At 47.6% G+C, this 139,568-nt stretch overlaps 8 protein-coding genes, 5 long non-coding RNA genes and 1 other non-coding gene across 16 annotated transcripts; 6 read left to right on the top strand and 8 right to left on the bottom strand.

Annotated features, from left to right (window-relative positions):
* Nucleotides 1-1,432: 1,432 nt before the first annotated feature.
* On the bottom strand, nucleotides 1,433-2,485 carry LOC100274769 (uncharacterized). Its single transcript, XM_008665422.3, has 2 exons — nucleotides 2,119-2,485; nucleotides 1,433-1,893 (listed from the first exon to the last, which is right to left on the bottom strand). The coding sequence occupies exons 1-2, from the start codon at nucleotides 2,219-2,221 to the stop codon at nucleotides 1,736-1,738; spliced, it is 261 nt and encodes an 86-aa protein (XP_008663644.1). The 5' UTR covers nucleotides 2,222-2,485; the 3' UTR covers nucleotides 1,433-1,735.
* Nucleotides 2,486-5,138: 2,653 nt separating this feature from the next.
* On the bottom strand, nucleotides 5,139-5,948 carry LOC100277566 (uncharacterized). The gene is made up of 2 exons (XM_008665421.2): nucleotides 5,631-5,948; nucleotides 5,139-5,525 (listed from the first exon to the last, which is right to left on the bottom strand). Exons 1-2 carry the CDS (start codon nucleotides 5,781-5,783, stop codon nucleotides 5,451-5,453), a joined length of 228 nt encoding a protein of 75 aa, XP_008663643.1. The 5' UTR covers nucleotides 5,784-5,948; the 3' UTR covers nucleotides 5,139-5,450.
* Nucleotides 5,949-40,194: 34,246 nt separating this feature from the next.
* LOC109943166 (uncharacterized) lies at nucleotides 40,195-41,216 on the top strand. Its single transcript, XR_002265884.2, has 4 exons — nucleotides 40,195-40,327; nucleotides 40,420-40,476; nucleotides 40,998-41,065; nucleotides 41,137-41,216. It is a non-coding gene; the product is annotated as an uncharacterized lncRNA (long non-coding RNA).
* Nucleotides 41,217-43,906: 2,690 nt separating this feature from the next.
* Nucleotides 43,907-45,627, bottom strand: LOC103642106 (nucleobase-ascorbate transporter 12-like). Its single transcript, XM_035963568.1, has 3 exons — nucleotides 44,778-45,627; nucleotides 44,398-44,495; nucleotides 43,907-44,298 (listed from the first exon to the last, which is right to left on the bottom strand). The coding sequence occupies exons 1-3, from the start codon at nucleotides 45,124-45,126 to the stop codon at nucleotides 44,029-44,031; spliced, it is 717 nt and encodes a 238-aa protein (XP_035819461.1). The 5' UTR covers nucleotides 45,127-45,627; the 3' UTR covers nucleotides 43,907-44,028.
* Nucleotides 45,628-55,640: 10,013 nt separating this feature from the next.
* Nucleotides 55,641-57,758, top strand: LOC109943162 (nucleobase-ascorbate transporter 12-like). Its single transcript, XM_035963567.1, has 3 exons — nucleotides 55,641-56,887; nucleotides 57,170-57,267; nucleotides 57,367-57,758. The coding sequence occupies exons 1-3, from the start codon at nucleotides 56,539-56,541 to the stop codon at nucleotides 57,634-57,636; spliced, it is 717 nt and encodes a 238-aa protein (XP_035819460.1). The 5' UTR covers nucleotides 55,641-56,538; the 3' UTR covers nucleotides 57,637-57,758.
* Nucleotides 57,759-60,448: 2,690 nt separating this feature from the next.
* On the bottom strand, nucleotides 60,449-61,488 carry LOC103642105 (uncharacterized). Its single transcript, XR_560655.3, has 4 exons — nucleotides 61,338-61,488; nucleotides 61,189-61,245; nucleotides 60,600-60,667; nucleotides 60,449-60,528 (listed from the first exon to the last, which is right to left on the bottom strand). It is a non-coding gene; the product is annotated as an uncharacterized lncRNA (long non-coding RNA).
* A 3,942-nt stretch (nucleotides 61,489-65,430) lies between these two features.
* Nucleotides 65,431-67,020, bottom strand: LOC111590291 (uncharacterized). Its single transcript, XR_002749388.1, has 3 exons — nucleotides 66,700-67,020; nucleotides 66,088-66,605; nucleotides 65,431-66,015 (listed from the first exon to the last, which is right to left on the bottom strand). It is a non-coding gene; the product is annotated as an uncharacterized lncRNA (long non-coding RNA).
* LOC109943033 (uncharacterized) lies at nucleotides 66,417-68,529 on the top strand. The gene is made up of 3 exons (XR_002265637.2): nucleotides 66,417-66,499; nucleotides 67,681-67,773; nucleotides 68,178-68,529. It is a non-coding gene; the product is annotated as an uncharacterized lncRNA (long non-coding RNA).
* Nucleotides 68,530-69,445: 916 nt separating this feature from the next.
* LOC103642102 (uncharacterized) lies at nucleotides 69,446-70,412 on the bottom strand. The gene is made up of 2 exons (XR_560652.3): nucleotides 69,906-70,412; nucleotides 69,446-69,805 (listed from the first exon to the last, which is right to left on the bottom strand). It is a non-coding gene; the product is annotated as an uncharacterized lncRNA (long non-coding RNA).
* A 4,142-nt stretch (nucleotides 70,413-74,554) lies between these two features.
* LOC100191548 (glutamyl-tRNA reductase-like protein) lies at nucleotides 74,555-77,875 on the top strand. Of its 2 annotated transcripts, XM_008663098.2 has the most exons (4): nucleotides 74,555-74,735; nucleotides 74,956-75,178; nucleotides 76,137-76,378; nucleotides 76,504-77,875. In XM_008663098.2, the coding sequence occupies exons 2-4, from the start codon at nucleotides 74,959-74,961 to the stop codon at nucleotides 77,635-77,637; spliced, it is 1,596 nt and encodes a 531-aa protein (XP_008661320.1). In that variant the 5' UTR covers nucleotides 74,555-74,735; nucleotides 74,956-74,958; the 3' UTR covers nucleotides 77,638-77,875. The 2 variants fall into 2 exon arrangements, with proteins under 2 accessions (XP_008661320.1, NP_001130450.1); NM_001136978.1 differs by having other exon boundaries at nucleotides 74,706-75,178; nucleotides 76,504-77,842.
* Nucleotides 77,876-77,911: 36 nt separating this feature from the next.
* Nucleotides 77,912-79,681, top strand: LOC103642103 (uncharacterized). Its single transcript, XM_008665420.2, has 2 exons — nucleotides 77,912-79,238; nucleotides 79,356-79,681. Exons 1-2 carry the CDS (start codon nucleotides 78,843-78,845, stop codon nucleotides 79,473-79,475), a joined length of 516 nt encoding a protein of 171 aa, XP_008663642.1. The 5' UTR covers nucleotides 77,912-78,842; the 3' UTR covers nucleotides 79,476-79,681.
* A 2,470-nt stretch (nucleotides 79,682-82,151) lies between these two features.
* LOC103642101 (DNA polymerase I A, chloroplastic) lies at nucleotides 82,152-90,919 on the bottom strand. Its single transcript, XM_008665419.2, has 12 exons — nucleotides 90,450-90,919; nucleotides 89,312-90,023; nucleotides 88,493-88,690; nucleotides 87,491-88,164; nucleotides 86,844-87,270; nucleotides 86,598-86,693; nucleotides 84,279-84,371; nucleotides 83,997-84,191; nucleotides 83,634-83,726; nucleotides 83,214-83,426; nucleotides 83,052-83,141; nucleotides 82,152-82,798 (listed from the first exon to the last, which is right to left on the bottom strand). Exons 1-12 carry the CDS (start codon nucleotides 90,596-90,598, stop codon nucleotides 82,637-82,639), a joined length of 3,102 nt encoding a protein of 1,033 aa, XP_008663641.1. The 5' UTR covers nucleotides 90,599-90,919; the 3' UTR covers nucleotides 82,152-82,636.
* A 41,127-nt stretch (nucleotides 90,920-132,046) lies between these two features.
* Nucleotides 132,047-133,418, bottom strand: LOC100384386 (uncharacterized). Of its 2 annotated transcripts, none has more exons than NM_001350056.2 (3): nucleotides 133,080-133,418; nucleotides 132,900-132,979; nucleotides 132,047-132,732 (listed from the first exon to the last, which is right to left on the bottom strand). In NM_001350056.2, exons 1-3 carry the CDS (start codon nucleotides 133,192-133,194, stop codon nucleotides 132,481-132,483), a joined length of 447 nt encoding a protein of 148 aa, NP_001336985.1. In that variant the 5' UTR covers nucleotides 133,195-133,418; the 3' UTR covers nucleotides 132,047-132,480. The 2 variants fall into 2 exon arrangements, with proteins under 2 accessions (NP_001336985.1, NP_001170400.2); NM_001176929.3 differs by having other exon boundaries at nucleotides 132,047-132,723.
* Nucleotides 133,419-134,572: 1,154 nt separating this feature from the next.
* TRNAW-CCA (transfer RNA tryptophan (anticodon CCA)) lies at nucleotides 134,573-134,644 on the top strand. Its single transcript has one exon. It is a non-coding gene; the product is annotated as a tRNA-Trp (tRNA).
* Nucleotides 134,645-139,568: the final 4,924 nt, after the last annotated feature.

Raw genomic sequence — 139,568 nt, 5'->3', positions numbered from 1 at the left:
CTGTGCGCTTCGGTTATTAGCTAGCTAGCTAGCTTGGGTCTAGTCGCCTGTGCGCTCCTTGTCTGTGCGCTCCTTGCCGAACCGAATGGCCGAATCGCAGAGGAGCAGGGCCGCAGGCGTCTGGGCGTCGCGTCCCCAAGCTAGAGTGCTGGACCTAGGGCGCGGCCGTGCGAGACTTGCGTCGGGGAGAGGAGAATGTGGCGCCGCCGCTAGAGACGGAGAGACCGAGAGGGCTTGCGACCTTGCGTCGGGGATAACTGGTCCTGGATAGGGATAGGGTTTGCGGCTGCTCCAATGTGACCGTCGTGTTATCTGGTCGGGCCGCTGTGGAATTGGGCTTGTGACTGCACCAATGTGGTCTGCGCGTACGCACGTATGAATTTGGGTTGTCAAATAGCGGGCAGCCGTCGTGCCAACCCATATATCGTGCCGGGCCGGGCCAAAGCACGCGGGCCGCCGTAGCTGCCCATACCCGGCACGCTAAACGGGTCGTGCCGGCCCGGGCCCGTAACTGATCGTGCCGGACCGTGTTTGGACCGGGCTAAAATCGTGCCGTGCCACGGGCCAAATGGGCGGCCCGCACTGTTTGGACATCTATAACTATGACTGAGAATCTGGAACTATGATCACTGTGAATGCATGCTTTTTTTTAAAAAAAATATCCATTTATCTAAATCTATACATACGTAACTACATAAGAGCATCTCCAAGAGATTAGTTAAATGACTCGCCAAGCTAAATTTTGGCTAATCAATAGCAAAATAACTTTCCAACAGATTAACTATTTGACTCGTCAAGCTATTTGACTCTCTAAATTAGCTCTCTCACTAGCTAAATTTGGCTAGTCATCTGACTAGCAAAACTAAATAAATAATCTGTTGGAGTGAGATGCTACATATAGAGTGCAATCATTATGAAAAATTAAATACAGAGTTAAATAGAGAGCCAAAAATAAAGAGTCTATTGAAGATGCTCTAAGTACATAACTCTAAACTCTCAGTCTCTCACTACTTTATTCCATCTACTAGGCAAAAGGCCGCATGTTGCAACAGGCATATTTATGTCGGCCCTTCAATCACGTGGGCCATATTTATGCGCCGTATGATGGGCTGTGGAGCTACGGTGGGCTTTTCGCTCTCAATATCTCGGCCCACATACGCACCATTTACCTTCCAAGCTACTCATGCCATCGTAGTATATAAGTGTTTTTGGCCATGCTCGTAGTATACCAAAAAAAAAACGCAATAGTAATATTTTCAAGTTGCGTCCTTTCTCGAGCACGCAGTAGGGGGCGTCGTCAGCGTATGTTCTCGTGTTTTCAATTAATCTCATTCAGTTCGTCCTACTGCAAGTTCGTTTGCATGCGTCTAGAATACGAACACCAATAGGCATCAACCCAAGCTTCGAGAAAAAAACACACACACACATTGCCTGAAAGTTAAAGGCTAAGAATGGACTGATCCGATGGCACCACAAACTTGACAGCAAGCTCACACATTGCTTGCACATAGGATACTGGAATTACAACCAACTTGATAGAACTCGACAGACATACTCTTAATTCAATCAGAAGAAGGAAACGACGAAACACGATCCAGACAACACACACACACACATCCTTGCATGAAAAAGGTTAAAACACTGGCTGCAAATTAAACGCATCATCGTCTGCGAAGCTCGATCACCTGAGGCAGCGGCAACTAATAACCTCTACAAAACCCGCATGCATGCAGTGCTAATTAACCTGAGGCATCGAGCCACCTTGCACAAAGGGTTCGCCGCCCCCTCTTGCTCTTATCTGAACATTCTGCACCGCAACGACCACCTCTTCTTCTCCTTGTTCGGTTTCAGAAACGCCAGACGATGTCAGCAGCTTGGTGGGCTCATGTGCACCTGCATCATATGTTATTTATTAAGAGAGCCAATTAAGAATACTTTACTGTAGTAGTACATAGTATTATCATCAGCTGGATGACCGCTCTTTTGTCACCTTTAATTTCAGAATGACATACTCCTTTTCGTTCCAATATATTAGTTGTTTTAGCACTTAAAACACACGTATCAAATATTGTATGAATCCATTAATTAACCTCTATTAATTTGGTTGTTTATTATTACCTGAAGCGTCCTTCTGGTCGTCCTCAGCGTGGCCGCCGTAGCCGGTGACGCGCTCGACGAGCACGAAGAACATGTCCATGACCTGAGCAGCGAAACTGGCCATGGGAATAGGGGAGGGGACGATCGGAGCGGATGGCTAATTAAACGCCGGTGCTTGATGACCTGTGGAACGCTCGACAACTAGAGCCGCTGCCTGCTTCTACTACTAGCTAGCTATCGTCGCGCTGTTGCTGGTGTGGAGCTGCAAGTCTGGTGAGTTCTCTCGCTATCAGAGTGTACCCAATTTATAGACGGCCGGGTCGCCGCCACGCGCGCGCGCGGGGGATATTATAACACTGGCGAGAATGAGACGACGACTGGGCCGGGGAGAGCAGCCGAGCAGCCCACAACGCTCTTCATAATTCTAGATTAAAAATTCTTGCGATTTTTGTTTTCGCATGTTTGGCCATATCAGCGGCTGCGCATAGCACTGTGGTACGTACTCCTGCTTGTCTCCTGACATAATGCGAATAAAAATATACTGTGAACACAATTCACGAAGGGGTAAAAAGCGCTGATGGACCTGCAAATAATGACATTTATTACTTTAATTATGTGGTAGATACTTGGGTAACAGAGACTTATCTAATGACTAATGAGCAACTTGCACTACTGTATTCGTCAAATATGGAACCCCGTGACCAGGTTGTTTTTCTTGTAGCTTGATCTCTGCTGGCCACATGAGAAATCGCGTGGTTTTGTCCCTCTGCCTGTCCTCCGCGGTGGAAAGAGGCAGGAACGCTCGTTATTCTATTTTTACATCTAAATAATGTGACGTGACATGCATGCATATGCAGGCAGTGCGCCTACTGGGCCAGCGTGATTCATCATAAAATGCATGGTTTTCGCCCGCTGGAACGCCGGTGTATACGTTGTCGTTATGGTCGGTACTATCATATTGGGGTTGGGGAAGCGTACAATAACTTCTTAGACCAAGTTTGAGTATTTTAGTATTAATTTTAATCCATTTATATTGAGGTGGATTGAGATGTAACTTAAACTAATTTATATCCTAATCCACAGTGGCGGAGCCAAGGCCCGGCTAGCCTGGGCACGTGCCCGGGCTCCGCAACACAGAGCACATGAGGTCTTACAAGAAGCCTGGTGCTGCTGCTTAATACGGAGCGCTAAGCCATTCGTTGTCGTCTAAACCAATTATTAATCATCTATGTGAGCTTGAGGCGGTCACGCTTTGACCAGCGATGCACAATGACTTGGAGGAGCAGCGCACAAGGGCTAGGAGACTCACTACCTGACAGTATCCATTTGCTTAAAATCAAACATACACTATCCTGACAATATTATTTGATTCAGTTTAACGTGTCTATTCAAGTCGATAAAAATAACCTAACAGGTGCCCAGGCTCTGGTTTTAGGCTGGCTCCGCCACTGCTAATCCACCTTAACATATGGATTGAGGATTTGAGGCCAATAGTAGAGTATCCAAACAAAGCCTTAGAGATTATTTGTTTGAGATTATAATCTATCCATATTATATAATCCAACAAATTTTGAACGTTTAAAATTTATTGAATTATATAATATGGACAGATTATAATTTAACCAAACACTCCGAGCATTTATTTGTACGCTCCATATCCAATGTCTTGGTTTACAGATGATACTGAACTTCTTAGGAGCGTCGACGATGTCTTTAATTTCTCACGCATTTTTTAATAGATAATACATATGGTATATTTGATCATAGCGTATGTAATAATTAATTTAGCCCTGTATATGCCGAAACATTATATGGGAAGAAGGGATAGATGATGTTTCATTCTAATAGTATCATATTGTCTATTCCCTATGGACCGACCCAGCTGTGCGGATGGAATAGCCTAAGACCCGAAGAAGTGCTCGCTACCCCACCCACGTCAACATGCATGCGAATTGAAGAATGCCTGCTAGTGCTAGGCTGGCGTGATTATCCATCGTCTCATGCATGCAGATTGCGCGGCTGAGTCGCTGCCTCGCTGGCGTTGTCGTTATATATGGCTGGAACGACCTTCATTTCTCTTCGAATTGAATTTGGTTGGAAAGAGTGCAGTTTGGAGCGCAAAATTTTGTACGGCCATATATACGCATGGACAAGGTTCACGAGCAGTTGAGGGATGCAGACCGCTTTGCCCTTTTGTTTTTTTTTCTGGAAACCGAGCCCATTTTTATTTTCTTAGCATTTCAGATTCACGTGGTGGATCTGGATCATATGCCATGCCTCGTTTACAACGCTAATCTCGTGCACACGGTTGGTGAGTGAAGCTCTGTTCACTGTGCGGCGCTATATATGAACCAACAAACTTTGGAAAAGGTTGTGATTATTACATGTAGGTCCATTACAGTGGCGGCCAGAGATTTTAAAGTTGGATACTCCTATTTTTGAAGGGGGAAAAGTCAAGGTGTACAAAACAGTTTTCCTTTGCTAAGGAATTCATATTCTCTCTGTTCTAAAATAGTAGTCGTTTTAGCTCTTGTTTTTTATGTCTAGGTTTAGATGTATGATAATAAATCTAGATATATATAAAACTTATCTATTAATTATTTAAAACAAATTTTAATTTAGGATAGATGGAGTAGTTTACGGTAATTTAAAGGCGCAAAAGTAGTACAAGTATAGGATAACCATGAAATAAAGAGGAAATACAAACTATTTGTTTCTTAATTTGTTCTTCGTCAACATTATTAGCAGTTAAAAACTCTGAGAAGTTTGTAAAGAAGAGTATATATATTGCATGCCTTGAGGTGCTCTTCTACGTATAATGCAAAGCAAAACAAGAGTTCTCTCTCTCTCTGTTAAACCATTCCTCTCTACTCATACCAGTGACCACTGAGCAAAAGTTTAACCTGAGAAGGAAGATGGCTAATCTCCAAGGGTCGCTGCCAGCAACTGCCAACTGCCCAGCATTCTGGATGGTATTGACATACACAAAGTTTGAGGAGGTATGAGGAGGTGGAAAAATATATATGTTGACATACACAAAGTTTTTCGACAAAACTTTTTTTATTTAGAGTATTGGAGCAGAGAGCTCTATAACATATTACAACTTGCAACAAAAAGAGCCTTGCCTAATAACATCAGGGAGCTAGACTAGAGAGCCCACTGAAAGGAACATAATATATAGAACTGCAAGATAGATATACCCGCTGACATGCACCAGCTACAAATAATAAGAGAAATGTTTTGCAAGTAGAACAGAGGCACTAGCTAGCAAGTGCCATTGCATTCTGCTGGGCTATCTGCTATATGAACTTCCATGGCACACGCGCAACAATCTATAAAAACGGGCGGCATTGTTAATTGGCCCCCGCAGTCGATCCTGTGTCCACGACGGGTTCTCCTCCTCGCGATCTAATAATAACCTCAGCACGCTGCAAACAAGAACAAAGTCCAGCAGCAATGTCAGATGAGTAATGAGTTCGTTGGTTAATTAGCTACTAGCAAGAGGCGAGGCGATCGAAGTAGACAATTATTACCTGGACGGCGTGCAGGTGCAGCTTAGTAGTAGTGGGGTCCTGTACGTCGTCGTCCTTGCCTCCGGCAGCGCGGCCAAATCCGGCGGCGGCGTCGGTGACACGGTCGACGAGGCCGAGGAACTTGTCCTTGATCTGAGCAGCCAAGTTGGCCATGTGTTCCGTGTTCGTTCGATCTCGACTATTGGAGCTTCTTGCTAGCTTTACTCCTCACGAATCGAGCCTTAAGCTCAAATGCTAATCCGAGTAATAAGCTTCTAGCTCCGGTTATATATGTATGAGGGCGAGCAGCAGCGGTGGTGGTGTGTGCTCCAGCAATCACGGAGAGCACCCTATTTATACACGAACGACGAGGCCAGTCACCGTCTCACCTAACGCGTCTGATCGACGACCGGCAGGGCACTGGCGACACGCATGACGCGGCGTGGCGTGCCCCTTCCCCCACGCGCCGCGCGTGCTCGCTGTCGCGCTTTTCAGTGCAGACCCACGACGACGGAATCAGAATTTCTCGATCGGCAGCCGCCGTCTGCATCACTGTATGCGTGTATCATGCATTTGGTTGGCGGAGCAACTCAACCGCGAACAGTCCTGATCTGATTATCACGTTCGTTGTCAGTCAATTACACTGATTTGTTTATAGTAGGTACGTACGTGTAAAGAATGCTGGCTGCCTGACTTTGTTAATTGCCCGCTACGCGTGCCATGATATTATCTGTGAACTACATGCATGGTCGACGTATAGTTTTCAGCTGCGTCATCATAATTACACGACGTTTAATTTGTAAGCACCCACATTATATTGAAGGTTTCGGCTGTATGGTGCCAGTGGTTTTTTTCTTCACATTGAACGATTTTCCACGTAAATTTGTGTGTCGTGCCCTATAGTTTGTTGGTTGATCTACTTCATTTTGCCTATCAATTCTGCTAACAGCAAATACAAACATAAAAAAAGTCTTCTTTGTGAAGATAAATGAAAAGGCAAAGAAATAGTGTATCTCTAACTATCAGCGCATGCAGAATAAACCACAAAAAATGTCTAAATACAAATGTGACATCACAAGAGCTTGCATGGACATACCAGCATGACAAGCCTCTAGTCCGACCAGAGTTGGTGAAGGAAATATCAACACAAATGTGTGTAGATTCTATGTCTGGTACATGAAGGAGTTAACTGTTGGGACCATGCTTCGTCGCCGAAGGTCTTGCAAAAAGAAACAGCTTCAGCTGAAGCTGCTTAAACATTATGCCGAAGATACCGTTCACGAAGCTTCGGAACTACAGCATATCCGAAGACGAAGGATCGAACCGACTTAAAGATAAAATGACCTTTTAGCCTTCAATGGTCTGAGTCATCGTTGTAAACTTTTATGAGGGGCATAGTTGTAATTCTTCATGAGCTATGTCCTGTGCCTATAAATAGTGAACAATATTCCTTTACTGTTCACGCATTCCTGTAATCGCTAACGCATCACTCGGGAATTATTGCTTGTCAAGGCAAATGTATAAATGTATTTAAACGTTGTATGCAAACATCTTAAATTCATATAATAATAATTATAAATAAGACCATTTGTTTTTCAATACATTTATCTTTAATGTTTCATGTTTTTACTTTACTTTATGTAATCTTTATAAGTTTAATTACGAAGGTGAAACCTTCGTGATACTATGTTCGTGACCTTCGTCCAGAGTTCATTAAATCCCTATGGAGATAATGTTTCGGCGGACGAAGGGCATTTATATTTAACATTTTATGTTGCCTTGTTCTTAATTCATAGTATTTGAGAGCAAGTCCACAACATTGGCGCCCACCTCCGGTGAACTCACTTCCACTTTTTTGAGCCGATGGCTTCGTTCAACATTCAAGCTGGAGCTGCTTCGGCTCCGAAGTTGATACTCCCGATAACAGGCGGTTCATGCTCAGAGCCAGCCAACAAGAAGCAGAAAAAGGAGGCACAGAGAAGGGTACAGCATGTCGGAGTGTAAGGACCCTTCATCAAGTCAAGATGGTCTCACATTCCAATTACCTTCTCCCAAGAGGATCTTCAACTCAAGGATTACCCACACAACGATGCTATGGTTATCTCTTGTGTGATCAAAGGATTTCTGGTCCATAATGTTTTGGTTGATACAGGCAGCGCAGCTGATATCATATTTGCTAAAGCCTTCAGACAGATGCAAGAGCCTGAAGATAAAATTCATGATGCCACACATCCCCTCTGCGGCTTCGGAGGAAGGCAGATTGTAGCACTCGGCAAAATCACAATGCCAGTGAACTTCGGGTTTATCAACAACACAAGGACTGAACAAGTTGTGTTTGATATTGTTGACAAGGAATACCCTTACAATGCAATCATTGGTTGTGGTACTCTCAATGCCTTCGAAGCAATTCTTCATACAACTTATCTTTGCATGAAGATACCTTCGGACCAAGGGCCCATTGCTATTCATGGAAGTCAGGAAGCTGCCAGAAGGGCCGAAGGAAATTGGACAGACTCAAAAGCAATCCATAACATAGATGGAGCTGAAGCTTGTGAGCAATACAAGTTCAGAAGGGAAAAAGCTGCTTCGGCTGATCAGCCGAAGCCCATGCTCTTATGTGAGGACATAGCAGAGCAGAAGGTGCTATTGGGATCTCAACTGTCCGAAGAGCAGGAGAAAACCTTGATAAGGTTTTTATTCAACAACAAAGATGTTTTTGCTTGGTCAGCTAACGATCTTTGCGGAGTAAACAGGGATGTTATTGAGCACTCGCTCAATGTTGATCCATCCTTCAGACCAAGAAAGCAAAGGCTTCGGAAGATGTCTGATGACAAAGCCGAAGGTGCTCGCAACGAAGTGAAAAGACTCCTCAGTGCTGGAGTTATCAGAGAGGTAAAATATCCAGAATGGTTGGCTAACACTGTTATGGTAAAGAAGGCCAATGGTAAATGGAGAATGTGCATTAATTTTACTGATCTCAATAAGGCCTGTCCGAAGGACGAGTTTCCATTACCAAGGATAGATTCCTTAGTCGATGCAGCAGCTTCATCAGAGCTTATGAGTCTGCTGGATTGCTATTCAGGCTATCACCAAATCTGGATGAAGAAGGAGGATGAACCGAAAACCAGCTTCATAACCCCCAGTGGAACACATTGTTATCTTCGGATGCCTGAGGGGCTCAAGAATGTCGGAGGAAGTTTTAGCAGAATGACAGCGAAGGTCCTCCATTCTCAGATAGGCAGGAATGTGCTAACTTATGTTGATGATATCATTGTAAAAAGCACGAAGCAAGATAACCACATTGCTGATCTGCAGGAGACCTTCGCTAAATTTAGACAGGCTGGCTTAAAGCTGAACCCAGAAAAATGTGTCTTCGGAGTAAAGAAGGGGAAATTTCTTGGTTGCCTAGTTTCAACAAAGGGCATTGAGGCTAATCCAAGCAAAATCGAAGCTATATTTCGAATGGAACCACCAAGTACAAAGAAGGGGGCTCAAAGATTGACAGGAAGGCTGGCATCTCTAAAAAGATTCATATCTAGATCAGCAGAGAGAAATTTACCATTTTTCGAAGTACTGAAGTCAGCCGAAGTTTTTCAATGGGGACCAGTCCAGCAGAAAGCCTTCGAAGAACTGAAGCAATACTTGATAGATCTAACAACACTAACTCCACCAACGCCAGGGGCTCCTTTGTTATTATATGTGGCAGCTTCGCACTCAGCGGTAAGTGCAACACTTGTCCAGGAGAAGCTTGAAGGCCAAGTCAAGAAACAGGCCCCAATATATTTTGTATTCGAAGTTCTTAGTTTATCAAAGAAAAATTATACAGAATTGGAGAAAGTACTGTATGCTGTTTTGATGGCCTCCAGGAAGCTTCGGCATTATTTTCAAGCTTACAACATAATTGTTCCTTCTTCACAACCTTTGAAGGATATTATGAGAAACCGAGAAGCTACTGGAAGGATTGGAAAATGGGCCGCAGAGCTCAATGAATTTTGTATTGATTATGTCCACAGATCTTCGATTCAGTCCCAAGCGTTGGCAGACTTCATTGCTGACTGGACGCCAGGGGCTCAGGAGGAAGAAATGAATAAAGATGCCGAAGCATGGACAGTGTTTTGCGATGGGTCTTGGGGAACCTTCGGAGCAGGAGCAACTGCTGTGTTGGTTTCACCTTCCAAAGTTAAAACTTGTTATACGACGAGACTTGATTTCAGTTGTACAAACAATATTGCTGAATACGAAGCTCTGCTTTTGCGTCTTCGGAAGTTAAAGGCAATGGGGATCAGAAGGGCCATTCTTAAAACTGATTCCCAAGTTATTTCTGGTCATGTTGACAAGAGCTATAAAGCAAGAGATCCGAAGCTTAAAAAAATATCTAGATACAATCCAAAGGATCGAGGCTTTCTTTGAAGGATTCTCTGTTAAAAATATTCCTCGTGGAGAAAATGAATATGCTGATCTATTGGCCAAGTCAGCAGCACAGGGACTGCCTTTACCTTCGGAAGTATTTTTTAAAACAATAAAAGCACCTTCGGTCGAGCTTCTTGAAAGAGCGGTCCTCAATATATCCCCTGTCTATAGTGAAGATTGGAGAACTAAAATCATCTCTTTCCTTCAGGGTAATTTTCTTTCAGACGACGAAGCTTACAACAAAAGAATAGAAGCAAGAGCTCGACCATATGTCATAATAGAAGGGGAGTTGTACAAGCGAGGGGTCTGTTCCCCATTGCTCAAGTGTTTATCCAGATCCGAAGGTATAGAATTAATGAAGGAAATACACGCAGGCCTGTGTGGATCTCACATTGGATCTAGGCCTTTGCTTGGGAAAGTTTTTCGTCAAGGATTTTATTGGCCAAAGGCAGCTTCGGATGCAGCGGATTTAGTCCAAAAGTGTGAAGGTTGTCAGAAATGTGCAAGAGATCAAAAACAACCTTCGTCTTTAACTCAATTAATACAACCCACTTGGTCGTTGCAAAGGTGGGGCCTTGATTTACTAGGACCATTACCACCAGCACAGAGAAACCTAAGATATGTTGTAGTGGCAGTAGAATATTTTTCCAAGTGGATTGAGGCAAAGCCGCTAGCCACAATAACTTCGGTCACTATTCAAAAGTTTTTCTGGCAAAATATTGTTTGTCGCTTCGGAGTGTCGAAGGCCATTACTGTGGACAATGGGACACAGTTTGATTCTGAAGCCTTCAGAGAATTTTGTGATCAAATTAGCACGAAAATCCATTTTGCATCAGTCCGGCATCCAGAGTCAAATGGACTTGTCGAAAGAGCTAATGGGATCATAATGGCAGGAATAATGAAGTCAATCTTCAATCAGCCCAGGGGAAAGTGGCCAGACGAGTTAATCAAAGTGGTGTGGAGCCATAACACAACCATGTCAAGATCAACAGGTTTTACACCCTTCAAACTATTGTTTGGTGACGAAGCAATAACCCCGGAGGAGGCCAAAGCAGGATCAATAAGAACAGTAGCTTCGGCAGAAGGCGAAGACGAAGCTGATTGCTCCGTAGAAAAAGATGCTATAGAAGGGATCAGACTTCAAGCTGTGGAAAACATCAATAAATATCAAGCTGAAACAATAAAATGGCGTGACAGAAAGGTCAAGCTGAAGAACATTGAACCAGGACACTTGGTACTTCGAAGAGTAGCCAACCCTGAGACAGTAGGCAAATTACAGCTGAAGTGGGAAGGCCCCTTTTTGGTAGTGTCTTCGTCAAGACCCGGTTCCTACAGATTGAAGGATATGGATGGCAACGACATTCCTAGATCATGGAATGCGGATGAGCTTCGGCGATATTATGTTTAGGTTGATGTAATTTTTTCTATTCTTTTTTGTGGCACCCTTTTCCTTTCCAAAGGGGGAGAAAGGTTTTTAATGGGGCCACAACATGTAATTTTCCTTATTTCAATTCTATGAGAGTGATATCCCCCAAAAATGTAAATGTAAATGCAAAAGGAAAAAGAAAAGGAAACATGGAGAAGCTCAAAAGTCGTTCCTAAGGGAATGCAGAGCTTACTGCAAAAAATAAACGCTGATTCCGCCGAAAGTAAAAGGCGAAGAAGCTCCTAAGGGAGGCTTACAGCGAAAAATAAACGCTGATTCCGCCGAAAGTAAAAGGCGAAGAAGCTCCTAAGGGAGGCTTACAGCAAAAAATAAACGCTGATTCCGCTGAAAGTAAAAGGCGAAGAAGCTCCCAAGGGAGGCTTACAGCGAAAAGTCAACGCTGATATACCGAAAAGTAAACGGTGAAGCCGAAAAGTAAACGACAAAAAGATTTGAATCGTTCCTAAGGGGATGAAGGGCTGTGATTATGGTTTCTGAACATGTGTCCCAATATTCATTTGCACAATACATTTCATCATGTCATTTGCATTCATAAACATTCATTTAGACATATATAGAATCATCATCATACCACACAAAAAAGACAGGTGCTTCAGCAATGAGGAAAAACTTCGAAGGAAAAATTTTTATGCTTCGTTGTGTACGAAAAGAAGGGAAGGTGTTTTTTGCCTTCGGCTCAAAAGAGAAGTTTCGTCCACAGCAAAGCAGATTGTACACAGATAGCAGAAACAAAATATATTACAAGGTATGTACAAATTTACATGAATTGTTCCATAACTATATTACAAAAGTTTCTCCAGAATTTTTGCAGGAAAGTATATTAAAAGCAACTATCAAGCTTCAGGCTAGGCTTCGTCAAACTTCAGCTTCGTCATTCTTCAGCTTCGTCATCCTGCGTATATCAAACAGCAGAATAAGAAAGGTGCAAATTTCAAGGAGAAGGTAAAAGTAACAAATATAAGTTTCTTACTGGCTTAAGATGACTTCGAGCTTCGTCACCCGCCATTTTTCGCCCGCCACTTACCCAGATTTGGGTCATGAATCTATTTCCAATGCTTCGGGCCAGGCTTGGGATATCTATCAGATCTGATGCTGATAAGCTGAAGTTTGGTCTATTCACAATATTTCCATGCGTGCAGCCAGCCTTCAGAAAAGCAGTAGCTGTGCCCCGAGAAGCTACCAACGCGCAGAAGTCGGCATGCCCACCAATAACTTCATCAAGAGCATCAACCTCGCCTTCAATATATTCTAATGTGCTGGGAAGATTTTCAGCTGAAGGTGTAAATTTTCCAGAGCTGGCTCCGATAGAATGAAACACATCCTTCAGCCGCTGCACGCATCGGCTGCCGAAGCTTAGGCATTTCCCTTGAAGTTCCTTCAAGGATTTTTGCAAATTTGAATTTTTATCCATCTCAGTTTTAAGGCTTGCTTCAAGGTGTTTCTTTTCTTGCTTAAATTTTTTGATTGTTTCAGCAATTCATTCTTTAAGCTGTCGTTCTCTGCTTGGACTTCAGCCAAGGAACCTTCTATAGACTGGATAACAAAGTCTTTCTTTTCCAATGCACCTTCGTGCTCTTTAACCATGATTTCAAGGTCTTGGATGGTGAAGTCCTTCTTTTTCAGATCAGCTTCGTAATTTTCAACTTTTTCAGCCAAATCTTGGATGATGGTTTTGTTCTTCTCGTCTTCGAGATCTTGTTGCATTTTTAGAACCTTACTTAACAATATGCTCTGTCAAAACAATCTTCGTTAAAAAACGACCTAAACAATAATAATAATAAAATAGCAATAATATTTGTTACCTTAAAATTAGCATAAAGTAAGCTTCCGGCGATATGGTGTCGTTGGTAGCGGCAGAGGTCCGTTTCTAGCTTCGGCAGGCCAATGTTTTTGGAGAGGGTTCTAACAATTTTAGCCTCGGTGCGGTTCCGAAGGCATCTTAACTTCCCTTCGTTGACCCCACCAAATAGCGTAGCCCCTGGCTTATACCCGCAAGATGTGGCATATTTTCTCAACTCTCCCTTTTCGGCAACTGTTAGCTCTTGTCCAAGCAAGTCTCGAAAGTTAAAACTTCCTTCTTCTAAAGTGTCATCGATCTGCTCCTTTCCCTTTCTAGTTGCAGTGGTTACCGCAGCCTCAGCAGCTTCTTCCTCAGCCATTTTCAGGAGAATATTGTCAATAACTTCAAGGTAGTTTCCAGATTCAAACCTTCCGTGGTTCCAGCTTCGGCCCCAGCAGCTTCGGCGTCGCCGGTTTCAGCTTCGGTGGTCTCCACTCTGGAAGCTTCGGCTGCGGCGCCTTTGGCTTCAGCGGTCTCGACAAAAGCAATTTTCGACACTGTCGCCGGTGGCGGCGTCTGATGAATCACATCTGCTATTTGAATAATCCTTCGTTTTTTCGGCAGTACAGGACTTTCTTCTGCCGAAGCTGCTTTGTCCCTCTGAAAAAACTTCGTCAGTGCCGGCGCCAGCGGACTTAGCTTGACAGGCAAGGGTTCAGTCATTACCTTCATAATCTCTTCTACTTCGACAGCAGAAGGTGTCGCAGGAGTTTCTTCTTGAACCAATGCTTCCGGTTCCGGAGATGCAGTTCTCCTTTTTCTTACAGCAGCCACCTTCGGCTCAGGGCTCAACTTTTCAGAAGTTTCCTTTTTCTTTTTGGCCACTTTGGTGCTTTCTTCGTCAACAGCGCTTGCAATTCTTTTTCTCTTCGGGCCTCCACCATCTCTGCTCAATCGACCATAGTCAGGATATTCAAAGCCTATAGCATCAAGTACTCTGTTTAGCCTTCGTTTCGGCCGGGTGCCGAAGGCTGCTGTCATCAATTGGTCCTCCTTTTTAGAGTAATTTCCAAGAATCTCTGTGCTCATTCTTTCGATTGTTTCGAGCCATTCTTGGCAGGGTGCCTTAAAGTATTTCTTGAATTTATAGTGATAGGGTAACCGGACAAGCTCCCCCTCTTTCTTCTCTCCTTTAAGCTTCGGCATAGTCCACTCCTTCATAGTTGGAAATACTCTGAAGCCAAGAAATTCCTGCACTAAGTCCCTAGTGCCAATGTGCTCTGCAATAATTCTGAATTCAACCAACGCCTTTTGGGTTGGACCTTCTGGTGTCATATTGCACTGAGGTCGGGTTTCTCCGAAGATTAGTTCAAGCGGACTCTGTACAAGCTTCTCCTTGTCGTCATCAACCTTGACGTAGAACCATTCCGATTTCCAGCCTGCCGGCCACTTGCTTCGATAGCTGATCACAGGAAATTTTGTGGTTTTCCGATATGCAAAGTTGTAACAACCAAAATTTTCATGTAGCCCATCCTTTCTGGCCTTTGTTTGGTAGTGTAGCTCGTGTACTCGGCAGAAACCTTCGGCAAATGGCTCCACTGCTTGGCTTCGGAGAGCCCAAATATGAACACTAAGCCTAACAATAGCGTTAGGAGTTAGCTGGTGAAAATAGATCCCAAATTTCTTCAGCACATCGGCAATCATCCTATTCAGAGGAAATCTCAGGCCAGCTTTGAGGAAACTCTTAAAAATCACTATTTCATCTTTTTGTGGCTTCGGGGTAATCTCTTCTCCTCCGAAGCGAATCATCTTCTTCTCATCTTCGCTGAAGTAGCCCGACTTCACCATCTTTGGGAAATCAGCCTTCGAGATAGTCGACTTTCCGAACTCCAGGTGACTAGGCTTGCTCGGTACTGTGATATTGTAATCATCGTCAGTACCAGCCTCCTCAATATCTGCTTGTTCTGCTTCAGTAGCAGGGATGTCTTCTGATGTCATCAATCCAGATCGCTTCATTGCTTCAGAGATAGGAACAGTTTCCGCACCTTCGGCTTCGTCTCCCTCGTGCTCAACTCTAGCAGTAGAGCGCACTCTGGCCACTTAATTTTGAATTTCTTGAAAAATTTCTTGGAAAATAATAGTCTTCTCTTCCGAAGCTATTCTTCTGACGAAGCAAATTCTAAATTGGAGCTTCGTTTGAATGCGAAAATTAAGCTTCGGCTATGGTTGAAAATTTTGACAGCAAAACAGTACAATAGCAATGAATGCTGTGGTAACTTCACACCTACCCGTCTGTTTATATAGTGTTGCAGGTAAGAAGGTGAATCGTCAGGATTTTTACACCAGGCAAACAGTTGCTCGCACCGCTGAACGGTGGGCCGCAAAAACCAGAACAGTGAATCTGCATGGTGGGACCGCTGCACGCTTGAAAGCTGTATCGTTTCTCGACAACGAGCTCAGGGAAGGTGTTTTTCGGACCTTCGGCTTCCTGAAGCCTAAGAGACTTTTTTCACGGATCAAGCTCGTTACGAAAAACGATCTAGCACCGTGAAGGGGCTACTGTTGGGACCATGCTTCGTCACCGAAGGTCTTGCAAAAAGAAACAGCTTCAGCTGAAGCTGCTTAAACATGATGCCGAAGATACCGTTCACGAAGCTTCGGAACTACAGTATATCCGAAGACGAAGGATCGAACCGACTTAAAGATAAAATGACCTTTTAGCCTTCAATGGTCTGAGTCATCGTTGTAAACTTTTATGAGGGGCATAGTTGTAATTCTTCATGAGCTATGTCCTGTGCCTATAAATAGTGAACAGTATTCCTTTACTGTTCACGCATTCCTGTAATCGCTAACGCATCACTCGGGAATTATTGCTTGTCAAGGCAAAGGTATAAATGTATTTAAACGTTGTATGCAAACATCTTAAATTCATATAATAATAATTATAAATAAGACCATTTGTTTTTCAATACATTTATCTTTAATGTTTCATGTTTTTACTTTACTTTATGTAATCTTTATAAGTTTAATTACGAAGGTGAAACCTTCGTGATACTATGTTCGTGACCTTCGTCCGGAGTTCATTAAATCCCTATGGAGATAATGTTTCGGCGGACGAAGGGCATTTATATTTAACATTTTATGTTGCCTTGTTCTTAATTCATAGTATTTGAGAGCAAGTCCACAACATCAACCATTGTTTGGTGTGATTATAAAAGATTCTGACTTCTACGATGGCCTTGATGTGGTGTGGTTGGATTTTAAAGTTATATTTGAGATATATCAACAAAATACACCTAGATATCTCTCTCCTTACCTACTAGGTTCTATAAGTGTTTACCATCTCTTATACATGATTCAATAATATATATTCGATGCTATCTGGCATACCCTTACACCTACTTTGTATCGTGAAAGATGGAGATCCGGAGATGTATAAAGAGGAGATTTACTGTGTGGGCTTCATTGACCCTGTGATTGTTAACCAAAAACAATTATGGACTTGCATGCTAACCGTCCTAAAAATATTGCTTAGGTTTTTCACAAACAACATTATATGCAATACATACTTCTACCTTATAATTTTAAGTTATTATCCACTACCGTATAGCTCATACCTTTTTGTAACTAGATGTGTAGTCTAATTTGCTCTCCATGTTTAAAACATTTGTACAACTTCCACTAGATACTTCTGATGATATCAATGAAACAAGGTATTGTACACATCTTTGACTAGACGAGGAAGCCAACCACATAGTTACAAGGAAGTAGTGGACCTTCTTAATGAGTATCTTCTACCATTAGAACTTAACTATCTAGACCTCTAAATGATTGGGTCATGCACCGAGGATTGATCATTTTCATTATGTAGGACATGGAGGCGGCTACGCAAAATATAGTCTGACATGAAGGAAATTCTTAAACTTAGGCCAAACTTTCATATATGTATGAAGCTTGCACATCTCGCAAGTTATTTGTCAATAATAACCCATAACTTTTTTAGGTTTTTGTCGGATGCTAACTCCAGTCGGATGGCGGAGAGCACCTAATCCTAAGAACAAGGGGATGCCTAGGGTTAGCCTGAGAAGATGTTAGAACACAATAACACATAAGGTTTAAGAGTGGTTCAAGCCACCGGAGCTAAATACCCTACATTCACTTGAGAGTTGTATTGTTGAGGGATTAAGTGAACTTGAGTTTGTATCATATGTGCCCGCCATTTTATAGTCTAAGGGGTACGTACAAGGGTGCTGAGTTTTGGCAGGTGGACCCTAGTGATCTTGTATTAAATAGTATACAACATGTAGTATTTAATGCCACGACAGATAGAGACTTCCTCTCTCAGTCGCCGTGTGGATCTTCCGACCAGGCGTGCTTCCGCTCCGTCTACCGGCTCGAATCAACTATGGAATGAAGTTTGGCATGCTGACGTTATGTCTCGGCGTAGCGCGTGTGAGCGACATCATTATGAGCAGTCGTTGGCTCGGGCTAAGCACGCACGTCCATATCATTAACTCACGAGCACATAAGCAAGATCGGTCCCTACATACGTTAGTGTACCAGACTCCACTCCGCAGCCAACTCACACCGGCAGGCGGCATTGAAAGTCGCCTAGAGGGGGGGTGAATAGGGCGAAACTAAAATTCTCAAAAATAATCACAACTACAAGTCAGGTTAGCGTTAGAAATATAATAGAGTCCGCGAGAGAGGGTGCAAAACAAATCGCAAGCGAATAATCGAGTGAGACACGCGGATTTGTTTTACCGAGGTTCGGTTCTCTCAAACCTACTCCCCGTTGAGGAGGCCACAAAGGCCGGGTCTCTTTCAACCCTTACCCTCTCTCAAACGGTCCCTCAGACCGAGTGAGCTTTCTCTTCTCAATCACTTGGAACACAAAGTTCCCACAATGTAACACCCGGTTTTAAAGGGACAAAACCGGGTGCATCTCATACATGCGCCAAGAAGACAACATATATAATAACAGAGTGTATAGAGATAAATGTCATAAAACATCAGAGTATTTATTACATAGCGGAAGACTTATTACAAAATAAAAGTGTAAACATAAAACGAACTAAGGATCGTCGGCGCCAATGTCGACTGAGAAACGCCACCTAGATCAGATCGAACTCCTCAGTGTTAGGCGGCTCCTCTTCGACCACCTGTTCTTCTCCTGTGGGGGGGGGGTGTGAGACAGCAAGAGTGAGCTCACATACGTTCATCGCTCAACAAGTTGTGGGGAATAATGTGGCATGAACTCACCAAAGGTGGGAGTTCATGAAGTGTAAGGCTGATCAATGAAATAAAGGCTGAGGCTGAGCATTGCTTTTATAAGTTGGTCCAACTTTTATTAGCAATTACTAAGTGTAAGTAAATACCAAACCTTAATAATAATAAAGAAAAGTAATAGTAAAATAATCCCAAATGCGATGCAAATGTCAAATTAAATTTAAGTTCCATAATTAATCATGTGAGGGTCCGAGCCGCTCATGACCGTGAGCACGGCTAGTATACTAGTTTTACACTCTGCAGAGGTTGCGCATCTTTACCCACAAGTCGTGTATCCCATGTCGCCTGGGTTTGCAAGGCCCTTAGACACTACCGAGGTGAATGGCTAGGGATCCACTACGAGGCCTTTACAAAGTTTCACTAGCTTCCGAAAACCCGCTACAGTTTATAGGAAGATCCAGTACAGGGTTCCTGGCTGACAGCCATCGCAGCAAAATCAACCAGGGACCTCCCCGCACTGACCTCTCCCCTACTGCCCTTGCCCCTTTCGGGTAAGGTAGTCTTCCACTAGCTTTCCTAATTAGTCAGCCAAGGGCGTCCCATTAAACCCTTGTGGTAGCACTGTTTTCCCGGGTGGTTCTCCATGTTCCCATTAACATAATGATCTTGTCATGAACATAAAATAATGAACAGATAATAGAAAGTGTAGTCATGAGTCATAAATATCTTTATACCCAAATCCACATAAAGCAATAGCATGTACTACCCAAAAATTTAGTAGTAAAACCAGTGGTGAAACAAGGTATAAAGATAGTCAAAATCTAGGGTATCCTATTGGGTCCCATCAAAATTAACCTATGCAGATCATTATGAATAATAAGAACATGAATAGGTAAAAGAAGTGATCAAGGGCACAACTTGCCTTCAATGAGCTCCTGCTCAGCTACTTCAACCTGCTGCTCACCAGGATCCCCAGCAACGGGCTCTTCTACTCGCCACAATACAAACAAGCACAGGATATAGGGAAAATTAACATTACACCAAGCATGTAAACAAAATACCCAGTAATAATCTACATATTAAAATAAAATCCTAGGAACAGGAATCATAATTTTTGGAGTTATAGATTTTAAGATATGAATTTTCAAAGGTTTCATGTGTTTAAATTGGATTAAGTGAGGAATTAAATTTCTTACTGTTTTCATGACAAAACAGAGGCTCTAAGTGGTAGAGAATAAAATTATAAAATTTTAGGAACTGGAATGGACTCATTTGGACCTAAAATGGATTTTCTATGAATTATTGAAGTTCTAGCATTCTTTTTCTCATAAAAATCATTTTCAGATTTTATTTATCCATTTATTATGAACTCTGGCCTGGGCGCACTAAATCTGAGAAAGCTAGGGGTCTCGGTGCAAAACTTCCCAAGACACAGCGAAATCCTGGACTGGACCGCGGGTTAGTTCAGGCATTAACCAGGGGCTCTTAAGCAAATAAGCCAACGAAGGGGTATCGGTGAATCGAGGCCGCTGGATTAGAAAACAAGGGCTAGGATTAGATCTTGCCCACCCAAACCGGTACGCGAAACTCAGCCATTGGATTGAGGATCTACAACCCTGCAACACTCACGATCTGATCCCGTCTGATCTGATCGAACGGCTCAAATTAGTCCTAATCTCACATTCAATCCCGACCGCAAACCCTAAGATCGACGGCCCATGCTAGTTCAAATCTAAACCGTCTGCTGGCCGATCAATGGTCCAAGGGCATCTCTCTCATCACCCCAACCCGTGCCTGCATCCACGGACAGCGGTGAACAGGCACAGCGGCGGCGCCATGGTCGGGTGATAGCCCGCACACCCGAATGCTCCATTTCCTAATCAAATGATGCTACATGAAATTAGGAACATGGGTTAGCAGTGGAGATGGTTCTCACCGGGATTCGCAGAGTAATTCCTCCTGGCCACGACTCAAGGCGGAGCCGCGACCATCCATAGCTTCGGCGAGAAATTGGTCTACTCCGGCCACCCATGCTGCACATCAACGCGTTGCGGACGAGCGGCAAGCTCCAGCTCCCATGACACCCGACGGCGAATCGCATTCCCAGCAACACCAGAGAGCTCGCGCTGCTCCCATGCACGGTCGATGCCCGGCGAACCCCACCAGTAAGGTCCGGCAGGGCACAGCGAGCTCCTCCGCGCCCACGACTGAATCCCCCACTTCCACGCGATCACCGCGAGGCCTGGCGGCGCCAAATTCTCTCTCTTCTCAGGTTCTCCTCCCGAAACGCCCAGGTCCAACACCACGGTCACCAACTGGAACTGCAACAATGCAGACGGTCGATCCCATCTCCCACACGGCGATGAGCTCACTGCACCATCGATGGTTACCGGCCCCAGCACGCTACTGTGCCCTATCCTGCAGCAGATGAAGAATTTGGCCGGCGGCTATGGTGGGGACGCTTTCGTGGCTGCAGAGGAAAGGGGTAGGGAGGACTCGGTTCTGATTTTATCGCCACGGCGGAGGACGGTTGAGGCGACCGCGGAAATTGCGCTCAGGTCCGCGCGCTGGTGAGGCAAGGCCCGCCAAACTCGACCAAGTCATTGCGGTGTGCGGTAATGGCGGGCGCCGCGCGAGAAGCTCGGCTTCTGTTGTGATCGGGGGGGATTGTTGAAGCTGACAAGGTGGGTCCGCACGTAAGCGAGACAGGAAAAACCAAAAGGAGGGGAGACTGACCATCGGGCCCTGCTTGTGTCAGCGAACGTGCGGGAGCGCGGATGGTATGGCTGGAGCATGGGCCCGACTAGTCAGTAGGCGCGAGCGCGTAGAGGGATGGGCCGCGCGCGCGAGTGAGAAAGAGGTGATGGGCTGAATTTAGGGTTGAGGCCCAGCCGCAAGTCTGCTCTTTTTCTTCTTTTCTTTTCAGTTTTTTTTCTATTTTTTTTTCTTTTGAATTCTATTTAAAATTTATAATTTCACACAAGATTCAAATTTAGGATTTGAGTTCAAGTGCACATACAAAAATTCAGCATGAAATGCAATTATATTTTTATATTAAATACTTTATTTATTCGAGAATGTCTCCAATATGCAACATATACACACATTGTTTGTAGTCAAATTAAAAGTATATTCAAAAGTTCATATTCACCTATTTTGATAGAAAATATTTTCTATGCATACTCTTTTATTAATAGATTGTTTAACTAATTCTACATATTTACTACGGCAGTCATACATATTGGACCTTTTTATTTAACCACTTGTTTCAACACAACTATTTTTACTTCAAAATATATTTTTCCCTAAATTACCCAAAATGATATTTTAGGGTGTTACAAATCCTACCCCCCTTAAAAAGAATCTCGTCCTCGAGATTTAGGAAGGACTAGGAAAAGGATGGGGAGAATCTATTCGTAGTTCTTCTTCTCTCTCCCAAGTTGCTTCGTCTTCACCGTGGTGACTCCATTGCACTTTGTACATCTTTATAACCTTGTAACTTGAGCCAAAGTGTCAAGAATCTTGATTGGATGCTCCGTGTAAGTCAAATCTCCCTGAACACTAAGCTCTTCCATTGGTAACTATTCCTCGAGGACACGGAGGTATTTCTTAAGTTGAGACACGTGGAGTACATTATGCACATCAGATAGATTATCAGGTAGCTCGAGTTGATAGGCCATCTCTCCAACTTGCCTAAAAACTCAGAATAGTCCAATGAAGCGAGGGGACAATTTGCCCTTGACTTTGAATCTCCTCATTCCATGAAGTGGTGATACCTTGAGATACACATAGTCTCCTTCCTCAAATTCCAGTGGCCTTCTTCTATTATTAGCATAACTCTTTTGCCTGGTCTGAGCTACCCTCAAATTCTCCCGAATTATACATGCTTGTTCTTCTGCTTCTTGAATAAGTTCAGATCCAAAGAACTGTCTTCCTCCGGTCTAGTCCAAAATAGAGGAGTTCTGCATTTCCTGTCATACAGAGCCTTGAACGGTGACATCTTCGAACTGGCCTGGTAACTATTATTATATGAGAACTCAGCATAAGGTAGACTCTTGTCCCAACTACTACCATGCTGAAGGGCACAAGCTCTCAACATGTCTTCCAATACTTGATTAGTCCTTTTAGTTTGTCCATCAGTCTGAGGATGGTAAGCTGTGTTAAAATTCAACTTCGCATTCGTACTCTCATGAAAACTTTTCCAAAATCTGGGGGTAAACTGTGATCCTCTTTATCCAAAATGATCTCCTTTGATACTCTACGTAATCACACAATCTGAGCCATATATAACTCTGCCAATTGAGATCCCTTATAAGTAGTCTTGACCGGAATGAAATGAGCCACTTTGGTCAGTCTATCCACAGTCACCCATATAGCATCATATCCTTTCTGGGTGCGAGGCAATCCAGTAATAAAATCCATACCAATCTCGTCCCACTTAAATTCTCTTCCCTTCTCCAGAAGCGAGGTCATAGGCTTGGCAATCTTAGAAAATCCTTCAATAAATCTTTGATAATATCCTGCAAGCCCCAATAAACTCCGAATCTCAGTAACTGTAGTGGGCACTCTCCACTCCATAATCTCCTTGACCTTAGCAGGATCCACTGCTATTCCTCCATTAGAAATGATATGACCAAGGAATGGCACCTCGCCAATCCAAAACTTGCATTTGCTATACTTGGTGTAGAGTTGATTATCCCTTAGCTTTTGTAGCACCAATCTCAGATGTTCTTCATGCTCACTCTCACTCTTGGAATAAATAAGAATATCGTCGATGAATACTACGACAAATCTGTCCAAATACTCAATAAACACCTTATTCTTCAGATCCATAAAGTAGTTGGTGCATTAGGTAGTCCAAATGACATAACTGTGAACTCATATAATCCATATCGAGTCGAGAAAGTCGTCTTGGAATTATCTGATGACCTAATCTTCATTTGATGGTATTCCGATCGGAGATCAATCTTCAAGAATACTCTAGCAGCTCTCATCTGATTAAATAAATCCTTAATGCAGGGTAATGGATACTTGTTCTTCACGGTGACATCATTAAGGGATCTATAATCCACACACATCCGCTGCGATTCATCCTTCTTTTGCACAAACAAGACCGGTGCTCCCCAAGGTGAGGAACTCGGACGTATGTACCCAGCCTCTTGTAATTCCGTTAACTGCTTCTTCAGTCCCTTTAACTCTTCTGGGAAGACATCCAGAAAATCTCTAACCACATGGATGTTGACACCAACAAACTTCCCATCGACTAAGAATGCCGCTAGTTTGGTGGCGGTAGTTACTGCAATTCCAACTTCAAATCTTTCTCCTTTGGAACTGGTGAGTTCTATGGTTCCTTTAGCACAGTGTATATACTGCCTTTACCTTTCTTAACCACGGCATACCAAGGATCACATCTATAGTGTTCTCTTCTAACACTATAGGGGTAGCTCATCTGGGTTAGAAACATAGGGTACGAAAGAAAGGATTGTAGACAAGGCAGTGATTACGAAGCATGTTACTTTGGGGGATTTATTAGCTAAGTGTGTCACCTACTAAAGCTAATTCATTACCTTATGGTGGTACATGCTAAGATGCCCGTCTATACTATTTCAATCAATCAAAGAAGCAAATCAGGCATTGATCATCAGCACAATCAACCAACATTTTTTTTAAATAGAGAAAATAGTTTTAATTTTGTCTTAGGCTTCCCTAACTCTTAAGAATGTCATAGGGGTAGGGATTCCAAGGTGTGAAATCCGTCTTGTCTTGGAGTAGAAAAGGTAAGAATGATCAGAGTAGAACAGTAGAAGGTGAAACAGGATCAAGATAAGTATAGAAAGAATCAGAGTACGGTAAGTATAGAATGAATCAGAATAAGATAAGTGGGTAAGGGTTGTCCATTTCTATCTAGGTTTCGTCCTACAGTCAACATTTCCTCTGATACCACTTCTGTAACACCCGGTTTTAAAGGGACAAAACCGGGTGCATCTCATACATGCGCCAAGAAGACAACATATATAATAACAGAGTGTATAGAGATAAATGTCATAAAACATTAGAGTATTTATTACATAGCGGAAGACTTATTACAAAATAAAAGTGTAAACATAAAACGAACTAAGGATCGTCGGCGCCAATGTCGACTGAGAAACGCCACCTAGATCAGATCGAACTCCTCAGTGTTAGGCGGCTCCTCTTCGACCACCTGTTCTTCTCCTGTGGGGGGGGGTGTGAGACAGCAAGAGTGAGCTCACATACGTTCATCGCTCAACAAGTTGTGGGGAATAATGTGGCATGAACTCACCAAAGGTGGGAGTTCATGAAGTGTAAGGCTGATCAATGAAATAAAGGCTGAGGCTGAGCATTGCTTTTATAAGTTGGTCCAACTTTTATTAGCAATTACTAAGTGTAAGTAAATACCAAACCTTAATAATAATAAAGAAAAGTAATAGTAAAATAATCCCAAATGCGATGCAAATGTCAAATTAAATTTAAGTTCCATAATTAATCATGTGAGGGTCCGAGCCGCTCATGACCGTGAGCACGGCTAGTATACTAGTTTTACACTCTGCAGAGGTTGCGCATCTTTACCCACAAGTCGTGTATCCCATGTCGCCTGGGTTTGCAAGGCCCTTAGACACTACCGAGGTGAATGGCTAGGGATCCACTACGAGGCCTTTACAAAGTTCCACTAGCTTCCGAAAACCCGCTACAGTTTATAGGAAGATCCAGTACAGGGTTCCTGGCTGACAGCCATCGCAGCAAAATCAACCAGGGACCTCCCCGCACTGACCTCTCCCCTACTGCCCTTGCCCCTTTCGGGTAAGGTAGTCTTCCACTAGCTTTCCTAATTAGTCAGCCAAGGGCGTCCCATTAAACCCTTGTGGTAGCACTGTTTTCCCGGGTGGTTCTCCATGTTCCCATTAACATAATGATCTTGTCATGAACATAAAATAATGAACAGATAATAGAAAGTGTAGTCATGAGTCATAAATATCTTTATACCCAAATCCACATAAAGCAATAGCATGTACTACCCAAAAATTTAGTAGTAAAACCAGTGGTGAAACAAGGTATAAAGATAGTCAAAATCTAGGGTATCCTATTGGGTCCCATCAAAATTAACCTATGCAGATCATTATGAATAATAAGAACATGAATAGGTAAAAGAAGTGATCAAGGGCACAACTTGCCTTCAATGAGCTCCTGCTCAGCTACTTCAACCTGCTGCTCACCAGGATCCCCAGCAACGGGCTCTTCTACTCGCCACAATACAAACAAGCACAGGATATAGGGAAAATTAACATTACACCAAGCATGTAAACAAAATACCCAGTAATAATCTACATATTAAAATAAAATCCTAGGAACAGGAATCATAATTTTTGGAGTTATAGATTTTAAGATATGAATTTTCAAAGGTTTCATGTGTTTAAATTGGATTAAGTGAGGAATTAAATTTCTTACTGTTTTCATGACAAAACAGAGGCTCTAAGTGGTAGAGAATAAAATTATAAAATTTTAGGAACTGGAATGGACTCATTTGGACCTAAAATGGATTTTCTATGAATTATTGAAGTTCTAGCATTCTTTTTCTCATAAAAATCATTTTCAGATTTTATTTATCCATTTATTATGAACTCTGGCCTGGGCGCACTAAATCTGAGAAAGCTAGGGGTCTCGGTGCAAAACTTCCCAAGACACAGCGAAATCCTGGACTGGACCGCGGGTTAGTTCAGGCATTAACCAGGGGCTCTTAAGCAAATAAGCCAACGAAGGGGTATCGGTGAATCGAGGCCGCTGGATTAGAAAACAAGGGCTAGGATTAGATCTTGCCCACCCAAACCGGTACGCGAAACTCAGCCATTGGATTGAGGATCTACAACCCTGCAACACTCACGATCTGATCCCGTCTGATCTGATCGAACGGCTCAAATTAGTCCTAATCTCACATTCAATCCCGACCGCAAACCCTAAGATCGACGGCCCATGCTAGTTCAAATCTAAACCGTCTGCTGGCCGATCAATGGTCCAAGGGCATCTCTCTCATCACCCCAACCCGTGCCTGCATCCACGGACAGCGGTGAACAGGCACAGCGGCGGCGCCATGGTCGGGTGATAGCCCGCACACCCGAATGCTCCATTTCCTAATCAAATGATGCTACATGAAATTAGGAACATGGGTTAGCAGTGGAGATGGTTCTCACCGGGATTCGCAGAGTAATTCCTCCTGGCCACGACTCAAGGCGGAGTCGCGACCATCCATAGCTTCGGCGAGAAATTGGTCTACTCCGGCCACCCATGCTGCACATCAACGCGTTGCGGACGAGCGGCAAGCTCCAGCTCCCATGACACCCGACGGCGAATCGCATTCCCAGCAACACCAGAGAGCTCGCGCTGCTCCCATGCACGGTCGATGCCCGGCGAACCCCACCAGTAAGGTCCGGCAGGGCACAGCGAGCTCCTCCGCGCCCACGACTGAATCCCCCACTTCCACGCGATCACCGCGAGGCCTGGCGGCGCCAAATTCTCTCTCTTCTCAGGTTCTCCTCCCGAAACGCCCAGGTCCAACACCACGGTCACCAACTGGAACTGCAACAATGCAGACGGTCGATCCCATCTCCCACACGGCGATGAGCTCACTGCACCATCGATGGTTACCGGCCCCAGCACGCTACTGTGCCCTATCCTGCAGCAGATGAAGAATTTGGCCGGCGGCTATGGTGGGGACGCTTTCGTGGCTGCAGAGGAAAGGGGTAGGGAGGACTCGGTTCTGATTTTATCGCCACGGCGGAGGACGGTTGAGGCGACCGCGGAAATTGCGCTCAGGTCCGCGCGCTGGTGAGGCAAGGCCCGCCAAACTCGACCAAGTCATTGCGGTGTGCGGTAATGGCGGGCGCCGCGCGAGAAGCTCGGCTTCTGTTGTGATCGGGGGGGGATTGTTGAAGCTGACAAGGTGGGTCCGCACGTAAGCGAGACAGGAAAAACCAAAAGGAGGGGAGACTGACCATCGGGCCCTGCTTGTGTCAGCGAACGTGCGGGAGCGCGGATGGTATGGCTGGAGCATGGGCCCGACTAGTCAGTAGGCGCGAGCGCGTAGAGGGATGGGCCGCGCGCGCGAGTGAGAAAGAGGTGATGGGCTGAATTTAGGGTTGAGGCCCAGCCGCAAGTCTGCTCTTTTTCTTCTTTTCTTTTCAGTTTTTTTTCTATTTTTTTTCTTTTGAATTCTATTTAAAATTTATAATTTCACACAAGATTCAAATTTAGGATTTGAGTTCAAGTGCACATACAAAAATTCAGCATGAAATGCAATTATATTTTTATATTAAATACTTTATTTATTCGAGAATGTCTCCAATATGCAACATATACACACATTGTTTGTAGTCAAATTAAAAGTATATTCAAAAGTTCATATTCACCTATTTTGATAGAAAATATTTTCTATGCATACTCTTTTATTAATAGATTGTTTAACTAATTCTACATATTTACTACGGCAGTCATACATATTGGACCTTTTTATTTAACCACTTGTTTCAACACAACTATTTTTACTTCAAAATATATTTTTCCCTAAATTACCCAAAATGATATTTTAGGGTGTTACACACAAGGATCACCACAAGTTTGGTGTCTCTTGCCTCAATTACAAGTGAGTTTGATCGCAAGAAAGAATCAAGAAAGAAGAAAGCAATCCAAGCACAAGAGCTCGAAAGAACACAAGCAAATCTCTCTCTCTAATCGCTAGGGCGTAGTGTGGAATTTGGAGAGGATTTGATCTCTTTGGTGTGTCTAGAATTGAATGCTAGAGCTCTTGTAAGTAGTTGGGAAGTGGAAAACTTGGATGCCATGAATGGTGGGTGGTTGGGGGTATTTATAGCCCCAACCACCAAACTAGCCGTTTGGTGAGGCTGTCTGTTCGATGGCGCACCGGACAGTCCGGTACACACCGGACATGTCCGGTGCGACAGCCACGTCACCAAAGCCGTTGGGTTCCGACCGTTGGAGCTCTGACTTCTGGGCCCGCCTGGATGTCCGGTGGCGCACCGAACATGCACTGTAGATTGTCCGGTGCGCCAGCATGGGCGTGCCTGACCTCTACGCGCGCAGCGCGCGCATTTAATGCGTCGCAGGTAGCCGTTGGCGCCGAAATAGCCGTTGCCCCGCTGTTGCACCGGACAGTCCGGTGTACACCGGACAGTCCGGTGAATTATAGCGGAGCAGCTTCAATGAATTCCCGAGGCTGGCGAGTTCTGGAGGCCGCTCTTCCTTGGAGCACCGGACATGTCCGGTGTACACCGGACAGTCCGGTGAATTATAGCGGAGTCGCCTCTAGAAATTCCCGAAGGTGATGAGTTCGGAGTCTGAGTCCTCTGGTGCACCGGACATGTCCGGTGGCACACCGGACAGTCCGGTGCGCCAGACCAGAGATGCCTTCGGTTGTCCCTTTGCTCTTTTGTTGAACCCAATACTTGGTCTCTTTATTGGCTAAGTGTGAACCTTTGGCACCTGTATAACTTATACACTAGAGCAAACCAGTTAGTCCAAATATTTGTGTTGGGCAATTCAACCACCAAAATTAATTAGGGACTAGGTGTAAGCCTAATTCCCTTTCAATCTCCCCCTTTTTGGTGATTGATGCCAACACAAACCAAAGCAAATATAAAAGCGCATAATTGAACTAATTTGCATAATATAAGTGCAAAGGTTGCTTGGAATTGAGCCAATAAATGTTACTTACTAGATGTGCATGGATTGTTTCTTTATTTTTAACATTTTGGACCACGCTTGCACCACATGTTTTGTTTTTGCAAATTCTTTTTGTAAATCCTTTTCAAAGTCTTTTTGCGAATAGTCAAAGGTAAATGAATAAGATTTTGCGAAGCATTTACAAGTTTTGAAATCCCCCCTGTTTCAAATGCTTTTCTTTTGACTAAACAAAACTCCCCCTCAAATAAATTCTCCTCTTAGTGTTCAAGAGGGTTTTGAGATATCAAATTTTGAAAACACTACTTGCTCCCCCTTTAGAGCACAAAGAGATACTGATTTGAAATTTACCAATTGAGAACCATACCAATTGAGAAACTCTTTTTTTTAAATTAGGTGGTGGTGCAGTCCTTTTGCTTTGGGCCAATACTTTCTCCCCCTTTGGCATGAATCACCAAAAACGGATACTTGGAATGAAATATAGGCCCTTGCTTAACTACTTTTCTCCCCTTTGGCAAATAAGACATATGAGTGAAGATTATACCAACGATGGAGAATGATGTGGAGCGACGGCGAAGGATGAGTAGTAGAGTGGAGTGGAAGCCTTTGTCTTTGCCGAAGACTCCTATTCCCTTTCAATATACCTATGACTTGGTTTGAAATACACTTGAAAACACATTAGTCATAGCATATATCAAAGAGATATGATCAAAGGTATATTTATGAGCTATGTGGGCAAATTAGCAAAAGAAATTCCTAGAATCAAGAATATTGAGCTCATGCCTAAGTTTGGTAAAAGTTTGTTCATCAAGAGGCTTGGTAAAGATATCGGCTAATTGATCCTTAGTGTTAATGTATGAAATCTCGATATCCCCCTTTTGTTGGTGATCCCGAAGAAAATGATACCGAATGGCTATGTGTTTAGTGCGGCTATGCTCAACGGGATTATCCGCCATGCGGATTGCACTCTCATTATCACATAGAAGAGGAACTTTGGTTAGTTTGTAACCGTAGTCCCGCAGGGTTTGCCTCATCCAAAGCAATTGCGCGCAACAATGGCCTGCGGCAATATACTCGGCTTCGGCGGTAGAAAGAGCAACCGAATTTTGCTTCTTTGAAGCCCAAGACACCAAGGATCTTCCCAAGAACTGGCAAGTCCCCGATGTGCTCTTCCTATTAATCTTACACCCCGCCCAATCGGCATCCGAATAACCAATCAAATCAAATGTGGATCCCCGAGGGTACCAAAGCCCAAACTTAGGTGTATAAGCCAAATATCTCAAGATTCGTTTTACGGCCGTAAGGTGGGATTCCTTAGGGTCAGATTGGAATCTTGCACACATGCATACGGAAAGCATAATGTCCGGTCGAGATGCACATAAATAAAGCAATGAACCAATCATCGACCGGTATACCTTTTGATCCACGGACTTACCTCCTGTGTCGAGGTCGAGATGTCCATTTGTTCCCATGGGTGTCTTGATGGGCTTGGCATCCTTCATTCCAAACTTGCTTAGAATGTCTTGAGTATACTTCGTTTGGCTAATGAAGGTGCCCTCTTGGAGTTGCTTGACTTGGAATCCTAGAAAATACTTCAACTCCCCCATCATAGACATCTCGAATTTCTTTGTCATGATCCTACTAAATTCTTCACATGTAGATTCGTTAGTAGACCCAAATATAATATCATCAACATAAATTTGGCATACAAACAAATCATTGTCAAGAGTTTTAGTGAATAAAGTAGGATCGGCCTTGCCGACTTTGAAGCCATTAGCAATAAGGAAATCTCTAAGGCATTCATACCATGCTCTTGGGGCTTGCTTGAGCCCATAAAGCGCCTTAGAGAGCCTATAGACATGGTTAGGGTACTCACTATCTTCAAAGCCGGGAGGTTGCTCAACATAGACCTCCTCCTTGATCGGTCCGTTGAGGAAGGCACTCTTCACATCCATTTGGTAAAGCTTGAAGCCATGGTAAGTAGCATAGGCCAATAATATATGAATTGACTCAAGCCTAGCTACGGGTGCATATGTTTCACCAAAATCCAAACCTTCGACTTGTGAATACCCCTTGGCCACGAGTCGAGCTTTGTTCCTTGTCACCACACCATGCTCATCTTGCTTGTTGCGGAAGACCCACTTGGTTTCTACAACATTTTGATTAGGACGTGGAACTAAATGCCATACCTCGTTCCTAGTGAAGTTGTTGAGCTCCTCTTGCATCGCCATCACCCAATCCGAATCTTGTAGCGCTTCCTCTACCCTGCGTGGCTCAATAGAGGAAACAAAAGAGTAATGCTCACAAAAATGTGCAACACGAGATCGAGTGGTTACCCCCTTATGAATGTCGCCGAGGATGGTGTCGACGGGGTGATCTCGTTGTATTGCTTGGTGGACTCTTGGGTGTGGCGGCCTTGGTCTTTCATCCTCCTTGTCTTCATCAATTGCATCTCCCCCTGGATTATTGCCGTCATCTTGAGGAGGCTCATCTCTTTGATCTTCTCCTTCATCAACTTGAGCCTCATCCTCATTTTGGGTTGGTGGAGATGCTTGCGTGGAGGAGGATGGTTGATCTTGTGCATGTGGAGGCTCTTCGGATTCCTTAGGACACACATCCCCAATGGACATGTTCCTTAGCGCGATGCACGGAGCCTGTTCTTCACCTATCTCATCAAGATCAACTTGCTCTACTTGAGAGCCGTTAGTCTCATCAAACACAACGTCACAAGAAACTTCAACTTGTCCAGAGGACTTGTTAAAGATTCTATATGCCCTTGTGTTTGAATCATATCCTAGTAAAAAGCCTTCTACAGTCTTAGGAGCAAATTTAGATTTTCTACCTCTTTTGACAAGAATAAAACATTTGCTACCAAAAACTCTAAAATATGAAATATTTGGCTTTTTACCGGTTAGGAGTTAATAGGATGTCTTCTTGAGGATTCGGTGTAGATATAACCGGTTGATGGCGTAGCAGGCGGTGTTGACTGCTTCGGCCCAAAACCGATCCGGTGTCTTGTACTCATCAAGCATGGTTCTTGCCATGTCCAATAGAGTTCGATTCTTCCTCTCCACTACACTGTTTTGTTGTGGAGTGTAGGGAGAAGAAAACTCATGCTTGATGCCCTCCTCCTCAAGGAAGCCTTCAATTTGAGAGTTCTTGAACTCCGTCCCGTTGTCGCTTCTAATTTTCTTAATCCTTAAGCCGAACTCATTTTGAGCCCGTCTCAAGAATCCCTTTAAGGTCTTTTGGGTATGAGATTTTTCCTGCAAAAAGAATACCCAAGTGAAGCGAGAATAATCATCCACAATAACTAGACAGTACTTACTCCCGCCGATGCTTATGTAAGCAATCGGGCCAAATAAGTCCATGTGTAGGAGCTCCAGTGGCCTGTCACTCGTCATGATGTTCTTGTGTGGATGATGAGTGCCAACTTGCTTCCCGGCTTGGCATGCGCTACAAATCCTGTCTTTCTCAAAATGAACATTTGTTAGTCCTAAAATGTGCTCTCCCTTTAGAAGCTTATGAAGATTCTTCATTCCAACATGGGCTAGTCGGCGGTGCCAGAGCCAACCCAAGTTAGTCTTAGCAATTAAGCAAGTGTTGAGTTCAGCTCTATCAAAATCTACCAAGTATAGCTGACCCTCTAACACTCCCTTAAATGCTATTGAATCATCACTTCTTCTAAAGACAGTGACACCTACATCAGTAAATAGACAGTTGTAGCCCATTTGACAAAGTTGCGAAATGGAAAGCAAATTGTAATCTAAAGAGTCTACAAGAAAAACATTGGAAATAGTATGGTCAGGTGATATAGCAATTTTACCCAATCCTATGACCAGACCTTGATTTCCATCCCCGAATGTGATAGCTCGTTGGGGATCTTGGTTTTTCTCATATGAGGAGAACATCTTCTTCTCCCCTGTCATGTGATTTGTGCACCCGCTGTCTAGTATCCAACTTGAGCCCCCGGATGCATAAACCTACAAAACAATTTTAGTTCTTGACTTTAGGTACCCAAACGGTTTTGGGTCCTTTGGCATTAGAAACAAGAACTTTGGGTACCCAAACACAAGTTTTGGAGCCCTTGTGTTTGCCCCCAACAAACTTGGCAACTACCTTGCCGGATTTGTTAGTAAGCACATAAGATGCATCAAAAGTCTTAAATGAAATGTTATGATCATTTGATGCACTAGGAGTTTTCTTTCTAGGCAACTTAGCACGGGTTGGTTGCCTAGAGCTAGATGTCTCACCCTTATACATAAAAGCATGGTTAGGGCCAGAGTGAGACTTCCTAGAATGAATTTTCTTAATTTTGCTCTCGGGATAACCGGCAGGGTACAAAAAGTAACCCTCGTTATCCTGAGGCATGGGAGCCTTGCCCTTAACAAAGTTAGACAAGTTTTTAGGAGTGGCATTAAGTTTGACATTGTCTCCCCTTTGGAAGCCAATGCCATCCTTGATGCCAGGGCGTCTCCCATTATAGAGCATACTTCTAGCAAATTTAAACTTTTCATTTTCTAAGTTATGCTCGGCAATTTTAGCATCTAATATTGCTATATGATCATTTTGTTGTTTAATTAAAGCCATGTGATCATGAATAGCATTGATATCAACATCTCTACATCTAGTACAAATAGAAGTGTGCTCAACGGTAGATGTAGAGGGTTTGCAAGATTTTAATTCTACAACCTTAGCATGCAACATATCATTCTTAGTTCTAAGGTCGGAAATAGTAGTGTTGCAAACATCAAAATCTTTAGCCTTAGCAATTAACTTTTCATTTTCAATCCTAAGGCTATCAAGAGAAATATTTAATTCATCAATCCTAGCAAGCAAATCAACATTATCATCTCTAGGATTGGAAATTGAATCAATACAAACATGGGAATTAACCTTAGCAATTAATTTAGCATTTTCATTTCTAAGGTTGTCAATGGTCTCATGGCAAGTGCTTAGCTCACTAGACAATTTTTCACATTTTTCAACTTGTAGAGCATAAGCATTTTTAACCTTAACATGCTTTTTGTTTTCCTTAATAAGGAAGTCCTCTTGAGAGTCCAAGAGATCATCCTTCTCATGAATAGCGCTAATCAATTCATTTAATTTTTCCTTTTGTTCCATGTTAAGGTTGGCAAAAAGGGTACGCAAGTTATCCTCCTCATCACTAGCATTATCATCACTAGAAGACTCATATTTAGTGGAGGATTTGGATTTAACCTTCTTCCTTTTGCCGTCCTTTGCCATGAGGCACTTGTGGCCGACGTTGGGGAAGAGGAGTCCCTTGGTGACGGCGATGTTGGCGGCGTCCTCGTCGGAAGAGGACTCGGTGGAGCTCTCGTCGGAGTCCCACTCCCGGCAAACATGGGCATCGCCGCCTTTCTTCTTGTAGTACTTCTTCTTTTCTCTCCTCTTTCCCTTCTTGTCGTCGCCCCTGTCACTGTCACTAGATATAGGACATTTTGCAATGAAATGACCGGGCTTACCACATTTGTAGCAAACCTTCTTGGAACGGGATTTGTAATCCTTCCCCTTCCGTTGCTTGAGGATTTGGCGAAAGCTTTTGATGATTAAAGCCATCTCCTCATTGTCGAGCTTGGAGGCGTCAATTGGTTGTCTACTCGGTGTAGACTCCTCCTTCTTCTCCTCCGTCGCCTTAAATGCCACCGGTTGCGCCTCGGACGTGGAGGGTTCGTCAAGCTCGTTGATCTTCTTTGAGCCTTTAATCATGCATTCAAAGCTCACAAAATTCCCGATAACTTCCTCGGGGGTCATTAGTGTGTATCTAGGATTACCACGAATTAATTGAACTTGAGTGGGGTTAAGGAAAATGAGAGATCTTAGAATAACCTTAACCACCTCGTGGTCGTCCCACTTTTTGCTCCCGAGGTTGCGCACTTGGTTCACCAAGGTTTTGAGCCGGTTGTACATATCTTGTGGCTCCTCCCCTTGGCGAAGACGAAAACGACCGAGCTCCCCCTCGATCGTTTCCCGCTTGGTGATCTTGGTGAGCTCATCACCCTCGTGCGCGGTCTTGAGAAGGTCCCAAATCTCCTTTGCATTCTTCAACCCTTGCACTTTGTTGTATTCCTCCTTGCTTAGAGAAGCGAGGAGTATGGTTGTGGCTTGGGAGTTGAAGTGCTCGATTTGGGCCACTTCGTCTGTATCATAGTCTTCATCCCCTACGGATGGTACCTGTGCTCCAAACTCAACAACATTCCATATACTTTTGTGGAGTGAGGTTAGATGAAATTTCATTAAATCACTCCACCTAGCATAATCTTCGCCATCAAAGGTTGGCGGTTTGCCTAATGGAACGGAAAGTAATGGAGTAGGTCTAGATGTACGAGGATAGTGTAAGGGGATCTTACTAAACTTCTTGCGCTCTTGGCGCTTAGAAGTTACGGACGGTGCATCGGAGTCGGAGGTCGATGTTGATGAAGTGTCGGTCTCGTAGTAGACCACTTTCCTCATCCTCTTGTCGCCTTTCCGATGCGACTTGTGTGAAGAAGATTTTTTCTTCTTCTCTTTGTGGTGAGAAGAAGAGGATCTTTTCTCCTTCTGTTTGGAGGAGTCCTTCTTCTTCTCCTTCCTCTTGGTGCGGGACTCTTCCGATGAAGTGCTCCCTTGGCTCGTAGTGGGCTTGTCGCCGGTCTCCATCTCCCTCTTGGTGTGATCTCCCGACATCACTTCGAGTGGTTAGGCTCTAATGAAGCACCGGGCTCCGATACCAATTGAAAGTCGCCTAGAGGGGGGGTGAATAGGGCGAAACTGAAATTCTCAAAAATAATCACAACTACAAGCCGGGTTAGCGTTAGAAATATAATAGAGTCCGCGAGAGAGGGTGCAAAACAAATCGCAAGCGAATAATCGAGTGAGACACGCGGATTTGTTTTACCGAGGTTCGGTTCTCTCAAACCTACTCCCCGTTGAGGAGGCCACAAAGGCCGGGTCTCTTTCAACCCTTACCCTCTCTCAAACGGTCCCTCAGACCGAGTGAGCTTTCTCTTCTCAATCACTTGGAACACAAAGTTCCCACAAGGATCACCACAAGTTTGGTGTCTCTTGCCTCAATTACAAGTGAGTTTGATCGCAAGAAAGAATCAAGAAAGAAGAAAGCAATCCAAACGCAAGAGCTCGAAAGAACACAAGCAAATCTCTCTCTCTAATCGCTAGGGCGTTGTGTGGAATTTGGAGAGGATTTGATCTCTTTGGTGTGTCTAGAATTGAATGCTAGAGCTCTTGTAAGTAGTTGGGAAGTGGAAAACTTGGATGCCATGAATGGTGGGTGGTTGGGGGTATTTATAGCCCCAACCACCAAACTAGTCGTTTGGTGAGGCTGTCTGTTCGATGGCGCACCGGACAGTCCGGTGCACACCGGACATGTCCGGTGCGACAGCCACGTCACCAAAGCCGTTGGATTCCGACCATTGGAGCTCTGACTTCTGGGCCCGCCTGGATGTCCGGTGGCGCACCGGACATGCACTGTAGATTGTCCGGTGCGCCAGCATGGGCGTGCCTGACCTCTGCGCGCGCAGCGCGCGCATTTAATGCGTCGCAGGTAGCCGTTGGCGCCGAAATAGCCGTTGCCCCGCTGTTGCACCGGACAGTCCGGTGAATTATAGCGGAGCAGCTTCAATGAATTCCCGAGGCTGGCGAGTTCTGGAGGCCGCTCTTTCTTGGAGCACCGGACATGTCCGGTGTACACCGGACAGTCCGGTGAATTATAGCGGAGTCGCCTCTAGAAATTCCCGAAGGTGATGAGTTCGAAGTCTGAGTCCTCTGGTGCACCGGACATGTCCAGTGGCACACCGGACAGTCCGGTGCGCCAGACCAGAGATGCCTTCGGTTGTCCCTTTGCTCTTTTGTTGAACTCAATACTTGGTCTCTTTATTGGCTAAGTGTGAACCTTTGGTACCTGTATAACTTATACACTAGAGCAAACCAGTTAGTCCAAATATTTGTGTTGGTCAATTCAACCACCAAAATTAATTAGGTACTAGGTGTAAGCCTAATTCCCTTTCAGGCATAATGACTCGTCTAGTCGAAAGATCTGCACGACGGTCGGGGGAGAAGATCTCCATTTGCCACAACATTTAAAGTCTATAGTGTACATTATTCAATACTAGATCAGTAGGCCCATCTATCGGGGCTAGCACTTGTACGTACCCCCTTGGACTATAAAAGGGCGGGCACGTGCGACACAAGGGGACAAGCTCTCTCAAGCTCAGCCTCAACCTCGCACGGGCTCGCTCACGCTCAAAGTGTCAGAAATATAACTCATAGTGGACGTAGGATATTACGTTCCGACGGTCCAAACCACTCTAAATCCTTCAATTCTTGTGTTCTTACGTCTCTATAGGTAAACCCTAAACAGTGAGGATTAGGCAGGTGCATCCGCCGTCCGGTTGAAGATTTCCTCCGACAATTACTATTACTATTTATTTTAATAAAACATATTACTATTACTATCCATTTATATATATTAATATACACATATTAATTAATGTACATATGTTTATATCCATCAATATCAATTTGTAAATATATAGAATAAAAGGTTCCTAACCACTTTAGTATCGGTTTGCGTCAACCAGTACTAAGGGGACATCTTTTATTGCTAGTTTGAGCTAAGAATCGCTACTAATATAATGGTTTCTCTGTACAACCGAGACTAAAGATTGACGTATTTAATCTGGGTTGCCCAATATCGATTGAGAACCCGGTACCATAACCCGTTTTTAACCGGTATTGGTGACTCTTTCTGAAGTAGTGATAAAGAACAGACAATAAGATATTTCTTGTGAGTAAACCATTCAGAATTCAGAACACTATAGCAGAGATGCCATTGCACTAGATCTACTGGGCTACTAATTAATAAGAACTTTTCCTTCCCACACGCGCACGCGTAAGTGAGCTCAACAATCTCTCTAGCTAGGACTCATCTATCATCAATAATTGGGCCCCCCTGTCGATCCTCCTGCCACGACGGGCTCTCCTGCTCGCGATCCAAACTCAACGCCCTGCAACAAGAAGTAAATCCAGCAGCAGAAGTAGCAGTGCCATCTAGCCATAAACCGAGCAGCTGATGGTTGAGGCCGTCGGAGCATCATCGTCCATGGCTCCTGAACCTGAACGACGTCGTCCTTGCGTCCGGCGACACAGTCGACGAGGCCGAGGAACTTGCCCACGGCGTGAGCAGAGAAGTTGGCCATATATATACCTGACTACTACCAAGCTACTAGTAGTACGTAGTAGCCCTTTGCAGCTGTGTGCTCTACTGCTTGTATCGAGCTTCACTTGAGTTCTAGCTAACTAGCTAGCTAGGGCTTATGCTCGCAGAGTATAGCTTCTTTGCTGTGCTTTTGGGCTAGCGCTAATTGTGCCGAGTAGCTAGCAGTGATGTGCTTGCTGTTGCTGCAGCCTGCAGGCGATCACACGAAGCGCCCCGTTTTATACACACGACGAGAGCTAGGGGCTAGGGCACACATGCACGTACGCACGGCACGGGCAAAATAAACATGCATGCCTACCGCCCACGCGCGCGAGGACGATTCTCGGAATCACTGTCGCCGGCCTGCTCGCTGTTTCGCTTTTCAGATCCACGATTATCGCGGAATCAGAATTATATATAACTAGGTTAGTGCCCGTGCGTTGCAACGGAACCGTATAATAACACGATAACTTATGTACATATGTGTTATAGTAAATAAGTTGCTTATAATTATATCATCCATAAAGAATTGTCAAAAGCGACATAGTTGTCTAAATACAAAAGCTTGCCTCAGTTTGGTTCCGAAACCAGTTAGGATGGAGCGGCTCCGTCCGAGTTGAACATAATTTTTTTAAGTCACTCTGTTTTAACCAATCCAAATAACAATAAATTAGGAACGAAGTGGTTCCATCCTATCATACTTTGGAACCAATCCTATCATACCCCAACCATGATAATGTCAGTGCTATTATTGGGGCAAAATAGAAAATCATTGTTCGTAGCTCAGAGAAAAATGATTATTTGGATGTCACCTTCAATTGCTAGAGCCAAGTTTTGTTGCGGCTAAGACAAGGCACCATGGAAACCACCCATAGGAGTGCATGCAACGCCAACAACACATACATATGTAAGGAAGAAAAGATTATTGACTGCTGAACGTAGATTTTTCTTTATAGAAACATGTAGAATGCACCTTCTTCACACTGAATTTATAATATAAACCATGGTTGCTCATACATCCTCTAATGGTACGAAGGTGCAGAGAGAGAAAAGAAACATGAGGAGGAAATCACATATTGCACTGCTAATGAACCACCCTGTTCTATTTGATTAGCGCTATAACATACACAATAAAGTTAAATATAAATGCCTGAGTAGCTTCCGCCATATTCTTCTAATATCTGTTCAATTATCTCTCTCTGGAAAGAAATAAGAAAATGCCTGATCTACCAGGAACAAAATACAGATTCATTTGATTCTACATTCAAAGCTCTAGTGTTTTAAAGAAGAGAGCAGAACACACCTCTTTTATCACATCTGTTCTCTCCATTTGGATGGAAGCTATGAACTCCTAAAGTCGTATGTTCTGTTGCTGAGCAGCCTCAAATGAGAAAGCAGAATGTACGTGTACCTTAGAAAATATGAGCACCTATCAAATGACTCAGAGATGTCACTCAAATCAACAGTTGCATTAATCTAATCCTCCTTTAGTAGTTGACACCGATCAGATGGTATTCTGAGATAAAGTGGCTCCAGCGCACTGTCATTTTATTACATATACTAATTGGATCTACTGATAGACCTGCAACAATGTGTACATAATAAATGGTGAACCAATCGCGACAAAAAACATTGTGCAGCAAGCACTAAAGAATACTTGGGGGAGACATTATGTCTGTATTATCATATAAACAGTTTTTGACTGCCTACACAACTTTTTTCTTCTTTTAGGTAATCAGTGTCCTAACACTGAAACAATTTTTTATAGTTTTTGTTTGCAGTTACATGTATCCTTCTCGCTCACCCATTTGCTATTACATTTTTTTATTGTTGATGCAACTATTATTGCTTTATGTTAAGGGGATGGCTATCGTGAGCTCCGTGGTGTTGCTGCAAGGCATTACGATAAAATGAAAGAATACTATTAGAAAGTATGTCTTTTTTTGGCGAGTTTTTCTGTAGCCAATTTGATCATAGAATTTTCTTTTTTTGGTGTTTTTATTGTCTCATTTCTCCCTGGCAGGCTGCCTTTGCATATTCGAAGGATGACAGGTCATATGCTTCTTACCTTGCTGAGGAGGTGAGAATTTGAACTGTGATAAGCAAAGGCTAAGTTGTCTATGACATTTAAAAAACAGAAAAATGAAGTTCTTGATCTTCCATGTTAAATGGTAGATGGGGCTGATGTGCTAATGCTATGCAGAAAAAGCTAGCACATCATATGCTTTTACCCATAATAAGGGTCCATACTCGAATGCTCCTGTTAGCAGTAACACTATCATCCAAGAGTACATACTTGGTGTATGCAGGATGGTCTACTGATGCTGTATTCCTACAGAACAAAACCTAGCAATGCGGGCATTTTCTCCCAAATATGTGACCTGATGCATATAGTTTAGAATTCCTATTTCGGTGTCAACTCACCGAATTATGGTTTTTGTTCATACTGGAATGCTCCTGCCAGCATTAACCCAATCACAGAACAAAACTAACAATTGTCTGCACTTAGGCGGTTGAGTGTCAGTTACCCCCCAAGTCAGGAGTTAATACTGCTTGTGCTGTTGTGCATCATACCAATAATTTACTTTCTCTTTGTTTTAGGGGAAACATTATCGAGAACTGGGTCGCATAGAAGACGAGAAGGCCAGCAGGAATATATTTGAAGCCAGGTAATAGTTGCTCATTCAAATACTTTTGGTAATTTGGTTCTGACTTCTGAGATCTAATCTTCTGTTTGCAGAAATAAGCATATAACGAACACAGTAACCATCGACTTGCATGGCCAACATGCTATGAACCTTCTCAAAATTCACATGATGATTTGTATTTGTGTTCCATGTGAGTACCACACAAGATTCGGTGTTGTAGTCTCTGCCAGTGCTTTAATTCACGCCACTCAGCTGTCTGTGTTTTATCTCATGCTTTATTGTGCCTTTTTTGTGTGTGTTTTATGCCTTTGTTCCTTAAACAGTTGTGTCTTACTGAGGGTAATTATCGGTTGTGGTTCAGAAGGTACAGGGAAGGGAAAAATAAAGCGCTCGGTAAGAAAGTACCTATTTGAGTAGTAATTCTGGTTATTCTCAAAATGTGGCTTTCACAGGAGTTGCAATATAGCTCTGTACCAAGACCCAATTAGTAATAGGAACATGGTAAAACAAGAAAAACAACTTCTACTATCCATGCTTTGGTTTAATTAATATCATTTTTAAGTGCAAAATGAACATGACGATAACATGTATTAGGACTGAAAAAAACTATATCTTAACTTTGTAGCAGCCCACAAGGTGCACCAGCCTCACTAAGTACATCTGCAAACTGGCACAATACAAAAATGTGTAAATTATTCTTGTATGCTTGCATTCAACCAAATTGTTTTTCACAGTCAAGCTTACAGATTACTTTGAATAGATTTTCCATTATCCAATAAAAATATCAATCTAAACAAATCATGTAACTTTTGCAGATGTACTTAGTGAGGCTGAAAGATGGGTCAAATAATAAATAATCCAACAAACAAACAGCCATACACCACATTTCAAAGTAAGACCAACATAACACTCACGCCATTTTTTTGACCGGGACACTCACGCCATTATAATAATAACACTCACGCCATTATAATAATAACTTTTGATTTAAAATGCAATTGAGACGCACAACTAAGCAAAACGTAGGAAGACAGCAGTGAAAACAAATTGAGACGCACAACTGAGGGTGATAAAGGTTGCACCTTTGCGCATTCTGCAAAATAGCTTGCTACAATCACCAAACATAGGTTAGCCCAAGTTTGAAGATGGTACCTGAAGCACAAACAATGAATTTTCCTAAGAGTAGAATATGCAAAAAATATAGCCATGATCAAGAGTTCTAGCATTTAATTTGAGGATCAAAAGTGAGACTTTTGCAATGAACATGACAACAGAAGATCACTCTCAATGCATAATACTTCATGCAAAAAGTTGCAAAAGAGGCAATCTAAGGACAAGCAGACTACATAATAAGCAAACAACATTTTGAGCATATAACTAATCCTAATCAACATTAATCAACAAATCAGTCCAAATATATTCTCTAATTTTACAGCAAAAAAACACAACAGAAGCCAACAAATTTCCCTGCCTCCGCAGCATTTGAGATTGAGAAAAGCCCTAGGTGGACATTTACTGAAGGAGAAAGCAACAAACCTTCAAGTCTCATCCTGCTAATCTGTGAAACCCTAATTCTGTGGCTGCTCTACTGCGGGGCACGAGGAGCAGAGGGGAACCTAGAGAGGTGGAGGCGCCCGCGGGTGTGTGGATGAAGATTACTAACATATTCACTAAACTGTCCTAAAACAATTACAATACTGATGACAAGAGATACAATCAACTACCACATATGTATATACCTATAGGTTCAACCTATTCATTGCATTATAAGGGCCAGGTTATCTCCTGCTAAGCGTATGGCAAATCTAGTTATTAGTGTAGCTATGGACTGTATTATAAGGGCCAGGTTATCTCCTGCTAAGCGTCGGACATTTAGCGCATCAACTAAGAGCCTTGTACCAAGCCCTCCATTAAATCTATATATGTGTATTAGAAATTAGAAAATAAACAATAAGAAATAAGAAGTCTTTATTGTACCTGGAATTTGAGACGTAGTCAAACCAAGAAATTTCCTAGTGCACAATGCTTTGAAATGACAAGGCACGAATATGCTCTATTAGCTTGCCCCCAGCAAGCGCAAACAAAAAGTACTGCGCTGAGACAGAAATCAAACATGTAAGGAGGCCATAAAAGGAAAATTATGAAAAACTAAAAAATAGATGATCATGAACAAGCATGATTTTTTAGATGCTTTTGCAATAACAAACCACAGGTAAAGATAGAACATATGCATCCTATTAGAACGTACTTTACAATGCCTGACAAACATAATCTTATTCAACATCCTAATATTTTAGCCATGTTTTTTTCTTATCCACTCTGTTATGTTTTTCTAGACAGGCAAACAAATCAGCCTTCAAAATCAGTATTACCAAGGATGTAGCCAAATACCGTAAAAGAAAACCAAAGCAAAATGTAGCAAAATAAATAAAGTAAAGCTTAATATGATTTTAGAGAACATGATAATATGATATTTACCTCAAGCTCATTGGCTAGATTAGTATGTTTGTTTCTAAGAGCTTCCATTATGTCTTTTGTACCATCGAATGTGCTTGCCGCATAAGTTACCCAGGACAGCAGAACCATGTGTCTCAATTTCTCGACCATCTCCACCTACCTGCTTTCAAGAAGCAATTATATTGCAGGGACCAAATGTAGGTTGCCTGAATACCAGTGCAATTGGCAGCCACGGTGAGAGCATCTCTAAACAAAGCTCCCTGCAGGTGCTTCATTATGTGTTTAGAATTCTGCAATGAAATGCAAATTGTTAAGCTCAGTCAGGACTGCTAGTAGAAAACAAACAAGCCTTGCATGACTAAAACATTTGCCATGTGTCTCAATTTCTCAACCATCTCCACCTACCTGCTTTCAAGAAGCAACTATATTGCAGGGACCAAATGTAGGTTGCCTGAATACCAGTGCAATTGGCAGCCACGGCGGGAGCATCTCTAAACAAAGCTCCCTGCAGGTGCTTCATTATGTGTTTAGAATTCTGCAATGAAATGCAAATTGTTAAGCTCAGTCAGGACTGCTAGTAGAAAACAAACAAGCCTTGCATGACTGAAACATTTGTCATGTTCTAGGCATGCAACGACACAAAGAATTCTTGTGAGTTGATGATCGCAAGGGCAGGAGCCAGGTATACAAAGGATGGACCCTGCACAAGTGGATAGTCTCGTTCCAACAAACATGTGCAACAATGTAGTCACCCCGGTGACGAGCAACACTATGGATACCACTGCCGCCATGTCATCCTGACCAAAACAGGACCAAATATAACCTAGTATTCAGTAAGAAACCCAATAAATCAGTAATAGTGTCCGAGATACAACAAATTCAATTCCATAACTCACAGCCGAGCCACCCATAGCAGGGACCATCACGAGAGGAATCAGGATGATTGAACCGACCATGGAAATATAATGCTGGAATCCGTATACCACCAGAGGAACTGCAACACAGCTTAAAACCGATTAAGGGGGTGTTTGGTTTCTAGTGACTAATGTTTAGTCCCTTCATTTTATTCTATTTTAGTCCCTAAATTACTAAATATAGAAACTAAAACTCTATTTTAGTTTTCATATTTAACAATTTATGAACTAAAGTGGAATAAAGTGAAGAGACTAAAGTTTAGTCCCTATAAACCAAACACCCCCTAAATCAATGCACCGCCCATCATTACCCATAGCACACATCGCCCGTGCACATTTCTCTTTCTCCGTCGTGTACTCACATATTCCTGGAGTGTCACGGAGCTCGTACTTCACATGAGCCAGCCGCTCCGGCGCCTCCTCCTCCTCCTGTAGCTGCGGAAGCGAAGGCACGGCTGTCTGCCCATTCGGCCTTCCGCTATCGGAGTCCCTCCTCCTCGTCCTCGCCTGAGGAGGCGGCGGTAGGGGATGCTGCCACTCGCCATTTCCCGCGGCGGCCGGAGGGGCCGGGAGGGTGGAGCTGGGTCGGGCCGGCGGGCACGATTCCAGAATCCAGATCGGAAGGGGCCTCAGCGGGGAGAGGGAGGGGGCCTGACCGGAGTTGTGGGCAGAAGACGAAGGCAGTGACTCGCCGGAGACACCGTGCACCATGTTGTGGGACTGGAGTTGTGGGCGGAAGCCGCGACTGCTTGATTATAAGGGCGCATCAACTATCCACTGCTCCTGTGAGACATCCCGGCTTGAGTCAGACACGCCGTGGGAGGATTGTGTGGCACTGTGGTGGTTGAGGAGACAACGAGCAGCAGTGGAGAAGTAGTGGCCGGCTACACTGGCAGGAAGAAGTCGGGGTGGGGGTAGCGGTCGTGGATCCCGATCATTGCAGATGCGGACACGGCGCGGGGCGAGCAGGATGGCTATTGCGCGTGGGGAGGATGGGGCGGACGCGGATGGGGTGGAGGGCGGTGTGGGGAACGCGAGCAGAGGTTGGTGAGGTCCGGCGGTGAGCGCGGTATCAGGCGAGGGCGCGAGAATGGCGGATCTGCGCGATCTCGGGGCTCGGCGGCGCGACGGACAGGGTTGATGAAGGAGCACGGGGGAGAGGCCGATCGACAGTAGACCACCTTCCATGGAGATCGTGGGTGAGCAGGTCCCCGACCTTCCATGGAGAGCATATCAGTTGTGTGGTGGGGGCAGCGCGGGTGGGATGGGCGGGCTTGGTCGTTGATCGCGCCGAGGAGATTTGCCACGCCGACCGGCAGCAGTTCGGTGGGTAGATGGATTGCGTCGAGGAGTGCATCGCGATGCTGGATCGAGGAGGGCGGTGGTTGGGGCTGCCCCGTCGATGGAAGGTGAGCGGGGCGGCCGCGTTGATGGCGGGGGCAGAGATCGAGGAGGGTGGGGGATCCACGGCACCTTGATGGCGGATCGAGGAGGGCGGTGAGTGGGGCGGCCCGGGATCCCAGCATCGGCGTTGATGGCGGCTCCGCGTAGCATTGATGGCGGGGAGGCGGTGGGTGGGCAAAGGAATTGGCAGAACAGTGCACCAAAACAATTTGTGGACGCCTACGGTGATATCTTAATAGTAGTAGAGAATAATTGGAGTGTAGTAGTGCAAACTGCAAACCTATATTTAGTGACTGATTTTTTTTTGATATATTAAATTTCCCAGCTGTTGCAACTTTGTGAGGCTGAAAGTGTCTCTTACCTAAATGAAGTTGCTACTAATCCAAATAACATGCGGCTAGGGCAAACCTTGGCTCTAGAGGTCAGTATACACTTCAGGAGCTACATAGTATCACCTTACTTGAATTGTAATATATACTTTTATCTGATATGCTACCTGCATCAAATATGCTGAAAGCATAGGTAAAAACACACAATGGCTTGCACATACTCTGTTTTGGAGGCCACATTCCGTTGTTTGTATTCTGATGAACAGTAGCAGGCCCACAGGAAATTAATACATATTTATCCAATAAAATAAGAAGTTGGTTCTATTAGAAGAGGCCCAGCTGCCATGTCAATTTTGGATCTGCCCTTGCTTGGCAGTTTGGGACATGCTTTACTATTTGAAGTACATTTTGGGAAGTATATATTGCAATTTAAAGTGCAACTGCTAATTGCAATATTTATTTGGTCTCATAAATACTATTTAAAAAGGAATATTGTTAGTTAAAGGGACTACTGATGCACGACTACAAATGTCAATGTGGTCATTTCAGATTGGAAAAGATGTTGCTACACAATAAGTTGAAGGATGGGATTGGATGTGCCCAATAAGGTAGTTGATGGTTTCTGTGTGATAAAGCTACAATGTCCAAAACAAGGGCTGATAGAAATTCAGTTGGTATAACGTCTACTAATGACACACGGTCGTCTTGGGCAGCCCCATTGATGCACGATAAGGAAGACATTTCCTCAACAATATCAGACCCAGGACCTATTTGGGACTGTGAACCAAAGTGGGACACAGGTCCAAAATGGGATAGGGAGCTAACTTGGGAGCCTGACCACCCCATTGAACTTCCTAGACCATAAGAGGACATGGGAATTGGAGCACCGATGGAACTTGTGCCAAATTGGGATGATAAATGGGTAGTTAGGAAAGGGCACTTTCTTGGTGTCCTAGTATGCAACCATTCATGCATGACAGTGCAAAGTCTGATGTTAGATCAAGCAAGAAGAGTATATGAACTGTTAAATGAACATTCATAGTAGTTGGTATTTGAACGAGTAGGACTGGAAGCTTGATCTAACATGAAGGGGCCAGAAAAGCTTCAGTGAACATGTTTTGAGTGGAGTTACCTGCTGGCAAGATTTTCTAGTATTCCTGCTCCAGTTGTGTAAGCTTCAGCTTAATGCTCTCCAGCTGCTGCACATATGCCTTCACCAGAGAAAAAAATGTTAGTTTTAGAGGTGTATAGTTTATCAGCCCCAAAACTATTTTAACCAATGGTGAAAAACAGCGAGGCATGGCAACATTGGTTGAGAGCTGCTGCACATCTGTCTCGAAATAGTTGCTCTGTCTCATCCTAAACACCGTAAGTATCCATTGAAACAAACTGGTACAGAACACAGCCTTAGGATCTTATTCATATGCAAAAAATCTTTATTGTCAATTATCCATAACCTCATATTTTTGGTTACTAATAACACGCCAAAATCAGTGCACCTAGGCATAATTGAAGCGTCACCAACTCACCATAACAAGCAAGCACATAACAGCAAACACGGTCTCGAAAGTAGTTGCTAAATTCAAAGGAAGCACATAACAGCAAGCACATAACAGAATTGAAGCAAGCACATATCAGACAATTCTAAATTCAATGGAGACCGTAAATATCAAATCTTACTCGCGGCATTGCTCTTGTCCTTCTGCTACGCGGAGTTCGCCATCGAGATACCCGCGCGTCGAGTTTGGGGATATGGCAGCGATGGCAAGGTCGTATAAAAACGCTAAGCATATAGGCGCGACAGATTCGTGAGGAGATCGGAACGGCAAGATTGTTGAGGGATTGGAGCTGTGGCACCTAGATTTGGAGAAATTTGCCATTATAAAACACCACGGGGGCGGCTTCGATGAAATAGAGGCTAAGGAGAGGGATTCGTCATTATGAAAAGGCAGAGCAAAGCCCGAAATGGACATGAAGACTCCATTAATAGGTTAGACCAGTATTAGCGTCGTTGACACCGGCTTCCGTCCCCCAACGCCGTCGCCGTGAGTTCTCCATCGCGATGAGAGCTTCAGTTCACCTGCCACCGCCTACCGAAAAGAGATCAGCGCCGCCGCGCGCGAAGTGCTTCACTGGGGAGGAGCGGAGCCGTGCTGAAGGTGGCTGGCCGTGCTCGGCGGCCTCGCGATCTCGCCCTCGTTGCTCTACGCCGGGGCTGGGCCTTGTCCTCGTCGCGCGTACGTCTGAGATATTTACCACCCAGTTCTTGAGCGACCTCTTGCTGACCCTGTTGTGCTCCTGCGCTCCTTCGAAGAGATCCATCGCCTTCAGAGCTTCTTCCTGCCTCATGAAACACATCAAATCTGACAGATATATGTGCCTGCAACAGGTTCAGAATTCAGAACCGAATCACGAAGGCTGTGCAAACAGCAGGTGAGGGTTTTGCATCAGGAATTACCTGCGCAGGCTAGCAGTCCACAGGGAGGGTTGGTTCCGCCCCCGATTCGCACTCCGGTGAAGAATTCGTCATGACATGGCCGATGAAGCCACACGGGAAGACCTAGATCCTGCGCGGGAGACCCAGGCGACTATACTGTTCCGCACTCCAAGCCCAGAGCTGTGCCGCCGGTGAGCTGCCCACGCAACATGCTAGTACGTAGTCAAATTCTTTTCTCACTTGGATATATCGGCGAGCTGTTTGCGGGGTTATCGGCGAGCTGTTTGCGGCGGGGGCGAGCGAAGGGCGAGCGGAGGTCGGGCGCGGCGCGGCGGCGATTTGCGGTTGGCGGCGGGATGGCGCGAATCGCGTGCGTGGGGGCGGGGTTTCGGCGAGCTGTTTGCGGCGGGGGCGAGCGGAGGCGGGGGCGAACGGAGGTCGGGCGCGGCGCGACGGCGATTTGCGGTTGGCGGCGGGATGGGGGCGGGCAGGGGCGTGGTTATCGGAGGCGGGGGCGGTCTACACACCACGCTTAATGTAGTACAGATTTCTCGATCGCCTGTATGTGTGTAGCATGCATTTCTCGTAGTCGTAGGGTTGGCGCGGTGGCGAGGGACGTACTCGAAGGGAGTTCTCCCTGATGATATGATCATCCCGCCGGCCGCTCTTTGCCAGTCCATTAATGACTTGTTTAATACTCCCTCCGTTTCTTTTTATTAGTCGCTGGATAGTGCAAAATTGCACTATCCAGCGACTAATAAAAAGAAACGGAGGGAGTACGTGCAAAGCTGCTGCCTCACTTGCTAATTATGTCCGCTATGCGTGCCGTAATATTCTCTGTGATAGGCTGCCACATGATGAGCAAACCGTTCGATTGTTATATGTGCTACGTGTAACTCTCCCATGTTGTTTCGCTGTTCCAAATCACCGGTGTCAGATGACAAATCCCATTTTTAAGAACTATATTACCCATCTTCGTACCTTAATTTGATTCTGCGAATCCTGTTTTTTTAAACAAACATAATTTGGCACACGGGCGTTAGAGCATCTACCATAGACTAGCCAAATGACTCGCTAATCTAAATTTTGGCTACTTAACAGCAAAATAACTCTCCAATAGACTAGTCATCTAACTCACAAAGTTATCCGATTCTTTAAATTGACTCCATCACTAGTTAAATTTGGCTAGCCACTCTAGGGCTGGGCAAAAAATCTATAACCCAAAACCCAAACTCGAACCCGAAATACCTGAAACCCGAATTTCGTTCAGTAATTTCGGGTAGCAACTTGCAAACCCCGAATTTATTTCGGATAATTCGGGTATTATAATCGGGTATCCGAATTACCCGAACTTTAATTCGGGTAGCAATTTGTGATTGTAGATTGCCTATGTTTTTTATGTCCATTTATATCATTATTCATACTATATTTTGTACTAATTTAATAGGGTGCATGTGTTTTTATAAAGCTGACATAACAGTTCGGGTAGTTCGGGAATTTTCGGGTATTGTAAAACTCGTTGTAATTTCGGGTATCGATTCTCAAAACCCGAAATTTAAAATACACGACTTACTCGGCCTGAAATTTTCGGGTAACCCGAACACCCACCCCTAAGCCACTCTGACTAGCCAAACTAAAATAGATGGTCTATTGGAGTAACATGTTACATATAAAATGTAATCTTTATAGGAAGGTAAATAGAGAGTCAAATAGCGAGAAAAAAAATAGTCCCTTAGGATGCTCCTAGTAAGGTCACGCTCAATCTCCTACAAGGCTATAACGATTTTTCCCTATTTTTTAATGTTTAATTTTACACATGTATGCGTTTTTAGCGTATATCAGCGCAACTTTTAAACTCTCCAAAGTCCAAACTGTCTCCCACCATAATTTCTTAGGCCATTCTCGATAGAGTTCTGTAGTCTTATTTTTTTAAGAATGTAGGATAAAATAAAACAAGGATAAAATCATCACTCTCAATATCGATATATAGTTTCATTCTCTTACGGGGATCTTCTTCCGAAAGTCCTTAAAACATCAAGATAATAGATGTTTTCTGATCTATTTCTAAGTATTACAAGTACTCGTACCAAAAGCATCTTCAGATGAATTAGTTACGAAAGAAGGTACAAGTTTCAGTATAGCGTCATAAAGGGGCAAAGAACGAAGCTGGAGGAAGCCGAAGCACGTCTTCTCATGTCTTCTCGAGTTTGTTCGCCAAGATGACAGAAGAAAAAAAACACCTTTACCAGTGGCGGACGTAGGACGAAAGTCCAGGTGGGGCCAATCCGCAATGGATAAATCACAAGAAAAAATGCTAAACTATAAGTGGTTTCTTGGTAATAGTATGTAAGTTAAGTTGTAATATCATGACTATTATAAAATAATGTGGATATCGAAAATCCTTTTAGAGACACCAAATCATCGATAGAAAATCCAATCTACAATGAGAAGAAAAAAAGTATTACGTAAGTATCGATGTAAGTAAAAGAACAAAACTATATAGAGAAAACATCAAAAACACCATTAAACCGTCAATCTTGTGGTTGTGGCAGCTTGCACTCTAGTGCGAGGCCGTGGCCGAGTGGTGGCGGGCCGGCCATGACGGACTATCGGCTAGACGATAGGCTTGCGGCAATGGCAGGCGAGCCGCAAGCTAGAGACGGTGTCCTGACGGCTGGCGATGACGGTTGGGTAGGCGGCTGGGCGGTAGGCCAACGATGATGAACTGACTGTCGGATGCCGATTGGGCAGCGGACACAGCGCTAGGACAAGCGCTAAGCGGTGGTTGGATGCTACAGACGTGCGGTTGCGGTTGATGCCTTTCTCATTCTGTGTTTTAGTCGACATAGGTGGTGGCCTAGGATGATGGGCTAGATCTTATTGGGTTAGTCGATGGTATGATGTGGTACACCCGGTGTTTATCTGATTTGGTCTCATATACCTTAAATTTTTTATTTTATAGTATATACAAAATGTAGGTATAAAGAGTTCAAAAATTGAGGTGGGGCCATGGCCCACTTCGCCCACATTGTGGATCCGCTCCTGACCTTTACCCTTGTCACTGTAGAAAACAGAGAAAGAACGTCGGTCACATTAAGAACATCGACAACAACGTTTTTGAAGTAGTTAAGAACGTCGGTTCTAGTGGGCCGACGGACTTAACCTTAAGAACGTCGGTGGGTGCCCTGGCCGACGTTCTTAAGATTAAGAATGTTGGTTTCGAAGCCGACCGACGAACTTAACTTTAAGAACGTCGGCTTCTCCACGACTGACGTTCTTATTTAAAATGTGAAAGCTACTCGTGCCGACTCCTCTTCCTTCTTTCTATGTCCCGCTCTCACATCTGCACTCCTCTGCCCTAAACGTAATGATTTAACTATAAAATATGAAAATTTAGGGGTTCCAACTTAGTAATAATGATTTAACTATGAACTATTAAACTTTGTCTTCTTGGGCTATTGACTCGCTACACCACCAATACTTCTGATTTATGGGAACATACCATTTTTTCACGCACACAGCAAAATGTTGTTATACTAAAGATTAAAATGGTGTGTCTATTTTTACACTAAGCACTTTCTACTTTATGTGAGAATTCTTTCCATATCAGCATGTGCAAATTCCAAGTTTCTACACAAAAGTCAAGTGTAAGTGTAAATATTGATTTAATTAACTTATATATATATAGTTATATATGTTGTGCGAACTTACCATGTTACAATGTTGAATTTGAAAGAGGTCAATGTGTTTTATGTCAAAAGGTTACACTACTGGAAAACAAGGCTTTGGTTCGAGGATATTTCGCTACATTAATTCAGAACATGGCTTCCATTCAAGGATATTAGTACTTATGATTTAGAACTGTTAGTGACTCAAGCATTAGTACTAGTTTTAATGATCACGTCCTCATAGAGAGCATTAGTACTGGTCAGTGTCTCCAACCAGTATCTGTACTACATTAAGCGTGGTGTGTAGACCGCCCCCGCCTCCGATAACCACGCCCCTGCCCGCCCCCATCCCGCCGCCAACCGCAAATCGCCGTCGCGCCGCGCCCGACCTCCGTTCGCCCCCGCCTCCGCTCGCCCCCGCCGCAAACAGCTCGCCGAAACCCCGCCCCCACGCACGCGATTCGCGCCATCCCGCCGCCAACCGCAAATCGCCGCCGCGCCGCGCCCGACCTCCGCTCGCCCTTCGCTCGCCCCCGCCGCAAACAGCTCGCCGATAACCCCGCAAACAGCTCGCCGATATATCCAAGTGAGAAAAGAATTTGACTACGTACTAGCATGTTGCGTGGGCAGCTCACCGGCGGCACAGCTCTGGGCTTGGAGTGCGGAACAGTATAGTCGCCTGGGTCTCCCGCGCAGGATCTAGGTCTTCCCGTGTGGCTTCATCGGCCATGTCATGACGAATTCTTCACCGGAGTGCGAATCGGGGGCGGAACCAACCCTCCCTGTGGACTGCTAGCCTGCGCAGGTAATTCCTGATGCAAAACCCTCACCTGCTGTTTGCACAGCCTTCGTGATTCGGTTCTGAATTCTGAACCTGTTGCAGGCACATATATCTGTCAGATTTGATGTGTTTCATGAGGCAGGAAGAAGCTCTGAAGGCGATGGATCTCTTCGAAGGAGCGCAGGAGCACAACAGGGTCAGCAAGAGGTCGCTCAAGAACTGGGTGGTAAATATCTCAGACGTACGCGCGACGAGGACAAGGCCCAGCCCCGGCGTAGAGCAACGAGGGCGAGATCGCGAGGCCGCCGAGCACGGCCAGCCACCTTCAGCACGGCTCCGCTCCTCCCCAGTGAAGCACTTCGCGCGCGGCGGCGCTGATCTCTTTTCGGTAGGCGGTGGCAGGTGAACTGAAGCTCTCATCGCGATGGAGAACTCACGGCGACGGCGTTGGGGGACGGAAGCCGGTGTCAACGACGCTAATACTGGTCTAACCTATTAATGGAGTCTTCATGTCCATTTCGGGCTTTGCTCTGCCTTTTCATAATGACGAATCCCTCTCCTTAGCCTCTATTTCATCGAAGCCGCCCCCGTGGTGTTTTATAATGGCAAATTTCTCCAAATCTAGGTGCCACAGCTCCAATCCCTCAACAATCTTGCCGTTCCGATCTCCTCACGAATCTGTCGCGCCTATATGCTTAGCGTTTTTATACGACCTTGCCATCGCTGCCATATCCCCAAACTCGACGCGCGGGTATCTCGATGGCGAACTCCGCGTAGCAGAAGGACAAGAGCAATGCCGCGAGTAAGATTTGATATTTACGGTCTCCATTGAATTTAGAATTGTCTGATATGTGCTTGCTTCAATTCTGTTATGTGCTTGCTGTTATGTGCTTCCTTTGAATTTAGCAACTACTTTCGAGACCGTGTTTGCTGTTATGTGCTTGCTTGTTATGGTGAGTTGGTGACGCTTCAATTATGCCTAGGTGCACTGATTTTGGCGTGTTATTAGTAACCAAAAATATGAGGTTATGGATAATTGACAATAAAGATTTTTTGCATATGAATAAGATCCTAAGGCTGTGTTCTGTACCAGTTTGTTTCAATGGATACTTACGGTGTTTAGGATGAGACAGAGCAACTATTTCGAGACAGATGTGCAGCAGCTCTCAACCAATGTTGCCATGCCTCGCTGTTTTTCACCATTGGTTAAAATAGTTTTGGGGCTGATAAACTATACACCTCTAAAACTAACATTTTTTTCTCTGGTGAAGGCATATGTGCAGCAGCTGGAGAGCATTAAGCTGAAGCTTACACAACTGGAGCAGGAATACTAGAAAATCTTGCCAGCAGGTAACTCCACTCAAAACATGTTCACTGAAGCTTTTCTGGCCCCTTCATGTTAGATCAAGCTTCCAGTCCTACTCGTTCAAATACCAACTACTATGAATGTTCATTTAACAGTTCATATACTCTTCTTGCTTGATCTAACATCAGACTTTGCACTGTCATGCATGAATGGTTGCATACTAGGACACCAAGAAAGTGCCCTTTCCTAACTACCCATTTATCATCCCAATTTGGCACAAGTTCCATCGGTGCTCCAATTCCCATGTCCTCTTATGGTCTAGGAAGTTCAATGGGGTGGTCAGGCTCCCAAGTTAGCTCCCTATCCCATTTTGGACCTGTGTCCCACTTTGGTTCACAGTCCCAAATAGGTCCTGGGTCTGATATTGTTGAGGAAATGTCTTCCTTATCGTGCATCAATGGGGCTGCCCAAGACGACCGTGTGTCATTAGTAGACGTTATACCAACTGAATTTCTATCAGCCCTTGTTTTGGACATTGTAGCTTTATCACACAGAAACCATCAACTACCTTATTGGGCACATCCAATCCCATCCTTCAACTTATTGTGTAGCAACATCTTTTCCAATCTGAAATGACCACATTGACATTTGTAGTCGTGCATCAGTAGTCCCTTTAACTAACAATATTCCTTTTTAAATAGTATTTATGAGACCAAATAAATATTGCAATTAGCAGTTGCACTTTAAATTGCAATATATACTTCCCAAAATGTACTTCAAATAGTAAAGCATGTCCCAAACTGCCAAGCAAGGGCAGATCCAAAATTGACATGGCAGCTGGGCCTCTTCTAATAGAACCAACTTCTTATTTTATTGGATAAATATGTATTAATTTCCTGTGGGCCTGCTACTGTTCATCAGAATACAAACAACGGAATGTGGCCTCCAAAACAGAGTATGTGCAAGCCATTGTGTGTTTTTACCTATGCTTTCAGCATATTTGATGCAGGTAGCATATCAGATAAAAGTATATATTACAATTCAAGTAAGGTGATACTATGTAGCTCCTGAAGTGTATACTGACCTCTAGAGCCAAGGTTTGCCCTAGCCGCATGTTATTTGGATTAGTAGCAACTTCATTTAGGTAAGAGACACTTTCAGCCTCACAAAGTTGCAACAGCTGGGAAATTTAATATATCAAAAAAAAATCAGTCACTAAATATAGGTTTGCAGTTTGCACTACTACACTCCAATTATTCTCTACTACTATTAAGATATCACCGTAGGCGTCCACAAATTGTTTTGGTGCACTGTTCTGCCAATTCCTTTGCCCACCCACCGCCTCCCCGCCATCAATGCTACGCGGAGCCGCCATCAACGCCGATGCTGGGATCCCGGGCCGCCCCACTCACCGCCCTCCTCGATCCGCCATCAAGGTGCCGTGGATCCCCCACCCTCCTCGATCTCTGCCCCCGCCATCAACGCGGCCGCCCCACTCACCTTCCATCGACGGGGCAGCCCCAACCACCGCCCTCCTCGATCCAGCATCGCGATGCACTCCTCGACGCAATCCATCTACCCACCGAACTGCTGCCGGTCGGCGTGGCAAATCTCCTCGGCGCGATCAACGACCAAGCCCGCCCATCCCACCCGCGCTGCCCCCACCACACAACTGATATGCTCTCCATGGAAGGTCGGGGACCTGCTCACCCACGATCTCCATGGAAGGTGGTCTACTGTCGATCGGCCTCTCCCCCGTGCTCCTTCATCAACCCTGTCCGTCGCGCCGCCGAGCCCCGAGATCGCGCAGATCCGCCATTCTCGCGCCCTCGCCTGATACCGCGCTCACCGCCGGACCTCACCAACCTCTGCTCGCGTTCCCCACACCGCCCTCCACCCCATCCGCGTCCGCCCCATCCTCCCCACGCGCAATAGCCATCCTGCTCGCCCCGCGCCGTGTCCGCATCTGCAATGATCGGGATCCACGACCGCTACCCCCACCCCGACTTCTTCCTGCCAGTGTAGCCGGCCACTACTTCTCCACTGCTGCTCGTTGTCTCCTCAACCACCACAGTGCCACACAATCCTCCCACGGCGTGTCTGACTCAAGCCGGGATGTCTCACAGGAGCAGTGGATAGTTGATGCGCCCTTATAATCAAGCAGTCGCGGCTTCCGCCCACAACTCCAGTCCCACAACATGGTGCACGGTGTCTCCGGCGAGTCACTGCCTTCGTCTTCTGCCCACAACTCCGGTCAGGCCCCCTCCCTCTCCCCGCTGAGGCCCCTTCCGATCTGGATTCTGGAATCGTGCCCGCCGGCCCGACCCAGCTCCACCCTCCCGGCCCCTCCGGCCGCCGCGGGAAATGGCGAGTGGCAGCATCCCCTACCGCCGCCTCCTCAGGCGAGGACGAGGAGGAGGGACTCCGATAGCGGAAGGCCGAATGGGCAGACAGCCGTGCCTTCGCTTCCGCAGCTACAGGAGGAGGAGGAGGCGCCGGAGCGGCTGGCTCATGTGAAGTACGAGCTCCGTGACACTCCAGGAATATGTGAGTACACGACGGAGAAAGAGAAATGTGCACGGGCGATGTGTGCTATGGGTAATGATGGGCGGTGCATTGATTTAGGGGGTGTTTGGTTTATAGGGACTAAACTTTAGTCTCTTCACTTTATTCCACTTTAGTTCATAAATTGTTAAATATGAAAACTAAAATAGAGTTTTAGTTTCTATATTTAGTAATTTAGGGACTAAAATAGAATAAAATGAAGGGACTAAACATTAGTCACTAGAAACCAAACACCCCCTTAATCGGTTTTAAGCTGTGTTGCAGTTCCTCTGGTGGTATACGGATTCCAGCATTATATTTCCATGGTCGGTTCAATCATCCTGATTCCTCTCGTGATGGTCCCTGCTATGGGTGGCTCGGCTGTGAGTTATGGAATTGAATTTGTTGTATCTCGGACACTATTACTGATTTATTGGGTTTCTTACTGAATACTAGGTTATATTTGGTCCTGTTTTGGTCAGGATGACATGGCGGCAGTGGTATCCATAGTGTTGCTCGTCACCGGGGTGACTACATTGTTGCACATGTTTGTTGGAACGAGACTATCCACTTGTGCAGGGTCCATCCTTTGTATACCTGGCTCCTGCCCTTGCGATCATCAACTCACAAGAATTCTTTGTGTCGTTGCATGCCTAGAACATGACAAATGTTTCAGTCATGCAAGGCTTGTTTGTTTTCTACTAGCAGTCCTGACTGAGCTTAACAATTTGCATTTCATTGCAGAATTCTAAACACATAATGAAGCACCTGCAGGGAGCTTTGTTTAGAGATGCTCCCGCCGTGGCTGCCAATTGCACTGGTATTCAGGCAACCTACATTTGGTCCCTGCAATATAGTTGCTTCTTGAAAGCAGGTAGGTGGAGATGGTTGAGAAATTGAGACACATGGCAAATGTTTTAGTCATGCAAGGCTTGTTTGTTTTCTACTAGCAGTCCTGACTGAGCTTAACAATTTGCATTTCATTGCAGAATTCTAAACACATAATGAAGCACCTGCAGGGAGCTTTGTTTAGAGATGCTCTCACCGTGGCTGCCAATTGCACTGGTATTCAGGCAACCTACATTTGGTCCCTGCAATATAATTGCTTCTTGAAAGCAGGTAGGTGGAGATGGTCGAGAAATTGAGACACATGGTTCTGCTGTCCTGGGTAACTTATGCGGCAAGCACATTCGATGGTACAAAAGACATAATGGAAGCTCTTAGAAACAAACATACTAATCTAGCCAATGAGCTTGAGGTAAATATCATATTATCATGTTCTCTAAAATCATATTAAGCTTTACTTTATTTATTTTGCTACATTTTGCTTTGGTTTTCTTTTACGGTATTTGGCTACATCCTTGGTAATACTGATTTTGAAGGCTGATTTGTTTGCCTGTCTAGAAAAACATAACAGAGTGGATAAGAAAAAAACATGGCTAAAATATTAGGATGTTGAATAAGATTATGTTTGTCAGGCATTGTAAAGTACGTTCTAATAGGATGCATATGTTCTATCTTTACCTGTGGTTTGTTATTGCAAAAGCATCTAAAAAATCATGCTTGTTCATGATCATCTATTTTTTAGTTTTTCATAATTTTCCTTTTATGGCCTCCTTACATGTTTGATTTCTGTCTCAGCGCAGTACTTTTTGTTTGCGCTTGCTGGGGGCAAGCTAATAGAGCATATTCGTGCCTTGTCATTTCAAAGCATTGTGCACTAGGAAATTTCTTGGTTTGACTACGTCTCAAATTCCAGGTACAATAAAGACTTCTTATTTCTTATTGTTTATTTTCTAATTTCTAATACACATATATAGATTTAATGGAGGGCTTGGTACAAGGCTCTTAGTTGATGCGCTAAATGTCCGACGCTTAGCAGGAGATAACCTGGCCCTTATAATGCAGTCCATAGCTACACTAATAACTAGATTTGCCATACGCTTAGCAGGAGATAACCTGGCCCTTATAATGCAATGAATAGGTTGAACCTATAGGTATATACATATGTGGTAGTTGATTGTATCTCTTGTCATCAGTATTGTAATTGTTTTAGGACAGTTTAGTGAATATGTTAGTAATCTTCATCCACACACCCGCGGGCGCCTCCACCTCTCTAGGTTCCCCTCTGCTCCTCGTGCCCCGCAGTAGAGCAGCCACAGAATTAGGGTTTCACAGATTAGCAGGATGAGACTTGAAGGTTTGTTGCTTTCTCCTTCAGTAAATGTCCACCTAGGGCTTTTCTCAATCTCAAATGCTGCGGAGGCAGGGAAATTTGTTGGCTTCTGTTGTGTTTTTTTGCTGTAAAATTAGAGAATATATTTGGACTGATTTGTTGATTAATGTTGATTAGGATTAGTTATATGCTCAAAATGTTGTTTGCTTATTATGTAGTCTGCTTGTCCTTAGATTGCCTCTTTTGCAACTTTTTGCATGAAGTATTATGCATTGAGAGTGATCTTCTGTTGTCATGTTCATTGCAAAAGTCTCACTTTTGATCCTCAAATTAAATGCTAGAACTCTTGATCATGGCTATATTTTTTGCATATTCTACTCTTAGGAAAATTCATTGTTTGTGCTTCAGGTACCATCTTCAAACTTGGGCTAACCTATGTTTGGTGATTGTAGCAAGCTATTTTGCAGAATGCGCAAAGGTGCAACCTTTATCACCCTCAGTTGTGCGTCTCAATTTGTTTTCACTGCTGTCTTCCTACGTTTTGCTTAGTTGTGCGTCTCAATTGCATTTTAAATCAAAAGTTATTATTATAATGGCGTGAGTGTTATTATTATAATGGCGTGAGTGTCCCGGTCAAAAAAATGGCGTGAGTGTTATGTTGGTCTTACTTTGAAATGTGGTGTATGGCTGTTTGTTTGTTGGATTATTTATTATTTGACCCATCTTTCAGCCTCACTAAGTACATCTGCAAAAGTTACATGATTTGTTTAGATTGATATTTTTATTGGATAATGGAAAATCTATTCAAAGTAATCTGTAAGCTTGACTGTGAAAAACAATTTGGTTGAATGCAAGCATACAAGAATAATTTACACATTTTTGTATTGTGCCAGTTTGCAGATGTACTTAGTGAGGCTGGTGCACCTTGTGGGCTGCTACAAAGTTAAGATATAGTTTTTTTCAGTCCTAATACATGTTATCGTCATGTTCATTTTGCACTTAAAAATGATATTAATTAAACCAAAGCATGGATAGTAGAAGTTGTTTTTCTTGTTTTACCATGTTCCTATTACTAATTGGGTCTTGGTACAGAGCTATATTGCAACTCCTGTGAAAGCCACATTTTGAGAATAACCAGAATTACTACTCAAATAGGTACTTTCTTACCGAGCGCTTTATTTTTCCCTTCCCTGTACCTTCTGAACCACAACCGATAATTACCCTCAGTAAGACACAACTGTTTAAGGAACAAAGGCATAAAACACACACAAAAAAGGCACAATAAAGCATGAGATAAAACACAGACAGCTGAGTGGCGTGAATTAAAGCACTGGCAGAGACTACAACACCGAATCTTGTGTGGTACTCACATGGAACACAAATACAAATCATCATGTGAATTTTGAGAAGGTTCATAGCATGTTGGCCATGCAAGTCGATGGTTACTGTGTTCGTTATATGCTTATTTCTGCAAACAGAAGATTAGATCTCAGAAGTCAGAACCAAATTACCAAAAGTATTTGAATGAGCAACTATTACCTGGCTTCAAATATATTCCTGCTGGCCTTCTCGTCTTCTATGCGACCCAGTTCTCGATAATGTTTCCCCTAAAACAAAGAGAAAGTAAATTATTGGTATGATGCACAACAGCACAAGCAGTATTAACTCCTGACTTGGGGGGTAACTGACACTCAACCGCCTAAGTGCAGACAATTGTTAGTTTTGTTCTGTGATTGGGTTAATGCTGGCAGGAGCATTCCAGTATGAACAAAAACCATAATTCGGTGAGTTGACACCGAAATAGGAATTCTAAACTATATGCATCAGGTCACATATTTGGGAGAAAATGCCCGCATTGCTAGGTTTTGTTCTGTAGGAATACAGCATCAGTAGACCATCCTGCATACACCAAGTATGTACTCTTGGATGATAGTGTTACTGCTAACAGGAGCATTCGAGTATGGACCCTTATTATGGGTAAAAGCATATGATGTGCTAGCTTTTTCTGCATAGCATTAGCACATCAGCCCCATCTACCATTTAACATGGAAGATCAAGAACTTCATTTTTCTGTTTTTTAAATGTCATAGACAACTTAGCCTTTGCTTATCACAGTTCAAATTCTCACCTCCTCAGCAAGGTAAGAAGCATATGACCTGTCATCCTTCGAATATGCAAAGGCAGCCTGCCAGGGAGAAATGAGACAATAAAAACACCAAAAAAAGAAAATTCTATGATCAAATTGGCTACAGAAAAACTCGCCAAAAAAAGACATACTTTCTAATAGTATTCTTTCATTTTATCGTAATGCCTTGCAGCAACACCACGGAGCTCACGATAGCCATCCCCTTAACATAAAGCAATAATAGTTGCATCAACAATAAAAAAATGTAATAGCAAATGGGTGAGCGAGAAGGATACATGTAACTGCAAACAAAAACTATAAAAAATTGTTTCAGTGTTAGGACACTGATTACCTAAAAGAAGAAAAAAGTTGTGTAGGCAGTCAAAAACTGTTTATATGATAATACAGACATAATGTCTCCCCCAAGTATTCTTTAGTGCTTGCTGCACAATGTTTTTTGTCGCGATTGGTTCACCATTTATTATGTACACATTGTTGCAGGTCTATCAGTAGATCCAATTAGTATATGTAATAAAATGACAGTGCGCTGGAGCCACTTTATCTCAGAATACCATCTGATCGGTGTCAACTACTAAAGGAGGATTAGATTAATGCAACTGTTGATTTGAGTGACATCTCTGAGTCATTTGATAGGTGCTCATATTTTCTAAGGTACACGTACATTCTGCTTTCTCATTTGAGGCTGCTCAGCAACAGAACATACGACTTTAGGAGTTCATAGCTTCCATCCAAATGGAGAGAACAGATGTGATAAAAGAGGTGTGTTCTGCTCTCTTCTTTAAAACACTAGAGCTTTGAATGTAGAATCAAATGAATCTGTATTTTGTTCCTGGTAGATCAGGCATTTTCTTATTTCTTTCCAGAGAGAGATAATTGAACAGATATTAGAAGAATATGGCGGAAGCTACTCAGGCATTTATATTTAACTTTATTGTGTATGTTATAGCGCTAATCAAATAGAACAGGGTGGTTCATTAGCAGTGCAATATGTGATTTCCTCCTCATGTTTCTTTTCTCTCTCTGCACCTTCGTACCATTAGAGGATGTATGAGCAACCATGGTTTATATTATAAATTCAGTGTGAAGAAGGTGCATTCTACATGTTTCTATAAAGAAAAATCTACGTTCAGCAGTCAATAATCTTTTCTTCCTTACATATGTATGTGTTGTTGGCGTTGCATGCACTCCTATGGGTGGTTTCCATGGTGCCTTGTCTTAGCCGCAACAAAACTTGGCTCTAGCAATTGAAGGTGACATCCAAATAATCATTTTTCTCTGAGCTACGAACAATGATTTTCTATTTTGCCCCAATAATAGCACTGACATTATCATGGTTGGGGTATGATAGGATTGGTTCCAAAGTATGATAGGATGGAACCACTTCGTTCCTAATTTATTGTTATTTGGATTGGTTAAAACAGAGTGACTTAAAAAAATTATGTTCAACTCGGACGGAGCCGCTCCATCCTAACTGGTTTCGGAACCAAACTGAGGCAAGCTTTTGTATTTAGACAACTATGTCGCTTTTGACAATTCTTTATGGATGATATAATTATAAGCAACTTATTTACTATAACACATATGTACATAAGTTATCGTGTTATTATACGGTTCCGTTGCAACGCACGGGCACTAACCTAGTACAAATATTAAGTAATTAGTATCAGTTGAAAACATCAACTGGTATTGATGTACCTCAAGCTAGTTCCAAGAGGCGAGAGGTATTTAGTATCAATTCTAGCAAAGAAATAGCATTAAAGGTTTTTTTGTTCTCACCTAGAAGTTTCAGTTACGTCAAAATGTATTTAGTATCAGTTTTTTTAAAACAGTATTGAAGGTTTTTCTAAAGATTTTAGTACCAGTTCTTTGTAAGAACCGATACTAAAATGCCTCCCTATAACTTCATTTTTCACATAGAACTTTCAGTCCTCGCCCAAAAGTATTTAGTTATGTTCTTTATAAGAATAGGTACTTCATTGTCTACCTGTAACTTCAGCCTTCTCTAGGCCTTTCTCATTCATGAGCCCATCAAGCCCCCTCTCACCGCACCACCACTTTGTCCGAGGACCCCTTGCCATCGCCATCACAACAGTGATGCCTCGTTCCCCTATTGAGCACATTAGAAACCAAATCTTTGTTATACAATATTCTTGTGTATTCAGCTAGTGACATTATTATTGTATACCTTTGCTATAGAGTTACATTCCCTACACACAATTGCAAGCTTGATATATAGAAAATGATGTTTGTTCATGTTTTTTCCTTTTTCTTGTGGTCAACAACGCGTACATGGTTTAGGATTTAAGGTCGCGGCTCAAAGTATTTGGGTTTAGTGTTATTTTAACAAGGACATCCATTATTTTTAAGCTTAACATCGATCCCTATTATTTGGTTTTATATATTTTTCATAGAAATCATGCTAAGATGGATCACTGTGAAATGAAGGAGAAGTTGAATCATGAATTGGCCCTTAGAAAGGAAATAATATGATACATCCAACTAGCCCTTAGGGCTGATGTATTATGGGCGATGTTCCATTAAACTAGCCCTTATAGTTATGAGTGATGTTCCACTTGAATACTTTTTATTTCCTATACTAAGGGCTAGTTTGCGGCTAAGGGATGTCACCATACCAACTTGCCCCCTCGCCATTAGCTATATTGACGAGGTGAAGCCCACACCAATTTTCCTCCTTGTCATTATCGTCACTATCGCCAACATCAAGGTAAAGGTGGCTCATGAACTAGCACTTAGGAAGGCAATGAATAGGTGCGTCAACATCTTAGGGCTATGAATGATGTTATCGTAAAGTAGCCCTTAGAGTTATGCACGATGTTCCAATAAAATTAGGGTTATGGCTAACTCCAAAAGGTAGCCTACTAACATAACACTCGTGTGAGGCTAAGGTTCATCACAACACAATGGTACATGTGTTTCCCTCTCAATCCCCTTCTCAACTTGTCTATAGGACCGAATATACACTGGCTTTGTAATTTGAGCACCTTCCTAGTAGATATAGATGGACACATGACACGACACGACACTAGTCCAGCCCAAGTAAGATGGAGCATGGCACAATGGGTCACACCGCTATCAGACATGACAGTGCTATCATATCGTGTCACCTTGTCTAGGTCATGACCCAAACACGACACTCTTGGGCAGTAGTCGTGTTATGCTGGCACAATGGGCACGATAGCCCATTGGGTTGGTGCTATGCTAGAGTTGATGTGCCAATCCGCTAGGGATGCTGTGCTATGCCATGGCCAGTGGGGTTGTTGCGTCTTGGCGTCGACGTCGACACCATTATGTGTCACCATCGATGCTAGAAGTGCTACGGTGATGCATCGTCCGGCATTGGGGTTGTTGAGGGATGTTAGGTGAGCTAGTAAAGAGTGAGAGGAGGGAGATGGAAGGCGCTACCATGAGAGAGGCGAAATGACGATCGATCGTGGGAGAAAGGAGCAACGAGCGAGAAGAAGTTGTGGAGGGAGTTCGAGCGGTGGGCTACTATCTAGGTGGGAGCGATGGTCTGGTATTAGGAAGAAACTCAAAGGTTGAGGAGTTCATCATATAGATAGGGCTTCTAAATTCAACGCTCAGAAAAAAACCCATGGGACATCAAAGAGTCGATAGAGATGGCAGCCTCCATGTTGGCCTATTTATCGCCTTGCCTGGGTCGACACTACGGACCGATGTGGTGGCCAAACACGGGCACAAGATAGGTCGTGTTGTGTCGCATCGGGTGTAGACCTTACTTTTTCGGTCGGTGTCCGTGCTAGCCCAACAGGCCTAGCCCTTTTAGTCAAGTATACTAGCAAGTGTACCATGAAATACTAATTTTACTCTCATTTAGTATTTACTCCCTCCATCTCAAAATATTAGTCATTTTAACTCTTGATTTTTATGTCTATGTTCAAATGGATGATGATAAATAGACATAAATATAAAATAAATACATTAATTATTGTATGAATGAACAAAAAGATAAAACAAATTTAGTTTTAGGACAGAGGAAGTATTGTGGACCTTTAGAATTCTTTTATTAATTGTTAAACTAGTTATAGCTAAGCTCAATCTAAGTTATTAAAACTTGAAGCCTTTTGGGCGCCTCCCCGCATTCGGCGGGCGTTCTGTGGGTCCCAGCGTAAATGAATCTTCGTTAGCCTTCATGTTCCACTCGCGACGCGTCTTTCTGTTCCACTCGCAGTCCGTCGTCTTCCTGTTCCCAATCGCAGCCGCGTGCGGGGTGGGAGCAGGCGGGGCGAGCTGTCATCGCGGCGCCGCTCTTCCTCTCTGGTTACCGCGCGGGGGCCTCCGTGCGTAAGGCAGGCCGAAGGGCCACACCAACTCCGTCGACTGATGTCGTCGTGCGCCATCATCGTCGCATCGAGGTCGGGTGGCGGTGCATCGGTGGCCCTAGATCCGCCGTCGCGTCTGCGTCGAGGCGCGCCGTTGGGGACGCCACACACCGGCGCCCTCTGTTACGGTCGCGCGGTGCGGCACGAGCCGCGACGGGGTGGGAGCGGCCCGATGCAGCAGATCAGTTGGCGCGTCTGCCTCGTGGCACTGCTCCTATTCTCCGGTGAACGCGTCGGACTCCCTGCATCGAATGGGCCTCGCCTCCAAAATGAGCCACCGGAAGTCCCGTTGTGGTTGCTCCCCTTGTTAGAGCTGTTGTGGTTGTTGTAACCAGGACTATCAAAACCATCGTCCTTCCCATCATCCTAGCCAGCCCAGGAGTAACTGCTTTGGTGCGGTTTCGCAGGTTCACCCTTCTTGCCTTGGTCGTCCCAATCGTCCCAAGAACTGGAATTGTTGTTCTTCGATGAAGAATTTTGGGAGGAATTCCAACTGTTGCTGTTGGCCATGTGCTCAAACCTTTGGTAAGGCTCACCGTTCTGCTCGCTGCGTTGCCAATCCTCTCCCCAGCCGCTCAGTATATTCCTCGACCTTTTGTGAGGCCATTGCCATAACTCCTCTCATGATCCCCCAGGTCTTGCTTCCAATCTCTGCAGTTTTATTGGCAACAACACTAACAGTTTCATTCACCTTCCAATCTCTGCATATTGAATACAGTTGCATATTGAAACATGTTTTGCTTAAACAATTCAAACAAGTGGCGCTGGCCTTCTGTAAACAATACAGTTGCATATTGAAACATGTTTTGCTTAAACTATTTTTTAATGCTGCTTAAATAATTTTGTGTAGAGGAAGGTGAATTGGTTGATTTCCAAAAGAACTGTTTGGTTATCTTGGATATTTTTGCCAAATGGCATGGTCATACCTGCTGGTGAGTGTGTATCCTCTCCTCCAGCGAAGAAAATAATTGTTTCCAAACCTCCAATTCAGGGGCACGACCAGAGGCTTTCAGTACCTTTATAGACGCCTGGCAATACCTAGAGAAGTTAATTCAACTGCGTTATAATGTACAAGTACAAGATAGGGAAAGGATTGTGTCATTTGCTTGTTATGAACAGGCCAACAACGTACCTCAAAGAATCAGAAACTTTCCCCACTTCCACAAGCATGTATGCATATATCAGCTTATATGGCTGAAAGGATAGTAGGATATATTGAGAATTACCAAGCACCTTCGCATATTCGTAAACCTCTATCCTCTGTTTGCATTTTGAAGATATTAGTCCAGAGTCCAGACAGTGAATAGCAACAGAAATAAAATAACAAAAAACTATGCATAGTGCTGCCAATGTATCTATATAATAATTGTTTAAGGTGTGCCACATCTAGGACACATTTAACTAGACTGAGCGAAAAGAGGTTTAAGGGCCTGTTTGGATCGCAGGAGCTAAAGTAAAAGTGACTAAAGTTTAGTCACTTAGAAGCTAAATATCTAAATAAAAATAGCTAAAAGTGACTAAATTGATTTTTTTACCATTTTAGTCACTTTTAGCTCTTCCTGTTTGGATCTTTAGCTACTAAGTAGGTAGATAAACTTTAGTCACTTTTGTTTTAGCTCCTAAGGTCCAAACAGCCTCTAAGTAAACATCTACTCCATACACTATATTTTACAGGTAAAACATATAGTATAAAACCTGAATGGCTTCCGGGCTGGCAAATGTTCGAGGACACTTCAAATGGTCTGCACCAATGAGGCATAACCTTGCACTTTCCGAGTATGAATCAATGTTTAGTTCAGCAACTAAATAGCATGAATGGGCAGCTGCAACCTGTATACATTGTGTATAAGGTACTTCACTGCATATATACACAAAAAAGTATGAAACTGAATCTAAAAACAATATGATATAATACAACCCTCATTTTTTTCTTTCCAGAGGCAATCACCAAGATGGGTGATTACTAGAACGTCACCTTTTGTTCTGTTTGCAGTAATAATAGCCAAATTCTCCTCCCAATCATCCAACATATTACGACCAGGCTGACTCAGGAAAAAAACAAATTGCAAAAAAAGTCAGTCCTGTCATCATGACTTCAAGCTTCTTGTTTCAGGACCCAATTATTGGAGGAAGTTTATTGTTGACATACACAACGGGCAATGTTGCACGTCTTCCTACTATAGCTTCTTTTGCTAGAGCACTGCAGGTAATCAAGTTGTCTTTTATTTCATTAGTTAATTTGTTTTCTTGAGAGCTTCATGGTGGGTGTCTTAACCAATTGAAATTTTCTAAACAAGATGTGGTCGATACTCTTAATAATAGAATAATCTAAAAAACCTTTGATGTGATCAGATTTGTGTCGACACGAGTTATAGTAGCCTTTGAGCGAAATGGTTAGGATTGAGATTTATATTAACATGTTTTAAAGTTTTATTAGGTAGGACCTTACAGTGCGTTGAACAACTGCAAGTCTGTACCTTCAATGTACCTTCAACATTTGAATTCCTTCTTTATAAGTCCAGTCCAGTTCTCAGCTTCATGTTTTCAGCGATGTTTAAGAAACCTTTTGCTTACTACATGTTTTGACAGTCTCATAATCTGTCTTTACAGGTCACCGTTGGATCATGGTGCTCCAATTCTATGAGGTGGTAGCGAGCACCTGGTCCTCCGCTTCTGACCATGACTGTGGACCTTCCTCCCTTCTCGTGCTAGCCAACACAGGTTGATCTCTGCTTGTAAATATATGACTGCAGTTCCCACGTGCGGTGGTTGCTTAGCCCACTGGTAGGATCATCTGCTTGTTAGACTTTCAAGCCGCAAAATGTGTTGTTTAGTTACTTGGGTAGCCGACGTCCTTTGATCACCAAAACATGTAATAGATTTTGTACTGTCTAGGTCCTCGCCATCAGGCAATCAACATACCATTGCTAAATTCGTACGTCCGAATTTGTCGTTTCTTTTTCGTACTGTACACAATATATTTCATGATGTACTTATGTATATATGCCTGATAAAGCGCCCGATAGGGCGCTGTCTTTTTCTAGTTAACTCAACGGGTAAGGCAAGTCCGTTAGGTAGATGAAAATTGTTCTCTATTTTTTTGCAACATCCAATAGTTTTCCTATATCATGTGTGCACTCTAGAGAGCCAATCTCACTTTTGTGTATTTGGCTGATAAGAAATTGAAAAATATCGAATGATAATATTTAGAGATCTAATTAAAGAAACTCTTGTACGGTACTTGGTCAAAATTTCTATTTGTATCGATAAGGAAGGACAAGCACAAGGCCCACGTACGTATCCCCTACCGGATCACAAGGCCCAAAGCCAATTTCAATAGGATGGGGTAAAATCTCACTTCGATCGGTTTCCTTTTCCCGCTCCGAAAGATGAGTCCTTCGCTTAGGCATGGTGCACACGTACGCACATGCACGTCTTATCTAGTTTGAGTGGGCATATTCTAAAATTAAAGAAGTCATCATCAATGGCACGTCATCTACCATTTATGATACTGAGCAAGAAAAATACAAGCGTGCATCTTTACACACTTGGGCCTATTTTGGATACTTTGGGATTGGAGTGTTTTGGAGGGAGTTTTTAAATCCCCAATTAATCAAATCCTCTCTCAATACACATCTCAATCCGTTTCAATCTTACACATTCCTATCCTAGAGTACCTAAACTATGCCTTAATAATATGCTCAAATCCAGATGAACTAAATGTAACGAGCAGCTAAGTTCAAGAATGTAAGGGCTCTTTTGGAATAGAGGATTTTTCCTGTTTCCTGCGTTTTTTTTCCTGTGAAAATGAATTGATTCCTGTAGAATTCAGGTGTGATTCCTTTGAAATTTCTGCATTCCAAAAAAATCCTTGAATATATTGGTCAAACCATTACTGTTTATTGTTTACTTGAAGATAGCAAGATACAGCATGTACGTAAACTCGGAATCACAATGGTAACGCCAAAAGAAACAAACGAAAAAGAAAAAAAAATACCGGGTTCAATTACAATCATAGAGGAGAAATCAATCAATAACACTGCACACGCATTATGCGCTTTTTTGTGTGTGGAAAGAACAGCTTCCTTTGACGAAAAATAACAAATAAAAAAAAAGCTTGGAATTTGCTGGAACGCCACAGCAATCTCGTGCAGCTTGTCTGGCAGTATTAGCAATCAATTGGCCCCAGCCACGGATCCTCCGCCCACAACGGGGTCTCTCGACCTGATCTCAACGGGCTGCGTGCAAAACCACGAACACATACACGTCAGTAACAATATACTAAACATAATCAACAACAAATAAAGCCACAGGCGATTCAGGAGCAGCAGGAAGGACCTGGAGGCTTGCTAACTTGGTTGCCTCCGGCACGTCCTGCTTGTCTCCGCCACAGCCGCGGCAGCCGGTGACGCGGTCGACGAGGCCGAGGAACATGTCCTTGAGCTGAGCGACGAAGCTCGCCATCGCCATCGCCATCAAGCGTGCGTACGGGCAGCTGCTCGCTGTGGTGCTAACTGCTATGTATCCTGCTGCGCTGCCTACTATTGCTCACTACTGTGTATTGCTTGGCTCGGCGAGTGCGGGTGCCGGAGCCGATCGCCGGGCGCGCCATTTATACACGCCATGACCATGGCCATGGCCATGGCAACTCACCAAACACGTCGGGGTTTGCTGGACGCGGGCCATGACAGAGCAGAGCGTACTCATCCTGCCTCGCCTTTCGGATTTCAGAGGAGCGTTTAGTTTTAGCCTAGCTAGCTCGCACGCATGTCACGCTTCCGATCGAGCGATCGCGCCGCGCCCATCCCGTGGCAGCATGATTACTCTCTTGACCGCGGGTTGGCTGCACCGCCACTAGATCTTATTTTAATTTTCTTTTTTCTTTTACTTTTTTTAAGAAGAAGAAGAATAAGAAAAAGAGCATGTAACGTTGATCACATTGGTGATTTGGTAAAGCAGTGAGCCTGTTGGACCCGAACAATGTTTTTTTTCTTCTTCTTAGATTAGCTAGGTAATTCTCAAGACGAGCACCTTCGAAAACTGAGTTAACAAATTTTTCGAGATGAGATTATTGATGAAATCATCGTAGACTTCTCACTCATGTAGTCCTGTAACTGTAACCATTAGCTACAAACTCTTGCCCATCCGAACAACGTGAAATGTATTGTGCTTTTTTGGCGCAATGTTTTAATATGAATAACATGGGCCTAACTAGACCCAACCCAACTACTTACACGGGCCCACAGCCCAGCACGACCCAACTCCGCTCTTTGAGGTCTCAAATCCATCTTCTTTGATGTATTGTCTATCACGTCGTTCCTTGATAATCCTTTCGTGAACGGATTTGCTAGATTTTTAGATGTATTCACATAATCAATAGCTATTACTTCAGGGTTTCTCAATTTCTAGGTGGACTTCAATCATCTTTTCACTTGTCTTGAGGACTTCATCTTATCCTTTGAACTTGTCGCTTTTATGATAAATGTTTGGTTATCGCAATTCATAAGGATCGTTGTAATTGGTTTTTCCACAATTGGTAAATCCATCAAGATCTCTATGAGTTATTCGACCTCAACAATAGTTGTATATAGTGCAACAAGTTCTGCTTCCATGGTTGAAGTTGTCAATATGGTCTATTTGAAAGACCTATATAAAATAGCACCTCCTCCATGAGTGAAGATATATCCATTTGTTGTCTTTATCTCATCAACATCGGATATCTAGTTAGATCAACTATATCCCTCAAATACCTTAGGATACCTAATATAGTGAAGCCCATATCTCATTGTACCACTCAAGTAGTGCATAACTCTCTCAAACGCGCGCCAATGATCATCTCCTAAATTAGTAGTAAACCAACTCAATTTGCTAACTGCAAAGGAGATAACAAGTCTAGTAGCACCATCTAAGTACATGAGTGAACCAATTATCTTAGAATGTCTTAGTTGGTCTTTTTCTAGCCCTTTGTTCTTTCAAAGAATTAAACTAGGATCATAAGAAGTTGGAGAAGGCTTGTTGTCCTTTTAGCCAAAAATGTCTCAAACATTCTAAACATAATGGGATTCCATAAGAGTAATCATATCCTCAATTTTTATTAGCTTGATGTTCAAAATAACATCAACCTCGCTAAAATCTTTCATGTCAAAGCTCTAGATAGAAAAGGTTTCACCTTGATGACATCAATGGTCCAAAAATTAATATGGCATCAACATGTAAGCACATAATTACTCCACTACCCACCATAGTGGTAGTACACAGGTTTTTAGCTTCATTAATAGCAAATATGTCTATGTCAGAGCATTATCCAATTTTTGATAGCGATAATACACATATTTGTTAATAGAAGTAGTACACACATTTGTTAGCTTCATTAATTGCTAGTGGACAAAGAAGTATTATTAAGTATAGATTGCTACACTGGTTACCAACTATATTGTACCCAACAGTGTGAATTCTGGTGTCCATTGAAGCGATGTATATACATGTCTTTGTGGCAAGTGTGGCTACCACTAAAGCAACTCACCCAAATATTGTGCCATGATCGAAGGTGTGTCTCTACGTATGACTTCAAGACTACAATAGGATTGGGGTCATTGGGCCTTAGCTGATTGGGCTCATGGTCCGGCTGATATATAGACCTCTCTCCTTTCTTGGTTTATAAAGGGGTAGTAGAGTAATTGTTTAGGGGGGGTTTAGATTATAGATCACCTCATATGCTCTGAAGAAGTGCAATGTCTAAATCCAGGCATAAAGGTGAACTAGGGACCAATAGGCTAGAACTCTCATATAAACCAAGTGTGAAGGGAGATCTAGGAGGTCACGTGCTTGTAATATTCTTCACTTTTATGTCTATCAATCTATTAGCCATAAGAGGACGGAAGATTTTATGCACACTATGACTCAAACCTCTCTATACTACACTCATGATGGTACCTAGTTGCGCCTAGGTTCAACATAACGCTCATCTACGTCTCCACTCTTTGTAGTACACCTCATCTCAGTTTTTGGTACCTTCTATACCTCGGTGTGATGCCATGACGACGGCTATGCTTTAGGACCGATGATATAAGTCAGGTGATGGATTGTCACTCACGAGAGATAGGTCGTGGTTATAGTACAACTGCCACCTAGTTTTAGAGATGGATAATAATTGGAGACCGAGCGAAACTATGGACTTGGATTCTAGATAAGGTTGGTTATGGACATAACAATAAAGCAAGGTTTTGGTTGCATTACTCCCGTGTTGATTAAGGATTGTACCATTGGTAGCGATGTGACAAGTTTGAATGTACCAAACATGTAACATGGGACTAAGTTATAGTTGATCGTGAAGCCTGGTATCTTCATATAACAAAGGTGCGCAAACCGTTTATCAGAGTGTTTCGCTGGCCATCTAACTACTATTTTGGGGGAGGGGAATGTCTATGGTAAAACTTAGGCCTTGTTCGGTTACATGGGGGTCGAAGAGGATGGAGAGGGATTAAATCCCTTTCTATTCAATTTTGACTAGCCATGGATTTAATCCCTTTTAATCCACTTCTAACTGAATAAGTCCTTAGGGGAACCCATTTGGGACAAGCCCTCTAGGATGGTTTCCTTGAGGTGGTCGGGTCATTTTGGGCCTTGGTTGTACGTTGAGAACAATGGCCATGTACACTCTTTTGAGGAGTACATGTGTGTTCATAATTGTCAACTAAATGTACATCGTTGCAACCACCACTCTCCTTGATATGGATGCCACTTGTCGCACTACTCCTATCATAGTAACAACATGGAACATGGATATGGTGACGAAGCTTTTGCCACAAGATAAAATATGCTCTGATTGTTTGCCACAAGGTTGAAAGTAATACATGGTTAGTTAATGAATCTAACATGGCTGCGAAAATGTTTGAACATAAGGATGCACAAATAGTAAGTTTCTCTGCAAAAACAAAACTAAATAGCTAGCCAAATAGCCTTAGCACATCCTTGAGAGTTGGGAGACTACCACCATCTAGTCGGGTAAGTCTTGTTGTATATATTGTGTACTCTGATTTTTATTTCCTTATGTTGTAGCTTGATGGTAGATGTCAGAGCTAACTGTTGTTAAGTAAGACTTCTTACCATTATGATCATAGAATCTTATTCTTTACATCTCTGTCCCTACTTTAGTGTTCAAAGATGTTTAGTTTTTGTTGCTTTTGTGTGAAATAATTTATCTTTCATTATTTGCTCAAACTTGCTCTGTAAGTATTTTGATTTTATAATTATGTGATGTATGAAATGTTTATGATTGTTGAAAACTTTATTTACCTATTTATTCATTATCCTGATAGAAACGTGGATTTTCGAATTCTCTTTTTTTATGTGCTCCACAGACTACTAAAATTAACTTAGTCTATGATATCATTAGGCATCCAAATAAATTTGAGATTATATTAAATTAAATGGTTCCGCGACACTAACTAAAATCTGGATGCCAAAAATCTGGCTGGGCCAAATTCACCTAGCCAATCACATTATTGAGGCTTTGCACATCATACAATAGATCATGTATATGGTCGTGTAAAATATTATTTTATACTGTAGATAGTTAAATTTGTATAGTAAAGTTTAAAATAAAGATAGGATAGGGGATGAGCTAGAATAGTGGCTGAAAATAACCTTAGCATGTTTAGACGGTCCATTGTTTACTTTCTCGCCGGGAAATTCGCTACAGTAAAAATAAAATGGTGAACAATGCATCCATCACGCCTGAAGCCCTGATATCAGACCCCTTTAGTCCAGAAAATCTGTGCCTGCGCCACTGCGAGGAGAGTGTGGTCACCACGTCGACACGATTCGCCATCAGGCGCCCGCGCGTGAGGTAGCCACGGGCGCTCATGTACGGAGTACCAGTCCCCACGTCCCGTCGCAGGCCATGCCATACAGAAGCGAAGCTGCTGCATCTGGTGTCAGTGACGAGGGAGATAAGGGTTGCGGATAGAACGCTGCGGCCGCAGCCAATCACAGGCCAGAGCACATCACACTCCGCTACGCTCTCATCCTCCGGCTCATCTCCTTTCTCCTCCCCGATGCCACCGAGTCCACCGCCACCACGCCCAACACGCGTCATAAAAAATGGGTACGCATCAATAAAGAGGAGCTTGGGAAGTTGCCAAGGCCTCCGATTTCGCTAATGCGACGGTGAAATCCCGCACCTACCTCCTTCCTCTCTCTCCGAGGACCCTCGCACCAAGAACTGAGCGGGAAGAGAGGTAGAGAGGCAAGCGCACGAGAGTTTCTGCTCCTCTCTCGCCTCGCCTCCGTCTCCTTTCCTCTCTGGTTCTCTCTCTGCGATTCTCGTCGCATTGGTTCCGTTCCCTCACGAAAGGCGGTAGCTTTCTGTCTTCCCTGATCTATCTAGATAATGGCGACCACGACGTCAGCGACCACCGCCGCCGCAGCAGCCGCCACCACCGCCAAGCCGCGGGGGTCGTCGTCGGCCCTCTGCCAGAGGGTGGCCGGCGGCGGCAGGCGGCGCTCCGGGGTGGTGCGGTGCGACGCCGCCGGCGTGGAGGCCCAGGCGCAGGCCGTGGCAAAGGCTGCCAGCGTCGCCGCCCTCGAGCAGTTCAAGATATCCGCCGACCGTGAGTCCCTTGCCCCTCGCCTCTGGAAATCCGCCGCCGTTGTTGCCTCCCTGTAAGCTGTAACCCTGGGACGCGGGGGATTGTGCTTTGCCGGTCTGGTGTGTGCGCGATTTGAGGAACCTTTTGTCGAGGTCACTGCTGCAGTTGGGATTAGTTTTGTTTTGGTACGGGCCAAAACATGTGGGTGGTTTGCGGAAGAGTAAGGAATAGGTGTGAACTTTGCATTGCCCTGTTGAAATTTTGCCTTAAACCAAGCGTTTTAACTTTCATGTTATTGCTTATTCACTTAAAATTTGGACAGACTAATTGGTTGGTTCCTGAGTAAGATTAGTATGTGGAGGAGGACACCAACAGGTGACATGGCATCAGAGAAGAATTATTATTGGTCGTGGGGATGAGGAAACTTCTTGGTTCCGCAATTAAAACATTGATTAGTTTTCTGAACTGAGTGGGGCATACGATAGGGAGTAGCAAGTTACATTTTGGGGATTTGTTGAAGTGTTTAATTGGCTGTGGTTGTGGAGATATAAGTTTCAGAGACTTGTGGAGCTTTTGTTTGTATGTGTATGTTCGTTGGTTTAAAATTAAACGGTTGTATTTATCTATATACACCAAAACAACATTTTGTAAGAAGCCAAATGATAGTGTATGCATACAGAACCGTTAGTCCTTTAGGAAGGATAAATCTAATTTGACAAAGATGCGAAATAATTATATTCATGTACAATTTGACAAAGGATAAATCATATTGTTCGCTTTGGCATCGGCTATTGGCCAAACATTTTGCACGATTTTTTTTTTTGGGAATATCTTGTTCAGTCATACTCATCTAGTGTATCTCCCCTTAGAATTTTCTTTGATAAACTTATCCAATCGAATTGTATCCAGTTTCTTACAAAATTGTCTCTGTGCAAGTGTGCATGTTTGACAATGTTTTGACTATTATATTCTCTACCAGGGTACATGAAGGAAAGGAGTACCATAGCTGTGATAGGCCTCAGTGTACACACAGCACCAGTGGAGATGCGTGAAAAACTTGCTGTTGCAGAGGAACTGTGGCCCCGTGCTATTCAAGAACTCACTAGCCTGAACCATATTGAAGAGGCTGCTGTTCTTAGTACCTGTAATAGAATGGAAATTTATGTGGTGGCGCTATCATGGAACCGTGGTATCAGAGAAGTAGTGGACTGGATGTCGAAGGTGAGTACTGTTTGATCAACCTTCTCTGTTCAGTCTGTGGTAGTCTTTTTGCCCAGCTTTTTGGTTGCTCAAAGACGCAGTTTAGGAAAGGTTCCCTAATGTGTGTATTTTTTGTGATTTTGCAGAAAAGTGGTATTCCCGCTTCCGAGCTTAGGGAGCACCTGTTCATCTTGCGAAGCAGTGATGCCACACGCCATCTGTTTGAGGTGTCAGCTGGCCTTGACTCTTTGGTTCTCGGTGAAGGACAAATCCTTGCTCAGGTTAAACAAGTTGTGAGGAGTGGACAGAACAGTGGAGGCTTGGGAAAGAACATCGATAGGATGTTCAAGGATGCAATCACTGCTGGAAAGCGTGTCCGCAGCGAGACCAACATATCATCTGGTGCTGTTTCTGTCAGTTCAGCGGCGGTTGAACTGGCCCTGATGAAGCTTCCGAAGTCTGAAGCACTGTCAGCTAGGATGCTTCTGATTGGTGCTGGTAAAATGGGAAAGCTAGTGATCAAACATCTGGTTGCCAAAGGATGCAAGAAGGTTGTTGTGGTGAACCGCTCCGTGGAAAGGGTGGATGCTATTCGTGAGGAGATGAAAGATATAGAGATCGTGTACAGGCCTCTCTCAGACATGTATCAAGCTGCTGCTGAAGCTGATGTCGTGTTCACCAGCACCGCATCTGAAACTTCATTGTTCGCAAAAGAACACGCAGAGGCACTCCCCCCTGTCTCTGATACTATGGGAGGTGTTCGCCTGTTTGTCGACATATCTGTCCCCAGGAATGTCAGCGCATGTGTGTCTGAAGTTGGCGCTGCACGAGTGTACAATGTCGACGACTTGAAAGAGGTGGTGGAAGCCAACAAGGAGGACCGGCTCAGGAAAGCAATGGAGGCGCAGACAATCATCACCGAAGAACTGAGACGGTTCGAGGCATGGAGGGACTCGCTGGAGACCGTTCCGACCATCAAGAAGCTGAGGTCGTACGCGGACAGGATCAGGGCCTCGGAGCTCGAGAAGTGCCTGCAGAAAGTAGGTGAGGACGCCCTCACCAAGAAGATGAGGAGAGCCATCGAGGAGCTGAGCACCGGCATCGTTAACAAGCTCCTCCATGGCCCGCTGCAGCACCTGAGGTGCGACGGCAGCGACAGCCGCACCCTTGACGAGACGCTCGAGAACATGCACGCCCTCAACCGGATGTTCAGCCTCGACATGGAGAAGGCGATCATCGAGCAGAAGATCAAGGCCAAGGTGGAGAAGACACAAAACTGAGGCCAGGAAGCAATTTTTCTACCACCATTATCTATATATATAGCGTCTCCAATCTCATTCCATTTTTTTATCCTTTCACTCAGTGAGCCCTTCCCCTGCTCACTGTGATCGTTAACTGTGTCTGTGAATTAGAGCCATGGCAGCGTGTTGTCAATAACAGCAATGTGTCCCAATTCCCCACAGAAGAAAGACTATATTTATATGCATTTATTGGAGCAAATAGTTTACTTATTTATTATGGTGGTAGACTAATCTAAATTTTAATTTTCTACGTTTGTTTCTTATGTTAGATGTTCCCGAAAATATTTTTCAGCTGCTTTGGAAAATTTAATTTAATGAAACATTACTATCTTGTTGAAAACCTTTAAAAAATATAGAGTGGGAAATTTAAATACCCTTAGGGATTCCAAAAATTGAGTGGGAAATTAGCTCAATCCCCGAGAATTCTGGAGGGGATTTAAGATCCTATTTGGCAGAGCTTTACTTTAACAATTTCAGATCTATTTCAGCTCCTTCTATCCAAACAGGTCTAGCTCCACGAGCTCTAGTTTTTAAAAAACTGAAATTAGAGGTCAATTTCATTAAAATTTTCCAAACTTATCAAAGGCTGCTTAAAAACATACCTCCTCATGAAGTTGCACAAAAATTAATCACCATGTCATTACCTCCTCATGAAGTTGCACAAAAATTAATCACCATATCATTGGTTATATGACGTACTGATTCATGTCTCTTTCTTCACCCGCTAATTATCATAGATAATTAAGAAAAGTCGAACAAATTAATTATTTTACATAAGCTAGAGTCTATATGCAAATGAAACACTATTAAATCATATCTTATCAATCTGTTGAATCTGTTTTATGGTGAAGCTGAAAAACTTTTGAAACGAAGCCCTCCCAAACAGTCTAATTTTTGCAAACTAGCACTGAATAAACAAAAAAAAACCACATGTTGAGAGGACAAAAGCCAGAGATTAGATATAGAGATATAGAGATTAAAAAGCATACCGCCCTCTCCAGTGCTGTAGAGATTTTGCGTTTGAACTGCAAATCTGCCATCTCTATCTCTAATGAGAATATCTCTAGTTGGAGTCTGTCTCGACATGTCGTTGGTAGAGAACTGATCGTATACAAATCTCAACAAAGCTCCGACGTCCAGAAGCTCCCGGTGTCTAGAGCGGAGCGGACACGGCAACAGAGGCAATGGATGAGCACGGGGAAAAGGAAGAGAACAAGTCTCAAGATTCGGCTTTGGCGGCGGAGCAGCGCGAGGAGACGGCGGCGGCGGAGGGAGAGGACACGTCTGAGGAATCCACGGACCAGCGCGAGGACGGGCACGGGTATAAAGCGGACGAATCGGCGGGCCTGCTGCCCGAGGACGACGTGGGCTCTGGAGAAGCCTCGGCGGCGCCACACTTCGGGCACCCGTGCTCGTTGTTGCGCGCCTGCGCCGGATTCCTGGGCCTGCACGGCTGCGGCGGCGATCAGAAGCCGGCGGCGGCTGCCGTTGCTGCATCTGCAGCTGAAGCCGCCACGGCGGCGGCGGCGAGCTCGTCCCAGGATGAAGAAGACGGCGGCGTCGACATGGCGAAGGCTAACGTAAGTGGTTGATCGCCGCTTGATTTCGCCAAAAGCTGGTCTGCCGTCTGCCCATTGGTAACCGGCCGATGGATGTTCACTGACTGACTCAAGTGAAATGAAAATGCGCCGCCGCAGGGTTTCTACATGCATGAGGTGATCACCCGCGTATGGGCGGTCGCGGTGAGGAGGCCGCGGCCGCGGCCGCCGGATCACGCGAGAGAAGGGAGCGGTGGCAATGGAGGCGTACACCACTAGGAGTAGACTCGCCGCGCATGGTTGTCTACCTTGGCTCGCTCATAGCCTCCGCCTACATAAATATTTTGCCCGTCAGAGATCTGCGGCCGTCTACTGTCTACATGCACCTTTAAATAAATCCATGGCTATGAAGCATGAATGTCTGATGTAATTCATGTAGGCTTCTCCGATGCGGACTTCAAATAAGACAAAGTAGTTGTTTCTGATGTTTGAGACGTTAATTAAGCTGCAGCACCCAAGGGCTTACGCTTGCGTTGATGCATGAAGGGCATGTTCTGATTTATGGCACCACACTTCACAGTGACGATGAGTTATGCGAGTCAGCCAGTCAGGTCTTCATGGCGCCTCTTTTTCTTTTTTGGGTGTGTGTGTGTGCGTGGGTGGTGGGGGTGTGTGTTTGTGTGTGTGTGTGTGTGTGTGGGGGGGGGGGGGGGGGGGGGGGGGGGGGGGGTCCTGCAGCGGTTGTAGAGAAGTAGCCTGCAGCCTCCTTCCAGTTCGTCACACTTGTCCATCTAGATAAGCAATTATTGCTAATCATATTATATATGATTTTTTATTTGTTGGATGGTAACCAATGTTGTGGCTACCAACATAATACTTAATCCCCAAATCCGATTGGATATTCTCGTTAAGCAAATCAACACTATATATGTAGATGTTTGATATCCATCCTATTAAAGGAAGCTTGCCGACAGTTAGAGTGCACGGCTCTACAGATTTTTGCTCAACGTGGATGAAGGTTTACAAATCGGATTGCTTCATAGTTTTGTTTATGGATGGTGTGTCTTTTTCTAGTTATCAAATCGTGGTCTTCTATAGTGTGTTTCGGGAGGTTTGTCTCTCCATATGTGGCTAGTCGTGTGACTACTACATGTAAAAACTTTCGGTGTGTTGGCTAATCCTCCAAATAAGAAGAAGCTGGACTGGTATCCATTATCTAAAAAGGAGATAACCAATGACACTTTGCTTTGACAGCTCTACCAAATGATGGTTATAATCATTATAGGCGCAGTAGGTTAGAAGGGTATCAAAGTGAACTTTTTTTTGAGAAGCTATTCTATCATATTTAATGTTTGGATGAATAGTATGACACAAAAATAAAACTAATCATAGTACATATTTGATAGTATGGCCATATATCATGGTGATCTCCATCACCAAGTTTACGTCCTTCGTGCCTCCATGTTTGGGTCCTTTATGATAATATCAAAAACTATGCTACCATTAGCTAGTAAAAAATTACATAAAAATAACATACATCACATATATATTTGGGTAATATGAAAAGAGATACTATCGTGTAATATGAAAAGAGATTATTTAAGCAATCTATGTGTTGTATGCAAGCAAACAGGAGTCCTGAGACATTCCGAACAACCTGTTGGTTCATCGATCATATCAATGAAATAGATATGAACATCTCGTCAGATTGATCAAATCAACATAATTCTGATATATTTTAAATATCTCTGTTTTCACCATCAATCGTATTGATATTTACGTTATATATAACGATAGTAGTATATCCAACTCAGATTTATTACCTTTTTCAATTTGAAAGGTACACGATGTTAACCTCGATAGTGATACCAGCCGATTGTGATAAGTTGTGGGAGTGGTTAGAAGAGAAAGCGAATCGATTTAATGCCCCAATGATGATTTCAAACGATAAGGGTAAATAAGTTGTGTGGTTGTACGGACAAGACAACTACCTCTTTCGTCTCATTCCATGATACAACAAAAGCAAAAGTAGATCCAATGTATCGTCTATATACATACCATCAAAATAAAAAAAAAATGTACATGAATGTCTCCTCTATTGTTGTAGTGAAAATGTGAAATGGATACGTGTAGTGAAAGCAGTCGTCCTCGCACGACAGCAGCATCAACATATTCACACATGCTACTCACGTTCGTTGTTGATCAATCAATACAGCGATAGCAGTAATGTCTCTATGATATCCATATATACTGAGATGAAACTCGTTAAGACGTAGATACTCTAGCACCATAGGTGTAGTGAGAGAAAGAATGACGATGACTTAGCGTCCGCAACCGTATGACAGAGACCACGGGGTGAACCAAACAACCCCTAAGACACCTTTTAGCACGACGAGCAGTAGTCCCCCGCCAGGCTCCGGGGGTACATACTGAGGTATAGCCACCAGGCGCCTGAACTCAAACTGTATCCTCCTGACCACCGCAAGGGTAGCTTGGGTGGTGATTCGTCCACCATTTGCAGCAGCTCGCAGTCAGAGGGTGATTGATTCATCTCTCTGTTCGGACCTCTGCAATGTGTGTTGTTTCATCGGATTTAGAGATTGACAGGGAATATTGTTTTAACATGATTTGAGCATAAACAACAAAAGGCGTATGGTTTTGTTCTGGTTTTGCTGTTATCTGCTGCTTCACGTTCTGAACGGGAGCAATATTCTTCGCTGGTCAGTTTATTGCTACGCCGACATTGTTTCATCTTTATCACATTATGATGTGATCCTAGTATCACTATTAGATACAGTATTAGTTAGGGGGTGTTTGGATCCCACGTACTAAACTTTAGCACCACTTGTGTTGCTAATGGGTGCTAAAGCTGGTGAGATCAGGAGCTCGCTTAAGTTTATGACGAACTGAAACATTTGCCCAACCCTGGCACCCTGCCGTGCGGACAATGCTTAGAGAAGATACAATTAACAAGACGCACAGTTCAACAGCAGAAATAAGGAGATTAAGAACGCTCACAATCAACTACATTCTCTTGTGATCAAAACATTGTTGCAGTGCGTGCAACAGTGTTAGACGTCAGCAGAACTGGTCAGCAACTCAACACATCAGCATGCTAAATAAATCTTATGAACACGGCATGCTTAGTCTTCACTGCTATCCAGGACGACCAACTACATCAGGCATGAATGATCGAGAGATCCTAACAGGGAGTGTGGAAGGTGAAGCTACCCGACCTATAGGGAATACGGAATAGTGTACAGTGCCTTCGCTGCTCAGTGCTGACCCCTCACTGTCCAGATCAACAGCGAAATAATCAGTGCATGGCATCCACGTGGAGATGAGCTCACTAGGCTACTAGCAGCAGCCAGCAGATACCAGTTCAAAATCCACCGAGTTTCACCGAAGGAATTGACGCCCTTCTGGGACACTTAACAGGTCTATTTGGCCGCATACCAATTCTGTGCACACTTGGCATCAACAGCAAGGTCGACCTTCAGGATATTGGTGCCATAGAAGGGCTTAGACATGCACTCAACAACTATGGACTTGGCCAGCTCCGCAGACTCTGAAGGCCCTTCCAGTATCACTTCATCATGCACCTGAGAGATAGAGCAGTCAGTTCTGAAGGTCTAAAGTTATGTTGCATTTATAAATTAAAAAAAGGCTGGAAACTAGAATAGTATTCTGCAAACACCAAATGTGACCATTTTAACTCAGAATGCCGAATACCAGATGTCAAATACACAAGTTACAGAAGTCGTTAAAAAGTCGTGCCCTTCACAGTTTCAAAGAGAAAAACAAACTACGCCAACATTTAAGCAGTGAACAGGCCTAAACTTATGCATAAACTACCTGCAAGAGTAGCGTCCAACCAAGCTCCTTAAGACGAGTATTCCTGTCTATCTCAAGCATTGCACACATAGCAACATCAGCTGCACTGCCCTGTGGTGTTCAAAGAAAATAATTTCAGCACAAAATTAATTTCAACAGCGAGTTGCAATAGACAGTAATCACCTGTACAGGAGCATTGATAGCAGCACGCTCAATGTGACCCCTTTGGCCAGAAGTTGCATGAGCCATATTTGGAAAACGGCGTGATCGCCCAAGCAAAGTATAAACTTCACGCTTCTCATGTGCTAGCTGTTTCTGCTTCATTTGCCAAGCCAGAACTTCCTTTCTATCGCTATACCAGAGTTTCAGTGTATCTTTTGCTTCCTTAACAGAAACCTGACAAGAGAGGAAGGGTTACAAGAAGCAATGAAGGCTATATTTCTTGTAAACATACCTACTCAGCAAGTGTGTTGTTTTCAGGTTTCTAGCTGACTGTCACAAAACCAGTAATCCAAAGGCCAAAGCTCAGATTTAAGTGTAATGAACAATAAAGTTGATTGCTCCTTATCAACTTATAGCTATGTTTGTTTGACAAGTTTGTACCTTCCAATCACGAGCAAGCCCATGAGCCGTTTTCCCATATGCAATGGAGAAATTTAGCATCTTAGCTTTCCTCCTCTCAGCACCAAAAGCATCCTACATCACAAGAAAAGCATTAGAGTCCATTTTATTCCATACACGCATGTATATTTTCATGCTAATAATATTTCCTAGATCCATATCCATAATTAACTCCACTGTACAAGTTCTGGACCAGACGACATGGAAGATAAAAGGAAAAGGGAAAAAAACTGTATGTGCTTAGAAGTGCAGTACAAAAGTTAATAATCTAGTAGCACTGAACATAATATTAACATTTAGAAGGAATCAACATAATCCTCAGAAACACCATTAAAGCTAGCATACCTTCAACAACGGCACAGGAGGTTTCTCTTGACCGGGTTGAGGATGCCACTCAAGAATTACTTTCTCTTCTTCAACAGCCTCACGAATATGCTGATACATGTTCATGGCTGTCCTGGAATGGAAGTCGCCGCCAGCTTTAAAAGCATCTAACATGCTTTTGCAATCAGCAAGATGCGCCAAGATCCTGAGTTCCAGCTACACGCAGAACAAGTTTGTCTTTTTAATTGGAACTAGTATCATCAGCATATGAACATTCAAAAACTCTACTGTGCACAAACATACCTGACCATAATCAGCAACAATAAGAGTGTTCCCTGGAGCTGCAACAAAAGCTTGGCGGATTTTATACCTATCCTTTTCAAGTGCAGGTTGGTTCTGTCATGGAGTAATTTACATCACAGGTTCAACAAATTATTTGATGTTGGTATCACAGTACTAGACTATTTAAAGGAACCAGCTCACAATTTGCAACACTTGACAACATTTCTCATATTTTGGTTATCTGATGTAGTCTGCCGCTGCTTCTCTTGGGAGTACGCAGGGGAGAGTCAAGAGGATGAGAGGAACAGGAGATAGATCGCAAGGCGTAGGGGGGGAAGGCGATCACCGTCCCCGGCCTGGCTGTGATGGTCAGCCAGGACGACCGAAGGTAATCTCCCTGTGTGGAGATCTTTATTCCTTCAATGCCTAATACAAACTGAAGGCCAATTCCCTGATAGACTGGGACTGCCGCACAACCCAACTGCCTAACAACCATCTACTATAAAATATGAGATCTAATCTATCTCTTAACTGAACAACAAAAATATCTCCCAGCTCCATCCAACTCGAAAAAAGTTTTACAAGCTAACTTTCAGATCCATCCAACCCCAGCCCCTTTCATCTGGATCTGGCAGTCCAAGGTCTGTAAGAAAGCAAAAGTTTTCGTTTGGTTGGTTTTCTGAGACAGAATCAACTCGGAAAGCATCTTAAGGAGAAAAGGCTTTATGAATGAGGGCAGCGATCTCAACTGTGTTCTCTGTGATTAAGGCTATGAAGAAACAACATATCACTTTTTCCGTTGTGCCTTCAGTACAGAATGATGGAATTACGTTGGAATTCATTGGTGCCATAACCTTGAAGGGCGGGCCTAGTGCAGCGGTAGAGCCTACCGTCTGTAACCGGAAGGTCCCTGGTTCGAGCCCCAGCCTCTGCATGTTATGCGGGTAAGGCTTGGCGCTTAAAGATACCCTTCCCCAGACCCCGCACAGTGCGGGAAGCCTACGGCACTGGGTACGCCCTTTTTATCGAAGCTGCAAGGGGTGCCTTTGGGCACAACTTCTTCATGGATATTCTGGCAGTGGTAGTATGGTGCATTTGGAAGCAGATGAATGACTTCATCTTCAAGAACATGGCCCCTTCTTTCCTTTCTTGGAAGGGCAGCTTCAATGACATGCTCAAGTTGCAAATGCTTAGGTTTAATAGCGTTTGGAGGCTTAGGGTGTCTTTGGCTAAACTCTCGATAGCCGATTTTTTTGTTTTTTGTTTTTTTGTTTTTTTCTTTTCTTGGTCCATTTCTTGTTCCCTTCTTCTCATTATTTAATAAAATCGTGCTGTAGGGGTTTTCCCTACAGCCTTTCCCTTCAAAAAAATATCTCCTGACCCCTATCTTCCAGCTGTGCATCTGGGCCCAACTCCTAGCTATGCTGGCCCCCTTTCCTCCTACGATACTGCTTGCCTAAGAATAAATCTATAACATTATCATATTAAATACTGCAACAACCTGGGCTACCTATTTTGGCAGAAATAACAGAGCTTATTTTAATACTCCCTCTGTACCAAAATAAAATTCGTTTTGCTTTTTTTTATGGATTCATACAATACTTGGTGTATGTTTTCTATATATGTGCCTACATTCATCATCATCTAGTTGGATATAGACATAAAAATCAGGAGTTAAAACGAATACTATTTTAGAACGGATGGAGTACTTAATACCAATACCAGTTCTTCATTTAAGTTCATCCAGTCCACACATATTAAGTATACAGAACATGCTAATCTAAGTATCTAACTGTTGCATACATTTGACTAAGATTTTTTGTCTATTTGAGTACAATAGCTTGAACCTATCATCTATTGCTTTGTAAGTATGACAGTGTTTCCAAAGCTCCCAAGCCACAGAAATGACATTGTTTTCAGGGTGTTAGGTCAGATATCCAAAGCGTGGTGTCTGCAGTGGTTACTGAAGGGCAAATGTGATGCCTGGCTGGGGCTTCGACCCTCCAGGACCTGGCCCTAAAGGCTGGACCACTTAGGGTCCAATAGTTTTTAAGTGTGTTGTAATCCACCCCTTCCCCCCTGGGGGTGGCTAATCCATCAGCCCCCCCCCCCCCCCAATTTTTTCTTTCTTAATGAAATGACGCGCAGTTCTCCTGCGTGGTTGGAGAAAAAAAAAGTACGAAGCTAGGGCCCAAGATTCAAAGTAGTTGGTCCTTTTCTGAAATGCGCTAATATGTAGAAAGACAGCCCAAATCCTGTATAATTCTTGACCTCAAGAATGTCATTTCAAACTGCAAAACACATGCAAACTCCCTAAAATGTAGAATCATAAATGCCAACCTGTAAATTTGGTGCCCTTGCCGATAAACGTCCTGTCTCTGTGTTGATATTTAAGGAACAGTGAATCCGCCCTTCCTTACATGATATATGATTTCCCTGCCAGATGAACAAAAGGATATAATAAATATAAATAGGACAAAGATACAGATAGATAACTAAGACTATTAAGTGATTGCTCGCATAGCCATATGTACAATAATGTCTGTTGCAATGCAAAGTACATTAGAGTAGGTGAAGCCAGCTCACCTGTAGAGGAAGAATGAAGTTGGATATTAACGAGTTAATAGAACAGATCTCACACAAAGCTGCAATGGCATGGCATGCTTCTTTTCCTTCCTTTCCTCCCCCAAATGCATCATATGCAGTACCATAAGAAGAGGTGTCTTCTAGATCACAATGGGAAATTTCAGAATGAATACCACATTCATCATCATTTACATCATCTGTTGAGTAAACAAGATCTGATGGAACCTTCCCAGCCAAATTTCTCAATGCAGCCCCACTAACTGAAGGCCAACCACTTGCAGTAAATATATCAGTTTTCAGGTCTTCCACAATGCTGAAAAGGTCAATTGTGCGATACTTTGGAACCTTCTTGCCTTCTGAAACAGCAGTTTCATTGTTAGGCACTTTAATAGCTTTACTCTTCGGCAAAAAATCACCAGATTTGTATCTGTACAAAGATTAAAAACATCAAAATTTATATCAATTTGCGTGCAAGAAATTTCTAGGACACAAACTTAAAAATGCATTGACTAAAGTTTTTTCCTTTTGTTTTGTATTTAATACACATACAGGAACCTTTTCTCTCTAAGTGACAGATGGATGATGAAGAATACACAAAATCTGGATAACCTAAGGAACTTTGAAGAGAGAATAGGTGAGGGTTATACATGTTCTCTATACCACCGAAGAAGAGTTGTCGAATCTGAGTGTCACTATTAACATTCATGTATTTTGCATCAGGGCAATACTTAGATGCCCACTTCCGAAATTTATCTGCAGCTGATTCGCGCTGTGCAACAGCAACCTTTTCAATCTCTGAAAGGTAAGCACGGTCAACAAGCATTCCAGCTGTTTCCATTTTTACAAGAATAGCACCGAAAGGACACCAATACTCCTCGTAGAAATCGTACAATGAACCTCCGGGTCTGGGGTAACCGTCAAAAGTCCAGGGCTTCCTTTCAAGCTTGCTTTTCAAGCTCTCATAAAGCCTCAAGGTACTCATGGAATCTAACGAAGAATAGCAGATCCACAATTCTCTGTCTTCTCTTTGTAAAATTTCAACAGGCTCAATTGCAGTAATCTTCCCTTCTGACCCATCCTTCTTTATTTTTTTCCGACCAAAGATGGTTTTCATTGATCTCTTCCCAATCTTTTGTAATTCCTTTGGAACAACACCCATGACCCTATGATCATTTGTAAGTCCCTCAAGAGAATATCCTCCATCTGTTCTTCTTGAAGAATCCCAAAGTCGTGCAAGATGCATTGTATCAGCATGAAATCCAGCAACTTTAATTCCATAGTTCTCTATAACATGACTATCAAAACTATAGTTGTGCCAAACCTACATAAGAAAAATAAGCTACTTGCTTAAGATTCAAACGATGAGATAATGGAGGTAGATGTTTAATCATATTCCTATATATTCTATAAATAGCAAAGTTTGACTAGAGATGGCAAAAGAAGGATAAAGTCAGTGAAAGAAGATAATTCAGCATGCAACACATAATAAAGTTGTAAGCATGAGTTTAGATTTGACTGTGATATATTGTTTACTTCCTTAAATAATTGCAATGATTTCCATGTATACTGCAATAAGCATATACAACTGGCGGAACAGAGCAGATGCCAGATCTCCAAACAAACGAACAAAGAAGTAAGCTGCATTTCACCTTCCTGATTGATGAATCCTCAAAAAATGGGACAAACTCCATGAGTACATCTGGTCCACCATCTAGCACATCCACCCAAATGCATGTCTTGCCATTTCCAAAATCAGCCTCAGCACCTTTAGTGCCAGAGTAAATGCTAAAGCATGTGACCTTTCCATGGCCAACTGGTGTCTCTTGTTTAACATTAATATTAGCTACCTGCATAACATTGAATTCTCCTGAATTATAATACCAAAGAGTCAATATGCATTCAAAAGGGAAGAAAGTTTCCCAACATATAACTCAGTTGCCCAGTAATAGGGATGCAAGACCCACTTTTGGTCATTCTACCGACCCAAAACTTACTAAAGTGACATGTCACTTCATTAATCTAGGGAAAGAAGTGAATCAAAAGAGCATGCTACGTAACTAATTAGCTGACCCAAAAAACACTGTTGTGTACCCGATTGCATCCCTACCCATTACATACCACTGAGCCAACAAGATGATGATGTGTATCTACTATTCTACTCGCTGTTCAAAATACATAACAACAGTGATACTCTCGTTTTTCATGGATTTCATAGTGAACAAAAAGGAAACATGTAGGCATAAATGATGCATAATGAACAGAAGTTGCAGAAAGAAGCAGACACTGGAATAAAAATGGGTGGGTATGTAGTCATATGTTGAACCCTGAATAATGAATGATAAGAGGGGAGTGTATACTACCTAATTGAATATGTCAACATTAGATTTAGGTAACAAGCCATGACCGATGTAAATAAATATAAATACATAAAGCATTTTTCGTAGATGTAAAAGGCTTTAATGCCTTACCTCTGTGTCACATGCATGAATATAATTTCTGTACTTCGTAGTAAGCAGTTGAACAACACTCCTAGCTGACATGACATTGTCAACCACCAGAACTTTGTCATATATGGTACTGAGTGCCTTCCGTGCATCTAGAGACTCCTGGGATGAGGGCGCTCTAGTTCGAGAGGGTTGTACTGTCTCCTCAGGTGAGCATTCATTCACATCTTTAGCATAGCCATCTGTAGCATTTTCATCAAATCGCAGGCTTGTTTCAACTTCAGAGATTTTCGGAATATGAGAATGAAACTTGGGGCCATTAGACCAATGAACCTCCACTTCAGATTCCTTAGGCCTCTTCACTGATTTAAGGTCATCATTAACAACACTGGTCAGTGCTGACACAGCAACTGCAGCATGCTTAATCGCATGATGCTTTGCCAATTCCGTGTTGACGTGCCTATTCGCAAGAGAATTTGGTGCCATTCTTTGTCTTACACTGTGCAATAGAGATTGGTTGGAGCTCTTGAAATCTTCCAAGGGTTCATGATGGAAAATACCAGACCCTAGATGAGTGGAACCATTACTATTGCCGGCTTTGCTTAATGATAACCTCCTGCTCTCGTCAGCCCATTCTTGTGCGCCGCCGTTTTGCAGATTAAAGTTGACACATACTGGAAGCTTAAGAGCTCGGTTGTCTTGAATTCCAAGGACTGAGCTATGGGAGTACTCCTGCCTGGCAATCAGCCATTCTAAAAGTCAGAGGCGAAACATCAAACTGATGGACATTTTTTAATGACTGATATTAGGCCAATAGGTAGGATACTCCGGAGAAACATCATCACATGTTGTTCGCTCACGAAGTTCAGCAAAAACACCACCACCAAAAAGCAATAGCTCCATCCTGCGGGCTATGGGTGCAGAGGCAAATTACAGAACAGACAATATTTGGCTCACTCATCCCCCTGATTGGTTCATATATAGAGATTACATTACTAGCATCAAGTCAGAACACGACACGCAAGGTTCCCACGACACGACAGTAATCACCAGAATATCAACACACCATCGAGCAAACCAAAGTGCAAACCTCTATCTAGTCAAATGTTTTATCATCGTCACCGGAAGGAGCATTGAACCGCTAAACAGTAGGGGGCACTACCTTCTGGCGCCAGTGAACGGCGACATCATGGAGCGGCCGCGGCGGGGGCGGCGGGGGCGGAAGGGCGAGGGCGCCCAGGGAGGCGCAGAGCACGGGAACCTCCGGAGCAGCGCGGGCGCCGGTGAGGGCGCCAATCCGGCCACTGCCATGGACCCCACGAGCCGCCTCAGCCTCCCGCCCCCTCCCCTCGCTCCCCCGCCGCAGCAGCCGAGCCCGCAGGGCGCCGTCTTGGACCAGACCGCACGGCGCGGGCGAGGCACACGTCTAGTCTAGGTTTGAGGGCGGGTGGCGCTGGGCGCGGGCATTCGGCGGCCTCCGGGAGGCGAATGGAGCGAAACGGCGGCGGTAGGAGGAGGCAGGGGCAGCTGGGCGCCGCGGACTTGGGGGATAGGGAGAGGCAGGGTTTACGCCAGCGCCAACGGTGGAATCCTGGAATCCTGAAACGTATTTGTGCCTCCTCCGCCTCTCGTGCCGTGGCCGCCAAAGGGAGACAGACAGGGACCAGGAACACGGGGGCAGCGTACGCGTTGGTGTCCCAGGCCCAGGACTTTTCTGCTACGTGCACACCGTGGCCGCCACCAGCGTGTCCGGCAATATCTCTACTATACTTAAAGCATCAGTTTCAACGGTCGTCTCGCGTCTTATTTTTCTCCCTGTATTTGTTCGACACTAGCCACAACACCGACTCGCGCAGTGGCTATTGCACGTCCACGAGGATGTTTCACATCATGTGTGCACCATTGTTTTCGCCATCGTCGGACGTCTCGTTTGTCTTCCCGACCTTCGCCCTATTCTTCCTCCCCAACCTGTTGTCTCCGCCCACGGTCGTAGCCGCGAGCCAACCGACACTCGTCGACACAGGTATGAAGCAAGTCGGTCATGCTCCTGACCTTTCTCTGTGCGTGTCGTCGAGAAAGACATGGTGGCGTCTGCCATGCTTAGGTTATCTTGGCGATGAGGAGTCCAGTTCTAAGATATTGGACAAACAATGCTCGTAGTGTGGCAGCAATCGGCATATGCTACGGAGTTGGTGGTGGTGTTGTGTCGCTTCGGCGGGTCCACGGCTAGGAAGACACTCACATTCTCTCGCCCTTCTCGGACTGACGCCTGGTGCGGGTGCCTCTCGGTTTGGAGCTGCTCTAGCTGGGCTTCTTTCTCCGCTTGCATGCTCTCTCCCTATATATCTAGCGATATACTACCTATATCGCATCCAGATGTCCAGGTCTTCGTCGTGTCTTTCTCCGGCAACGAACAGGTATGCCCGCCTCTTTCCTTCCCCTCTTGCTCTACGAAACTTTGGAAGTGGAGGAGGCGAGGGATGGGAGTCTCTGATTTGTTGTCTATGGTACTCGTGCTGTCGGGGACCATAATTAGGGGTACCCTCAAGACGCCTAATTCTCAGCTGGTAACCCCCATCAGCATAAAGCTGCAAAGGCCTGATGGGTACGATTAAGTCAGGGATCAGTCCACACGAGTGACTCGATCACGCTTCGCCCGAGCCTAGCCTCGGCCAAGGGCAGCCGACCTCGAGAGACTTCCGTCTCGCCCGAGGCCCCCCATTTTACGGCGGACACACCTCCGGCTCGCCCGAGGCCTTGGCTTCGCTTAGAAGCAACCCTGACTAAATCGCCGCGCCGACTGACCAGGTTGCAGGAGCATTTAACGCAAAGGTGGCCTGACACCTTTATCCTGACACGCGCCCCCCGGCAGAGCCGAAGTGACCGCCATCACTCCACCGCTCCACTGACCAGTCTGACAGAAGGACAGCGCCGCCTGCGCCACTCCGACTGCAGTGCCACTCGACAGAGTGAGTCTGACAGGCAGTCGGGCCCTGCCAAAGGCGCCATGGGAAACTCCGCTCCGCCCGACCCTAGGGCTCGGACTCGGGCTAAGACCCGGAAGACGGCGAACTCCGCTCCGCCCGACCCCAGGGCTCGGACTCGGGCTAAAGACCCGGAAGACGACGAACTCCGCTCCGCCCGACCCCAGGGCTCGGACTCGGGCTAAGACCCGGAAGACGGCGAACTCCGCTCCGCCCGACCCCAGGGCTCGGACTCGGGCTAAAGACCCGGAAGACGACGAACTCCGCTCCGCCCGACCCCAGGGCTCGGACTCGGGCTAAGACCCGGAAGACGACGAACTCCGCTCCGCCCGACCCCAGGGCTCGGACTCGGGCTAAGACCCGGAAGACGGCAAATCTCCGCCTCGCCCGACCCCAGGGCTCGGACTCCGCCCTGGCCTCGGCCAAACGATCTCCGCCTCGCTCGACCCGGGGGCTCGGGCTCGGCCTCGGCAACGGAAGACAGACTCGACCTTGGCTTTGGAGGAGCCCCCACGTCGCCCTGCCTAGGGCACAGGCCCGCCACGTCAACAGGAAGCGCCATCACCAACCTACCCCGAGCTGACTTGGGTCACGAAGAACAAGACCGGCGTCCCATCTGGCCAGCTCCGCCGGATGGGCAATGATGGCGCCCCCCAAGCTCTGTGACGACGGCGGCTCTTAGCTCTCTTACGGCAGCAGGGCGACGTCAGCAAGGACTCGACCGCTCCAACAGCTGTCCCTCCGCCAGGCTCCGTCGCTCCTCCGACAGCCACGACATCACGCCAGCAAGGTGCCAAGACCTCTCCGACTGCCACATTGGCATGTACCCAGGGCGCTAGCTCTCTCTCTCCGCTAGACACTGTCGGCGTTTCGAGACAGGGGGGTCCCTAAGCCGACGAGTGAGTGTGCTGCGTGCCCCAGCCCAGATGGGTCGAGCGCGTGGGCGAGCGTGAAGGGGGGAGAGGCGAGGCGGCCGGAGCCGAGCGTGAGAGAGGTGGAAGTCCCGCGGCCTTCGTGTTCGTCCCGCGCCCAGGTCAGGTGCGCTTGCAGTAGGGGGGTTACAAGCGTCCACGCGGGTGAGGGAAGCGAGCGGCCCCAAGAGAGCGCCTGTCCCGTCCTCGGTCCCGCGCGGCCAACCTTCTCTAAGAAGGCCCTGGTCCTTCCTTTTATAGTCGTAAGGAGAGGATCCAGGTGTACAATGGGGATGTAGCAGAGTGCTACGTGTCTAGCGGAGGGAGAGCTAGCGCCCTAGGTACATGCCAATGTGGCAGCCGGAGAGATCTGGGCACCCTGCTGGCGTGATGTCGTGGCTGTCGGAGGTGCGACGGAGCCTGATGGAGGGACAGCTGTTGGAGCGGTCGAGTCCCTGCTGACGTTGTCCTGCTTCCGTAAGAGAGCTGGGGGCCGCCGTCGTCATAGAGCTTGTGGAGCGCCATCATTGCCTCTCTGGCGGAGCTGGTCGGATGAGACGTCGGTCTTGTTCTCCGTGACCCGAATCGATTCGGGGTGGGATGATGATGGCGCCTCCTGTTGACGTGGCGGTCTGTGCCCTAGGCAGGGCGACGTGGGGTTTCCTCCGAAGCCGAAGTTGAGTCTGCCTTCTGTTGCCGTGGCCGAGCCCGAGCCAAGGGGTCGGGCGAGGCGGAAGTTGTTCGGCCGAGGCCAGGGCGGAGTCCGAGCCCTGGGGTCGGGCGAGGCGGAGTTTCGTCGTCTTCCGGGTCTTAGCCCGAGTCCGAGCCCTGGGGTCGGGCGGAGCGGAGTTCGCCGTCTTCTGGGTCTTAGCCCGAGTCCGAGCCCTGGGGTCGGGCGGAGCGGAGTTCGCCGTCTTCCGGGTCTTAGCCCGAGTCCGAGCCCTGGGGTCGGGCGGAGCGGAGTTCGCCGTCTTCCGGGTCTTAGCCCGTGTCCGAGCCCTGGGGTCGGGCGGAGCGGAGTTCGCCGTCTTCCGGGTCTTAGCCCGTGTCCGAGCCCTGGGGTCGGGCGGAGCGGAGTTCCCCGTCTTCCGGGTCTTAGCCCGTGTCCGAGCCCTGGGGTCGGGCGGAGCGGAGTTCGCCGTGGCGCCTTTGGCAAGGCCTGATTGCCTGTCAGACTCACTCTGTCGAGTGGCACTGCAGTCGGAGTGGCGCAGGCGGCGCTGTCCTTCTGTCAGACTGGCCAGTGGAGCGGTGGAGTGACGGCGGTCACCTCGGCTCTGCCGGGGGCGCGTGTCAGGATAGAGGTGTCAGGCCACCTTTGCGTTAAATGCCCCTGCAATTTGGTCAGTCGGTGTGGTGATTTAGTCAAGGTTGCTTCTGAGCGAAGCCAAGGCCTTGGGCGAGCCGGTGATGTGTCCGCCATAAAAATGGGGCCTCGGGCGAGACGGAAGTCTCTCGAGGTCGGCTGCCTTTGGCCGAGGCTAGGCTCGGGTGAAGCGTGATCGAGTCACTCGTGTGGACTGATCCCCGACTTAATCGTCCCCATCAGGCCTTTGCAGCTTTATGCTGATGGGGGTTACCAGCTGAGAATTAGGCGCCTTGAGGGTACCCCTAATTATGGTCCCCGACAGTAGCCCCCGAGCCTCGAAGGGAGTGTTAGCACTCGCTTGGAGGCTTTTGTCGCACTTTTTTGCAAGGGGACCAGCCTTTCTCGGTTGCATTTCGTTCCGGTGGGTGCGCGCGAGCGCACCCGCCGGGTGTAGCCCCCGAGGCCTCGGAGGAGTGGTTACACTCCTTCGAGGTCTTAATACTTCGCTTAACGCTTCGGCTGGTCTGGTCGTTCCCTCATGCGAACTGGCCGTAGCCCGGGTGCACGGTCGGGGCCCAAGCTCTCGGGCTGGTATGTTGACGCTGTCAACGATTTGGCCGGAGCCGGTTTTTGCGAGAGCAGCCCCCGAGCCTCTGCACAGGGTGAGAGGACGATCAGGGACAGACTCGGCTTTTTACATACGCCCCTACGTCGCCTTTCCGCAAGGAGGAGGGGGGGAGTGCGCCATGTTACCCTCGATGGGCACCGAACATGGTGTCTCCGGTGAGCTGCAAGCGGGTAATCCGAGTGGACGTCCGTGCCCCGTTCGTTGGGGGTCGGCTAGGGGCCCAGAGGCACGCCCAAAAGTACCTGCGGGTGATTTGCCGGACCCGGTCCCCTGGCGACGGGGTCCGAGGGCTCGATGCCTCCCTCCGATGGGATTCCGTTACAAGATCGTTCCCGCTGGTCTCGAAAATGTCCTAGGGTACCTCGGGAGCGCAGCCCGAGCCTCGGTTATGTATCGAACGTACCCCTGGTCATCCCTCGCTCGGTGTCTGAGGCGAATGTGAACCCTTCGGGGGCCAGCCTTCGAACCCCTGATCAGTAATGGGCGCGGAGCCCGAGTAGCCTGAGGCGGCCATGAAGCCCTTCGGGGGGCTGGCCTTCGAACCCCTGATCAGTAGTGGGTGTCGGGCCCATGCGATCTGAGGCGACTGTTGAACCCTCGGGGGGGCCAGCCTTCGAACCCCTGATCAGTAATGGGGGGCTCGGAGCCCGGTTCCTTCGCGGAGAAGGATCCCTTTCGGGGTATCCCCCTTTCCCGGTCCCTGTTGCAAGAGATAGAGAAAGAGGAAAACGGAAAAGGATACGAAATCGGACGACGTGGCGTACCTTTTCTGAAGCGGTTATTACGGCGAAGGTGAAGCGTCGCGCGCTCCTCCCGCCAGAAGCGCCGCGTGTCCTGCCGTGGAGTTAATGCGACGGGGCGAGTGGTTGGCGGGGGGGCCGTTGCGCGCGTGATCCGTTCGAGGAACGGGTCACGGGTGCACCGTCTTCACGCCGTGAGAGGAGGCTCTCTTGCTGTCTCAGGATGGGACGTGAGCCTGGCTGACGACGTGACCGCTGCGCCCGCCCGCCTGCCACCGCTATTACTGCCGGCCCACTTTCGGTCGCTTTGACCGACGCGCCAGTCTGGCGCTGTTGGGTCGCCTCGAGTCGTGGCATAGGCTTCGCAACCGAAGAGGCGCGATGGTGGCACAAGTGGCGGTGCGGTTGCTTGCATGCAGCAACTGGCGCGCCGGTTGCTCGACGCGTGGGCCTGGGTTCCAAGCTGGCGTGTCAGTAGTCGGAGAAGCGCGTCCATCTGGTGCGGTTGCGTGCCGCCTGCATGGCTGCCCGCCCCTTCTGCCCGTTGGTCTGGGCGAAAATGGGGGGTCGCCTGTAACCGCTGGACGGTCGTGCGCGCCATGCGCGGCGATTTGGCTTCTTCTGCCCTGAGCCGGCTTGCATGACGTGCGGGACCCAGCCCCCGAGTCGCAGGGGAGGGCCTTGGAGCGTGTTGGAGAAGACTCGGCCCGCGGCGCCTGGGGGCGCACGTAGGGGGAGTTGCCTTTAAAAGGAGGGGGGCTCCTTTCGTAAGGCAACCATGTCTTCTTCCTCCCTTAAGCGTCGGGTCTTCCCGTCTTCCAAGCCCCCGGATGGGGGGTATCCGCCGCCTTTCCGCCTCCTCGTTGGAGGAACGCAACTCCATGGGAGTTGGTACCTCTCAGCCATCGTTCGGCTTCAAGGATTTTCATCACGCTGCCCGGCCGCTTCCCTCCGCCGGCGGTCACCCGAGATGGCGACCTCCAGCTTGATGGTGGGGGAAAGCGAGCCGGGCTGCGGCCTCTGCCCCTTCCTCAGCCTCAAGGATTTTCATCACCAAGGCTGGGGAGGGGAGAGTGCCGAGTTGGGGCCGGCCCCTGCATGGGCGGTGGCCCGCTCCTTCACTCAGTGATGGGGGGAGAAGCGGGCATTGCCCGTGGCGTCCGGCAGCTGCAGCGTGCCTGGTCTTCAGCCGCGAGCGGCTTCGGGGCCACTTGCGGCGTCGGCGTCTGCCACGGCAGCCGGAAGAGGTTCTTCCGCCGGCGCGGCGGCCGGGGCCGGCCACGGGCTGACCTCCAACTTCTACGGCCTTCTGCCCGTCCTTGCCTCACGAGTTTTGGCATGGGCGGGGGCCTCCTGGCAGCGGCATCCACCCTGAGGTCAGTGTTGCCGCTGTTCGGCCCCCCGGAGCAGAAGTCGCCGTCATCGCCACTGTTGGAGCAGGCGACTATGCGCCATTCGTCGGCCTTCCGTCGCTCCGCAGGCCTTCCCCCTCGGAGTGGGGTTGTTCGTACCTGCGGAGGGGGAACCGGAGTTCCGTTTGTAATGGCACTTCGAATGCCAGTGAGTTCGTTCATTGTGGCTGTCGAGGCCTGAACGTGTATGTAATTTTGGCACGGAGCCGTGTTTTTTCCTCATTTTCGAGCACTAAGTCTCGCCTGTTTGATCATCTGAACCGCTTTACCAAGCATGAGTTGCCCCGTGTCAAGGTGGCGGGTGAGGTATCCGTATCCCGGAGGCGTAGGAATCCCTCGGCCCGTTCGGCCTTGTCGTCTGGGGCTCCACTAGCTTAGTTGAAGAGACCCCTCGGCCGCCCTTCGATGGACCGAGGCCAGGGGTAGCGATATCAGTATGAACAGAGGCGGAGTTGGCTCGAGAATGGGAACCTGGTTGGCCGGAGCCTATCCGTGTTGTCCGTCAGCGGGGCCGACGCCAAAGTCGATCAGTCGAGGCCTCGGATTGGGCTGGCGCCCTTGGGAGCCGGTTGACCGAGGCCCCAGGGGTAACCGGTTGAGCCGCCTGCTCGGGCCGGATTCCCGGAGGAGCCCCTGGACCGCGGCGCCGCCCGAGGCTGGGTCAGGCTTTGCTGAAGACGTCGTCGATGTCGAGGGTGCTACGGCTCCCTTCGGCGTGAAGACCTGAGCCTGCAGGATCAGATCATCTTGTAGCGTGTGCTTTCTGCGGCCGCCAAGGTCAGAAGAACACGCCCTCGCCGCGCTCGCGAAGCTGCGTCTTTTTTCCTCCTGTCCCGAGCATCTGGATTCTGTCGGTAACAGGGATGTTTGTGTGAGCGAGAGTTGCTTTTCGCGGAAGGGACGAGTGAGGTATCCGTATCCCAGAGGCGTGGGAATCCCTCGGCTCGGTCGGCCTTGCCGCTTACGCGTACTTTCACCCGTCCATGAGGCCCTGTCCCCGACTTAGTCGAGAAAGCTTGAAGGACTGCTTCGGCAGGAGAGCTTCCGAACGTGATGACTCGTTCGGTCCACGGAGTCGCTTTACCCGAGCGCAAGTTACTTATCGCAGAAAGGGACGAGTGAGGTATCCTTATCCCGGAGGCGTAGGAGTCCCTCGGCTCGGTCAGCCTTGGCTGCTTACGTGTACCTCGTCGTTTCCAGGATCCGCTTTCCGAAGTAGTCAAGAAGCACGAAAGAAATCCTGCTAAAAAGAGATCCTTTTTCGAGGAAAAATTTGACGCAGAGGGGGTCTCCCCCCTTTTAGCCCCCGATGGAGGGTCGGGCTTTGCCGAGGCTAGGCCGACCCTTCCTTGACAACTAAACTTTGCGCAGGTACGAGGTATATGAACAACTTGAAAACATCTTAAGGGTAGAAGCGACGTAGCTGTTTGATGTTCCAAGCGTTGCCGTAGATCTCGCCTTGATTGCTGGCCAGCTTGTATGTTCCGGGCTTCAGAACTTTGGCGATGACGAATGGCCCTTCCCAGGGGGGCGTGAGCTTGTGCCTCCCTTGGGCGTCTTGTCGCAGCCGAAGCACCAGGTCGCCCACCTGGAGTTCTCGGGACCGGACCCCTCGGGCGTGGTAGCGTCGCAGGGACTGTTGGTACCGCGCCGAGTGCAGCAAGGCCCTGTCCCGAGCTTCCTCCAGCTGGTCCAGCGATTCCTCTCGGCTGGCTTGGTTGCTTTGTTCGGCGTAGGCCCTCGCCCTCGGGGAGCCGTATTCCAGGTCAGTGGGCAAGATAGCTTCAGCCCCGTAGACCAGGAAAAACGGCGTGAAGCCCGTGGCACGACTCGGCGTCGTCCTTAGGCTCCAGACCACCGAGGGGAGTTCCTTCATCCATCGCCTGCCGAACTTGTTGAGGTCGTTGTAGATCCGAGGCTTGAGCCCTTGCAGAATCATGCCGTTGGCACGCTCTACTTGCCCGTTCGACATGGGATGAGCCACGGCGGCCCAGTCCACCCGGATATGGTGATCTTCGCAAAAATCCAAGAATTTTTTGCCGGTGAACTGGGTGCCGTTGTCGGTGATGATGGAGTTCGGGACCCCAAAGCGATGGATGATGTTGGTGAAGAATGCCACCGCCTGCTCGGACCTGATGCTGTTCAGAGGTCGGACCTCGATCTACTTGGAGAATTTGTCGATGGCGACCAGCAGGTGCGTGTAGCCCCCGGGCGCCTTCTGCAAGGGACCGACGAGGTCCAGACCCCATACAGCGAAGGGCCAGGTGATGGGTATTGTCTACAGAGCCCGAGCGGGCAGGTGTGTCCGCTTCGCATAGAATTGGCACCCTTCGCAGGTGCGGACGATCCTAGTGGCGTCAGCCACCGCCGTTGGCCAGTAGAAGCCTTGCCGGAAAGCATTTCCAATAAGGGCTCGGGGTGCTGCGTGGTGGCCGCAAGCCCCCGAGTGTACTTCTTGCAGCAGTTCCCGACCTTCGGCGATGGAGATGCATCGCTGGAGGATGCCCGAGGGGCTGTGATGGTAGAGCTCCTCTTCGTCGCCCAGCAAGACGAATGACTTGGCGCGTCGCGCCACCCGCCGAGCCTCGACTTGGTCGAGGGGTAGCTCTCCTCGACGGAGATATTGCAGGTACGGGGCCTGCCAATCTTGGTCTGGCGTGGCCCCGCTCTGCCCTTCCTCGACGTTCAATGCCCCGCCCTCGGGGGCCGAGGGTACCTCGGGCTGGGCCGAGGGTGCCTCGGGCTGAACCGAGGGTACCTCGGTCTGAGCCGAGGGTACCTCGGGCTGAGCCGAGGGTACCTCGGGCTCGGGCGCGTCGTCGAGCTTGACGGAGGGTTGATGCAGATCCCGAGAGAAGACGTCCGGGGGGACTGTCGTTCGCCCCGAGGCTATCTTAGCCAGCTCGTCTGCGGTTTCGTTGTAGCGCCGAGCGATGTGGTTGAGCTCGAGCCCGAAGAACTTGTCTTCCAGGCGCCGAACCTCGTCGCAGTAGGCCTCCATCTTCGGGTCGCGGCAGTGGGAGTTCTTCATGACTTGGTCAATGACGAGCTGCGAATCACCGCGAGCGTCGAGGCGTCTGACCCCTAGCTCGATGGCGATCCGCAATCCGTTGACCAGAGCTTCGTACTCGGCCACATTGTTGGACGCCGGGAAGTGGAGGCGCAGCACGTAGCGCAAGTGCTTTCCGAGGGGCGAGATGAAGAGCAGGCCCGCGCCGGCCCCCGTCTTCATCAGCGACCCGTCGAAAAACATGGTCCAGAGCTCCGGTTGGATCAGAGTCGTCGGCAGTTGGGTGTCGACCCATTCGGCCACGAAATCCGCCAACACTTGGGACTTGATGGCCTTCCGAGGGGCGAACGAGATCGTTTCGCCCATGATCTCCACCGCCCACTTTGCGATCCTGCCCGAGGCCTCTCGGCACTGGATGATCTCCCCCAGGGGGAAGGATGACACCACAGTTACCGGATGGGACTCGAAGTAGTGTCGTAGCTTCCGCCTTGTCAGGATCACAGCATACAGCAGCTTTTGAACTTGTGGGTAGCGGATCTTAGTCTCGGACAGCACTTCGCTGATGAAGTAGACCGGCCTCTGAACGGGCAATGTATGCCCTTCCTCCTGCCTTTCGACCACAATCGCGGCGCTAACCACCTGAGTGGTCGCGGCGACGTAGACCAGGAGGGTTTCCCCGTCCGCCGGCGGCACCAAGACTGGCGCCTTTGTAAGGAGCGCCTTCAGGTTGCCGAGGGCTTCCTCGGCCTCAGGGGTCCAAACGAAACATTCGGCCTTCCTTAAGAGGCGGTACAGAGGCAGACCTCTTTCGCCGAGGCGTGAGATGAAACGGCTCAGGGCCACGAGGCATCCCATGACCCTCTGTACCCCTTTTAAGTCCTTGATGGGTCCCATGCTGGTGATGGCCGCAATCTTCTCCGGGTTGGCTTCGATGCCTCGCTCAGAGACGATGAACCCTAGGAGCATGCCTCGGGGCACCCCAAAGACACACTTCTCAGGGTTAAGCTTGACTCCTTTCGCCTTGAGACACCGGAATGTCACTTCAAGGTCGGAGAGGAGGTCGGAAGCCTTCCGTGTCTTGACTACGATGTCATCGACGTAGGCCTCGACTGTGCGACCGATGTGTTCGCCGAACACATGGTTCATGCACCGCTGGTACGTCGCGCCTGCATTCCTCAAGCCGAACGGCATGGTGACATAGCAGTACATGCCGAACGGCGTGATGAAAGAAGTCGCGAGCTGGTCGGACTCTTTCATCCGGATCTGGTGATACCCTGAGTAGGCATCGAGGAAGGACAGGGTTTCGCACCCAGCAGTGGAATCCACGATTTGGTCGATGCGAGGCAGAGGGTAGGGAACCTTCGGACATGCTTTATTGAGACCAGTGTAGTCTACACACATCCGCCATTTCCCCCCTTTCTTCCTCACAAGCACAGGGTTGGCAAGCCATTCGGGATGGAATACCACTTTGATGAACCCTGCCGCCATTAGCTTGTGGATCTCTTCGCCGATCGCTCTGCGCTTCTCCTCGTCGAATCGGCGCAGAGGCTGCCTGACGGGTCGGGCTCCGGCCCGAATATCCAGCGAGTGCTCGGCGACATCCCTCGGTATGCCGGGCATGTCCGAGGGACTCCACGCAAAGACGTCGGCGTTTGCACGGAGAAAGTCGACGAGCACTGCTTCCTATTTGGGGTCGAGCCCGGAACCGATCCGGATCTGCTTGGTGGTGTCGCCGCTGGGGTCGAGGGGGACGGCCTTGACCGTCTCCGCTGGCTCGAAGTTGCCGGCATGGCGTTTCACGTCTGGGACTTCCTTGGAGAGGTTCTCCAGGTCGGCGATGAGGGCCTCGGACTCGGCGAGGGCCTCGGCGCACTCCACGCACTCCACGTCGCATTCGAACGCGTGTTTGTACGTGGGGCCGACGGTGATGACCCCGTTGGGGCCCGGCATCTTGAGCTTCAGGTAGGTGTAGTTGGGGACGGCCATGAACTTCGCGTAGCATGGCCTCCCTAGCACGGCGTGGTAGGTTCCTCGGAACCCGACCACTTCGAACGTCAGGGTCTCCCTTCGGAAGTTGGAGGGTGTTCCGAAGCAGACTGGGAGGTCGAGTCGCCCGAGGGGCTGGACACGCTTCCCAGGGATGATCCCGTGGAAGGGCGCAGCGCCTGCTCGGACGGAGGACGGATCAACGCGCAGAAGCTTGAGGGTCTCGGCGTAGATGATGTTGAGGCAGCTGCCCCCATCCATCAGGACCTTGGTGAGCCTGACATTGCCGACAACGGGGTCGACGACGAGCGGGTATTTCCCCGGGCTCGGCACATGGTCGGGGTGGTCGGCCTGGTCGAAGGTGATGGGCTTGTCGGACCAGTCTAGGTAGACTGGCGCCGCCACCTTCACCGAGCAGACCTCCCGGCGCTCTTGCTTGCGATGCCGAGCCCGGGCGTTCGCCGCATGCCCTCCATAGATCATGAAGCAGTCGCGGACCTCGGGGAACTCTCCTGCTTGGTGATCTTCGTTCTTGTCGTCGTCGCGGGCCCTGCCACCCTCGGCGGGTGGCCCGGCCCTGTGGAAGTGACGCCGAAGCATAACGCACTCCTCGAGGGTGTGCTTGACGGGCCCCTGATGGTAGGGGCACGGCTCCTTGAGCATCTTGTCGAAGAGGTTTGCACCTCCGGAGGGCTTCCGAGGGTTCTTACACTCGGCGGCGGTGACAAGGTCCGCGTCGGCGGCGTCGCGTTTCGATTGCGACTTCTTCTTGCCTTTCTTCTTGGCGCCGCGCGGAGCAGACGCCTCGGGGGCTTCTTCCGATGGGCGGCCCTGGGGCTGCTTGTCCTTTCGGAAGATAGCCTCGACCGCCTCCTGGCCAGAGGCGAACTTGGTGGCGATGTCCATCAGCTCGCTCGCCCTGGTGGGGGTTTTGCGACCCAGCTTGCTCACCAGGTCGCGGCAAGTGGTGCCGGCGAGGAACGCGCCGATGACATCCGAGTCGGTGATGTTGGGCAGCTCGGTGCGCTGCTTCGAGAATCGCTGGATGTAGTCCCGGAGCGACTCCCCCGGCAGCTTCGAAGGTCCCAGGAATTCCCGGGGCGCACGTATGTGCCCTGGAAATTGCCAGCGAAGGCTTGGACCAAGTCTTCCCAGTTGGAAACCTGCCCCGGAGGCAGGTGCTCCAACCAGGCGCGAGCAGTGTCGGAGAGGAACAGGGGGAGGTTGCGGATGATGAGGTTGTCGTCGTCTGTTCCACCCAGTTGGCAGGCAAGGCGGTAGTCCGCGAGCCACAGTTCCGGTCTCGTTTCCCCCGAGTACTTTGTGATAGTAGTCGGGGGTCGGAACCGGGTCGGGAATGGCGCCCGTCGGATGGCCCGACTGAAGGCCTGCGGACCGGGTGGTTCGGGCAAAGGACTCCGATCCTCCCCGCTGTCGTAGCGCCCCCCACGCCTGGGGTGGTAGCCTCGGCGCACCCTTTCGTCGAGGTGAGCCCGACGGTCGCGTCGATGGTGCTCGTTGCCGAGGTGGCCCGGGGCCGCAGGCGCGGTGTTGCGCGTGCGCCCGGTGTAGACCGAGGCTTCCCGCATGAATCGGGAAGTCGCGGCATGAGGTTCCGAGGGATATCCTTGCCTCCGGGATGCAGTGCTCTCGGCCCGCCGGGCCGCAGCGCCTTCCAGGAGATTCTTGAGTTCTCCCTGGATTCGCCGACCCTCGGTGGTTGACGGCTCCGGCATCGCGCGGATGAGCATTGCTGCGGTTGCCAGGTTCTGACCGACCCCGCTGGATGCGGGCGGCGGCCTGATCCTGACATCGTTGGCGACACGGTGCTGGAGACCTTGGGGCAGATGACGTACTTCTCCGGCCAGGGGTTGGCCCACCCATGCCTGTCCGACGTCCCGACGGACCGGCTCAAGCGCTCATGTTCCCTCGTTGAGCCTGGCCTGTGCCTCGCGGACTTGCTCGAGTTGTGGGTCGTAACCCCCCGCCGGAGCGGGGACCACAGCTAGCTCCCGTGGGATATCGGCGCGAGGCACCGGCCTGGGGGGGTCACCATCCTCCGGCATGCCAAGATGGTTGCCTTCGGTGGGATCCCCTAGCTCAATGTGGAAACATTCGCGGCTTGGGCCGCAGCTCTCGTCGCCAAGGCTGCGGCTTCCATCGGAACAGTCGGATAGACAGTTGTCACATGCGGTCATGAAGTCCCGCACGGCACTGGGGTTGCCAAGTCCGGAGAAATCCCAACCGATGCTGGGATCGTCATCTTCCTCGGACCCAGAGGGCCCGTAGGTCGAGACATCCGTCAGTCGGTCCCAAGGCGACCGCATACAGAACCTCAGTGGGGTAGCACTCGCCTCAATGAGAGCGCCCGCCAAAACGAGGTCGTTTGGCGGGTTGAGGCCGAGTCGAAATGACGCAAGATGGGAGTTAGTCGTTACCTTTTGGTCGACGAGGAGCGACGTAGTCACACCGGGGACTGGTTGCGTCGTCATCCCTGGTTCGAGGGCGACGTCCTGGAGGCTTTCCGCGAGCGCGCCGGCGTCGTCTTCTTGCTCAAGGTCAGCGTGCCGCGGGGGGACGGCGCTCTACTCCGTCTCGAACGCGAGGTCGACGTCCGGCGTGCCTTCCGTCGGGGCGTTGGGGGCGTCGATTCGCTCGACGGCCGGCGAAGCGTGGCCTCCCGTCTGGCCTTGACGGCCCCGCCTCCTCCTCCGTTGGCGGGGGAGAGAACGGAGCGAGCCCGAATGTTGCTCTTCCACCACGCCTCCTCCTCGATTCCGCCGCCGGCGGGCGGGTTGTCGGCCGCTATTGTCGTAGTCGCGCGGCGGTGGAAGAAGTGTCATGTCGTAGCTGCCGTCGAAGGACATGAACTCAAGAGTCCCGAAACGAAGCACCGTCCCGGGCCGGAGAGGTTGCTGGAGACTGCCCATCTGGAGCTTGACGGGGAGCTGTTCGTCAGCACGCAGCAGGCCCCTACCTGGCGCGCCAACTGTCAGCGTTTCGAGACAGGGGGGTCCCTAAGCCGACGAGTGAGTGTGCTGCGTGCCCCAGCCCAGATGGGTCGAGCGCGTGGGCGAGCGCGAAGGGGGGAGAGGCGAGGCGGCCGGAGCCGAGCGTGAGAGAGGTGGAAGTCCCGCGGCCTTCGTGTTCGTCCCGCGCCCAGGTCAGGTGCGCTTGCAGTAGGGGGGTTACAAGCGTCCACGCGGGTGAGGGAAGCGAGCGGCCCCAAGAGAGCGCCTGTCCCGTCCTCGGTCCCGCGCGGCCAACCTTCTCTGAGAAGGCCCTGGTCCTTCCTTTTATAGTCGTAAGGAGAGGATCCAGGTGTACAATGGGGATGTAGCAGAGTGCTACGTGTCTAGCGGAGGGAGAGCTAGCGCCCTAGGTACATGCCAATGTGGCAGCCGGAGAGATCTGGGCACCCAGCTGGCGTGATGTCGTGGCTGTCGGAGGTGCGGCGGAGCCTGATGGAGGGACAGCTGTTGGAGCGGTCGAGTCCCTGCTGACGTTGTCCTGCTTCCGTAAGAGAGCTGGGGGCCGCCGTCGTCATAGAGCTTGTGGAGCGCCATCATTGCCTCTCTGGCGGAGCTGGTCGGATGAGACGTCGGTCTTGTTCTCCGTGACCCGAATCGATTCGGGGTGGGATGATGATGGCGCCTCCTGTTGACGTGGCGGTCTGTGCCCTAGGCAGGGCGACGTGGGGTTTCCTCCGAAGCCGAAGTTGAGTCTGCCTTCTGTTGCCGTGGCCGAGCCCGAGCCAAGGGGTCGGGCGAGGCGGAAGTTGTTCGGCCGAGGCCAGGGCGGAGTCCGAGCCCTGGGGTCGGGCGAGGCGGAGTTTCGTCGTCTTCCGGGTCTTAGCCCGAGTCCGAGCCCTGGGGTCGGGCGGAGCGGAGTTCACCGTCTTCTGGGTCTTAGCCCGAGTCCGAGCCCTGGGGTCGGGCGGAGCGGAGTTCGCCGTCTTCCGGGTCTTAGCCCGAGTCCGAGCCCTGGGGTCGGGCGGAGCGGAGTTCGCCGTCTTCCGGGTCTTAGCCCGAGTCCGAGCCCTGGGGTCGGGCGGAGCGGAGTTCGCCGTCTTCCGGGTCTTAGCCCGTGTCCGAGCCCTGGGGTCGGGCGGAGCGGAGTTCGCCGTCTTCCGGGTCTTAGCCCGTGTCCGAGCCCTGGGGTCGGGCGGAGCGGAGTTCGCCGTGGCGCCTTTGGCAAGGCCTGATTGCCTGTCAGACTCGCTCTGTCGAGTGGCACTGCAGTCGGAGTGGCGCAGGCGGCGCTGTCCTTCTGTCAGACTGGCCAGTGGAGCGGTGGAGTGACGGCGGTCACCTCGGCTCTGCCGGGGGCGCGTGTCAGGATAGAGGTGTCAGGCCACCTTTGCGTTAAATGCCCCTGCAATTTGGTCAGTCGGTGTGGTGATTTAGTCAAGGTTGCTTCTGAGCGAAGCCAAGGCCTTGGGCGAGCCGGTGATGTGTCCGCCATAAAAAGGGGGCCTCGGGCGAGACGGAAGTCTCTCGAGGTCGGCTGCCTTTGGCCGAGGCTAGGCTCGGGTGAAGCGTGATCGAGTCACTCGTGTGGACTGATCCCCGACTTAATCGTCCCCATCAGGCCTTTGCAGCTTTATGCTGATGGGGGTTACCAGCTGAGAATTAGGCGCCTTGAGGGTACCCCTAATTATGGTCCCCGACACACGTAGCACTCTGCTACCCCCCATTGTACGCCTGGATCCTCTCCTTACGACTATAAAAGGAAGGACCAGGGCCTTCTTAGAGAAGGTTGGCCGCGCGGGGACGAGGACGAGACAGGCGCTCTCTTGGGGCCGCTCGCTTCCCTCACCCGCGTGGACGCTTGTAACCCCCTACTGCAAGCGCACCCGACCTGGGCGCGAAACGAACACGAAGGCCGCGGGACTTGCACCTCTCTCACGCCCGACTCCGGCCACCTCGCCTCTCCCCCCTTCGCGCTCGCCCACGCGCTCGACCCATCTGGGCTGGGGCACGCAACACACTCACTCGTCGGCTTAGGGACCCCCCCTGTCTCGAAACGCCGACAGTTGGCGCGCCAGGTAGGGGCCTGCTGCGTGCTGACGAACAGCTTCCCGTCAAGCTCCAGATGGGCAGTCTCCAGCAACCTCTCCGGCCCGGGACGGTACTTCGTTTCGGGAGTCTTGAGTTCATGTCCTTCAACGGCAGCTACGACATGATACTTCTTCCACCGCCGCGCGACAACGGCAATGGCGGCCGACAACCCGCCCGCCGGCGGCGGAATCGACGACACCTTCCCCGCGTGGTGGAAGAACAACATTCGAGCTCGCTCCGTTCTCTCCCCCGCCAACGGAGGAGGAGGCGGGGCCATCAAGGCCAAGCGGGGGGCCGCGCTTCGTTGGCCGTCGAGCGAATCGACGCCTCCGACGCCCCGACGGAAGGCACGCCGGACGTCGACCTCGCGTTCGAGACGAAGGCAAGCGCCGTCCCCCCGCGACACGCTGACCCCGAGCAAGAAGACGACGTCGGCGCGCTCGCGGAAAGCCTGCAGGACGTCGCCCTCGTACCTGAGATGACGGTGCAACCAGTCCCCGATGTGACTACGTCGCTCCTCGTCGACCAAAAGGTACCGACTAACTCCCATCTTACGTCATTTCGACTCGGCCTCAACCCGCCAAACGACCTCGCTTTGGCGGGCGTTCTCATTGAGGCGAGTGCAACCCCACTGGGGTTTCGTATGCGGTCGCCTTGGGACCGGCTGACGAACGTCTCGACCTACGGGCCCTCTGGGTCCGAGGAAGATGACGATCCCAGCATCTGTTGGGATTTCTCCGGACTTGGTAACCCCAGTGCCATGCGGGACTTCATGACCGCATGTGACTACTGCCTCTCTGAAAGTCGCCTAGAGGGGGGGGTGAATAGGGCGAAACTGAAATTTACAAATATAAACACAACTACAAGTCGAGGTTAGCGTTAGTAATAAAGAAACGAGTCCGCGAGAGAGGGCGCAAAACAAATCCCAAGCGAATAAGCAAGTGAGACACGGAGATTTGTTTTACCGAGGTTCGGTTCTTGCAAACCTACTCCCCGTTGAGGAGGCCACAAAGGCCGGGTCTCTTTCAACCCTTCCCTCTCTCAAACGGTCCCTCGGACCGAGTGAGCTTCTCTTCTCAAATCAAAGCCGGGAACAAAACTTCCCCGCAAGGGCCACCACACTATTGGTGCCTCTTGCCTTGATTACAATGGAACTTTGATCACAAGAACAAGTGAGAAAGAAAAGAAGCAATCCAAGTGCAAGAGCTCGAAAGAACACAAGCAAATCACTCTCTCTAGTCACTATGGCGTTGTGTGGAATGTGGAGAGGATTTGATCTCTTTGGTGTGTCTAGAATTGAATGCTAGAGCTCTTGTAGTAGTTGGGAAGTGGAAAACTTGGATACCATGAATAGTGGGGTGGTTGGGGTATTTATAGCCCCAGCCACCAAAAGTGGCCGTTGGGAACCTGTCTGTTCGATGGCGCACCGGACAGTCCGGTGCACACCGGACAGTCCGGTGCCCCCTGCCACGTCATCACTGCCGTTGGATTCTGACCGTTGGAGCTTCTGACTTGTGGGCCCACCTGGGTGTCCGGTGCACACCGGACAGCTACTGTTCCTTGTCCGGTGTGCCAGTATGGGTGCCCCTGACTTCTGCGCGTGCAGAGCGCGCATTAAATGCGCGGCAGAGAGCCGTTGGCGCGGAGATGATCGTTGCTCCGGAGTTGCACCGGACAGTCCGGTGCACACCAGACAGTCCGGTGAATTTTAGCGGACTAGCCGTTGGAGTTTCCCGACGCTGGCGAGTTCCTGAGGCTGATCTTCCTTGGCGCACCGGACACTGTCCGGTGTACACCGGACAGTCCGGTGAATTATAGCGCGAGTGCCTCTGGAAATTCCCGAAGGTGACGAGTTTGAGCTGGAGTCCTCTGGTGCACCGGACACTGTCCGGTGAAGCACCGGACACTGTCCGGTGTACACCGGACAGTCCGGTGATCCCAGACCAGAGGGCCTTCGGTTCCCACATTGCTCCTTTGTTGAATCCAAAACTTGGTCTTTTTAATGGCTGAGTGTGAACCTTTTACACCTGTGTAATCTATACACTTGGGCAAACTTAGTTAGTCCAAATGTTTGTGTTGGGCAATTCAACCACCAAAATTAATTAGGGACTAGGTGTAAGCCTAATTCCCTTTCAATCTCCCCTTTTTGGTGATTGATGCCAACACAAACCAAAGCAAATATAGAAGTGCATAATTGAACTAGTTTGCATAATGTAAGTGTAAAGGTTGCTTGGAATTGAGCCAATATAAATACTTACAAGATATACATGTATTGTTTCTTTCTTATATAACATTTTGGACCACGTTTGCACCACATGTTTTGTTTTTGCAAATTCTTTTGTAAATCCATTTCAAAGTTCTTTTGCAAATAGTCAAAGGCAAATGAATAAGATTTTGAGAAGCATTTTCAAAATTTGAAATTTTCTCCCCTTGTTTCAAATGCTTTTCCTTTGACTAAACAAAACTCCCCCTAAAAGAGATTCTCCTCTTAGTGTTCAAGAGGGTTTTGATATATCATTTTGAAATACTACTTTCTCCCCCTTTTGAACATAATAGGATACCAATTGAAAATATTCAACACTTAAGTTTTTGAAATTGGTAGTGGTGCGGTCCTTTTGCTTTGGGCTCTTACTTTCTCCCCCTTTTTGGCATGAATCGCCAAAAACGGAATCATTAGAGCCCTCTCGGTGCTTTTCTTCCCTTTTGGTCATAAGTAAACGAGTTAAGATTATGCCAAAGACGAAGTCCGGTCCTTTTGTTTGATGCTCATTTCTCCCCAAAGAATAGAGGAGTTGCTTGGAGTGATGGCGAAGTATGAGTTACGGAGTGGAAGCCTTTGTCTTTGCCGAAGACTCCAATTCCCTTTCAATATACCTATGACTTGGTTTGAAATAGACTTGAAAACACATTAGTCATAGCATATAAAAGAGACATGATCAAAGGTATATGAAAGAGCAATGTGAGCAATTTTAACAAAAGAAGTTCCTAGAATCAAGAATATTGAGCTCATGCCTAAGTTTGTTAAAAGATTGTTCATCAAGAGGCTTGGTAAAGATATCGGCTAATTGATCTTTAGTGTTAATGTAAGAAATCTCGATATCTCCCTTTTGTTGGTGATCCCTAAGAAAATGATACCGAATGGCTATGTGCTTAGTGCGGCTATGCTCGACGGGATTGTCGGCCATTTTGATTGCACTCTCATTATCACATAGCAAAGGGACTTTGGTTAATTTGTAACCGTAGTCCCGCAGGGTTTGCCTCATCCAAAGTAATTGTGCGCAACAATGTCCTGCGGCAATATACTCGGCTTCGGCGGTGGAAAGAGCAACCGAATTTTGCTTCTTTGAAGCCCAAGGCACCAAGGATCTTCCCAAGAACTGGCAAGTCCCTGATGTGCTCTTCCTATTGATTTTGCACCCCGCCCAATCGACATCCGAATAACCAATCAAATCAAATGTGGATCCCCTAGGATACCAAAGCCCAAACTTAGGTGTATAAGCCAAATATCTCAAGATTCGTTTCACGGCCGTAAGGTGAGCTTCCTTAGGGTCGGCTTGGAATCTTGCACACATGCATTCGGAAAGCATAATATCCGGTCGAGATGCACATAAATAGAGTAAAGAACCTATCATCGACCGGTATACCTTTTGATCCACGGACTTACCTCCCGTGTCGAGGTCGAGATGCCCATTAGTTCCCATGGGTGTCTTGATGGGCTTGGCATCCTTCATCCCAAACTTGGTTAGAATGTCTTGAGTGTACTTCGTTTGGCTGATGAAGGTGCCCTCTTGGAGTTGCTTTACTTGAAATCCTAAGAAATATTTCAACTCCCCCATCATAGACATCTCGAATTTCTGTGTCATGACCCTACTAAACTCTTCACATGTGGACTCGTTAGTAGACCCAAATATAATATCGTCAACATAAATTTGGCATACAAACAAGTCATTTTCAAGAGTTTTAGTAAAGAGTGTAGGATCGGCTTTACCGACTTTGAATCCATTTGCAATAAGAAAATCTCTAAGGCATTCATACCATGCTCTTGGGGCTTGCTTGAGCCCATAAAGCGCCTTAGAGAGCTTATAGACATGGTTAGGATACTCACTGTCTTCAAAGCCGGGAGGTTGCTCAACATAGACCTCTTCCTTGATTGGTCCATTGAGGAAGGCACTTTTCACGTCCATTTGATAAAGCTTAAAGCCATGGTGAGTAGCATAGGCTAATAATATGCAAATTGACTCAAGCCTAGCTACGGGTGCATAGGTTTCACCGAAATCCAAACCTTCGACTTGAGAGTATCCCTTGGCCACAAGTCGAGCTTTGTTCCTTGTCACCACACCATGCTCATCTTGCTTGTTGCGGAAGACCCATTTGGTTCCTACAACATTTTGGTTAGGACGTGGAACTAAATGCCATACCTCATTCCTAGTGAAGTTGTTGAGCTCCTCTTGCATCGCCACCACCCAATCCGAATCTTGAAGTGCTTCCTCTACCCTATGTGGCTCAATAGAGGAAACAAACGAGTAATGTTCACAAAAATGAGCAACCCGAGATCTAGTAGTTACCCCCTTATGAATGTCGCCGAGGATGGTGTCGACGGGGTGATCTCGTTGGATTGCTTGGTGGACTCTTGGGTGTGGCGGCCTTTGCTCTTCATCCTCCTTGTCTTGATCATTTGCATCTCCCCCTTGATCATTGCCATCTTCTTGAGGTGGCTTATTTGATTGATCTTCTTCTTCATCAACTTGAGCTTCATCCTTATTTTGAGTTGGTGGAGATGCTTGCGTGGAGGAGGATGGTTGATCTTGTGCTTTTGGAGGCTCTTCGGATTCCTTAGGACACACATCCCCAATGGACATGTTCCTTAGCGCGATGCATGGAGCCTCTTCAATACCTGTCTCATCAAGATCAACTTGCTCTACTTGAGAGCCGTTAGTCTCATCAAACACAACGTCACATGAGACTTCAACTAGTCCAGTGGACTTGTTAAAGACCCTATATGCCCTTGTGTTTGAGTCATAACCAAGTAAAAAGCCTTCTACAGTTTTAGGAGCAAATTTAGATTTTCTACCTCTTTTAACAAGTATAAAGCACTTGCTACCAAAGACTCTAAAATATGAAATATTGGGCTTTTTACCGGTAAGGAGTTCGTATGATGTCTTCTTGAGGATTCGGTGTAGATACAACCGGTTGATGGCATAGCAGGCGGTGTTGACGGCCTCGGCCCAAAACCGATCCGAAGTCTTGTACTCATCAAGCATGGTCCTTGCCATGTCCAATAGAGTTCTATTCTTCCTTTCCACTACACCATTTTGTTGAGGTGTGTAGGGAGAAGAGAACTCATGCTTGATACCCTCCTCCTCAAGGAAGCCTTCGATTTGAGAGTTCTTGAACTCCGTTCCGTTGTCGCTTCTTATTTTCTTGATCCTTAAGCCGAACTCATTTTGAGCCTGTCTCAAGAATCCCTTTAAGGTCTCTTGGGTTTGAGATTTTTCCTGTAAAAAGAATACCCAAGTGAAGCGAGAATAATCATCCACAATAACTAGACAGTACTTACTCCCGCTGATGCTTATGTAAGCGATCGGGCCGAATAGATCCATGTGTAGGAGCTCCAGTGGCCTGTCAGTCATCATTATGTTTTTATGCGGATGATGGGTGCCAACTTGCTTCCCTGCTTGGCATGCGCTACAAATTCTGTCTTTCTCAAAATGAACATTTGTTAGTCCTAAAATGTGCTCTCCCTTTAGAAGCTTATGAAGATTCTTCATCCCAACATGTGCTAGTCGGCGATGCCAGAGCCAGCCCATGTTAGTCTTAGCAATTAAGCAAGTGTCGAGTTCTGCTCTATCAAAATTTACCAAGTATAGCTGACCCTCTAACACTCCCTTAAATGCTATTGAATCATCATTTCTTCTAAAGACAGTGACACCAACATCAGTGAATAGACAGTTGTAGCCCATTTGACATAATTGAGATACAGAAAGCAAGTTGTAATCTAAAGAATCAACAAGAAAAACATTTGAAATGGAATGGTCAGGAGATATAGCAATTTTACCCAACCCTTTGACCAAACCTTGATTTCCATCCCCGAATGTGATCGCTCTTTGGGGATCTTGGTTTTTCTCATATGAGGAGAACATCTTTTTCTCCCCAGTCATGTGGTTTGTGCACCCGCTGTCGAGTATCCAACTTGAGCCCCCGGATGCATAAACCTACAAAACAAGTTTAGTTCTTGACTTTAGGTACCCAAATGGTTTTGGGTCCTTTGGCATTATTCACAAGAACTTTGGGTACCCAAACACAAGTCTTGGAGCCCTTGTGCTTGCCCCCAATATATTTGGCAACTATCTTGCCGGATTTGTTAGTTAAAACATAAGATGCATCAAAAGTTTTAAATGAAATGCCATGATCATTTGATGCACTAGGAGTTTTCTTAGGCAACTTAGCACGGGTTGGTTGCCTAGAACTAGATGTCTCACCCTTATACATAAAAGCATGATTTGGGCCAGAGTGAGACTTCCTAGAATGAATTCTCCTAATTTTGCTCTCGGGATAACCGGCAGGGTATAAAATGTAACCCTCGTTATCCTGAGGCATGGGAGCCTTGCCCTTAACAAAGTTGGACAATCTCTTAGGAGGGGCACTAATTTTGACATTGTCTCCCCTTTGAAAGCCAATGCCATCCTTAATGCCCAGGCGTCTCCCATTATAAAGCATGCTACGAGCAAATTTAAATTTCTCATTTTCTAAGTTGTGCTCGGTAATTTTAGCATCTAGTTTTGCTATATGATCATTTTGTTGTTTAATTAAAGCCATATGATCATGAATAGCATTAACATTAACATCTTTACATCTAGTACAAATAGATACATGCTCAACAATAGATGTAGAGGGTTTGCAAGAATTAAGTTCAACAATCTTAGCATGAAGAATATCATTTTTATCCCTAAGATCGAAAATTGTAGTTTTGCAAACATCAAAATCTTTAGCCTTAGCAATCAAATTTTCATTTTCTAATCTAAGACTAGCAAGAGAGATGTTCAATTCTTCAATCCTAGCAAGCAAGTCATCATTATTATCTCTAGGGTTGGGAATTGAAACATTACAAGCATGTGAATCAACCTTAGCATTTAAACTAGCATTTTCATGTCTAAGGTTGCCAATCATCTCACGGCAAGTGCTTAGCTCACTAGATAATTTCTCACATTTCTCAATTTCTAGAGCATAAGCCTTTTTAACCTTAACATGTTTCTTGTTTTCTTTAATTAGACAATCCTCTTGGGAATCCAAAAGGTCATCCTTTTCATGAATAGCACTGACTAATTCATTTAATTTTTCCTTTTGAGCTATGTTAAGGTTGGCAAAAAGGGAACGCAAACTATCCTCCTCATCACTAGCATTATCATCACTAGAAGATTCATATTTAGTGGAGGAGTTAGATTTAACCTTTTTCTTTTTGCCGTCCTTTGCCATGAGGCACTTGTGGCCGACGTTGGGGAAGAGAAGTCCCTTGGTGACGGCGATGTTGGCGGCGTCCTCGTCGTCGGAGGAGTCGCTTGAGCTTTCGTCGGAATCCCATTCCCGACAAATATGGGCATCGCCGCCCTTCTTCTTGTAGTACCTCTTTTTCTCCTTTCTTCTCCCCTTCTTGTCGTCGCCTCGGTCACTGTCACTAGATATAGGACATTTAGCAATAAAATGACCGGGCTTACCACACTTGTAGCAAACCTTCTTGGAGCGGGACTTGTAGTCTTTCCCCCTCCTTTGCTTTAGGATTTGGCGGAAGCTCTTGATGACGAGCGCCATTTCCTCATTGTCGAGCTTGGAGGCGTCTATTGGTTGTCGACTTGGTGTAGCCTCCTCCTTCTTTTCTTCCGTCGCCTTAAATGCGACGGGTTGAGCTTCGGATGTGGTGGGTTCGTCAAGCTCGTTGATCTTTCTTGAGCCTTCGATCATGCACTCAAAACTTACAAAATGCCCAATAACTTCCTCGGGGGTCATTTTAGTATATCTAGGATTACCACGAATTAATTGAACTTGAGTGGGGTTAAGGAAAATAAGAGATCTTAGAATAACCTTAACCACCTCGTGGTCATCCCATTTTACGCTCCCGAGGTTGCGCACTTGGTTCACCAAGGTTTTGAGCCGGTTGTACATGTGTTGTGGCTCCTCCCCTTTGCGAAGCCGAAACCGACCGAGCTCCCCCTCGATCGTTTCCCGCTTGGTGATCTTTGTGAGCTCATCTCCCTCGTGCGCGGTTTTGAGCACATCCCAAACCTCTTTGGCGCTCTTCAACCCTTGAACTTTGTTATACTCCTCTCTACTTAAAGAGGCGAGGAGTATCGTTGTCGCTTGAGAGTTGAAGTGCTCGATTTGGGCCACCTCATCCTCATCATAATCTTTATCCCCTACGGATGGTACCTGTGCACCAAACTCAACAACATCCCATATACTTTTGTGGAGTGAGGTTAGATGAAATCGCATTAAATCACTCCACCTAGCATAATCTTCACCATCAAAAGTTGGTGGTTTGCCTAATGGGACGAAAAGTAGAGGTGCATGTTTAGAAATGCGAGGATAGTGTAGGGGGATCTTACTAAACTTCTTACGCTCTTGGCGTTTAGAAGTTACGGAGGGCGCGTCGGAGCCGGAGGTCGATGTTGATGAAGTGTCGGTCTCGTAGTAGACCACTTTCCTCATCCTCTTTTGCTTGTCCCCACTCCGATGCGGCTTGTGGGAAGAAGATTTTTCCTTCTTCTCTTTGTGGTGAGAAGAAGATTTCTTTTCCTTCCCTTTGTTGGAGGAGATCTTCTTCTTCTCCCTCCTCTTGGTGTGGGACTCTTCCGATGAAGTGCTCCCTTGGCTTGTAGTGGGCTTTTCGCCGGTCTCCATCTCCTTCTTGGCGTGATCTCCCGACATTACTTCGAGCGGTTAGGCTCTAATGAAGCACCATGCTCTGATACCAATTGAAAGTCGCCTAGAGGGGGGGTGAATAGGGCGAAACTAAAATTTACAAATATAAACACAACTACAAGTCGAGGTTAGCGTTAGTAATAAAGAAACGAGTCCGCGAGAGAGGGCACAAAACAAATCCCAAGCGAATAAGCAAGTGAGACACGGAGATTTGTTTTACCGAGGTTCGGTTCTTGCAAACCTACTCCCCGTTGAGGAGGCCACAAAGGTCGGGTCTCTTTCAACCCTTCCCTCTCTCAAACGGTCCCTCGGACCGAGTGAGCTTCTCTTCTCAAATCAAAGCCGGGAACAAAACTTCCCCGCAAGGGCCACCACACTATTGGTGCCTCTTGCCTTGATTACAATGGAACTTTGATCACAAGAACAAGTGAGAAAGAAAAGAAGCAATCCAAGTGCAAGAGCTCGAAAGAACACAAGCAAATCACTCTCTCTAGTCACTATGGCGTTGTGTGGAATGTGGAGAGGATTTGATCTCTTTGGTGTGTCTAGAATTGAATGCTAGAGCTCTTGTAGTAGTTGGGAAGTGGAAAACTTGGATACCATGAATGGTGGGGTGGTTGGGGTATTTATAGCCCCAGCCACCAAAAGTGGCCGTTGGGAACCTGTCTGTTCGATGGCGCACCGGACAGTCCGGTGCACACCGGACAGTCCGGTGCCCCCTGCCACGTCATCACTGCCGTTGGATTCTGACCATTGGAGCTTCTGACTTGTGGGCCCGCCTGGGTGTCCGGTGCACACCGGACAGCTACTGTTCCTTGTCCGGTGTGCCAGTATGGGCACCCCTGACTTCTGCGCGTGCAGAGCGCGCATTAAATGCGCGGCAGAGAGCCGTTGGCGCGGAGATGACCGTTGCTCCGGAGTTGCACCGGACAGTCCGGTGCACACCGGACAGTCCGGTGAATTTTAGCGGACTAGCCGTTGGAGTTTCCCGACGCTGGCGAGTTCCTGAGGCTGATCTTCCTTGGCGCACCGGACACTGTCCGGTGTACACCGGACAGTCCGGTGAATTATAGCGCGAGTGCCTCTGGAAATTCCCGAAGGTGACGAGTTTGAGCTGGAGTCCTCTGGTGCACCGGACACTGTCCGGTGAAGCACCGGACACTGTCCGGTGTACACTGGACAGTCCGGTGATCCCAGACCAGAGGGCCTTCGGTTCCCACATTGCTCCTTTGTTGAATCCAAAACTTGGTCTTTTTAATGGCTGAGTGTGAACCTTTTACACCTGTGTAATCTATACACTTGGGCAAACTTAGTTAGTCCAAATGTTTGTGTTGGGCAATTCAACCACCAAAATTAATTAGGGACTAGGTGTAAGCCTAATTCCCTTTCACTCTCCGACTGTTCCGACGGAAGCCGCAGCCTTGGCGACGAGAGCTGCAGCCCAAGCCGCGAATGTTTCCACATCGAGCTAGGGGATCCCTCCGAAGGCAACCATCTCGGCATGCCGGAGGACGGTGATCTTCCTAGGCCGGTGCCTCGCGCCGACATCCCACGGGAGCTAGCTGTGGTCCCCGCTCCGGCGGGGGGTTACGACCCACAACTCGAGCAAGTCCGCGAGGCGCAGGCCAGGCTCAACGAGGGCACAGGAGCGCTTGAGCCGATCCGTCGGGACGTCGGGCAGGTATGGGCGGGCCAATCCCTGGCCGGAGAAATACGTCACCTGCCCCAAGGTCTCCAGCACCGCGTCGCCAACGATGTTAGGGTCAGGCCGCCGCCCGCATCCAGCGGGGTTGGTCAGAACATGGCAGCCGCAGCGATGCTCCTCCGCGCGATGCCGGAGCCATCAACCACCGAGGGTCGGCGAATCCAGGGAGAGCTCAAGAATCTCCTGGAAGGCGCTGCGGCCCGACGGGCCGAGAGCACTGCCTCCCGAAGGCAGGGATATCCCTCGGAACCTCATGCCGCGACTTCCCGATTCATGCGGGAAGCCTCGGTCTACACCGGGCGCACGCGTAACACCGCGCCTGCGGCCCCGGGCCACCTCGGCAACGAGCACCATCGACGCGACCGTCGGGCCCACCTCGACGAAAGGGTGCGCCGAGGCTACCACCCCAGGCGTGGGGGCGCTACGACAGCGGGGAGGATCGGAGTCCCTCGCCCGAACCACCTGGTCCGCAGGCTTTCAGTCGGGCCATCCGACGGGCGCCATTCCCGACCCGGTTCCGACCCCCGACTACTATCACGAAGTACTCGGGGGAAACGAGACCGGAACTGTGGCTCGCGGACTACCGCCTTGCCTGCCAACTGGGTGGGACGGACGACGACAACCTCATCATCCGTAACCTCCCCCTGTTCCTCTCCGACACTGCTCGCGCCTGGTTGGAGCACCTGCCTCCGGGGCAGATCTCCAACTGGGACGACTTGGTCCAAGCCTTCGCTGGCAATTTCCAGGGCACATACGTGCGCCCCGGGAATTCCTGGGACCTTCGAAGCTGCCGGCAACAGCCGGGGGAGTCGCTCCGGGACTACATCCGGCGATTCTCGAAGCAGCGCACCGAGCTGCCCAACATCACCGACTCGGATGTCATCGGCGCGTTCCTCGCCGGCACCACTTGCCGCGACCTGGTGAGCAAGCTGGGTCGCAAGACCCCCACCAGGGCGAGCGAGCTGATGGACATCGCCACCAAGTTCGCCTCTGGCCAGGAGGCGGTCGAGGCTATCTTCCGAAAGGACAAGCAGCCCCAGGGCCGCCCATCGGAAGAGGCTCCCGAGGCGTCTGCTCCGCGCGGCGCCAAGAAGAAAGGCAAGAAGAAGTCGCAATCGAAACGCGACGCCGCTGACGCGGACCTTGTCGCCGCCGCCGAGTACAAGAACCCTCGGAAGCCCCCCGGAGGTGCAAACCTCTTCGACAAGATGCTCAAGGAGTCGTGCCCCTACCATCAGGGGCCCGTCAAGCACACCCTCGAGGAGTGCGTTATGCTTCGGCGTCACTTCCACAGGGTCGGGCCACCCGCCGAGGGTGGCAGGGCCCACGACGACGACAAGAACGAAGATCACCAAGCAGGAGAATTCCCCGAGGTCCGCGACTGCTTCATGATCTACGGTGGGCATGCGGCAAACGCCTCGGCTCGGCACCGCAAGCAAGAGCGCCGGGAGGTCTGCTCGGTGAAGGTGGCGGCGCCAGTCTACCTAGACTGGTCCGACAAGCCCATCACCTTCGACCAGGCCGACCACCCCGACCACGTGCCGAGCCCGGGGAAATACCCGCTCGTCGTCGACCCCGTCGTCGGCAACGTCAGGCTCACCAAGGTCCTGATGGATGGGGGCAGCTGCCTCAACATCATCTACGCCGAGACCCTCAAGCTCCTGCGCGTCGATCTGTCCTCCGTCCGAGCAGGCGCTGCGCCCTTCCACGGGATCATCCCTGGGAAGCGCGTCCAGTCCCTCGGACGACTCGACCTCCCCGTCTGCTTCGGGACGCCCTCCAACTTCCGAAGGGAGACCCTGACGTTCGAGGTGGTCGGGTTCCGAGGAACCTACCATGCCGTACTAGGGAGGCCATGCTACGCGAAGTTCATGGCCGTCCCCAACTACACCTACCTGAAGCTCAAGATGCCGGGCCCCAACGGGGTCATCACCGTCGGCCCCACGTACAAACACGCGTTCGAATGCGACGTGGAGTGCGTGGAGTACGCCGAGGCCCTCGCCGAGTCCGAGGCCCTCATCGCCGACCTGGAGAACCTCTCCAAGGAGGTGCCAGACGTGAAGCGCCATGCCGGCAACTTCGAGCCAGCGGAGACGGTTAAGGCCGTCCCTCTTGCCCCCAGTGGCGACACCACCAAGCAGATCCGGATCGGTTCCGGGCTCGACCCCAAATAGGAAGCAGTGCTCGTCGACTTTCTCCGCGCAAACGCCGACGTCTTTGCGTGGAGTCCCTCGGACATGCCCGACATACCGAGGGATGTCGCCGAGCACTCGCTGGATATTCGGGCCGGGGCCCGACCCGTCAGGCAGCCTCTGCGCCGATTCGACGAGGAGAAGCGCAGAGTGATTGGCGAAGAGATCCACAAGCTAATGGCAGCAGGGTTCATCAAAGAGGTATTCCATCCCGAATGGCTTGCCAACCCTGTGCTTGTGAGGAAGAAAGGGGGGAAATGGCGGATGTGTGTAGACTACACTGGTCTCAACAAAGCATGTCCGAAGGTTCCCTACCCTCTCCCTCGCATCGATCAAATCGTGGATTCCACCGCTGGGTGCGAAACCCTGTCCTTCCTCGATGCCTACTCAGGGTATCACCAGATCCGGATGAAAGAGTCCGACCAGCTCACGACTTCTTTCATCACGCCGTTCGGCATGTACTGCTATGTCACCATGCCGTTCGGTTTGAGGAATGCGGGCGCGACGTACCAGCGGTGCATGAACCATGTGTTCGGCGAACACATCGGTCGCACAGTCGAGGCCTATGTCGATGACATCGTAGTCAAGACAAGGAAGGCTTCCGACCTCCTCTCCGACCTTGAAGCGACATTCCGATGTCTCAAGGCGAAAGGAGTCAAGCTCAATCCTGAGAAGTGTGTCTTCGGGGTGCCCCGAGGCATGCTCCTGGGGTTCATCGTCTCCGAGCGAGGCATCGAAGCCAACCCGGAGAAGATCGCGGCCATCACCAGCATGGGACCCATCAAGGACTTAAAAGGCGTACAGAGGGTCATGGGATGCCTCGCGGCCCTGAGCCGCTTCATCTCACGCCTCGGCGAAAGAGGTCTGCCTCTGTACCGCCTCTTAAGGAAGGCCGAGTGTTTCGCTTGGACCCCTGAGGCCGAGGAAGCCCTCAGGAACCTGAAGGCGCTCCTTACCAAGGCGCCTGTCTTGGTGCCCCCAGCTGATGGAGAAGCCCTCTTGGTCTACGTCGCCGCGACCACTCAGGTGGTTAGCGCCGCGATTGTGGTCGAGAGGCAAGAGGAAGGGCATGCACTGCCCGTTCAGAGGCCGGTCTACTTCGTCAGCGAAGTGCTGTCCGAGACCAAGATCCGCTACCCACAAGTTCAGAAGCTGCTGTATGCTGTGATCCTGACGAGGCGGAAGTTACGACACTACTTCGAGTCTCATCCGGTAACTGTGGTGTCATCCTTCCCCCTGGGGGAGATCATCCAGTGCCGAGAGGCCTCGGGCAGGATCGCAAAGTGCGCGGTGGAAATCATGGGCGAAACAATCTCGTTCGCCCCTCGGAAGGCCATCAAGTCCCAGGTGTTGGCGGACTTCGTGGCCGAATGGGTCGACACCCAGCTGCCGACGGCTCCGATCCAACCGGAGCTCTGGACCATGTTTTTCGACGGGTCGCTGATGAGGACAGGAGCCGGCGCGGGCCTGCTCTTCATCTCGCCCCTTGGAAAGCACCTGCGCTACGTGCTGCGCCTCCATTTTCCGGCGTCCAACAATGTGGCCGAGTACGAAGCTCTGGTCAACGGGTTGCGGATCGCCATCGAGCTAGGGGTCAGACGCCTCGACGCCCGCGGTGATTCGCAGCTCGTCATCGACCAAGTCATGAAGAACTCCCACTGCCGCGACCCGAAGATGGAGGCCTACTGCGATGAGGTTCGGCGCCTGGAGGACAAGTTCTTCGGGCTCGAGCTCAACCACATCGCTCGGCGCTTCAACGAGACTGCAGACGAGCTGGCTAAAATAGCCTCGGGGCGAACGACGGTCCCCCCGGACGTCTTCTCCCGGGATCTGCATCGACCCTCTATCAAGATCGACGACGCGCCCGAGCCCGAGGCGCCCTCGGCTCAGGCCGAGGTGCCCTCGGCACAGCCCGAGGCACCCTCGGCTCAGCCCGAGGTACCCTCGGCCCCCGAGGGAGAGGCACTGGGCGTCGAGGAAGAGCAGAATGGGGCCACGCCTAATCGAGATTGGCAGGCCCCGTACCTGCAATATCTCCGTCGAGGAGAGCTACCCCCCGACCAAGTCGAGGCTCGGCGGGTAGCGCGACGCGCCAAGTCGTTCGTCTTGCTGGGCGATGAAGAGGAGCTCTACCATCGCAGCCCCTCGGGCATCCTCCAGCCATGCGTCTCCATCGCCGAAGGTCAGGAACTACTGCAAGAAATACACTCGGGGGCTTGCGGCCATCATGCAGCGCCTCGAGCCCTTGTCGGGAATGCTTTCCGGCAAGGCTTCTACTGGCCAACGGCGGTGGCTGACGCCACTAGAATTGTCCGCACCTGCGAAGGGTGCCAATTCTATGCGAAGCAGACCCACCTGCCCGCTCAGGCTCTGCAGACGATACCCATCACCTGGCCCTTCGTTGTATGGGGTCTGGACCTCGTCGGTCCCTTGCAGAAGGCGCCCGGGGGCTACACGCACCTGCTGGTCGCCATCGACAAATTCTCCAAGTGGATCGAAGTCCGACCCCTGAGCAGCATCAGGTCCGAGCAGGCGGTGGCGTTCTTCACCAACATCATCCATCGCTTCGGGGTCCCAAACTCCATCATCACCGACAACGGTACCCAGTTCACCGGCAAAAAATTCTTGGATTTTTGCGAGGATCACCATATCCGGGTGGACTGGGCCGCCGTGGCTCATCCCATGTCGAATGGGCAAGTAGAGCGTGCCAACGGCATGATTCTACAAGGGCTCAAGCCTCGGATCTACAACGGCCTCAACAAGTTCGGCAAGTGATGGATGAAGGAACTCCCCTCGGTGGTCTGGAGCCTAAGGACGACGCCGAGTCGTGCCACGGGTTTCACGCCGTTTTTCCTGGTCTACGGGGCCGAAGCTATCTTGCCCACTGACCTGGAATACGGCTCCCCGAGGACGAGGGCCTACACCGACAAAAGCAACCAAGCTAGCCGAGAAGAATCGCTGGACCAGCTGGAGGAGGCTCGGGACAGGGCCTTACTACACTCGGCGCGGTACCAGCAGTCCCTGCGACGCTACCACACCCGAGGGGTCCGGTCCCGAGACCTCCAGGTGGGCGATCTGGTGCTTCGACTGCGGCAAGACGCCCGAGGGAGGCACAAGCTCACGCCCCCCTGGGAGGGGCCATTCGTCATCGCCAAAGTCCTGAAGCCCGGAACATACAAGCTGGCCAACAATCAAGGCGAGATCTACGGCAACGCTTGGAACATCAAACAGCTACGTCGCTTCTACCCTTAAGATGTTTTCAAGTTATTCACATACCTCGCACCAACGCAAAGTTTAGTCATCAAGGAAGGGTCGGCCTCGCCTCGGCGAAGCCCGACCCTCCCTCGGGGGCTAAAAGGGGGGAGACCCCCCCTGCGTCGAATTTTTTCTCGAAAAAAGGATCTCTTTAGCAGGATTTCTTTCGTGCTTCTTGACTACTTCGGAATGCGGATCCTGGAAACGACGGAGTACACGTAAGCAGCCAAGGCTGACCGAGCCGAGGGACTCCTACGCCTCCGGGATACGGATACCTCACTCATCACCTTCTACGATAAGTAACTCGCGTTCGGATAAAGCGACTCCGTGGACCGAACAAGTCTTCACGTTTGGAAGCTCTCCTGCCGAAGCAGTCCTTCAAGCTTTATTGACTAAGTCGGGGACAGGGCCTCACGGATGGGTGAAAGTACGCGTAAGCGGCAAGGCCGACCGAGCCGAGGGACTCCCACGCCTCTGGGATACGGATACCTCACTCGTCCCTTCCGCGAGAAGCAACTCTCGCTCACACAAACATCCCTGTTACCGACAGAGAGTCCAATGCTCGAAACAAGAGGAAAAAAGACGCGGCTTTGCAAGCACGGCGAGGGTGTGTTTTCTGGCCTCGGCGGCCGCAGAAGGCACACGCTACAAGACGATCTGATCCTGCAGGCTCGGGTCTTCACGCTGAAGGGAGCCGTAGCACCCTCGGCATCGACGACGTCTTCAGCAAAGTCCGACCCAGCCTCGGACGGCGATGCGATCGAGGACTTCTCCGGGAATCCGGCCCGAGCAGGCGGCTCGGCCGGTTACCCCTGAGGCCTCGGCCAAGCATCTTCCAAGGGCGCCAGCCCGACCCGAGGCCTCGACTGATCGACTCCGGCGTCGGCTCCGCTGACGGACAACCCGGCTAAGCTCCGGCCAACCAGGTTCCCATTCTCGAGCCAACTCCGCCTCTGTTCATACTGATATCGCTACCCCTGGCCTCGGCTCATCGAAGAGCGGCCGAGGGGTCTCTTTAACTAAGCTAGAGGAGCCCCAGACAACAAGGCCGATCGAGCCGAGGGATTCCTACGCCTCCGGGATACGGATACCTCACTCGTCACCTTGACATGGGGCGACTCATGCTTGGTGAAGCGGTTCAGATAATCAACAGGCGAGACTTATTGCTCGAAAGTGAGGAAAAAACACGGCTCCGTGCCAAAATTACATGTTCAGGCCTCGACAGCCACAATGAACAAAAAACACTGGCATTCGAATTGCCGTTACAAACGGAACTCTGGTTCCCCTCCGCAGGCACGAACAACCCCCCTCCGAGGGGGAAGGCCTGCGGAGCAACGGAAGGCCGACGAACGGCGCGCCGTCACTTGCTCCAGCAGCGACGACGACGACGACTTCTGCTCCGGGGGGTCGAACAGCGGCAGCACTGACCTTAGGGCGGATGCTGCTGCCAGGAGGCCCCCGCCCACGCCAAAACTCATGAGGCAAGGACGGGCAGAAGGCCGTAGAGTCGGAGGTCAGTCCGTGGCCGGCCCCGGCTGTCGCGCCGGCGGAAGAACCTCTTCCAGCTGCCGTGGCGGACGCCGGCGCCTCGAGCGGCTCCGAAGCCACTCGCGTCTGAAGACCGGGCACGCTGCAGCTGCCAGCGCCACAGACAACAACCGCTCCTCCCCCTCATCACTGAGTGAAGGAGCGGGCCGCCGCCCACGCGGGGGCCGACCTCAACTCGGCGCACTCCCCTCCCCAGCCCTGGTGATGAAAATCCTTGAGGCTGAGGGAGGGGCAGAGGCCGCAGCCCGGCTCGCTTTCCCCCACCATCAAGCCGGAGGTCGCCATCCTGGGTGACCACCGGTGGAGGGGTGCGACCGGGCTGCATGATGAAAATCCTTGAAGCCGAACGATGGCTGAGAGGTACCAACTCCCATGGAGTTGCGTTCCTCCAACGAGGAGGCGGAAAGGCGGCGGATACCCCCCATCCGGGGGCTTGGGAGATGGAAAGACACGACGCATAAGGGAGGAGGAAGCCATGGTTGCCTTCTGAAAGGAGCCTCCCTCCTTTTAAAGGCAACTCTCCCTACGTGCGCCCCCAGACGCCACGGGCTAAGTCTTCTCCAACACGATCCAAGGCCCTCCCCTGCGACTCGGGGGCTGGGTCCCTCATGTCATGCAAACCGGCTCAGGGCAGAAGAAGCCAAACCGCCGCGCGTGGTGCGCACGACCGCCCAGCGGTTACAAGCGACCCCCCACTTTAGCCCAGACCAACGGGCGGAAGGGGCGGGCAGCCATGCAGGCGGCATGCAACCGCGCCAGGTGGACGCGCTTCTCTGACTTCTGACACGCCAGCTTGGAAGCCCAGGCCCACGCGTCAAGCAATCGGCGCGCCAGTTGCTGCATGCAAGCGACCGCACCGCCACTTGTGCCACCGTCGCACCTCTTCGGTTGCGGAGCCTATGCCGCGACTCGAGGCGACCCAGCGCACGACCCAACAGCGCCAGCCTGGCGCATTGGTCAATGCGGCCGAAAGTGGGCCGGCAGTAATGGCGGTGGCAGGCGGGCGCAGCAGTCACGTCGTCAGCCAGGCTCACGTCCCATCCTGGGACAGCAAGAGAGCCTCCTCCCACGGCGTGAAGACGGCGCACCCGTGATTCGTTCCTCGAACGGCTCGCGCACGCGTAACGGCCGCCCCACCAACCACTCGCCCCGTCGCATTAACTCCGCGGCGGGACAGGCGGCGCCTCTGGCAGGAGAAGCGGACGACGCTTCACCTTCGCCGTAATAACCGCGTCAAAAAGAGGTACGCCACGTCGTTCGATTTCGTATCCTTTTCCTTTTTCCTCTTTCTCTATCTCTTGCAACAGGGACCGGGAAAGGGGGATACCCCGAAAAGGATCCTTCTCCGCGAAGGAACCGGGCTCCGAGCCCCTCCCTACTGATCAGAGGTTCGAAGACTGGCCCTCCGAAGGGTTCAACAGTCGCCTCAGATCGCGTGGGCCCGACACCCACTACTGGTCAGGGGTTCGAAGGCCAGCCCCCCGAAGGGTTCCATGGCCGCCTCAGGCTACTCGGGCTCCGCGCCCACTACTGATCAGGGGTTCGAAGGCTGGCCCCCGAAGGGTTCACAGTCGCCTCAGACGCCGAGCGAGGGATGACCAGGGGTACGTTCGATACATAACCGAGGCTCGGGCTGCGCTCCCGAGGTACCCTAGGACATTTCCGAGACCAGCGGGAACGATCTTGTAACGGAATCCCATCGGAGGGAGGCATCGAGCCCTCGGACCCCGTCGCCAGGGGACCGGGTCCGGCAAATCACCCGCAGGTACTTTTGGGCGTGCCTCTGGGCCCCTAGCCGACCCCCAACGAACGGGGCACGGACGTCCACTCGGATTACCCGCTTGCAGCTCACCGGAGACACCATGTTCGGTGCCCATCGAGGGTAACATGGCGCACTCCCCCCCTCCTCCTTGCGGAAAGGCGACGTAGGGGCGTATGTAAAAAGTCGAGTCTGTCCCTGATCGTCCTCTCGCCCTGTGCGGAGGCTCGGGGGCTGCTCTCGCAAACCCGGCTCCGGCCAAACCGTTGACAGCGTCAACATACCAGCCCGAGAGCTTGGGCCCCGACCGTGCACCCGGGCTACGGCCAGTTCGCATGAGGGAACGACCAGACCAGCCGAAGCGTTACGCAAGGCATTAAGACCTCGAAGGAGTGTAACCACTCCTCCGAGGCCTCGGGGGCTACACCCGGCGGGTGCGCTCGCGCGCACCCACCGGAACGAAATGCAACCGAGAAAGGCTGGTCCCCTTGCAAAAAAGTGCGACGAAAGCCTCCAAGTGAGTGCTAACACTCCCTTCGAGGCTCGGGGGCTACTGTCGGGGACCATAATTAGGGGTACCCTCAAGACGCCTAATTCTCAGCTGGTAACCCCCATCAGCATAAAGCTGCAAAGGCCTGATGGGTACGATTAAGTCAGGGATCAGTCCACACGAGTGACTCGATCACGCTTCGCCCGAGCCTAGCCTCGGCCAAGGGCAGCCGACCTCGAGAGACTTCCGTCTCGCCCGAGGCCCCCCATTTTACGGCGGACACACCTCCGGCTCGCCCGAGGCCTTGGCTTCGCTTAGAAGCAACCCTGACTAAATCGCCGCGCCGACTGACCAGGTTGCAGGAGCATTTAACGCAAAGGTGGCCTGACACCTTTATCCTGACACGCCCCCCCGGCAGAGCCGAAGTGACCGCCATCACTCCACCGCTCCACTGACCAGTCTGACAGAAGGACAGCGCCGCCTGCGCCACTCCGACTGCAGTGCCACTCGACAGAGTGAGTCTGACAGGCAGTCGGGCCCTGCCAAAGGCGCCATGGGAAACTCCGCTCCGCCCGACCCCAGGGCTCGGACTCGGGCTAAGACCCGGAAGACGGCGAACTCCGCTCCGCCCGACCCCAGGGCTCGGACTCGGGCTAAAGACCCGGAAGACGACGAACTCCGCTCCGCCCGACCCCAGGGCTCGGACTCGGGCTAAGACCCGGAAGACGGCGAACTCCGCTCCGCCCGACCCCAGGGCTCGGACTCGGGCTAAAGACCCGGAAGACGACGAACTCCGCTCCGCCCGACCCCAGGGCTCAGACTCGGGCTAAGACCCGGAAGACGACGAACTCCGCTCTGCCCGACCCCAGGGCTCGGACTCGGGCTAAGACCCGGAAGACGGCAAATCTCCGCCTCGCCCGACCCCAGGGCTCGGACTCCGCCCTGGCCTCGGCCAAACGATCTCCGCCTCGCCCGACCCGGGGGCTCGGGCTCGGCCTCGGCAACGGAAGACAGACTCGACCTCGGCTTCGGAGGAGCCCCCACGTCGCCCTGCCTAGGGCACAGGCCCGCCACGTCAACAGGAAGCGCCATCACCAACCTACCCCGAGCCGACTTGGGTCACGAAGAACAAGACCGGCGTCCCATCTGGCCAGCTCCGCCGGATGGGCAATGATGGCGCCCCCCAAGCTCTGTGACGACGGCGGCTCTTAGCTCTCTTACGGCAGCAGGACGACGTCAGCAAGGACTCGACCGCTCCAACAGTTGTCCCTCCGCCAGGCTCCGTCGCTCCTCCGACAGCCACGACATCACGCCAGCAAGGTGCCAAGACCTCTTCGGCTGCCACATTGGCATGTACCCAGGGCGCTAGCTCTCTCTCTCCGCTAGACACGTAGCACTCTGCTACCCCCCATTGTACGCCTGGATCCTCTCCTTACGACTATAAAAGGAAGGACCAGGGCCTTCTTAGAGAAGGTTGGCCGCGCGGGGACGAGGACGAGACAGACGCTCTCTTGGGGCCGCTCGCTTCCCTCACCCGCGTGGACGCTTGTAACCCCCTACTGCAAGCGCACCCGACCTGGGCGCGGGACGAACACGAAGGCCGCGGGACTTCCACCTCTCTCACGCCCGACTCCGGCCACCTCGCCTCTCCCCCCTTCGCGCTCGCCCACGCGCTCGACCCATCTGGGCTGGGGCACGCAGCACACTCACTCGTCGGCTTAGGGACCCCCCTGTCTCGAAACGCCGACACGTGCGTTCATAAAAAAATATTATGTAAAGACCGGAGACAATTAATAAAAAATCTTGAGATATTTTTGGTGGATAATTACGTGGGTATTGTTGTGAACCGTCGCAATGTACGGGTAACTGACTAGTTGACCTTTTATGTGTGAGAATATATCTTGTGCACATATGATATAAATGAATTAACAAAGTTTATAAAAAATCTAAAAATATATACATATTATTTCCATCCTACTTCTCTTGTATATGTAATTTCAGTGTCAAATTCATTATATTTTAGTCGTAATAAACATAGAAAATTTTAGCCGAATTTCTAGTTTAAACTTGTCAAAAGTTTTATCTTTTTATTACATATAAAGTATAATAAATTTGAGTAACATATCAAGAATGTGCATGATTTTTTATATTTTTTATGAATTTTGTTAGCTCACGTGTATCATATATGTACAAAAAGAGATGCAATGGGTACTCAAAACCCAACTACTCGACGGGTTTTACCCGATATGAAAGCAGGTACATGATGATTTCTCTACCCGCGGGTATGTTAACAGGTAAGAACACCTATTCGTTGGGTAGACGAGTATGGGTACGAGGTGGTATTACCGATACCCGTCTACCATAGGTAAAATATACTCGCATCAATACCACTATAACCATCTAATGGAGCCTATATTAGCTAAAATTAAACCCTTCTCTAGCAATCATTTGTCTAACAACTAAGTTATGTAATAATATGTGTATGTTTATTTAATATTTTGAGTGATTGGTATATATTAAAATTTAAGACTTTCCTAGCGGGTACAAGTTAACCGACAGGTAAAATTACCCGTGCGAGTATGGATATAGGTAAGATTTTATACGCGCGAGCATATATGGGTAACCTGATGGTTAGATTTTTTTTGATGATACAGGTATGAAATGGTTGTACCCGTTACCATCCCTAGTACCAAAAGGGCATGTGCACTAGATATATTCTCTTTGTGTATTGTTTCTTTTGTGCGAGTATACAAATACACATCGGTTTCGTGTGGGGGGTTACGGTTGTTTGTTATGGGGAGTTTAGACGTCTAAGGGGCCGTTCGTTTCTTCCGGAACGGAGGCATGGAACAATTCCTACCCGGTTTGTTTATCTAATTTATATAGATTTTGATCAACTGGAATAATTCCTGGTCCATTCCTGGACAAACGAACAAGGCCTAAGTCTTATTGGGAACATATAGAGCTAATAGTTAATAGTTAGCTACTAAAATTTAGTTATTTAGTTCTACAAACTCTCAGTTAATATCACAAGTAATTATTAACTATCTCACTGCTAATAATTAGTTTATTAGTTGGTTCAACCCATCTAATAATATATTAGTTGGCTAACTATTAGATTTAGGGATTCTAAACAGAGCCTTAGTGAATAATTTTGAGAGTTTCGTTTAATTAGGTTGGTGGACCTCCTAAAGTTCTAATCGTGTAAGATGTTGGGCACATGCGTTAGTTGAAAGGTTAGTTCTCATTCTTTTTTTGGTACATGATTATTGATTTATTAGCACTAGTGACGCCTCTTGTTTCATGCAAGGAAAGTTAAGGCTATCTACAACAGTTTTAATTATTCATCTTGTATTTTAAACTTCACTGTCTAAACAATGTCGTCTATAGTGTAAAATAATGTTTTACAGTACTATAGAGGTGGTTAAGATGGCTCGAGATTTCAGCTCCAATATGCGTTGTAGTTTAGTTTATGATACCAATTTAAATAGTTTTAAAAATATTTTTAATACAAATAATAAACAAAATGACTAATCTAAATATATTTTAAAGTCTTACAACATCAACTCCACAATTTTCTAGTGCATCAAATGATCTGCTTCACTAATTCTACTTAATTTTTTTGAAGCTGGAATATCCCAAACAAAGCCTATATATATACAGTCTGTTAGTCATAGCCTTTGAAAAGTGTGTAACCATAAGGTGTTTCGGTCTACTTTCTGAAGCCATACCTCCACTCCTGCCAGCACCCACCCCACCCAAGTAGTGTCAGCCAATATGCATATACATCAAAGTGTTTAGGCTGTCTCCAGCGCCCCTAAATTTCATCTCCTAAAAAAATATTCTATGTTCTTTACAACACACTCTAAAAGATTATGTCATTTATATCTTCTCAGTCTCCAGCAACGTTCCCTAAATTTCATCCTCTATATCTCATATTATATATTTTCTCAAACACATTAACAGAAATTTTAGAACCCGTATTTTTAAACAAAATATTGTCCATATAGCAAATCATTTTAAATATATATTAATAATTATGTCATTTTCTTATCTTCATTGGCTTTCTTATTTATGGGTCCTTGGTGATGTGCCGTAAAAAATCCCCTTCTCTCTCCTTGCGTTGCTTTGCTTCCTGTTGTCGAAGCGGTGACCTGATGGTGCTGCCCCAGCTGCTGGTCGTGTTGTGTAGCAGCAAGGTGGTGGAAGAGAGCGTGGGGGATCGAGGTTGTCATCAAAGTGGCGGAGATCGAGGATGCCATTGCTCCCAAAGTTACAACGCTGTGTCCATGGTTGAGTGTTTCGCAGGTGGCGTAGACCCGCACCACCACGTATCGCCGTCCGTGGCGATTGCTCCGCCGCTGGACCTACCTAGCTTCGGTAACCTCTTCGCGATGGACTCGACTGCACCCGTCGTGCTCCAACCTGCGGCATGGAATGCGCGAGGGGAAGCTTCCACCCCGGTAGCACGGGAGGGAGAGGGAGTGACAAATAGCAAACGCCCAGAGGAACTCTACATTTAGAGTGTCGGACTAATTTTACCGGAAGCTTTACCGTGCGTTGTTGGATGGATAAAGTAGTTCAGCGTCCTCCAAATTTAACGAACAGAACCATATACCGTTCCTTGTTGGAGACAGTCTTACTCATTCTGTTATAATTTATAATTCATTTGATTTTTTTACTATGTTTGACTGAATTGTCTTATTCGTATTTTATGAAAAAAACAAAAAAAAATTAAAGTTGTAATTAAAGCACATTATACGCTACACGTTATCACGATAAAAATTAATAATAATTATGAAACTTTTTGAATGAGGCGAGCCGGTCAAATTTGATGTAAAACGTCAACAATTTATAAATTGAAATGAAGAGAGTATTTAAATTACCAAAAGAAGCCTCGTACATCTACCAAATTAAATTAAAGGGGTCGAACACATAGCGTGTCTCAGAGACCTTGTCCTGCTGTTCATGCATCCTAGACTCCTAGTACCCTACAGTGCAATGCAACACCCTTCGGACACCTCAAAAAAAAAAAAATCATGCATATCATCAGGATCTCGATCTTCTCCACAGCACACACACTAGCTAGCGCTAGGTAACGACTCATCGCCCATCGTCATTTACACAAAAAAGGTGCCCCGTAACACCGTGATTAGCCCAAACGGATCAAGAAGTCTCCAACTCTCCACATGCATAAATTAAATAAGTGCTATAGCTAGCTAGCTTTATTAGCAGGGTAATCGATCGTCATTCCACATCCCGCACAGCTGGACGGCATGCATGCATCACCGTCAGCTGGACGGCACCGGGTAGCATTTGCCCCTGCACATGCAGCGGTACACCATGGGGCACGGCAGCGGCTCGGCGGCGGAGCACTTGAAGCTGACCATGACGCGGCTGCACGGCGAGCACGCCCCGCACGCGTGCGAGCAGTCCGGGAGGCTCGACCCCGTCGCGCGCACCACCTCCTCCCGCAGCAGCACGTTGTCGTCGCCGTCGTCGTCCTTCTTGCCGCCCCTGCTCATCTGCCTCCCCTGCATCAGCTAAACGTCGTACGTAACTAACAACGTGAAACACGGGTCGAAACGACACATGCATATGGTGATCAGTGGTGCAACTGTGCGATTAGTCTGTTCAGATCGAGCCAACGTTGTTGAGCCTGGTAGTTGAAATAATGGCATGCAATCATGTGTGCTACATATATATATACCTGCGCAGGAGCTGACGGTGCTGTGGCGACGACGACCATCTCTGCCGTCGAGTCATGCACCAGTCCATTCGCCCCAGCAACTGTTCATCAAATTAAACGAAGAACTCGATCGATCGCTAATATAATGCGCGTCTGGAAGAACGTGGATGCGTATCATGCATGCGGTAGCTGTGCGCTTACCAGGAGCTGGTCTGATGCCATGACTCACTGAGACGGAGGCGAGCAGCAGCAGCACTACTACCGTCAGAGCGAGAGGGACGGAGCAGTGAATTCCAGCACCAGTGTGCCTCCCCATCGGCCCAGAGAAACCGCACGAGCCCGGCGCGCGCGCTTGACAGTGTCGGCTACTAGCTGAGACGACGACGTCGCGCGCGCGGCGTGTGACGACGGTACGGTGGCGGCGGCGGAGCACCGATCGAGAGGCCGGCCGGAACGAAGGCTCTATATGGGAACGAGCGAAGCAGGCAGAGGCAGCTGATATAGCTCCTTTGCTGCTGCGCGAGGCGAGGGCTAGCTGCACCTGCACGAGACGAGAGCACGACGTCGTCGCCGCGCCGAGCGTACATATATATATAGCCGCAGGCCGCAGCAGCTAGCCCACATGCACGTACGAGTGTACGACACCGAGCTCGCTCGCGAGGCAGCAGCCAGCAGCTAGCGCGCGGCCATTGATGAGAGGCGCCGCAGCGGCTGCGCGGGGGACCTTTGATTGTGCGTCACATGATCCTCGGCCCCTCATATGGATTCAATGACCCCTGCCGCGCCCCGCCCGCCCGCCCGCCGCTGGAGCCTCGCGCAGGGCAGGCAGGCACGCACGCACGCAGCCCCGGGGGCCGGGGGCGAGACGCGACGTGGCCATTCAAGATCGGCCCTGCTGGACAGAAGACGCGCGCGCGCGCCGCGCACTGAGGACGAATAATTCCTGGCAACGGGGCCGATCACGACGAGGGATACGGCAACAGCGCCTGCCGCGTCTTTGAATGGCGCGTCGCGACTCGCGCGGAGGGCCTGCCGGCTGCCGCTCTGCCGAGACCTCTGGTCTGTGTGTCCTGCTGCAACGGCAACGGCTGCGGCTCCGGGCCCAAGCGGGCTGCCGGAGAGGCAGGCAGGGCCGCATTCGCGGTGGGTGGTGGGGAGCCTGCGGCGGCTTTGAATGAAGCTGCCATTTACTCCGCTCTCGCTCGCTAGCTCTGCGTTTCGTGATTCCACGCACAGTGTCAGGGATGAAGAGTTTTGAGTTCAGCCGGCCGCTCCCGCATGAGCTCAGCTCTGCCTGCCCAGCTGCCCTGTCGTCGCGCTGCTCTGCTGCTCGCTCACGCGCGATGGGAGCTCAACTGCGCGCAAACTCTCTGAACTCGTCCGTGCTTCACGTACCCTTGCTGGTCTTAAAAGCTACCACAGTAGGAGGTAGAATCCAATAGGCATGGACGCATGCATGGTCCCGGGCTGTCGGTTGGAGTGGGAGGTGATGTGGATATACCGGGGCCCTCTCTAGCTCCACCGTTGCTACTTGCGATGCCACTGCTTTCTGATTGGATAGGAGAATCCAACTCCTACAGTCTGAAAGCGTAAAGATGAATTAGCGACAAAAGATAAGATATTTCTTGGTAGTGGGAATAGTTTAGTCCTGTAGTATTGGTTATATAATATCAAAAGTCGATACAAGCAACGTAGGATCCGTGGCGCAATGGTAGCGCGTCTGACTCCAGATCAGAAGGTTGCGTGTTCGATTCACGTCGGGTTCAATCTCCCCGATCCAAACGGATTTCTTTTTAAATTTTCTCTTACATTTTTCTTTTATTGTACATTGCCTCTCTTTTTTTCTTGACTCCATTTAATCTTTTTTCTCCAGTTTGCAGTTTTGATTTGTCTCTCTGTTTTCTCACTCCATTTAATCTTTTTCTCCGGTTTCCAGTTTTGATTTGATTCCTCGTGGATTACAAACTGCCAGAACAGATGTACCATGTCGGCCGTCATCACACAATGACACAACATAAAGAAAATTCCTAGTTTCCCATTCCCATAATACTAAGTGCTTTTATATGTCATCAGTAACCATGTATGTGCGACACATGTTTATGTTATGATAGATGGCCCTCTATTATGGCTTCTAAATTTTCTTAATGAGACATCGTGATTGTTTTTCGAAATTTTGGCTTTTTCTTAAAATCCTATTCATATGTAAAGAACCACATGGCACGCTTTGATAGTGACCAAACAATTTGAAATGGTACAATAGCAACTATCATCCATAATATATTAGCTGAAACTCCATGTAAACTTTTTATACACAACAGGGTAGTTTGATCTTCAACACTAGAGGCAGCTAGTTTCGAGTCGAGACCAAAGCATTAGATACGTGATAGGAATAATTTACATGTAAGTTAATGTAAGTATACAATCAAAGATGGCAGACAACTCGACCGGGTGCATTGCAACGTGCAAGGATGCAGATTAGTTGCCATCACTATGATGCAGATGAGCGAGCTTGCCGACGACGATATGCATCGTGCCTTCTACTGGTTACATGCATATGTGATTCGAGCCTTCATAGGATGACACTCGGCAAACAGAGGCGCAATGCATGTCGACAGGCGAACTCACCCGTGCTCTATTAGGATTTGTCCGGTTATTTTCAATCCATATAAATTGGAAGAGATTGATATGGATTGAGAGATTTTGACTTACTATGAATTGAAACCTCATCAACCCCTTAATCCATATGGATTGGGATAGAACTGAATAAGCCCTAGATGGGAATTAATCCACCATCTTGCTCGTTGCCGGCAATCAAGCCATGCCACCTCTTATCTTGCATTCAATTCGGAGTTGATAGAACAAGAGATATGGCAAGTTTTCAGGTTTTCAGGTGAACTGAACTGTTCCATACCTGCATGCCCCGTGCTCTTTAGAATCTGACCAACGATAGCTACAGGTGAGTACATCATATATAAACTAGGTATATGCCCGTGCGTTGCAACGGGTGGCACTGACAGTAAATGGATGGGAATGCAGTGGAATGGCATAGTTGATTTAGTGCAATGAATGGCATAGTTGATATAGTGCACCGACAGTCTTTTGACCAACAACAAACCAATTGAGAATGCAGTGGAAGACAAACCATATCGGCAACATAGCAGAAACTCCTAGTCTGTGTTCCTGGCCTCTGGACAGTCATGGGCTCACCGCTAAAGATTGTGAAAAGATTAGCCGCCAATATATCTGCAGTAGCTCAAGAGAAAATAAAATACATTCAACAAAGCATTACCGCACAGCCTGAGCAATGAAGTTGCTAACAACACGGCCATCATCAATGTTCATCCTAGGCCCATAGGTGTTAAAAATCCTGGCAATCCGGATTTCTACAGACATAGATGATAAATACCGTTAAGAAAAAAATCATAAGCCCAGAGTTATCACATAACAAAGAGGGCTATGAGCTACTAATATTGAAGTTTAAGTGAAAGATGAAGTGTTACCAATGCCATGCTGCCTGTGATAGTCAAACATCAACATCTCTGCTACACGCTTACCCTCATCATAACAACTCCTAACACCTGATAGAAAAAAGTTAAATAAAAACTGTAAGAGAACTTGAAAGATAATTTATGAAAAACCAAAGCAAATAAATTTCAATTTTCAGATGAACAAATTTACCAATCGGATTAACATTGCCCCAGTAGGCCTCAATTTGAGGATGCTCAAGTGGATCACCATAAACTTCAGAGGTTGATGTCAACAAAATCCTGCAATTCAAAAATAAATTCAGTAACTGAGTTTTTCACATGAGGCGTTGGAAGAATCAATGGCATGATGAACACTGACCTAGCTCCAACTCTCTTTGCAAGTCCTAGCATGTTCAGGGTACCAATAACATTTGTCTTGATGGTCTGTTACAGACAACCACAAACACCAATATCAGGAAAAACTATGAAAATATACCACCTCTCATGCAGCAGAGATCTAGCATACCTTAACAGAGTTGTGCTTGTAGAAGATTGGTGAAGCAGGGCAAGCAAGGTGACAGATTTGGTCAACTTCCACAAGAAGCGGCTCGGTGACATCTAAAACAAATAGAAAGAATTTACAGAATCAGTGCCTAACTAATGAACTAAAACCTAATTGGTTCTGATTCCAAAGAAATCAACAATACTTGTACCAAAAATCCATATGTATTAGGAACAGAACTGAAACAAATTCTAATTCCAACAAAAACAAGGAACTGTAATTTCTATATTTAACTCTGTCTCCATAGCAACCAATAATGTTTAAGAACAACTTCATACTGCCACCACAAATTCCAATATAACTTATGTATATTTATGTCATCAACATTGCTATAGTAACACATTTTCAACAAATGAACATATAGATATACAAGATTTTTTTTTGCAAAAGGGATGACATGGAAACCAGAAAAATTATTGCTTTATAGGAGTAAAGAAAAGAAAAGACATGGGGTACCTTTTTGGGTGTTCGGTCCTTGTCACCTAGAACCTGCTCAAGTGTAAAAACAACGAATAAATCACATTGAACTGAAGATAACTCATTAAAAGGAGCATTGTTGTGCAAACAACACAGATTGGGTAGTATTAGGCTTCAAAAATCGTTGCTTTCTATTCAAAAGTATGTGTTACATTCATAGCCAACTAAGAAGGTCATTGTTTGAAACAGCAGCACAAGTAGATAAAAACAAGATTCTTCTAACACTTTGAGTAATTGGATATTAGCTCACTGTGGTTCTAAAAATCATTATAAATTAAAATATTAAATCTAGGTCACCTCAAATTTAACTGAACCATCATTGAGCTTCTGTTTCACTTCCCTGTAAATTTTAGGTGCCTGTGCCGCTGTGCGTTGCAATGGCTCAAATATTAGCGCACGACGATTACATGAAAACGAACAAGACATCATTTAAGTTGGTATGTTAAACTACATGCACACTGATGGGAATACAAGATAGTAAAACATATTTCAGATACAAAAATAAGCGGCAATGTTTCCTTCTAAGAAAAATAGTGAGCAGATGCGGAACATGCATGTTTTCTAATTAGTAGGGTCTGTGTCTTGATGAATGATAATATGGCGCTAATTAACAAAAGCAAGACATGGTGTTCAATGAGACTTCTTCAGAACATTCACCTTAATATACTTCTTGGCGTTGTCCTATGCAGCACAGTGTTGGAAGTAGAGATGGCAATTTGTCCAAAGCAGAAATCTCCATAAACCTTAGAACAAGAAAACACATTGAAGTGCATAGAGAGAGTAGAAGGCAAAGCACACACCTACACTCCAAAAATCAGGGCACCAGCAAGAACGCCAGAGAGAGTCTCGATGCCAAAGAGGTTCCAACAATGAGGGAGTCAGCATGACCAGAGCACCCCGAGGAATCATCTCATTGATGGAAGCATCAGTGCAAATCTTCACATAGGTTGCATAGTCGGGCTTGCCTGTTCCCTCCATCAACCCAAGAATGGTGTTGAACTGCCTGCGAACCTCCTCCACCATCTTTAGGGCGACACTTCCAACACTCTTCATGGTCATGGCAGAGAACCAGTATGAAAACATGGCTCCAACAATCAAACCAATGAAAACCTTCGGGAGAGAACATCGACAACCTTCACTCCAGCTCTGCCAACGAAGGCACCAAACAACACCAGGGACAACAAGAGCACCTGAACCAATGGCAAATCCCTGCAAAAGATATAGATGAATCAAACCAATGTCAAAGGTGACGGCGGTGTTACCCCGCCGCGCAATGCCTTCCGCCATCCCTCACAACATTAGTACTAAAATATTTGACAACTAATATCCTGATGTGAATTGAGTAGCAGATTTCTCACTCTAAAATGAAGATACAATACTAAAAGCTTTTAATATGGACTTACAAGTAGCCAAATTTAGGTATGACACTCAAATCTGGAACAACCCAAATTGTAGTTCCTTAGACTCCTGGTAACATGTAAAAGGATGATTTACTCAACACGTATTGATTTGAGTTTAAACATGATGTTGATTGTGTGGCGCTTGTCCTTGAATGAATATAATGAAGTAATTGTTTTTTCAGTTATCAGTGAAAATGATCTCCACGGAATGAAAGAAGACTGCCTATAAAATTTTAAATGTAATTTTTTCGAGAGCTTTTTAAATGTAAATATTTCCAGATAAATGGACCAGTTGCATCCAACTATTTGGCAGCCATAGGCTGCAATAGAAGAGGAGTCAATGTAAAAACGAGCTTTTTGTTGCACACAGAGCAAATTCATTCGTATCTATGTGATGCCCTGAACTTTGATATACTACCCATCTCAACTAAAAGCATAAGCCATTTGGTAAATACAAACACTTTTATTCAAAATATTCTTCTTTTAACCTTAGGTTTTTACTCACCAATGCCTACATTTTTAATGATTGTTCTCAATAACAGATGTTGTAATAGTTGTTTAAATTCTTTTGCCCTCATCTACCTCAAATTCTGAAAAGAGTGAACATGAGCGAAAAGGTTGTTACACTCACAGCTTTAGAAGTATTCGTATGTTGTTGTATTCAGCAGGATGGAGCTTCCACTGAAGTTGTTATTATCAGCCTGACTATAAGTACACAGATACATAGATATGAGAAATATTTGTCATAGATAACAAAAAAGTCTAATATATACAGAATAAACAA

Source organism: Zea mays, chromosome 10 (assembly GCF_902167145.1).
Source record: "Zea mays cultivar B73 chromosome 10, Zm-B73-REFERENCE-NAM-5.0, whole genome shotgun sequence".
Lineage (NCBI taxonomy): Eukaryota > Viridiplantae > Streptophyta > Magnoliopsida > Poales > Poaceae > Zea > Zea mays.
Note: the sequence above shows the minus strand (reverse complement) of the source record. Positions and strands in the feature narration are given on the sequence as shown.

Excerpts from the sequence above, each read along its gene's own strand:
- LOC109943162 (XM_035963567.1), top strand. The coding sequence starts at position 56,539 with ATGGTGCACGGTGTCTCCGGCGAGTCACTGCCTTCGTCTTCTGCCCAC. Across the intron at positions 56,888-57,169 it reads CCGTGACACTCCAGGAATAT|TTCCTCTGGTGGTATACGGA; the intron begins GTGAGTACACGA and ends GCTGTGTTGCAG. Across the intron at positions 57,268-57,366 it reads CTGCTATGGGTGGCTCGGCT|GATGACATGGCGGCAGTGGT; the intron begins GTGAGTTATGGA and ends TGTTTTGGTCAG.
- LOC103642103 (XM_008665420.2), top strand. The coding sequence starts at position 78,843 with ATGGATGAGCACGGGGAAAAGGAAGAGAACAAGTCTCAAGATTCGGCT. Across the intron at positions 79,239-79,355 it reads TCGACATGGCGAAGGCTAAC|GGTTTCTACATGCATGAGGT; the intron begins GTAAGTGGTTGA and ends GCGCCGCCGCAG.
- LOC100274769 (XM_008665422.3), bottom strand. The coding sequence starts at position 2,221 with ATGGCCAGTTTCGCTGCTCAGGTCATGGACATGTTCTTCGTGCTCGTC. Across the intron at positions 1,894-2,118 it reads CGACCAGAAGGACGCTTCAG|GTGCACATGAGCCCACCAAG; the intron begins GTAATAATAAAC and ends CATATGATGCAG.
- LOC100277566 (XM_008665421.2), bottom strand. The coding sequence starts at position 5,783 with ATGGCCAACTTGGCTGCTCAGATCAAGGACAAGTTCCTCGGCCTCGTC. Across the intron at positions 5,526-5,630 it reads TGCACCTGCACGCCGTCCAG|CGTGCTGAGGTTATTATTAG; the intron begins GTAATAATTGTC and ends TCTTGTTTGCAG.
- LOC100384386 (NM_001350056.2), bottom strand. The coding sequence starts at position 133,194 with ATGGGGAGGCACACTGGTGCTGGAATTCACTGCTCCGTCCCTCTCGCT. Across the intron at positions 132,980-133,079 it reads TGGCATCAGACCAGCTCCTG|TTGCTGGGGCGAATGGACTG; the intron begins GTAAGCGCACAG and ends TTTGATGAACAG. Across the intron at positions 132,733-132,899 it reads CACCGTCAGCTCCTGCGCAG|CTGATGCAGGGGAGGCAGAT; the intron begins GTATATATATAT and ends TACGACGTTTAG.
- LOC103642106 (XM_035963568.1), bottom strand. The coding sequence starts at position 45,126 with ATGGTGCACGGTGTCTCCGGCGAGTCACTGCCTTCGTCTTCTGCCCAC. Across the intron at positions 44,496-44,777 it reads CCGTGACACTCCAGGAATAT|TTCCTCTGGTGGTATACGGA; the intron begins GTGAGTACACGA and ends GCTGTGTTGCAG. Across the intron at positions 44,299-44,397 it reads CTGCTATGGGTGGCTCGGCT|GATGACATGGCGGCAGTGGT; the intron begins GTGAGTTATGGA and ends TGTTTTGGTCAG.
- LOC103642101 (XM_008665419.2), bottom strand. The coding sequence starts at position 90,598 with ATGGCAGTGGCCGGATTGGCGCCCTCACCGGCGCCCGCGCTGCTCCGG. Across the intron at positions 90,024-90,449 it reads CCGTTCACTGGCGCCAGAAG|GCAGGAGTACTCCCATAGCT; the intron begins GTAGTGCCCCCT and ends GCTGATTGCCAG. Across the intron at positions 87,271-87,490 it reads TTCGGTGGTATAGAGAACAT|ATACAAATCTGGTGATTTTT; the intron begins GTATAACCCTCA and ends ATCTTTGTACAG.
- LOC100191548 (XM_008663098.2), top strand. The coding sequence starts at position 74,959 with ATGGCGACCACGACGTCAGCGACCACCGCCGCCGCAGCAGCCGCCACC. Across the intron at positions 75,179-76,136 it reads GTTCAAGATATCCGCCGACC|GGTACATGAAGGAAAGGAGT; the intron begins GTGAGTCCCTTG and ends ATTCTCTACCAG. Across the intron at positions 76,379-76,503 it reads TAGTGGACTGGATGTCGAAG|AAAAGTGGTATTCCCGCTTC; the intron begins GTGAGTACTGTT and ends GTGATTTTGCAG.